Source organism: Kogia breviceps, chromosome 17 (genome assembly GCF_026419965.1).
Source record: "Kogia breviceps isolate mKogBre1 chromosome 17, mKogBre1 haplotype 1, whole genome shotgun sequence".
Classification (NCBI taxonomy): Eukaryota; Metazoa; Chordata; class Mammalia; order Artiodactyla; family Physeteridae; genus Kogia; species Kogia breviceps.
Genome location: NC_081326.1, coordinates 75509712 through 75649020, shown reverse-complemented (window position 1 = coordinate 75649020; position 139309 = coordinate 75509712). Strand labels below are relative to the sequence as shown.

General features: G+C 60.3%; 3 protein-coding genes across 14 annotated transcripts; 1 reads left to right on the top strand and 2 right to left on the bottom strand.

Annotated features, from left to right (window-relative positions):
• Positions 1–37496: 37496 nt before the first annotated feature.
• On the bottom strand, positions 37497–46383 carry C17H8orf90 (chromosome 17 C8orf90 homolog). The gene is given in 6 exon segments (XM_059042762.1): positions 37497–37625; positions 37850–37923; positions 38385–38517; positions 42369–42497; positions 42499–42845; positions 46305–46383. Coding segments are annotated over 6 exon segments (891 nt in total).
• Positions 46384–54489: 8106 nt separating this feature from the next.
• On the top strand, positions 54490–101481 carry LOC131743813 (maestro heat-like repeat family member 5). Its single transcript, XM_067017322.1, is given in 30 exon segments — positions 54490–54546; positions 55258–55378; positions 60197–60326; positions 61396–61583; positions 63082–63143; positions 67745–67790; positions 67793–67890; positions 68520–68642; positions 69419–69498; positions 71677–71814; positions 72186–72188; positions 73418–73592; positions 75203–75238; positions 75240–75311; positions 76602–76737; positions 77023–77220; positions 77799–77918; positions 79689–79925; positions 89985–90085; positions 90145–90404; positions 90503–90673; positions 93662–93878; positions 98260–98365; positions 98368–98435; positions 98990–99016; positions 99018–99146; positions 99724–99833; positions 99954–100032; positions 100369–100436; positions 101427–101481. Coding segments are annotated over 30 exon segments (3411 nt in total).
• Positions 101482–101599: 118 nt separating this feature from the next.
• PTP4A3 (protein tyrosine phosphatase 4A3) lies at positions 101600–137206 on the bottom strand. Of its 12 annotated transcripts, XM_067017592.1 has the most exons (7): positions 137112–137134; positions 116737–116779; positions 108227–109157; positions 106091–106183; positions 104732–104862; positions 104019–104093; positions 101600–102253 (listed from the first exon to the last, which is right to left on the bottom strand). In XM_067017592.1, the coding sequence occupies exons 3-7, from the start codon at positions 108329–108331 to the stop codon at positions 102136–102138; spliced, it is 522 nt and encodes a 173-aa protein (XP_066873693.1). In that variant the 5' UTR covers positions 108332–109157; positions 116737–116779; positions 137112–137134; the 3' UTR covers positions 101600–102135. The 12 variants fall into 12 exon arrangements, with proteins under 12 accessions (XP_066873693.1, XP_066873689.1, XP_066873694.1 ...); XM_067017588.1 differs by lacking the exon at positions 116737–116779 and having other exon boundaries at positions 137112–137206; XM_067017593.1 differs by lacking the exons at positions 116737–116779; positions 137112–137134 and adding an exon at positions 120675–120830.
• Positions 137207–139309: the final 2103 nt, after the last annotated feature.

The following is a 139309-nucleotide window of genomic DNA, read 5'->3' as shown; positions in this document are numbered from 1 at the left end:
TCATCATGGTTTCAGGGACTGTGACAGCCCGCTCGCACTTGAATTTGCAAATTGGAGCCCTTTCCCCTCTGCCACCACCCTTCCTTTAGCACAGAAAATCTCTTCAATAGGAGTCCCCTTCTCCCCAGCCTGTAGCATGCCTTCTCATGTTTCAGGCAGCTCAGACATCACCTCCTCCAGAAAGCCCAATCTCCATCTCCCATCAGGGCTTCCCCCGAGCCAAACCCTGCTCCCACCTGGCCCTGGCCACCCCGGTGCGCGATAACAGTGCCGCTGGGTCCAACGGTGTCTGGAGAGGCTCCCTTCGCGTTGGGACAAAGCCCTACCGTGTGCTGGGCTCTGCCCTGCGGGGCCATCCCGGGAGGGAAGACGCAGCCCTGGCATCAGGGAGTCCGCATCTGCATGGTCGTCTGGCACAAAGGTAGGAATGGCACGTATAGTCACTCATTCATTTATCCAGTGAGCACCTACCATGTGCCGACACAGCACGCAGCAAAGGGCAGGGCTGGTCCCTGCCCCGTGGAGCTCACTGCACACCTTCCAATGTCGAAGCACAGCCACAGTGTGAGAACCTAGGGGAGGGAGCAGGCTCCAGGAGGGGCTCTGATGGGGGCCCAGCCGAGCCTGCCAGGGAAGAGGCAGCCAGTGGGAACAGCACAGGCAAATGCCCCATGAAGCGGGGAAGCAGGCTGGACTGGGGGGGTGAGGAGGACAGAGGCTTGGAGCTCCGGTTGCCTGCGAAGGTGGCAGAAGCTGGAAGGAGGCTGGCAGACCCATGTGAAAGCAGTTTGTCTCTATTCCGAGAGCAGGGAGAAGCTGCTAGGGTATCTGGTTTTTATTGTTCTGTTTAGGTTATTTTTTACGAAGGGGGAGTGGCCAGCTTCACAATGTGGCCTGTGAGAGCTATTTAGGGGTAAAACTGACAAGGCAAGGTGGTGGCTCGGGGGCCTTGCAGACTCCAGGCTCAGAGGAAGGGGGCCCTTTCCCAGGTGGGAGCAGAGCAAGGAAAGGGGACAGGAGGGCAGTTGTGACTTGAATGAAAGGGCCCATCTCTCTCCCCTCCGGGAGCTCCTTGAGTGAGGACTTCTACAGGGACAAGAGTGTCTCGGGACCCAAGAATCCGCCGCCAGCCTGACTGCTGGGGGCCCTCCTTGAGTCCTGAGGTCCCCCTGGAGCCCAGTGGCCTGGGCCAAACCGGGGGACCCTGATACTCCATCCTGACAGCTCCCAAACACACAGACTAGGGGCCCAGGTGACGAAATGCAGGGGACCCAGTGTGCAGGACACCCGGGAGGGACAGTCCTCAGCAAAGCTGCCTTTAGGGTCCAGGACAATCCCAGGCGTTTTGTCCAGCAAAATCTGTCTGCTGGAATTGTCTTACGCGCCTGGAGCTAGGGCCTTTATGAAATCTGCATATGCATATTCATGCAAATCGCACCACCCCCAGATCAGCTGGATGAAAATGTCGCTGTCTCAGCCTTCTTTCCTTGAGGGCGGGAGGAGGGTCAGCTCCACTGGAGCAGCCGTGAAGATGCAGGGCCAGGAAAGACCTCCTCATCCACCCTCACGCGCAGCAGACGGGGAGACTGAGGCCAGGGGGAGCGGTGGACCCGCGTGTCCAGGCAGAGCTGGATGGAAACCCCCAGGCCAAGGCCTCCTCCTTCCCCTGAGAGAGAGGACAAGGCCCCCTGTGTCAGGCCTCCAAGCAGGAAGGTCTAGAATCCTCGCAGGAAGGAGGAGCTTCTGGCAGAGGCTGCGAGATGCCTCTGAGAAGAAACAGTAATATTTGCTCTTAAATCAACTCCCTGGGGCCACAGCCAACAATACCCTCCCCCAAATAAAAGCCGGCTCTAAAAATAAAGCATCCCCCAGCCCCTGCACAGATTAAATGCCACCGCCAGGCAGCAGAGGAATGGAGAATCTTCATTTAGGGCGCTGACAGGGCGTGCACCCCAGCTGTAGGTGACGGCCAGAGACCCTCCCCGCCCCGCGCCCACTCTTGACGGGGTCTGTGCGGGTGTTTAGTTGCTTTGAGTCTTTTCCCCACAAGCAGGCTGGCAGATCCCAGCAGACCCGCTGCTCAGATGATGAAACTGAGGCTCGGGGACGTTAAGGTTCACAGGGAGCACGTGCAGGGCGGAGGCTGGAACCCAGGTCCCACGGAGCGTGTGCGCAGCCTCGGCTCTGCCTCTCTGAGTTCCAGGGAGCACGTGGTCTGCGGGCCGGTCCCCCACTACCCGAAGACACAGGCCTGTAGGTGGCACGCGAGCTCTCCCCGTGTGCCGGCCTTGTGTGAGGCCCAAGACCCCTCTCCAGGGCGGGGCTCCAAGCGCAGGACCCGCGGCCAGACCACACGCGGCCACGTGCTGGCTCCTCCACCGCGAGGCCTCGGGCTCCCGTCTGTAAAAGGGGGTGGAAGCCAGGGCTATGTGCACTGGGCGGTCACGAGGAGTTGGCGAGTTGGGACCTGGCACGTTCGTGCTAGAAAGAGCCGCTCAGGCAGAAGAGCTCCGAAAACGCAGGCTGTGGCGGCCACCGGCACTCCTGTGGGTGAGAAAGCAGGCCAGCCAAGCCACCAGCGCTGGCCTCCGAGGCTCTCCCCTTCCACGCCCTCCAGACCGCTTGTGGAAGCCTGCTCACATCCCCTTCCCAACGCGCTGTTTTCCAACCGGCCTCAGGGCACGAATGGGAACGAAGAGAGACTGAGGAGGGTGGCCCAGGCCAGGCCAGGCTGAGCCCCGACAGCAAGCTGGGCTCTTGCAGGCCCCTCCCCCGTGTCCTCTGCTCACCCTCCGCTGCCCCCCCCACCCCAACCCCCCCACACACACACACCCCACCTCCACCCCACCCCCCCGCACACAGCAGCCAGGCAGACTCTGCTAAAACCTCAGTCACATCCTGCCCTGCCCGGGGGCTCCTCCCCTCCCTGAGGTCCTCCCACGCGGACAGGCCTTCTTGCTGTCAGTCACTGATGCCTCCAGGGCCGTCCTGCGGTGTCTGTGGACGGACACACATGTGCCGCACCCCCTTGCCCTTGTTCGGCCCGCAGTGCCCTCTCCCACCTTACAGAGCAACTTCCCACAGTGCTGAAACCCCGGCGGGTGCCTGGGACGGGGTGCTGCCTCCAGCGTGCTCCCACGACCTGGGGTCCCCTCCCCAGCCTGCACCCCCCCCCCAAACGGAGCCATCTGGGGACAGCTGGGGTCTCCCGGAGGACCAGGCCTGGCACCCGGGAGCAGCAATGCCCACGTGGCCACGGGCACAGGCTTCAATCTTCACAGCCCCTCCTCCATCCACCCACGGGTGTAGCCATGCAGTGTGGCCACTGCGGGACCTGCCCGCTCCCAGTGGGAGAAGAGGCGGCCCCTCCCCAGTCCCGATGATTAATGATGTGCTGGGTCCCCTGGGTTCCGAGAGCGGAGGTCGCCACGGAGGCGGCGAGGCTTCCTGGGTAGAGGGAGAGAATCAGATTTATGAAACGGTGAGAAGACATCAGAGCAGCAGACTCCCGGAAGGTGTGAGCCCTGTAGGTCTCACCACCCCACAGGGGCGGGTGTGAAAGAAACGACAAAGGAAAGACAAGCCGTCTCCGCAGGGAGGTGGCAGCGGCCGATCCCAGAGCCTCCTGGGGCTGCGGGAAAACAGAGCTGCGGGTGGAGGTGTGGGAACAGGAGGACAGCAGATCCCTTGGACACACACACACACACACACACACACACACACACACACACACACACACACACACACACACACACCCTGGGAGGCAGGCACTGGCCTCAGGAACACACGTTCAGCTGAGCCAATCAACACACACAAACTCATGCCTGGGGTGAGGAACTCAGGCCCTGAGTGGGAGGTGGGGAAAGGAGGAAGCAGAACAGGCTGGGGGCGGGGCTCACCCCCCCCCCGAAAAGGCCAAAACTCATCTCTGTGCCACTGGTCAGCCAGGGCTGAAGCGTCCCCGTCACGGGATCCTGTGAAGATTCCGGTCTTGCCAAGACAGGGGGATGGGAAAGTGGGGTGAACCCCTGGGAGGAGGGGATGAGAGCACCCACGTCTTCCTCGGGCCGGGAGAGGGGCTGTGGTACCTCCAGAGGAGAGGAGCTGGGGTGCCCCCGGAGGAGGGGGCTTGGGCCGCCAGCATGGAGAACAGCACCGAGTCCCTGCCAGTCACTCCTGCTCCTGCACGTCTCAGAGACGAGGCTGTGGGCACCCGCTGGACATCCGCAGCCCAGGTCCCTGAGGGAGGCAGCCTCGGGGACAAGAGATGGCTGAGGGAGGGGCCCGCCCGCGCTGGCAGCGGGGACACAGGAAAAAGGGTGCCCACAGGGATGGCTCCAGTCAGTGCCCCGCCGGCACCGGCTCAGCCCGCTGCCCGTGGAGGACGACTGTTATTTCACGTCTGCGATCCCTAGCCCGAACTCTGGAGCCAGAAGGAACGTGAATACGGCATGTTTTCGATTTTAGAGAAGAAACGTGGGCAGCCCTCATATCGTCGTAGCAGCCCAGTGGGCACACACTCGCCCTGACGGCTCTGCGGCAAAACCCAGGAGTAGTCACACCCGGGCTGAGCCAGAGCCCCCAACGCATGGCGCAGGTCACGTGGCCCCCGAAACAAGCGCACAGAGGCTTGTCCTCTGCACGCTTGGAACTCACGTTGCAGATGAGGGGCTATGAACCTGCACGCCTACTTTGCAGACGAGCAAACCGAGGGAGCAGAGCCCTGGCATCAGTGCCCACACCGACTGGGCACCTGCCGCGTCCGTGTTCCCACGAGAGCGCCCGGGGGCCTCCCACAGGCCGGGCTACGGGCCGGGCCAGGACCGGGCGAGAACTAAGGCACGCCCGGCTCTCAGGACTCTCCTCTGCCAGCTCAGGCAGTGAGGTGCCCAGGGCCCGAGATGCCCATCCACACACACCCACACACGTGCCCCCAGACGCAAACCCCTAAACGAGGGCTCCAACGCCAAATTACAGCGGGGCCCCGAATCAACCCCGATTTTTTAAGACTTTGAAATGTTCAGGACTTCAGTTTGCCAGCAGCTGAAGCCTCAGTAAGCCAGACAGTGGGCAAAATGACCAGCGGGGGGGCCAGGACACGCCTGAGGGTGACATGGCTCTGTCCCGATCAGTAGGTCCTGAGGGCCGGGTCCAGCCCTGGAAGCCACCATCCAAGAGGGAGAGGTCAGTCCAGGGGCATGCGGACGTGGCGGGGGAGGCGTCAGGGAGAAGCGCCGTGGGGGGACACTTGGGGACTCCCGTGGCAGCCGCTGTGGGTGACAGGGTGAAGAAGCCGGGCCTGCCCTGCCAACCGTGCGAGGCAGGCGCTGAAGCGCGTGGTGACAGAGCGAGGGGGGTCCAGCCACCGTCGGCGCGGGGTGCAGAGGGCCAGAGTGGGCTCAGGAGGGGCCGTCCAGCCAGGGTCTCCGAGGGTGGGGATGGAGGGAAGGCGAGCAGCCGACGTCAGGCTCCACCGACCACCACGCGGGCCCCTCGCCATCCATACTCAGAAAGCAAGGAAATGACCACTGGGCAGGCAGGTGCGGGGGCCCAGGGAAGAATGGACACAGGTGAGGGTGCATTTAGTACCTGAGCCCACGTGCTCCTTCTCTACGGGGGCTGGGATGGCGCCCGGAGACCCAGGTATCAGCACCATTTGACCGCACACTAACGCCCTCCAAACTCCTGTCCCCACCCCCCACTTAGTGAGTGGGTTCCCGAGAGAGCGGCCACAGGCCCTCTGGGAAGGGTGGGCACCCCTACCGTAGACGTCGGCCGTGTGTAACGGTGCCCACCGCTGGGGGACCCTTACGTGAATGGCTCGGGGTCTGAGAACTTTTGGGGGTCGAGCAGCCGGGCCACTGACATGTGCCTCTGCTTAACCATCCTGCATCCCTTTAGATTCCATTTATTAGCAGGTTTCTCGTTGGCAGCCCGGTTACCCTGTCCCAGGAGCACCTGCTCCTGCAGGGAGGTGCCGCCTTGGCCTCTGACGTCTGGGACCTGAGACGTCAGAGCTGCATCAGAGCTGCATCAGCTTCCCCCGCCATTGACTCCTGCCATCTTCTCCGCGAAGCCAGGCCGGCGCCAGGGCGGTCCTGGGCAGCGCGGAGAGCAGGCTTCCTGTGCCTCGGCCCCTCCCAGCGTGCCCACCTCCCTCCCTCGAGGGTCACCACGGCAGTTCTGGCCCCTCCACTTCATTTAACTGGAAGCTTCCAAGGGCCATCCAGGAATACAGGAGTCTGGTCGGGCCAGGGGGTGAAATCCGGCGTCCTGGGAGCGTGTCCCGGATCAGCAGGCCCCCTTCATCCAGTTCCATGCTGCCTCCCCGCTTCCCCCCCCTCCGGCGTCCCTCCCGAGCCCTGCAGCTGCCCTGGCCGGGCCCCGGGGCTCCTGGGTGTGTCATCACTTCCTACCCCCAGCAGGCCCGGCACGCCCAGGTGGCCGGTGGCCTCCTCTGAGACTCAACCCGACTGTGGGTCTGGTGGGCAGATCCGAGGAGGCCGTCTCCCCAGCACCGGCCCTACTTAGTACCTCTGAGTAGTCTCCTAGCAGGGGGAGGGCGGGGCCTCAGGGTCCTCAGTGCATCATCCAGAAACCCCCATCGCAGGGCCCGCTCCCTCCCCGTCAGGCCCCATCTGGGACGTGGGGACCAACTGGCCTGAGAATTCGGCCTTCAAGGTGTTAAGTCTCCAAACCCGCTCTGCCCCCGAGGCAGGAAACGAATTTCTCTTCGAATGCTTCCTAGGAGGCCTCTGACCCTCACAGCTCGCTTTAAATTGGTGATTAACAGACCCCAGCCTGTCATTTTCTCTCTTCAGTGCATCAGCAGCTCTTAGCAACAGCTGCCTAACTGCTCGGGTCCTGTAGCTATGACCCCCCCGGGCTCTCGCACGGGGCTGCTGCGCGCTCCAGCTTCCCCCGCACCGGGCCGCCCCCAGCCCGGCGCTCCCACTGCTGTAGCCCGTGGCGGCCGACCCCCTGCCCCGGCGAAGGGGCCTGCACTGCCAGCGGCAGGCTATGCAGCCACGTCCACAAGAAGCCCTCCCTCCCGCCCTGCCAGGCCACTTCCTCGGGCCACTCCTGGTCCCCGTGTCGTGGGGCTGGATCCCCGGCACGGGGATTCCTGCGGGAGCGCTCTCGGGAGAGGCGCGTGAAGCAGGCAGGACGCGGCGGGAGGAAGAGCGCGACCCGCAGCGGCCTGAGCCCTCGGAGCTCGGGGTTGCGCGTGGCTCCCGCGTGGGTTCCGTCTGGACGCGGAGGGCCGGCCTTCTGTCCGCCGGCGTCGGGTGGTCGGGGCGCCGGTCTTCACACGAGGGGCGCACAGCCCCGCCGATGAGGAGGGGGCCCCGTCGGGGGAGAGGAGGGAGGCGTGGGCAGTGGCGCTCTCGGCTGGGCGGGGCGCCGGCTCTGCGAGGAGGGGGTGGAGGCTCAAGAGGGAAGTCGCATCACTGCGGCCCCCGGGGGAGCCAGATCAGAACCGTTTCCTGAAGCTCCTAGTCCAGGACCTCCCTTGATGCCGCCCACCTGGCAACGGAAAGGGAGCCCAAACGGAGGTCGGGCAAAGGTGGAAGGAGCCCAGCCTGAGATCCCGCGGAGAAAAGCTCTGGGGCCGCTGACAGAAGGTGCCCGCAGACCCCGCAGACCCTGCAGAAGACACAGCCTGTGGTCCCCCCGGACTCTGGCAGATGGAACAAGAGGGGGCCCTGGCCGGGCTGCGGAGGGACCATTCCCTGAGGTCCCCGCTGGTGGCCAAGGGGAGAGAGATGCCCGCTGTGCCTGCAAGCTGGACCCCGCCCTCCCGAGCCGCCTAGGAAGCTGCCGCCGGGGGTCTCCACCCTCATCGCCTGGACCGGCCTGCCCCGCACCCCAGATTCCACCACCTGGTACCTCCTCTGTGCGAGCGGGGCGGGAGGCCGCCAAGCCACTCCCTCACCTCGTCAGAAAAATGACCTGGAGGTTTTTATCCCTTCTGAGTGAAATGAGGCTGCAGGGCCCGGGGCCCGGAGGGCAGCGTGGTCACGTTGGGAGGTGACGGAAGACATGGCACGGAAGGCCACTCCGTGGACCCCACAGACGTGCACCACATCCACACCGGGCTGCAGACTCACCGCTCCCTCCAGACAGGTTTCGTCTGCCCCCTTGCCGCCGGCTGCTGCCCTCCTGGGGCGGAACAGCGGCGGGACCACCAGCTGCCCCAGAAACCGCCCCGAGGTGGAGCACAGCCCCACGCGCACAGCCCGGGACTTATCGATGGGGCTGCTGGCCTGGCCCCGCCGTCCTTCCCTTCCTCTCCCTACAGCCCAGCTTCCGAACGCTTCTCCACAGAACCTGCAGAGTCATCGACTCATGGACGATAGTAATGGAATAGCGCCTGGATCGTAGAAGAAAATAATGGGATCACAGGAACCAGTCGTGTAATCAAAACAGAATCCTGGACGCCCGGAATAGAATCGCTGCACACTTAGGTATAAGCGTGGAACTAAGTCACAGAACTGCAGAACAGGCCCAGAGGAGGTGCAGCTAGAGGGGACCCCGGGTATCACCCATCCGAACCCCTTGATTTCTGGGGAGGACACGGGAAGGGGGCCACGGGGCTGGGGTTCGGGACTCTCGGAGGAGTGGCTGGCCTGCGATGAGCTATCTCCAGTTCAATCCAGCAAGCGACCTCTGAGCATCCCTAAGGGCCTAGCCCCCCGGGGCCCGAGCAGGAAAGGTGAGGGGCAGGTGCAGACCGCACCCTGGGACAGCCTGGGGTCCAGCCGGGGCCACAGCCCAGCGGCACGAACACTGGGCAGGGGCGGCTCCAAGGCAGGCAGGGCAACCAGGGGCCCACGCTAGAGTGTCACCCCAGGGGCTGGCACATCCTGTGGCCTTCACGATCGTGTGCAGGAGTTTGTCGAACGAACGAATGAACAAACAGAATGTAGGCTCCCTGAGAGCTGGATGTGCACCTGTCTTGCCCACCTCTGTGTCCCCAGCACAGTCTGGTATTTAATCAGTATTTGGGGGAGGTCTGGTGAAGAACATAAGAGCCAGAATTTTTTATTGAGGCAAAATTCACATAACGTAAACTGAGCCATTCTGCGGTGAGAAATTCAGTGGCTTTTGGTAGATTCACAATACTGTGCAAATGCGTCCTCTATCCAGTTCCAAAGCATTTTCATTGCCCCAGAGGAAACTCCATACCCAGTAAGCAGTCCATCCCCATTCCTCATTCCCTCCAGCCCCTGGCGCCTACAGGTCTGTGTTCTGTCCCTGTGGATTTACCTATTCTGGATATGCCGTAGAAGTGGAATACGTGACCCTTTGTGTCTGGCTTCTTTCACTTTAGCTAACACTTCCTAAGCATTTACCAGTGCTACACCCTCATGGGACTGCTGCTTTTGCCCATCTTATAATTGTCCATTTTACAGATAAGGAAACTAAGGCACAGAGAAACTAGGAAGGAGCGAGGCGGGATTCGAACCCAGGCGACCTGCTCTGGGGTCTGTGCTCTGAACCGCCATGCTTCCCTGCCTCTCGGGGAAGCAGTCATGCTTCACGCCAGATAGAATAATCAGGGAGGGCTTCCTGGAGAAGGTGAGACTTGGGCTGAGTCTAGAAAGAGTAACTTTTTCCTTCAATAAAGGTGTGTTGAACACCTCTACGTGTTGGCTCTGCTCAGGTAAGTGGGCAGCAGGCTGGTCTCGCTAGTGTGCCCACCCGTGTCCCCTCGCGTTCACGTAATTATGGGTAGAAGGAAGCCTTCAGACACATCGGATCAGACACGCGGTCCAGCAGACTCATGAGAAATAATAAATGCTTGTAGTTTGAAGCCACTAAGTTGGGGGCACTTTTTTATGCACCATTGCTGTGGCCAAAGCTGGCTGGTACAATTTGCACAAGGTCGTGCTTAGCAGTGGCATCCAGGAAGGGCATCCGGCCAAGGTCCAGACCCCCACCCCCCACCCCACCCCCCCACCCCCCGCTCCTTGTCGTTCCCTCAGAGACTCCCTCCCGAAATCTCATTCTCTGGCCGCCTTTGGTTTTTGTTTGTTCTGTTTTGTGGTTTGGGGGTTTTTTTCTACCTTGCAAGATAAGATCAAGGAAAGGTCTTAGAAACAAAACAACATTTTTCTTCCATGACAGATCCTATGTTGACAGGCTCAGCAATGAACCCCCACCCTGGGACATCCCTGTAATTAGTGCTACGTGGGGCGGCAATGGACAGGCAGGCCAGTGGCCTCTCCCTGGTCCCGGGAAAGAACCGGGCTCCCTGCCTTCTGTCGCCACCCCCCCCAGACCTCCCCTCCTGCACCTCCGGGCCGCTTGGATCAGAGGCAGTAGCCCTGGAATGGAGCCAGCTCTGGCGGGTGAGTCCCAGGCACCAGGACTGCACCTGAGGATCCACATCCATGGCGGGGCCTGGGACGCAAGACGGCCACCCCCCACACCCCCAAGCAGGGTGTGATGGGATTAACTAAGCACTAGGGCTGGACACTGCTGAGTGCAACCGCCCAGTTACAGATGCGGAAACTGGAGCCCAGGGAGGGGGCGAGTTCTCCCGTATCTCCCAGAGCCGAGAAAGGAGCCAGGATTCCATGCCAGGCATGTGCCCCTTAGCCCCTCCACGCAAGCTCACAGAGAAGGGGGCCACAGGATAGGGCTGTAGGCCTCCCCCCACCCTGGGCTGCAGGACTGCAGATGGACTGGGTGGGGCTGGGGGCGCTTGCAGACCCGGAGTCCAGGCAGCTGGTGGAGGGGGGCTGAGCAGACAGGGGCCTCTGGTCCCCAGACGTCGGGCAGACGGGGGAGAGCCGAACACAACTGGGTTCGTCCCGCGGACAGTTACCCGCTCTGCCAGGAGATCGGGCGCAGCCAGCAGACGTAGGCTGAGGGCACCAGTGACCCAGGACGGCTGCCCTCTCCCTGCCCACCTCGTGGGGCCCAGGGTGAATAACGTGGCCAGGCTATCAGGCAGTGGCCGAGTGCTTTCTGTGGATTAACTCATTTCATTCTAACCACCACCTTACGCAGTAGCTTTGATTCGGAAACCAAGGCACAGAGAGGTTCGTTAAGGTGCCTGAAATCGCCCAGCTGGAAAGTGGAGGAGCCCAGATCTGCACCCAGAGAGTCTGATGGCGGATCTGTGCTCAGTGGGAAGCACCGGGACCTGGGGTGGGAGAGAGAGAGAAGGAGCAGCTCTGGCTGGGAGGGCGGAGCTTCTGGGGGACCCCCCACACACACACAGGACCCTGGGGAAAAGTCGAGCCCCTCCCCTCCCTCGCCCTTTGACCCCCAGGGCGGAGACTCTCCAGCTGCCCGCGCTCTGCTCCTCCCTCTCTGGGCTTTGATGCGAGTTCTTCCAAATCCCTGAGGCTCGGTGTCTCATCTTCAAACTGGAAATGAGACCAGGAGGTCGCAAAGGGCCCAACGGGAAGAGGAAGCGTGCTCGGCTCCCCACCTGCCCCTCCCTCGACCGTGTTCTCCTCGACCTCTCCTGCTGCTGTCCTCAGTCCTCTGCCTGTCTGGGTCTGTCTCTCTGTCTCAGCCCCTCGCCATGCCTCCCACCCTCTCGGGGGACGGACGGCCCAGGCCCCCACCGTGCTCCCTGGAGATGACACCCAGCCCACTTCCACATGGGGGTGGGGGGTCTCAGAGCCCTACTCTCCACCCTTCCTCCCCATAAATAGCCTCCATGATTCCATGTTCCTGCTAAGGACAGTCCTCTAATTTTCTGCCCCGAGCTCTCCGTCTCCGGATCCACAACGGCCGTGGGCATCAGTGATAAGCCAGGGCTTGAACCAGGGCTTCCAGCAGAGGCGGCCTTGAGAGACAGGGTCCTCATGGACTCTCGGGCAGCCTCGGGTAGCCCCTGGCTCGTGACTCGGCCCCTCCCCGAGTGGGAAGGGAAACACCAGAGCTCACAGGGCTTCCGGGTCCCTGGGGACCAAGCTGGGACTGAACCCCCTCCCCCTTCTTCCTCCAGGCACCAGGACCCCACGGCCACAGTACACTGGGCTGTCCAGTGTACTGGATCCATGTCCCGAGGCCCCTCTGATGCCAGCGTGGCCAGGGCTCACTCTAAGAGTTTGTGTGCAGGGTGCCCTAGGTGGCTGGGGCGGCAGAGCAGGAGCCAGAGCTGCCCCAGAGCCCAGAGCAGCCATGGCAGAAACCCCAAGATGCAGACAGGCCCTCAGAGGGGAGAGGAAGCACAAGACAAGGGAGAGAGGTACAGTGCAAAGGGTCTCCCCAAGTCTGCCCCGGACCCCACCTGCCTCTCCTGGCCCACACGCGGGGCCCTGCTCTGGGGCATGGACACCCCCATCCTCCCAGCCGCCCCTGTGCAGACCGCGTGTCCCGGGGCTTCCAGGATGGCCAGGCAGAGGAGCCACGGACGTGCATGGCCAAAGGGCTCCAGTGCAGCGTCAAGAACGTCCCCTCCCAGGGGTCCCGCTGAGGCTGCTCCCTGACCGACAGCACATGTCCCGGCCAAGTGGGTCCTGGTCCACGCACAGGCACTGCCCATGCAGGCCACTGAGCCCGGGCGTCCTCCCAGCTCCCCCCGTCAGCCCTGCACGCTGGCCCTCCAGCCCCAGCGTAACTGTGCTCAGGGCGTCCTCAGTGCGGTGTAGGGTCCTCCGTCCCCTCCCCAGTGGTCAGCTGACAGGAAGCTGGCCGCCAGCATCTCTCCTCCTGTGACAGCCCCGCAAGCTGCCTGTACAGCCGGCCCCGCCCCTGGCCACCTTGGAGAGCTTATCCCCCTCTGAGGCTGCCGGCTCAGGGCCAACAGCAAGTTAACACTTCTGGTGGTGCTGTCGGGGTGCTGACTGGTCTAACCCCCCTTCTTTCCCATAGGTCGTCAGGTGACCAGTGTCCCCCCGCCCCGGCCCCAGGAGTGAGAGGTGGCGGCCTCCACAATTGCTCGCAGGTGTTCTAGAAGAGGGCTCGGCAGCAGCCATCCTCAAAGTCACTGGAACCCGACCCTCTTTACGGGGTCAAAGAGACGACTCTGAACACAAGGCAGTTGACTTGGCAGAGCTTTCATCTCCCTCTCCAGGGGCTCGCGCCGCAGACCTGCACATCCGTGACAGATCGATATCCCTTTCAGACTGTATCAGAGCCTCGGGGTTTGATCTTAGAAAGCCTCGCTCTTCTGCAAAAGGATGGAGAGGTCCCATTGCTTTTCAAAACCCCAAAGGGAGGCCATGATCTCAGCTCTTAGGAGAAGGGTTAGCGCAAACACCAGGCCTGGCCTTGGGGGCCCGGACCACAGCAGGCTTGGGGAGAGGGCCCCAGAAACCCCACCAACAGAACCAATTAAGTCCAGGAGACTTTTATACATAAGCACCTTGAACTTATTATAAAGGCACCACAAAGGTAGAGATTCCCAAATTTACAGGTGAGGAAACTGAGGTTCAGAGAGGTTAAGTAACTTACCTGAAGTCACAGTGGTGATTGGAGCTTGAACCAAGGAAGCCAGGCTCCTGGATCTGGGTTCATGTCACATCAGTGACAGACCAGATCTGGGACCTGGTCACCCTGCAGCACCTCAGGACTCCCCTGGCAGAGCCACAGCTGAAGGGACCCTTGTCTCCCTCAAAGATGGGCTTCCTAGCTCAGGGCCTGAGGTGTCTTAGCGCACAGAGGGCCATCCCCAAACAAAGAGGCACCTTCACCCACCTCTGAGGGCCAGGGCTTCGGTCCCTGTGGCAAGTGGGGACCCTCATGTCTCCAGCAGGAATGTGCAGGACTCGCTTCTTTCTTTTTTTTTAATATTTATTTATTTTTGGCCGCGTAGGGTCTTAGTTGCGGCACGCGGGATCTTCGTAGCAGCGCACGGGCTTCTCTATAGTTGTGGCGCACCGGCTCCAGAGCGCGTGGGCCCTGTCGTTTGCAGCACGTGGGCTCCCTAGTTGAGGCACACGGGCTCAGTAGTTGTGGTGTGCGGGCTTAGCTGCCCCGCGACATGTGGGAATCTTAGTTCCCTGACCAGGGCTCGAACCCGCATCTCCAGCATTGGAAGGCGGATTCTTAACCACTGGACCAGCAGGGAGGTCCCAGGACTCGATTCCTAAGCCGATTCATCTTCAGACAAGATCTCTGGGGGCCTCCGAGAGGTGACCACAGGGGGTCCCCTGGCAGCCAGGTGTGGGGAGGGGGAACCCAGAAACATAGACGCGGGAACGTGTAGGGGTCTAGGGAACACATCACCCCACGTGCAGGGAGAGAGCAGCCCCAAGCTCAGGGTTTCGAGGTCTGGGCTGTACCGACTCCAGTGGGATTCTTAATGAAGGGCTGGCAGAGCCTGCACCAGGCTGATAGCACTTGAATCGTCAAGAGTCACGAGGGGTAGGCCGTGATTCCCAGCATATGGGGCCCTCCTTCCCTCCCCCCCACGACCCAGAGCACAGTTTGAAGATTTGGGGGATGGGGGAGGCAGGTGGAGGATGAGGCTGAAGCACTGGGGGCCTGTCACCCACGCCCCTCCAAGTCGAGTCTGAGGAACTATAGGTGACTCTGATCTGCTTTCCAAAAGACAGAGAAAGGAGTTGAAGGGATGGATGAGGGAACTGGGCTCCCGGGCATCAGAACAGGGCACTAGGGACGGCCAAGAGGGAGGAAGTCGGCTGGAAGAGGAGAGCAGCTCCAGAAATCCACAACTTAGGACGCTGCCAGGTAGGGGGCGGGGAGCCGGTGATGGTCTTAGAGCAGGGAGAGGTGGCAGCGCAGCGGAGCGCTGGCTGTGACTGTCGGTGGAGGGGGCACATGAGGCCGGAGGCTGGGCCCCAGTGAGGAAGCCACAGGGATGGGCCTCCCAAAGGAAACTGAGGCAGAGCCATGGAGGTGGAGGGGGGGGACTGCACGCCCCAGAGCACCCACAGGCCCCGTGGAGCAAAGCCGCCACGTGAGGCTGGCTGCGTGGACCCCAGGAGGCATGGCCTGGGTTGAGGGGTACGCTAGGCAGGCCATCGGGAGAAGCCAGGGCTGCCTGCCCAGCAAAGCCAGGGGAGCCCCAACTCTGCGCCGGCCGGCCACCTGGCCACCCAGCTCCCAAGGGGGTCAGCTGAGGGCTCCAGCCGCCACCCACACAGCGGGCTGGGTCTGGCCTCCCCATGGAGAGATAAGAGCGAACCTTCTCACCCAGAAACACAAATCCCATTTCCTTCCCGCTGCTCCTATTAACCTCCCACGCCCGCAGCCTGTGCGGTCCAGGAAGAGAGCGCAGAAGTCAGGGTGAGCCCTCGCGGAGCCCGGGGCGGATAAGGTCCACACCCTGCAAAGACCCAGCACCAGCAATGCTGGGTGTGCGCGTGCATGGGTGCAGGAGTTGATCACATGGGCACACTTGCGGCTGCCTGTTAATAGAGTAGGGTTAATCTGTCGCTGTCTCTCCCACACACGCCATCATTTCTCCACAAAGAACAACAATTAATAACGGTGCCAGACGTGCTTCCCCGCGGGAGCCCTGCTTAATACCACGCCGCCCACCGCCCCCGCCGGACCCCAGGCCTGGCGTTGGGCTGCGTCCTGCGTCCCTCTCAGAGGTGAGGAGACTGAGGGCAGGGAAAGCTTCACCATCTTGAAATTATTAATAATGAATAAGAGTGATAATTAATAATTGTTGACAATGGGTTCCGATTTTCACTTTGTGGTGGGCCCAAACTCCAGGTCTGACCACGGCTGGCGTTGACCAGGGGGACCTGGGACCTGTGCCGCCTGGCCCAGCTGCGTGACTTTGCGTGGGGCCTCAGCCTCTCCCGCCTGTCTCCTTGCTGGTGAAATAGATGCAGTGCTGTGCAGAGAATCAACCAAGACGATGTCTCTGGCACCCTATTGAGGCCTGGCCGGCTGCAGGCCCCGATTCAGAGCCATCCCCTGCCTGCCACCCTTGCCCGCCCACAAGCTCACCTGCCGGGTCCTGGGCTTCGGCCCTGGCTCCATCCACGTGCCACGAGAGAGCCGTGTGCCCAGGAATAACAGATAACGCTGTTAGGGGTCAGAACAGCTCCATCCTTCCAGGGGAGAGAAATGAGGCTGTCAGGCGAGGGGGCCCCCCCAGGCCGCGGCCCATGATTAACAGGATCACCGGCCCACACGCTGCGGCAGAAGGTGCCAGGAGATGATTGCTTACAAAATGTACCAATTACCGGAAAGCCTTCTCGCCCACCCCCGCCACCGGGCAAATAAACACATTAGCTGCCAGCCTGTGCCAGCCCGGGCTTGGCGAGGGCCCGGGGGCCGGCAGCCCAGCTGGGAGGGGGCTGGAAAAGCCAGCTCTGAGGATGCAGGAGGCCCTTCCTGTCCCCATGAGCCCTCAGCCACAGGTGGGACAGTCAGCTGATACAGGAGGTGGCATCTTGGCCCAGGAAATGTTTAACCAGGGGTACAGGGGAGAGGCCAGAGGCAACTTCAGGGCCCCTCACCCCACAAAACTCATTGGAAAGGCTGCCCCCCGAGGCTAGGAGGAGGGTACACCGGGCTGTGCACACGTGACCTACCCTTCAGCCACTCAGGGCTGCCTCCTGGCTCTCCTGGCTCTCCACGGCCGCCAGTTGTGTCCACAAAGCGGCATTTGAGCCTGTGTGTGCCTGGATCTCTGTGTGCATATGTGTGTCCTATGAGTGCATATGTGTGTACAAGTGCATTTTCTGCAACACTAGTCCAGATCCAAATGCGTGGTGTGAGGGAGGGAGAAGGAAGATGCTGGTGAAATCTGGGGCTTCCTTCAGGGCAGGCTGGGCCTTCAGCTGCTTGTGCCTGGAGGAAGGCGACCGGGGCCAGACTAGGAGACTGGGGAGCTCACCTGGAGGGGGCGCCTGTGGGCAGAGCCAGGGGCAGGGAGAAGAGTGTGGCTTGGCCTAGTCCAAGGAGGGACCTGCGCACAATCCAGCGTTGTGCAAGGACAGTGGATTGTCTGTGAGGTGGTGAGCCTCCTGGCCCCGGGGGTATGCAAGCAAGTTGCCTTCTTACACCTTCAGGATCCTCATGGGGAGCCTGTCACTTAGGCCACAGAAGGGTTCCTCCCTGGAAGGATGGACCAGAGCGACGGAGGAAGCTGTGTGAGGAGAGGAGCACCGAGGAGTGGGAGCCCAGCCACACACACACACACACACACACACAGGAAAACACACATGCATGCACGTGCCTTTCCCACCCTTCAAGGTCCTAGCTACAACCCCAGCCACTTCATTATCCTCAGACATTGGTACCTGCTCAGAGCCGATCTGGGATCCTGCAGGGACAGGGGACTCACCCCTTTGCAGATGGGGACAGAGATATGGAGAACTTATACTTACTGAGCACAGCAGGTGCCATGCAAGCCTGGGGCAAGTGCCTCTTCTTTCCAGCCTCACACCAGCACTGCTATCACCACATGTGACAGATGGGAAACTAAAGCCCAGAGAGGTCAAGCAAGCACTTAAAGCCACACAGCCCATCAGCAGAAGAGCCAGGGCTCCACGACTCAAGTCTTCTTGACCCACAGCCTCTGTCGAATCCTCTGCTGTGGGGAGGGTCAGGTGAGATGATGGACACAGCACCCTCTGAAGACCTAAAGCTGGGCCAATGTCAGCTGCGTTGCCTCTCTCTGGCCCCAAAGCAGACTGGGCCGCGTGAAGTGGGAGGCAGGGTCTCCCCATCTGTGGCCCAGTCCCACCCCTGGTCCCAGCACAGGGACCAGGGGACGACCGTGACATCACCGAGCAAAGCAAGCATCGCCCACCACAGGTGAGCAGGGAAGAGGGCGCGTGCGCCGTCCAGCCCACGGTACCGTGTCGGGGCAAAGCAGAGGAGGGGACAAGAGGCCACATTTAAGGAGCACCGGCTACCTGCAAGCAGCAGAGCATCACCCCGTCCGACGGGAAGGGAAACCGAGGTCAGAGATGACGACGTAAGAGCAACGATAACAGCGACAGGGCAGGGCATTCAACCTCCAGCCAGGCTGCACAGACTACCTCGGGCCCGAGGTTCAGCATCGCACGGGCTGGCCAGCGCCCCGGCCTCCCCACGCCAGGTGTTCTAAGGGCATTAACTCCCTCCAGCGGCCGGTCCCCCGCAGGGCCAGAGCCTGCCGCCCCTCCTCCTGCCCCCCCACCACCGCCCCCACGCAGGCACCTCTGATGCTGTCAATAGGTGGAATTGAATTCACAGTGAGGGAGGCAAGCCGCCTCTGGGTCCTGGAGACGAGCCATTCGTCTTGTTTGACTGTTCTTGGAATGTCAACAATAAATGCCAAGATGAACGATGAATAAAATCTTCCCAGAAATAACGGGAGAGCAGCTCTCCCTGTAAGGGTGAGTCTCCTGGGGTGTGAAGGAAAGGGCCTCGGAGGAGCAGGGGTATTTTGGCCGTGGGAGTTCTCAGCCCAAGCACCCCTAGGGCGAGACAAGCCCCTCCCCCATCCAGGTCACGGGGATCCTGGGAAGATCCATGAGGAGCTGTGTGTAGACCAGCAGGGAAAGATACCAGCTATCGTGTACTGAGTGCCACCTGTGTACTAAGACTAAATTCTTCGTGTATGTCTAATCATTACAATAACCAGTGAGCTTGGAATCTCGGATTTTTAGTCCTCATTTTCAGATGAGGAATCTGAGCCTCAGAGACATTAAGTGACATGTCCAGGCCACAGACCAGGATTCAACAGAACTGGGTTTGAATCCAGGTCTTTCTGACTCTGAAGTTTGTTCTTTTAACTACAGTAATGTCACTACCACAAAGATTATACAAGCAGTAATAGTGATGTGGGAATAAAGTGCTGTGGGAACACAGGTGTATCAGTTAGCTAACTACTGCTGTGTAACAAGGATCCCAAAATTTAGTAGTTGAAAAAAATAATCATTTATTTTTTCACAATCCTGTGAGTTGGTCATCTGAACAGGACTCAGCCAGATGGTTCATCTCTGCACCACTGATGCTGTTTGGCTTCAGATGTGCATTGACATCAGCTGGCCTCACTCCCATGTCCGGCATCTGGCTGGCCGTCCAAAAGGTTATCAGAGGTAACTGATCCATGTGTTCTTAATCAGCCAGTAGGCTAGCCCAGCTCATTCATGTGGTCATCCCTGGGTGCCCAAGAGCTGCAAGGTAGGGCACGACCCAAAGCTTAAACACTTTTCAAGCATCTATTTTTCACATGTGCTACTGTACCATCGGTTAAAGCAGACCAAAGAGCCAAAACCATCAAGGGGTGGGAAACTGGCTCTGCCTCTCGATAGGAAGAGTTGCAAGGTCACTTTGCAAAGGGACAGGGACACAGGAGGGGAGGAACTCTATGGCCATTTGTGGCCTGTCACAACAGAGAAGACAGCAGTTAGCTTTACCCAGGAGGCTCTTTCCCAAAGGTGGGGACATTTGAACTGGACAGACCTAAAGGAAGAGTAGCATTAGCATTTACTGGCAGAGTGGGGGAGGGCAGGAACCCTGGCCAGCCCTGGTTTCAAACGTCACACGAAATAAAGTCACATGGCATAGGTCGCTATTCGCGATGGAATTGTGAGATGCACAACCTGAGCGACTGTATGTGGCAGTCCTGCACAAGGTCACCAAGACTCTGTTGATGGCACAAACATCTGCCAGCGTGCTAATCCAGCATCTAGTCCTGAAAGAGAAATAGGGTGTCTCCCCCACTTTCACCCAGCCCCGAAACCAAACAGAAGCCTTTCTGGCCATGTGGCCGTCAGACCGTTTTCCCCTCCGATGGATGGTTCACATTTCCCGCCCCATTTGCTCACACTCCACAAATTGGAGTTAACCGTTAAGATCCACACAGGCGGCTCCAGCTCCAGCACTTAATCTTATCTATGGCTTTAGGAAGATCCCCTTGGGGTGCTGGATGGGTCAGCCACCTGGCCACCTGTGTCCCCAGGCAATCGGCTGCCAACTGCAAAGGGCAGGCAGATTGTCCCCCCGGCATCTCTCGAGGGCATCCCTCTTCCCCTCCCGTCATCAAGGCAGCTGCAGGCACCGGGCTGAGCCACCAGCAGGTTCCCGGCTCCTCCCCTCGCTCCGGTCCAGCTTGCTCAGGACGACAGGTTCCTAGACCAACACCTCCACTGGCCCTTCCCATGATGCCACGGCCCCACTGCCCACAGCTGGAACACAGCCCCTCAGTTGGCCCTGCCGTCTCCTCTGAAAAGGGTCAGGGTCAGGGAAGAAGCTGGGCCTCAAGTCAAGGTCACAAAACCTCAGAGAAGAAAGGGCCTTGGGCAAGGTCCAGGCTGTGCCCATGTTGCAGATGACAAAACTGAGGCCAGAGAGCCGAGGGGATGTCTCGAAGCCTCAGAGGAGTGGGGCAGAGCTGGGGCTCCGGAGCCTCTGCTCTCAGCTGGCCAATTCTAAGCCACTTCCTCAGCATGCCTGCTGCAGGCACCACCTGCGGAGCTGTCCACCCTCAGCCTGCAGGCAGGCCCATCTCCCCTCTCTAGTGTCGGCGTCCTTATCTGTAAAACGGGAACAACACCGCCCCTGCTGGCCCCATTGGTTGATGTAAGAAGCCCGGGAACGAGGTGACAGATGCGAAAGCCCTCTGTGAAGTGGAAATGGCGGCTCCCAGGGAGGGGTACAGTGATCGTGAGGACAATACAGAAGATGGTTCTGGAAGGTTAAGCCAGGCCCCTCTACACCTGGAGGACAGAGCTGGGGGCAGGTGTGATAAAACACACCGGGGTTCACACGGCCCCTGACGCACCCGCCCGTGTGAAGGGCCCCCGGCCCTCCTCCCTCCTCGCCTCCTGCACTCACCACTGTCTGAGAAGTCCTTGCTCTTTGTTTGCTGTGTCCGTCCTCCACCCCACTCACCTGCTTATCCTGCTCGCCACACGGTGCCCTCCCCAGTTCCCAGGTCGGTGCCCAACGCACGGGATTTGATGGGTAAAGACGGCTCTGGGCCCTCAGGCGGCTGGCGGGCAAGGCCAGGCCATCAGTGGGAGGGGCCCCTCGCTGCTCCAGGCTCCCTGCTGGGAGCGACTTGCTGGGTGCCGTGAAGGTGCGGGGACGCGAGGCGGGGCTGTTCACCCGCGAGGAACCAGGACAGAGCGCCCCGAGGGAGTGACCCCGGCGCCAGGTCTCACAGGCCGGCCAGTGTCGGCAGGGGGTCAGAGGCAGCGCTGAGGCGGAGGCATCAGCGTGGGTGAAGGCCTGGGGGTCTGGGCAGCCTGGCGCATCGCCTGGGCTGCAGAGGAGAGGACCGGGCCTCCGGAGGGGACACGGCTTTCTCCCTAGAGGTCCTGGTCCCGGAGATGCAGCTGAGGCCGCAGTGACCAGCGGTGACCAGCGCTTGGCCAGGGCCACACAGACAAGGAGGCTTTCCAGAGCAAGGCACGCCCAGCAGAGCCCTGGGAGGCATCCCCACCGGCTGGTGACTCACCGAGAAGGCAGGACCTGTCCCCAGCCTCCAGGGCCAGTGCACAGGGCCACATGCCCCAGCAGAGGTGTCCCGTGGAGGATGCAGAGACCCCCTGCCTCACCCGCAGCCCGAGCAGCAGGTGTGACTGAGCAGGGAGCGGCCGGGAGGCAGGTGAGGCCTGGGCCGTCCTCTCAGCCCCCCTTCCCTGAGGCCCCTTCCTGCCGGAGAGCCCAGAGCCAAGCCCTTTCCGCTCGGACCAACGCCAGCACAGACCCGAGCCCCAGGCTGTAAGGCAGGGGCTGCCGAGACCACCTCCAGGGGCCAGAGCCCAGCCCAGCATCGGCACCTGGCCCGGGGCGGGGGGCGCAGTCCACCAGCCTACCCATCAGGGCCCCGCCTCTCCGCCAGCAGCTACGAGGTGCTGCTCCATGAGGTGTCCGCTGGCACACTGCACAGCTGGGGGTCCCCGGGCGCTGGACTCCAGGCTGACTGGGAAGGAAGCTGGGGGTGGGGGACCGCCATGCCCCTCAGAATCGGAGCGTAAGGGAAACCCGGCCCCCACTCCCCAACCCAACCCTCTTCCTCGAGGCCTGTAGCATGCCGTGCAGACCATCCCTGGGGCCCCCAGAGCTTAGGCCTGCGGGGGAAGGGGGCAGATAACCCAAAGGGTGGAGGAAGGAGAGGAGGCCCACGGGAGAGGCCGGGTTGGGGTGTCACGTGGGAGTCTGGGTGACAGCTGGCGGGGCGAGGGGTAGCATCAGCCCTGAGCCAGCACGTGGTCCGTGGACAGAGGGCCAGGGCTGCTGGTAGCACAGAGAGCCAGCTCCCGAGACCATTCTCCTGGCCTCCCTCCCTCCCTCCCCGCTGGGGCAGGAGGACAAAGAAGTGGGCGCGTTAAGCACCCCTCTGGAGCCCCTAAATCCCGCCTGCAGGTCTGTGCCGACTCCTGCAGCCTGGCTAATGTCGCCGGCGTGCCTGGCTGGCCCCCCGGGGAGCACTCAGCAGTGACACTCAAATGTTAAGTGGGCCCCAGGCCCGCCTCCTTCCACGTGTCACTTTCTGGAAGGAGCACTGAGCCACCGCTGCCCCCCCCACCCCCCGCCACCAGTGATGCAGGCTGCCCCGGAACCCACCCCAAGCTCCCCTTCCCGGCCTGAGCCCCACCACTCACTCGGGCAATGCAGGGCTCCAAGGCATGGGGGTCCCCCACCCCCAAATCCAGCCCCAGGGCTGGGCTCTAAGCATTTATCAAGCACCACCTGATTTTTGTGGGTTTCGTGTTAAACAGCGCTCTTCAAACAGAGTTACTCCTTTTCTTCAGAGTTAACTGGTGTCCTCGTGGGAGTCCCTTCCCTAACGTAGGGGAGCCTGCGTGACCCGCTGTGATTCTGCGGGGCCTCCCGAGGGGGCACCTCGCACTTGACCTTCCCCTTCTCGCCCCCAGGCATCTACAGGTCTGCCTCCCGAAGCTCAGGATGGGGCTCTGAAATGGGCTCTCGGCCCCTTGGACAGCTCGGGTGCATCCGCCCCTGAGAACAGCCCCCACGGGGAGGCAGCACGGAGCCCGTGGGGCTGGACAGCCGCCGCGCGAACGGCCACATCACGGCCAGCAGCTTCCACTGAAAAGGGAGACTTTCCAGACAGCCCCGACGTGCACCGTCTGCGTTTTGCTTTCTTCTGCTCCCAGGTGTCATGTAATGTTTCCCGGTTAAACAGGTAAAAAAAAACACTAGTATCATTTTTAAAAGAGGAAAGGAAAAGAATTACGTGACTCCATCCCTGTACGATTCTCTACCATTTTGGGATGCCAGGATGCAAAATTTTAGAGTTTTGTTTTCGACGGACCCTGGGTGGGGGGCGTCAGGACCCCGGGACCCTCGCGGGGGGCGGGGAGGGGCCAGGCCACTAGAGCCAGAAGCACTCTGCCGACAGCAGCCCGTGGCCGGGACGGGGCCCGAGCAGCGGGTGGGGCAGGGGGCGGGCGCTGCTTCCTGGCTGACCCCCTTCATTCCTCTCCCTTTCAGGGCTGATTTCCGCCTCGATTTGGGTAAATTACTCTCTGCTCAGCATCATTTCTTGCCTTCATTCAAGGCGGGGAAGAAACACACCAGAACCTCTCTAGGGGGAGGAAATTCTTTCAGACTCTGCACAGCTGCTCTCTGCGCGGGTTGGGGGAGGACGGGTCTTCAAAGTTACCCTGACTTTCATCCTCTGAGAGAAACCCCATCCTTTCTCACCCACCCGGGGCTCTTCAGAAGCCCAGGCGTCAGATCGCAGGGTCATGTCTGAGCCCAGGCTCGCAGGCCAGCCGGTGGGAGGGGCCGGTCGCGGTCAGGTCTCCTCCCCAGGCAGGTGATAAAAAGAGTCTGGGGCGAGGGCCGGCCCTGAGGCACGCGGGCGGCCCACCCGACTCCACTACGACCTCATCTTAACTTGATTCCATCCGCAAAGACCCTATTTCCAGAAAAGGTCACATTCACACCCACAGGGCCGGCCACGGAGAGCACGTCCACCAAGTGTCTGATGATTGACTGTTAGACCAACTTCACTGCTCCCACCCAGGACAACTCGGAACGTTTTATGCAAGTCTCCAGGCAACGGGCAGCCTGTTAGAACATCTGCGTTTCCATTTCCTCAGAGTAAAGGGACAGCTGAGTGGGGTCCTTGCCACAAACCCTGGAGGGGCGGGACCTCCGGCCCAGGGGGCAGGGCTTCCTGCCGCAATCATTTCATCTGCATCTCCCCTGGGGGGACCCCCAGGTGTGGACCCTCCAGGGAGGCACCTGAAAGTGCAGTCACCAAACAGACTCAGACCTCCCCCCAAACCATGCCAAATGCCAGAGCAGTTGTTATGATTTATTAATCTGCCAGGATCTTTGCAAGATTTTAATGTGGTATTTAGAGTTGATTTAACCGGGTAGCAAAAACACCCAGTGCCAGAAACCATAAATAATTATCACATTCATTGGGCCTTTCATGTGAAGGCCGGCGCTGTCTTTCCCTCCAAGCTGCTCCACGCCAATTTTCAACTTTTTGTCCTTCCATTTAGAACAAGCTCCCACTCATCAAAGAAGACACCGACCCAGGGTTTCCGGGAGCGCCAGAGAGGGACCCTGCAAGTTTGTGATTAGAATACAATAGGGAATATCAAGGTAATTAATTTTGTTAACTCAAAAAAAAATTTTTTTAAGTTTCCCCATCAGCTCCTGCAAAGTCATGTGAATTATATCTGCTTATGTAAATAAAGCTAACGGGTGATAACATTAATTAAGCAGCATAAAACTTTTGCTCATCCAGCTGGAGATAACAGGTAGTTGGGGGAGAGGATTAATTTCTGTTTTAATTAGAAATTTACGTTTGTGGCAGCTTGGCCTCCAGCAGTGAACAGTGTCGGTGCCAGTGTCAGATTCCAGGTCCCTTCAAAAAGTGTTGGCTTCTGAAAGGGCATGGGGCATATCCGCCCTCCAAACGGGCTCCCCCTTCAGCCCCCCAGCCGGCTGATCAAAACGAAGGGACAGGGGACTTTCCTGGTGGCGCAGTGGTTGGGAATCCACCTGCCGATGCAGGGGACACGGGTTCCATCCCCGGTCCGGGAAGATCCCACGTGCCGCGGAGCAACTAAGCCCGTGCGCCACAACTAACTGAGCCTGCGCTCTAGAGCCCGCGAGCCACAACTACTGAAGACCGCGTGCCTGGAGCCCGTGCTGCGCAACAACAGAAGCCACCGCGATGAGAAACCCGTTCACGGCAACGAGGAGCGGCCCCCGCTCGCCGCAACTAGGGAAAGCCCGTGCGCAGTAATGAAGACCCAACGCAGCCTAATATAAATAAATAAAATAAATAAATTTATTATTTAAAAAAAAAAAAAATAACAACAATGAAGGGACAGATGAGAAATGTCCTGAGCGGGGCCAGCTCCTCCGTGGGGCGGCACCCCCCACCCGCACCTCCAGCAGACAGGTCCCCGGAGCTGCCATTGGCTGGGACGGGAGGGCAAAGGTGAAGCAATGAGGGAAGACCCCAAGGCGGGGAGTCACGCGGTGCTGCCCCACCCACAGTGCCCCGGCCCCTCCGGGCATTTGTCCGTGATGAACTTGGTGCGGAAGAAGGCCTGCAGGGTGGGCCGGCCCGGCAGCACCTTCATGGGGAGTGGGGACATCCTCAGACCTCTGTTCACCAAGAGGCACCTTGCCAGCCCCGCCTGGACGTAGCGAGTGGGCCCCGGGGACCCTCCAGTCCTCTGCAGCGTGAGAGTCCCTGGTGCACAAGGGGTGGGACCCAGGTGTCGGAGCTTATTGCCAGCGATTCCGAAACCGCTCCTGCCCTGACATGCTGCTTGATCTCCCAGGGGGAAGTGGTGTTTTCAGGCAGCTTCCGAGGCCCTAGAAGGCCAGTCTGGGGGATGCTTGAGTGAGGGAGACGTTCTGGGGCTTCTGAAGTCACCTCACCCCGCAAATCGGGACCGTGGACTGCCCGTCTCACCCGGGTGAAGACAGGAGGTTCTGGGGGAAGAGGCAGTGGCTCAGGCAGCCCTTTCTGAGTTCCCTGTGTGACCGAGAGCCTTCTGCGATGGCGAGTAAAGAGGAAATTCTCCCCCCTTCCTCCCTCTTAATCCCGCTCTGGATGAGGGAGAAGCAGAGCCAGCAGCAGCGCTCAGATAATAGCTCCTTTCTCTCATCAGAAGCTGCTCTCATCTCCGCTCCCTGCCGGGCCACTTCCAGCTTCTCCATCAACAGCTCGGCCGCCGCCCGGAACACCTGCAAGAAGCTTTGCAGGACCCGCCCTGAGCTGGGCCTGGAGCCTTCCCTGCACTCCCCTGACCCTCCTGAGTGCTGTCATTAGGCTGATTGGATCTGCAGCAGGTGGAAGCTGGGACATAGGGGAGGAAGGACTCCCGAACCCCAGGAGGATGATTCCGGGAGAGCCCCTAGCCCAGAGGGGTCTCCAGCCCTGCTCAGGCCTCTCCAGTGGAAATTCGCATCTCTGACCACTGAGCGCACTGTGGCCCAGGCCCGGCCAGATGGAGAGGGGACCCAGCCCTACACAGGGTCCTACCCCGTGAGGGCCCACATCATGCACGAGGGGGCTAGGCAGGGAGGGCGGATGGTCCCTGCCTCTACCCCAACTGTGTGCCCCTTCCCTCAGAGCCACCCCTGGGGCGGCACGGGACGGCCCGCCGGGAGCTGCCCACCTCAAGTACAGTCACTGATGACACTGCATGGCCGGCGTCCCCCAGCTTGTCAGACCGTCAGCTGGACCTGAGAGCCTGAAAGTGGGGCCCGAGGAGGATCACTCACCTCTGGGCCCCTGTACCCCAGAACTGGGCCCAGCCCTCGGTAGGCGCCCAGGAGATGTCGGACCGTCGTAACAGTCAGTAGGGCCAGGCCCTGTTCTAGGGCTTTGGGTTCATGGTCTCACTGAAGCCTCCCAAACACCTGCTAAGGTAGGGACTCCCCATTTCACAGGTGGGGAAACTGAGGCACGGCGTGATCAGTGAGCCAGAGGCAGGTCAAGAGCCTGGCATGGAGTCCATGCCATCCAGCCCTGTGCTAGGGAAGCAGAGAGAGGGATGGAGGAAGACAGAGCTCATCAGTCAGTCCCCCAGGCAGCCCCCAGGAGAGGGAGCACAGAGGAAGAGTCTGAATGGGCAGTGATGGAGGGAGATGCAGGCAAGACAGGAGGGGAGAAGCAGGCTGGCTGGGCTGTAGGGTCTGGATGTACACTGAGGAGTTGGGTGTCTCCTAACGGGGGGGCAGAGCTCAGGAGGTGACTTTCACTCTCAGCCTGAGTGTTGTGGGCCCCAGATGGGGCCCGTCTGTTTCACAGAAGGGGAAACTGAGGCCCAGAGAGGTCCCTGGTGTGGCCTAGGGTAAACATGAGCCAGGCCAATTTGAGGCCAGTAACTGAGGGATGGGAAGATGGATGGGTGGACAGAGGGACGGACAAAGCAGATGGGGTACAGATACACAGTGGAGTACGACTCAGCCGTGAAAAAGAAGGGAATAATGCCATTTGCAGCAGCATGGATGGACCTAAAGATGGTCAGACTAAGTGAAGTAAGTCAGACAGACAATTACTTACAGGTGGAATCTAAAATATGACACAAATGAACTTATTTATGAACCAGAAGCCGACTAACAGACATAGAAAACAACCTTCTGTTTACCGAAGGGGAATGGGGGTGGGGGAGGCATAAATTAGGAGTTTGGGATTAGCAGATACACATGACTAGATATACAACAGATAGGGAATTCCCAGGCCGTCCAGTGGTTAGGACTTGGCGCTTTCACTGCCGTGGCCCCAGGTTCAATCCCTGGTCAGCGAACTATGATCTCACAAAAATAAATAACATAAAATAGATAAACCACAAGGTCCTACTGTATAGCACAGGGAACTATATTCGATATCCAATAAACCATAATGGAAAAGTATATGAAAAAGGAACTGTATGTTAATGAATCACTTTGCTGTATACCAGAAACGAACACAACATTGTAAATCAGCTAGACTTCAATTAAAGAAAGAAAGAGAGAGAAAGAAAGAAAGGAGGGAGGGGGGGCGGGAGGGAGAGAGGAAGGAAGGAAGGAAGGGAGGGAGGGAGGGAGATGAATGAATGGATGGGTGGTTGGATGCACAGATGAGTGAGTCTGTCCCACCCACACCGACAGCAGCACCACCTCCCTTATGGTCAGGCCAACCAGCTTGGCTCTGCCCCTTCCTCCGTGTGACCCGGCCATCACTTGGCCCCTCTCGCTTCGGTTTCCTTACCTGGGGGAAGGGACAGTAGCACCCACCCGGCAGGTCCTTGTGAAGCAGCAGACGTCACACAGAAGCGTCTGGCACACAGTAGGTGCCTTGTAAGCAGCAGCTCCCGTCTGCCAGCTCCACATCGGTGCCAGCGACACAGACACCCTCCCCCGGGAGCTGCGAGGCCTCCAGACCTGAGCCCGTCAGGGGCCGCCACCCTTCCCCACCGCCCCCCCAGGAGGCAGCATATGTTCGTCAGCACCAGGCTGCTATTTTTGTGCAGCACGGTCCTTCCGAGAGTGAACGTTCAAGCAGCTCTGATGAGCCAGCCCCGTCCCATCACCACCCGAAGGAGGGGCAGTTGCATCTCAGGCCCCGTGAAAGTCTTGGAATCCCAGGAGACAGTGTCTGGAGGGCCTGGAGGGTCCTCTGGCCCTTCACTAGCAGGGGGCCACTCGGAGAGGGCAGTGAGGGTCCAAGTTCACTCAAAGGTCAAGGACAGGGCCAGGCTGGGAACCCAGTGACCTCACGACATGCAGGCTGCCTTCGAGCCCATGTCCTGGCCAGCGGCCTCAACTCCGCAGGCATGCAGCACCCCAGGCGTGCTGGGCACAGGGGAGGGAGGAAGACGAGCCCCACCTTCCAATGAGCCTGGGGTCAGGTGGGCTCACCGAGCTTAGAGAGCAGCCCGGCCCCCTGGTTTGGCCAAAGGTGCCTGGGAATCAGGTGGCTCCTGAGGGGTTGGGAAGGGACAGCATGTGAGGAATGTGGGATCCAAGGTTTCCCCTAGGGGTGCGGGTGTGTTTCCCACCTGCTGCCCCACCGAGCCAGCTGCGGTGTCCACCCTGAGGCCTAGCCCTCTTCTCCCGGCACGGCTCCCCATTCAAATGTCTGCCTGTCCACAGATCCTGACACCTTGGATCCCTGTCCTGAATCCACCCTGCCTCTTGTCCGTCCATCCCAATGACCCCCACCTAGGCCCAGGCCACCATCAGGGCTACTGGGAGAGGGGTGAGGCCTCCGTGAAAAAAGATACCTGGAGAGCCCCAGCTTGAGGCTAGAACTCTTTGCATGGCACCGCGCCATGCCTGCCTCAAGAGCCCCCAGCCGCTGCTCTCTGTCCCTGCAACCCCCATGACCCTCCACGGAGGCCCGGCCGCCTCCCCCGCGCAGTGGAGTCCTGTCCCAGGCTTGGGCCCCCTTGTCCGCACTCCTACCCTCACCCTGGTCTGTGACCCACGGGAAGCCAGACCCTCTACGAATACGCATCCACAGCCTCCATGGTCCCGTCTCACTCACGGGAAAACGCAAACCCCCGGCCGTGGCCCAGACCCCTGGTGATCTTCCCCCACATCCTTAGCTCTTCAGCTCCAGCCCTAAGACTCCTTGCTCTCCCCTGAACGTACCAACTCATTCCCACCTCAGGACCTTTGCACAGGCTGCTCCCTGATGGAATACTGTCCCGCACACTCCCTCCATCCCACAGCTTCCATCCCAGTTCTCCTAGGCTCCCTGACCCACGCAGGTCAGCCTCTTTACCACGTGGGCTCACGTCCCAGCCTCCTGCCCCTACTTGGCCTTGACTAGGACCCTGCCCAGGCCACGGGGTACTCGGGCGGCTGTCAGCAAGTGGCCCTTCGTTCTTCACCCTGCTTTCATCCTCGTGTCCGGCTTACCTGGTGCCATGCCAGGTGCGGGGAGTGGGGAGGGGGTCAGTAATTGTCAGGAGCATTGGGCACTCCGGGGCCCCCGGATGAAATCAAGGAGCGCCACGAGAACCCCTAAGCCGCACGCTGGTTCCTCGCCCCTGCCGGTCCCCCGAGGCCAGCCCTGCAGGCCCTCGTCATACTCCCCCACTCTAGCCCGGCACAGGAAAGACGCACGGCCACCTATGGGACAGAGGCGCTCAGCCATCCAGGCCCACCCGGAAGCCATCGCCCCACCGGCCCCTCGCCCCTGCTCATTCATTGCCAGCCTTCCCTCTGTCCGCCTGACCCGGCCTCCGCAGTCAGCAGCACGCGGTGACGAGAGGGCAGTTCCCACAACAATGGCCGCGGAGCCAGCCCCAGATGGCAGAGCCAGCCTGAGAAACGGGTCTGCAAGGCCTGAGCTACAAACCAGGCTGGGGTACCAGCCTGGGAGGACCCCACGGGGTCTGAGAGAGCAGGAGGGAAGGGGCACCGTGAGGCCCCAAGGACGGGGGCGGCCAGCCTGGGCGGCGACCCCCGCCCGCTCGCTCTGGAAGCCCAGATAGGTCAGCCCCCCGCTCTGAGCCTCGGTTCCCTCCTCTTGGAAACACACTATTGGGGCCCATTTCATAAGGTTTGCGAGAAGGTTCTTATTCAGAGCAGGGTTGGGCGCCACCACTCTGATCTGTGCCCAGGCATCAGCCACTTCACCTGTCACTGCTTTTGCGCCATCTGTGCAAACGCCAACACAAAAGAGGCAAACAACATCTGAGCGTTATTGTGAAAGCGGCTTTGACCTTGTGGGTCCCCTGAGGGCGTCGTGGGGACCCCTCTTGGGGTTCCACGGACCCCCCTTTGAGAACTAATGAACTAAGGTGTGAGCTCCAGGAGGGCAGGCATCCTCGTTTGCTCGGTCTCCTCCTGGAACAGTGCCCGGCACCCAGATGGGGGTTGCTGAGTGAAATATCATCCCACCGTACGCATGTGGAAATGAAGCCTGGAGACCAACGGAGCCGGGCCTAACACTACACACTGGCCTGGACGCAGGTCTCCTGGCTCCCTTGGGCACTCACCCTGCTTGTCCCTGTGCCCGAGTGCCACGTCCCCAGCGCCTCTCCCCGCCCCCCGTCAGGCTCAGCTGCGATGTCACATCACTGGGTCTTCCAAGAGCGTGAGCTGTCCCGCCAGCCCTAACAGCCTCCATTCCGCCTCCCAGACACCAGTGTCCACTATCCAGGACCATCTGCCCACGTGTCTCCCCACACTGGGACCCAAGCTCCCGGAGGGCAGGGACGGCATCTCTTCCACGGCACGTCGCCAGGATCTAGGATGGGCCGGCTCACAGCAGGTGCTCAGGGAACGCCCACAGAAGGCCTGAGTCCACCACCGTGCACTAAATTAGACTCTGGCACGCCTGGACGTGAACCTCAGCTTGACCCTGGGCCAGCCTCCCCAGCGCTCTCAGGCACAGTTCTTCACGGCCCTGGCTGACCTGGGCGTGGACCCAGCCGTGCTCCCTTGCAGCCCTTGAGATCCCAGGCCAGCTCGCTCGTGCATTCAGCAAACTTGTGATAAAAGTCTCCTGCCTCCCAGGCTCAGTGCCAGCGCCAGGGATACAACTAGACGTAAGCTGCTGTCCCTCCTTCAGGGGCTCGGGGACCTATGAGGACAGAAGGCGGCACGCAGCCAGGGCCTGGATTCCCAACCCGGCCAGAGGGGTGGCCCAGGAGGAGAGAGATTTGGGGCAGGCATAGGTGAGGAGGTAATGGGCTCAGGTTGGGATTCATGGACCCCAGGAGGCGAGATCTTTGAAAAGGGAACAAGGACCCCCACTTCACAGCACTGAGGACACAGTGGGGGAGGGAGAAGGAGAAGGAGGGAACTTCCTGAAGCCTTAAGGGACTTCCTGTTTCCACCAGCAAAGGGAGTGAGGTCGTTGGTAAGCGTCTAAGGGCTCAGTCTGTGAACGGGCTCAGTGTTCCGTCCATGGCTGGGATCTGGGCTCAGACCATGACCAGGGTCAAGGCTCAATTAGTGCCCAGGATCGGGGCTCAGGTCATGGTCAGGGTTCAATGTGTGACTGCGATCAGGGCTCAGCCTGTGGTCAGGGATCAGGGCTCGGTATACGGCCAGGATTCAGCTTCAGTGTTTAGCCAGGGATCAGCACTCATTCTCTGACCAAGATCAGGGTTCAGCATGTGACCAGGATCAGGGCTCAGCCTGAGACTGAGAAGTGAAAATCAGCAAGGGCAGAGCCGCCCCAGAACTCCTGGCAGGCTCCGGTGTCTGTGTACCGTCAGTGCCGTGTCTGCGAAGGGGAGAGCCAGAGAGCCTGGCTGTCGCTTCTGACGGCAAACCACGCTTGTTTTGCCTGATTTTTTTTCTCCCTTCCCCTACACTCAGCCCAGCCAGGCAGCAGGGGAAGGTGTAATTAAAAATCAGGTTTGTTAACACGAACACGACGTACATAATATTTAAAACATCCAAGTGCCTTTAACTCGCTACTGACATGCATTTGCTCATTAAGCAGGAAATTTTTTTATGGCGACAACACTGCAAATAGCTCTTATTAAAATGCTCAAAACACCATCTGGTCCTTCACTGAGACTCTGAAGTACTAAGAAGGTGGCCCCGCATGCCTGGAGACCTGGAGACTCCCAGCAGGGCGGCAGGATCAGTTTTCCCACCCAGCTCCCCGACTTCTCTGGGGTCTCCGTCTGCAATCTCACACTCCTCGCCTCGCTCGGTCCCAGAGCACCCCCATCTTACAGGGACTCAGAGGCCGGGAGACCGTCACCCAGATGGCACAGCTAATAAGGGACACGCCTGAGTGTGAGCCTGAGTCTTTCTGACTCGGAGGCCCGGGCTCCCTCCAGGAGGCGGGTGGCGAGGAAGGAGCTGGGCCGCCTCACCAGTCCACGGACAAGGGGGCGTGGGGAGGACGGAGGTGGGAGAAGCTGGGCTGTCATTGTCGGGCTGCTGGGCATTCAGAAAGGGGCACCATTGCCCGGGGCCTGAGTCTACTCCCTCATGGGCTGTCCCACACCGGGCACCCCAGGATGGGGAGGGGCTGTCGGGCCCCCTGAATGGCCCTCAGGGTCTGGGCTCTGGGCTCTGGGCCGTGCCTGGTGGGGCTCCGCTGGGCACGTGGGACAGGAGGCTTTGTGCTGCCACCCTATCTGCTGACTCTCCGGCTCCAGAAGGGCTGGGGCTGGGGCACTGTTGCCAGGAGAGCTGAGAGTGCAGGGCCCGCGCAGTGCTGCCCCTGCCCCAGTACCTCAGCGTGAGCAGCGGGAGCCAGGCTAAACCCAGCCCCAGGCAGGAGCAGGTGCGATTCTCCCGCCCTCCTCACCCTTGGGGCTCAGCCTCAGCTGCTCCTCCTCAATCCGCTTCCACCCCACTCCTCTGGCCTCCTGCAGCCAGATCCCTGTGCCAGGACAGACTTACAGACACGAGAGAGCCCGCACCCTGGCCTCAGGACCCTGCCCTCAGGTGGTCTGCAGTAGGAGGGAAGGTCAAGAGCTGGCTGGCCTCAGCAGGATGCAGGAGGCCACCTCCCCGCCCACGCCCGCGACAGACATCACCAATCAATCAGGGTGCATGTCTGGCTGGGCTGAGAACTCGCTTCGGGATCTTCTCAACGCCGCAGCAGAGGAAGCCCGGACCCACGGTGCAGCATCAGCCACAGCGCAGGACCTACCTGCCATCCCCCCAGTGACACGGGGCAGGGATCGGCATCGAGGGCTGGAGGTGGGGCTCCAACTCTAGCCAAGGTTCTAGTCCACGGGTCACCTCACCAACGTAGGTGACCACAGAGCATTTGCTTTGGCCCCATGCACGCAGACATGCAAGACTCAGCCCTGCCAGGAGCAGACGGCACACAGCAGAGAGGATCACTCAGAGTGACAACAGTCCCAGGGGAGAACCCCAGGGGATCCCAACCCGGGGTGTGGGAGCGTCCACGGAGGCTTCCTGGAGGAGGTGTGCAAAGTAGCTGGGCGTGACCAGGAGACTACATGTGCCAGAGAGGTGGACAGCGGAGAGCAGGGAGGTACCCGGGCGCCCGGTGGTGGCGTGGGGGTGAGGGAAGAGTCGCTGACTCCCCGGGGCCATGGGCACACGGGGCCCAGGAGGACAGCACCGGCACCTCACCTTTGAGCTTTCTTGGCCTTGAGGTGCTCGCCCGGGAGCACAGACCCGGAGGTGGGAAGACAGATGTGGTGCTGGCACAGGGGGCGGAGGGGCGGGAGTGGTGCGGTAGCCCCGAGAAGGCTTAAAGGGAGGAGAGGGCCGGGCCCCGCTGGCCAGGGTGGGGCTGGTAAGAGGGCAGAGACCAGCCAGGAGGGAAGGGAGAGGCGGAAGCAGGCAGGAGGGGCTGCAGAACGCTGTGTCCTGCCCCCCGCACCCCCCAGCCCCTCCTAGCAGCGACTTCTGCGCCTTCGAGGGGGCCTTGTGGACACGTGTCCCAGCTGGGCTGGTTCTCAGCTTGGGGTCTTCGGGAGAGACCCTAAGCCCTCTCAGACTCAGAGTCCTCATCAGTAAAATGGGCCTAAAATCACAGAGCTCAGAGCTGGGGGGACAGAGAGGGGCGAGGGGGGCGGGGCTTCAGGAACTGTGAAGGCCTTTGTGTTATTTGTGACCCCAGACACACACACACACACGCACACGCCTGCACACATACACAGATGCATGTGCACACGCATACACACGAGCACGCCCACGGGCTCGCATCTGCACACCCACCCACGTGCACAGACCCTCACGCACACTCGTGCCCGGGGCTCCGCACACCTCTTGTCGTGCTGCAGTCTTCACAGGTGTGGCCTCAGGAAGGATTAACAGACATCAGACCGTTACCCGATTGTAGGAAAACACCGACCAAATATTCCAGCTAATAAACTGATTTCAGACCCGATAAAGAGGAAAACACAGGAACAACGTTCAACACGTGAAACGCAGCAAGCCCTCCGAGCGTCCTCTGGGTCCCGGGAGGTGAGCCCACCCCCTCCCTCCCCGACACCCCGCCCAGCCTGACCTCCCAGCAGCGAGCCTGGGACAGACCCGTCCTGGTGTGCAAGGTTGGGGCTGGCATGGGGGCTTGGCGAGCAGGGGCCCCCCTCCTGCTCCCTTCCCAAGCAAGAAGTGGCAGTTTTTAGAAAGTGTCAACTTATTCCCAGCTGTTGCTGCCAAAAAAGGAAAAAAAGAAAAAACTCTCCTCGGTTTCAAGGAAACCCACAACAACCTCAGAAAACCGCGTGAGCATGATGGAGGCGCTCCTTTCCCTGAATATTCAGCTGAGGCCAGAGGCCCCACGTTCGTTTGTCACGCAGTTTGGGGCCGCAGGGAGTGGGCCGGGCAGGCCAGGCCGGGGACCCCTTCAGGGTCTGGCATGGTTCCTCCCCTGGCGACGGGCGACGCCAAGCTTCCTGAAAGGCAGCCTCTTTTCTCTTTACTCCCAGGAATAATGGCTCTTGACATAAACGACTCCCGCTAGCAATTAGCTGTGATTAATGTAGAACTGGGCTGCAGAAGTGCGGGAAGTTTGTCTGGAGGGGGTGCGTGAAGATCGCATATTCTCGCATTTGGAACAAACTCAAGTTGAACAAGAGGGAGGGAGCTCCTGGGGAATTTTCCAGCACTCTCGGCCTGGGAACCGGCTGAGGCCAGTGTGGCTGGCGACTGATGACAGGGTGGGGGTCAGAGGACTGAGGCCCACCCCAGGGACACTCGCCCGTCACAGACACAGGCTCCTGAGGCTCCAGGCCCAAGACCTCCATGGCTAGGGGAGATGCTGGCAGTTCTGCGGCTGGGGCCAGGCTGAGCGCAGACACCTGCATCCTCTCCTCCAATTAGCACGACAGTTAACCCCGCACGTGCACCCCTCACTCAGTCCCACAGATGAGGAGACCAGGGATGGGAGAGGTCAGGGAGCTTGGCCAGGGCTCAGGGCCATCACAGGAAGCACGGACTCTGGAACCGGAAACCTGCTGGTCACCCTGCCCGGCCATGGTGGCATACCTTAGTCTCCCCCACTGGGAGAGTGGGGGACGACGGGACCGGCCTGGCCTGGGGCTGGGATGCTCTGGGGCCCACAGGAGCCCAGCAGATCCTTGAATGTCAGGATACCCTGTAAACCTCCAGCCCGCACCCTCCTGGGTGAAACCTGCCGTACCACACCCCCTCTCTGCCCCCCCGAACCCCCAGCCCCATCCCCAGGATTCCCATTAACTCTATGGTGGTGGGAGAGAAGGGATGCCTGGGCCATCAGCTCCTCTTCTTAATTTAATTTCAGGGCTCGTTAGCATTCAGTAATTAAAGGCCATGGGAACACTCATCGCCCCGGCAACAGCCCAGAACTGGGGCCTCAAATGGGCCTCAGCAGCTCCCGCTGGTGACAGTCCCCACCCCACAGAAAACAACGAGCCTCGGGGGCGAGTGTCAGTGCTCCCATTTCACAGATGAGAAGCCTGAGGGCCTGCCAAGCCGAGGGGCTCCAAGCGCACCCCTCCTGGGCCGTTCGAGCATCTCTGCCAGCGCCAGACGGGTCCTCCTTCCGTGCTGAGCCTGTGTCCCGCACGCCCATCTGCCTGCAGGCCTCCACCGTGCTGAGGCTGCCGCCGCCTCGGGGTCCCCCAGGCCCCCCAGACAGCCTTCTCCACAGCCTCCCCATCCCAGGGCACGGAAACTCCACCCTTCCCGCTGCTCCAGCCCAAACCTTGGGCCTGCCTGACTTCTCTCCCTCTCTCTGTTCACATAAACCTCCAGGAGACCCCACTGGCGCCACCCCCACTCCGCTGGGGAGAAGAGTGGCTCAGCTGTATTTACTGCAAATGACGCTCGCTCTCCCCTCCTCCATGGAGCCGCCCCCGAACCCATTTCAACCTATGGCGGCAAAGTGATCTTTCTAAACCGGTGTCTCTCAGCCTGTCTTTCGTTATCTCCCCCCAACACCTAAGGAGTCTTTTTAGACACGTTTTCCTGATTTGCCCCCCATGAAATTTTCATACCACAGATGAACTGTGCACCTCTGCAGGGACTGTATGCATATTTGTGCTTCAAGCATAAAGAGTAAAATTTCTTCACCCCCCCCAGCCCCGCCAAGAACCAGGTTTTCCCCTTTTGGGGGCAAAATCACCACCCCCGCTTATGAGTGCATCTTTTAAAGCATCAATGAGATGGTGTCATTTCTCTGCTCCAAACCCACCCGTGGGACAAGCCAAAGTCCCGTTCCTCAGGTCCTGACCCCACAGGAGAAGCCGGCACTCTCCATTTCCGCCCACCTGGGCTCCCCTCCCCCAGTCTGCCTCCCCACCCCTTCCCTGGGGGCTCTGATCAAATCTCCCTTCTCTGATGGCCTCCATCCCCCACCTGCCTGCCCGATGCCCCTCGAGCCTCTCAGCACCCCTGGATGGCAGCATTCCCGTGGGCCTGCGCCACCCTCCCCGCTCCCTGCCAGGTCACAGAGCAGAGAGCCCGTCAAGAGCTCGGTGACGCCATGGAAAGAAGTAGAAGGTGCCTGGGGGCAGAGGATGAGCCTGCTTTCAGGCTCTGCTGTCGCCCTCCTGCAATTTCACTAATTTTGAACAAGGCCCCCCCCCACCCCGGCCCCCGTCTCATGTGGCACTGAGCCTGCACGCTCTACAGCTGCTCCTGCCTGGGTCAGCCGGGGGAGGCTAGCTTACGCTGCAGGAGGAAACAAGCCCCCAAATCTCAGGGGCTGGGGCAACAATGGGCTACTTCTCGCTCACGCTGCAGGCGCTTCCGGGACTCAGGGTGGCGGAGGAGGCGCTGTCCCCAGTGCCACCGGTCACGTGGCAGAGGGAAAAAGGACGCCAGGGGGTCTCGCCCTGGCAGGAAGTGCCCTGGCCCGGAAGGGACAGATGGCATGGTTACCGCGACTCGCCGGCCAGCACTGGTCACCGATCCCACCCAACCGCAGGGGTCTGGCAGAGCAGCCGCCACCCGGGGACGTGCCAGAGGCAGGACAGGAGACATTTGGCAAAGTACACTGGTAGCCGCACGGAGCCGCTCTGGCCCTGGTCTCACAGCCCTACGGCTGAGCCAGAGCCCAGCGGGACGCCCTGACCTCGGCCTTGAGCTCTTCACAGGCGCGGCTGCCACTGGCCTCCACCCTCACTCTCATTCCAGGCTGAACACGGACTGCGTGTAAGGGAGAGGGACACAAAGTGTCCTCGCAGCAACTCAATTAATCCTCCATCGGAAATTCTAACACGATCAATTTGGGGAGCCCGCTGACACCATAACACAGTAATTAGGAACAACTTTCAACTCCCGGCTTCCTCTGAAGATTGTAATTGCAATTAATTAATTAAACAACCTCACTGTTCCTCAGAGTCTGTTCCCAGGAAACTGGAGCAGAGGCGGGGGCGGGGGCGGGGGGGCCTGACCCCTGTTCCCAGCAGCCCAGGGATCAAAGGGAGCCGCCTCCTTTGGATACGGAAGGCCGGAAGGCCGTGAAGCCTCCTGTCTCCCTGGGAACAGCACGGTGGCTGGGAGGTAGAGAACCTACCCTCTACCCTGAGTCCTGCCCTCTCCTGGGGACCCCCAAGATGCCCAGCCCCTCTGCTCTGCAAGGCTATAGCCCCGGGTCACATTCGCACATTCAGAGCCCCCACTGCTGCCCAGCGGGCTCCAGGAGCAGAGGTCCCGCGTGCACGCGGACAGGTCACATCCCTGCCCCATGTGCTGCTGCGCCAGCGGTGCTGCGAACGACCTGGCGAGGCTGCCGGTGCCCTGAGCAGGGGGCGTGGAGAGGAGGTGTGTTCTGGGCTCCAGGGTGGAGAAACAGGGCCCTGGACAGAGGAGGGGCGGCCACCCTGGGTGAAAGACAAGGGAACAAGTGCTAGCTGCTGGCAGAGTGGACGATCCCGGTGGAATCAGCTGCCCCTCTGTGGGCTCTCACCGTGTGCCAGGCCGACCCAGGGGCGAGACCGACGAGATCGCCCACCTCCACCCCCCAGCAACCCGCCCGGAGGTACCGTGTGCTCCTACCTACCGCTGAAGCCCCAGATTAGTGAGGACCAAAGGCTGCCAGGCCGGTGGGTGGAGGACCCAGTATCCTAGCAGAGGTCCGTCGTCCCCCGGAGCCTGGACTGCAGCCGCTGCCCACCCCAGGGAGTACCAGGGCCCAACATCACAGCAGTCGGCCCCTGACACAACAGCCACAATATTCAGTGCAGACCACCAGGCGTGGTTCTGAGAAGACGGCAGAACCTTCTGGCAAGTCAATGGGAGGACGGTGTGGGTGAGAGGTTGCCACCCAGATCCGGGGTCTGCAACTTTCAAAAGAAAGTGTTTCCCTCCAATTTCCAAAAATAATTGGAAGCATCATTCTTAAAATTCTAACCCCTCAGCCTAAGACTGGAAAGCCAGCCCAGGATAAGACAGTGAAGCCAGAGGGAGAGGCACGCTGCCTGGGAGATCATGCCTGAGGAAGGTCAGAGCAGCACAGATGTGCTTTGAGCATCCCGGCAGCCAGAGCAAAAAGGGCAAGGTGAGGGCTCCATGGCTCTCCCTGCGGCGGAGGGCAGCAAGAGACCCTGTGTCCCTGAAGGGACTGCCCAGACACGCGTGCAAGGGGCACCGAGCAGATGTCCTGATGTCTCCCAACCCCCAACCCAGGGGCTTCTTGATGCAGGAAGTCCTCCCTCTCCAAATGCTCTGCCCTAGCACTGGATCCGGCACTGAGTGGGGTGGCCAGCAGACAAATTATATGATGAGCCTGCTTCACATGAAACAGCAGAGGACCTGCTGTGGCCATTTCTGACCCAGCTTCTCTCTGGGAACAGCATATTTAATTGGAAGAGAAAATGCGTGATTTGGCAGAAAAAGTCAGGCCTGGGGCCAAATCCCAGGGCTCACATCTCCTGGCTGTGATGGACACGGCGGTCATCTCCCCACCATCCCTTCCGTCCGCCTCAAGCTGGTCCACCATACTGTTCCTGGCCTTGTTCTTAGAATCCAGTCAAGGTAATCCCACCCTCCGGTCACAGGGATTGGTTCAGGAAACACATGCCTACGCCAATCAATACAGGGTACTCTCTGGTTCAGAAGTGGGCACATGACCTTTCTGGACCAACAGGCCATTCAGGGAGGCTTCTTGGGGCTTGAGGCAGCTTCATTCTTCCATGAGAGCTCTGGGAAACCAGTGGCCTCTCTCCTTCTCAGCGGCCAGGGAGACTGAAAAGGCAGGAGGTGCATCAGCCATGCTGCCGCCATTGAGGTAGCTAGTCTGAGGGCTAGATCAAACCTTGAGCCCCTGGATCAAACCTTACCTGAAGTTCAATTTATTTCTGGACCTTCCAGTTACTTGAACCATTTTTGAAATTTTTGTGGTCTAAGCCTGTTGAAGCCAGACCTTCTGTGGCTATAATGTGGAGTTCTAATAACATGCTGGCTTATAGTCTTGGGCACGTCCCTTCCGCTCTCTGGGCCCCAGGGTCCTCTTCCATCCACTGACCTCACGGAACTACAGGGAAGATGAAATGATGTGGTGAATGTGAAAGGGCTTTGGGATTCTAGAGCCTTGTGCCCCCATAAGGGGGAGGCCATTCACCGAATAGTGAGCCTCCCTTCTTGCTCACCGTGCTCTGGCCTCCCAGCCCCTGTCCAGTCCTGTGACCCTTGAAACTTTTTTTATTGCCCAGCCTTTGCCCAGGCTGTCCCCTCTGCCTGCAGCACCCTCCCCCAAAGTTCACGTGACTGGCTCCTCACTCTCCCAACCTCGAGCACCACCTCCTCCGAGAGGCCCTCATGACCACCCTGTTTGAAATGGGGTTGTCCTGGGCTTCCCTGGTGGCGCAGTGGTTGAGAGTCCGCCTGCCGATGCAGGGGACACGGGTTCGTGCCCCGGTCCGGGAAGATCCCACATGCCGTGGAGCAACTAAGCCCGTGTGCCACAACTACCGAGCCCGGGCACCACAACTTCTGAAGCCCGCGCCTAGAGCCTGTGCTCTGCAACGAGAAGCCACCGCATGAGGAGCCCCCACACCACAACGAAGAGTAGCCCCCGCTCGTCACAATTAGAAAGAGCCCACGCACAGCAACAAAGACCCAACGCAGCCAAAAATAAATTTAAAAACAACACTGGCTTCCCCGTCCCCGGGGTGGGATGGCAGTGAGTCATGCCCCATGCCGTCTCCCGGGGTCTCCAGAGGGACCTCCAGTCACCCACAGGCCTAACTAGCTGTACGTCACACCCTTTATTGGCTTCTTTCCCTTCTCTGTCTCACTTCCTCCATCCCCTACCTGTGTTTCCAAGTGTCACCTCCCAAATAAAGCACTGCACGCAAATCTACGTTTAGGGACTGCTTCTGGGGCAAAACCCAAACAATTAATACACAACACAGGATATACGATCTCTACTGTTATCCCATCAGGATTCACATGCGTAAGGATTGCAGTGTAACCATCGGGCGTCTCTATAAAATTGGAGAGACCAGTCCACAGAGGAATCTGCAGCAGGGCTGGGGTTCTTATGGGGCCACCTGCAGAGGAGAGGGACGCTGAGGACCCCTCTTGGAGAGCCTGAGCCCCTCTCCTCCAGAGCTAAGCATTTCCTGTCACTGGTTCTCCTGCAAACCAAGCAAGACTTTGGAGAAACCATTTCTGCCCACGACCAGACAGCTATAAATAACTCCTGGATTAGAAGAAAGGAAGAAGAGCTCTGATTCCATCTGTACTCGAGTGAGAATGCGTCCTCCCGGCCCGCCCCACCTCGCCCGCACACCTGGAATCCAAACCCCCAACAAGAGGAAACCTGGGCCTTTGGTCTACAGGTCAGGGGAGGAAACCACTGGGGTCCTGCATGCAGTGGCTCTGCCTGGCCGCTGGCCTCCCGCAGTAGACAGGCTCCTGCCAGGGCTTGTCACCTACAGAGGGAGATGCACCCAGGATGGCAGCCAGGTCACTGATGGCCGTTCCGGCCCGGCCACTTCTCTCAGCCCCACAAGGGGAGGGGGGCAGGAGGCATACCCTTCCGCACAGAGGTGGCCATCAGGAAAGCAGCAGTCCGGGGACCGTGCCTATGGCGTTCCCACCCCGGCATCCCTTTCCCTGTCACGTCCCCTCCCCCACCCACCCTGTGCGCCAACTCCTGGTGTCCCCTCCCCTCTGCCTCTCCACCTACCCCCACCCCAGATCCTGATGCCCGTCATGGAGAACAGGAAGCCTGCTGCACTTGGAATCAGACACACGGGAACCAAATCCCAGCTGCATCCCGGAGGAGCTGGGACCTGGGGTCCTGACCTGCAGGATGGGAGCGCTGATGCCCACCACAGCGTAGTGGCCGGGCCCCAGAGGGCCACCCCACCCCCCACCCCCGCTATCCCGGGTCCTTCCCCTCCCACATCCACTCCCGGCCTGGCCAGCCCGCCCCCGCGGCCTTTCCCACTTACCCCGCTTCACTCATTATCCCTTTGGGACAAAGTGGACCTCCCGCACCACCGCTGACGCTGTCTGGCCCCCCCGGGCGGCCCCGGGGGTCTAGCTGGCACCAGATGGCCGTCCGGGTGCGTCCGGCAAAGAGCCTCGGGGCGGGAGAAGCAGAGGCACGCTCTTTATTCATTTTCTCGGGACGCGCTAACCCAGCCTGGGGGCGCCCCCGCCGGGGGAGGCGGCCTCAGGCCCCACGGGCCCCGGGAAGGCGCTGCCGCCGGTGGGCGCGGGCAGGGGCAGCGCGGGGCCGGGCCGGGGGCCGGCACCCGCGTGCACGTAGCTCCGCGCCAGCTGCTCCAGGCGCCGTCTGCGCGCCGCCGCCTGCGCCGTGTTGTGCAGGGGCCGCAGCAGCGCGGGGGGCGGCGCGTCCGGGCCCCGCAGCAGGAAGTCGAAGCCCGTGCGGTCGCGCGGGTCGTAGAAGAGCGGCCCGCGGGCCGGGTCGGGCCCCGGGGGCCAGGCGAAAGGAAAAGGCAGCGTGAAGTCCTCCGTGAGCACGCGGATGGCGAAGTCGTCCTCCTTGCCCAGCACGCAGTAGGCGCGCCCGATGCCGCGGAAGTGCGCCTCCCAGAGCCGTGCATCCCCGCAGTAGATGTCCAGGAACGGGGGCTCCAGGGTCGCGGCGGGACCTGCGGGAAGCGGTCAGGGAGCGGCCGGGATACGCGACCACCTGAAACTGTCGGGGTGGCGAGGAAAGAGGAGAAGGGAGAACCCGCCACCTGGCTGAACCGCGAAGACCAAGAGAGGCCACGTGGAGGCTGAGAGGGGCAGGGACAGCACCAAGGAGCTAGGAGGGGCAGAAAGGCCCTAAGGGTGGAGAGTATGGCTACTAAATACTATTTGGGCGGAAAGTTCCAGAAGGAGAGGAGTCTGGATAGTTTGGCGGGACCGCACAGGGCCTGCTGTGGACAGGAGTTCATCCCCAGACAGTGGACTGGGGCACGGGTGACCTGGTGGCTCTTGGTTGAAAGTTGATCCTGGGCCCCTGCAGAGGATGGACCGTGGCAGCCCAGCTGGAGGTCGGGGCAGATCCAGGATGAAGGAGGACGAGGACAGGATGAGCACTCAGCAGGGTGGACATTGAGGGGCCAGTGCAGGGCCTTGTCGATGGAGGTGGGGAGGAGCCCTGCCTGGGTGCAGCGACCCTGGGACGCAGGGGGCAGAGCAGCTTCACCCGGGAGAGGGGTCAGGTTGGAAGCTGCGCTGGTCTGTGCCTGTTGGACAGCACCCACCCCCACCCCAGGAGCACGTCCCAAGAGAAACGGGGACATCTCTGACCCCCGTGACTCACACGAGGGTTCCCAGGCTGCGGGGGTCTGGTGAAATCTCGGGGTCCGCTCCCAGAGAATCACGTGTGTGCAGCCGCAGCACTGTGCGCTGGTTTGGGGTCCCTCCACCCTGGAAGCCCATCCATGGCCCCAGGCAGCGGCCCAAGCTGCTGTGCCACGCCCACACCTTGTCTGCGCTGCTGAGCCAGCTCTGGGCCCCTCGTTCAGGAGACCTTTCCTTCCTTCCTTCCTCCCTTCAGCAAAGCTTTAGCTCTGGGGGTACTGAACTGAACGAAGCAGCCATGGGCCCTCTCTGGGTATAGACAAGCCTCAGGGGACACAGGACAGACTGGGCAGCTCCCCGGGGACAGTCAGGACTGGGGGGCCTTGGAGGAGGCAATGAATGAACCTCTGACCATGAATTCTCAGGTCCTCCTCGCAGCACCCCAGCGAGGGGGTGACAGTACTCAGGCCATTTTACTGGTGAGGATGCAGACCCGGGGAAGACACACACTGAACTGACTCACAACCCCATGCCACACCCACCTGGCTCAGGAGCCTCTGGACAGTGATTCTCCTCCATTCACACAAGTACCCTGGGGCACCTACTGTGTGCCAGGCTCCACCATAGCTGCGAACACCGCACACTCAGCTTCTCCCGCGCCAGGGCCAGGAGCCAGCAGACCTGGGTCAGAGGTTCTACCTTCCACCTGGGAGAGCCTGCACTAGTCTTTTAACTTCCTTGAGCCTCAGTTTCCCCTTCTGAAAAACGGAAACAATCAAGCCTGATCTGCCACCCTCGCAGATGAGGCCATGACGAACCTCTTTGTCGCTGGAAAGTGCTTTCGTGGCTCAGTCCCACAGGCAACACCAAAGCAACTGCTCCCAGAGCCGCAGACACAGGTGGGAGAGGTGGTGGACTGGCTCTGAGCAGGGTGTGAGGCCAGAGGGGCCAGCTTGGGGCCCATAGCACTCAGCACCTTGGCTGGGGAAGAGGTGCACAGGACAGTTAGCTAGAGTCTGGAGTTGAGGCGGGGTGGGGCTCCAGGCTGGAATAGACAGACCCCGGGGAGATGGTACTGAAAGGCACAAGGAATTCCCTGGCGGTCCAGTGGTTAGGACTCTGCGCTCTCACTGCCGAGGGCCCGGGTTCAGTCCCTGGTCAGGGAACTAAGATCCCACAAGCCGCGCAAAAAAAAAAAAAAAGCCACAGAACTGGATGAGATCGTGAGAAGAAAGAGAAGAGGCCTGAGAAGTCAGCCTGGGCCCTACCCTCACCAGTTCAGGGAGAAGAGGGAGAGCCGGCGGTGATTCTGGGAGCCAAGCAAGGAGGAAGGGAGGTCCTGAGCCGTGCACCGCCCATGCGTCACGTCCAGCGGAACCAGAGAACTGACCTTGGGTTCAGCAGCGTGGCGGTCACCCCTGACCCCGACCAGAGCTGCTGTAGCAAAGTGCTGAAGCTGAGGGACGGGGTCCAGTGGGTTCCAGAGCAAATGGGAGGGAAAGACTGGGAGACATCAAGTATAAATAACCTTTTCCAGGAGTTTTGCTAAAAATGGGGAGCAGGGAAATAGGGCGGTAGCTAAAAGGGAAGCGGGGTCAGGAGACAGGATATATAACCGCATGCTTTTATGTCGATGGGAAAGATCTCATGAAGAGAGAAAATGTCAGGATGCAGGAGAGGAGGGTGGAGAGGTGCTGGGGTCGTGGCCGTGGGCAGGAGGCAAGGCTGGGACAAGCGGAAAGCTGGCCTTGGCTGGGAGAGGGGTGGGTGGTGCAGGAAGCGGGCCAAGGGCCCAGGTGCGGCCGGGTGTGCCCGGGGTGCCCGGAACCTGTGGGAATCTTCTTTCTCTGTGAAAGAGTGGGCAAGGCCAGCAACTGAATGTGAGGAGGGAGAGAGGGGTGGGGGCTGTGGAGGGAGGTGCAGGGTGGTTGCTAGGAGAGAGGAGGGACTGGACGGTAGGAGGGACGCAGGGGGACCCGCAGCTCTTCACGGAGGTCCCCTTGCAGCTTGCAGTCAGGGATTTAAAGAGAGCGTTAGCGTGCTTGAGTTTATCCCCGGCTTGTCTCAGCTGTATGGGTGCAGGTGAGGAGTAGGCGGAGAGCTGGGGGGCGGGGGGTGGGGCTGGTACCATCAAACGAGAGAGGGCCCAGGGAAGGAGGGTGTGTGTGAGGGTGTGATGATCACGGCAGTGCTGGATGGGGGGGCAGGACCGGCGGGAGGAGGCGGGAAACAGGCTAGAAAGAGTGGACCGCGGTTCCGCCCACAGAGTGCTGGGGTCCTGGTCCTGAGATCGGGGTCAGGACCCGGCTGCAGTCTGGATGCTGACAAGGCCAAGGACATGACCAGGGTGTAGGTGGCTGGGTCGGGGGACTGAAGGGCCAGGAGAAGGAGGAGATCAGCAATGTGATGACGGCAGAGATGGAGAGAGGGTCAGTGGCCAGAGTCCAAAATTCAAGGGGTGGAGGAGGATGACCTTAGGTGGAAGCGGACGACTGCCCTCCCCAGCACGTAGTGGGTGTGCACCCCTGAGGACCCTGGGATTTTAGGGAGGGGTGGGGGAGGGGGGCCAGAGAATGAACAGGAAGGGACCCTGAGGAGTGAGGAGGACCCTGGCCCACCTCCTGGCTCAGGGTCCAAGGGCTGCAGGAAGAACCATCCGGGGATGAGGCCTCTGCCCCCACCCTGGCCCTACCCTGGTCAGCGACCCTGGAGGAGCCGCTCCCCAGGAAGAGGGGGCAGAGCCACTGCCGCCCTTCCCCCCATCTCAGAGCCCAGGCTGCCGTGGGTACCCCCTTCTCCTCCATCCCTCCCCACACCATGCGTCTCACCTGCAGTGGCTACAGGACGAGGGGACACACCTGCCAGGCTGGGGTCCCCGGAACCGGGGGAAGCCATGTCAGCAGCCTGGGGTCAGGCTTGTTTACCTGGCTGCCCGGGAGACTGGGGGCGGGGCCGTCTGGGGAGGCGAGAACCCTGTATTTAAAGGAGCCCCACCTGGAAGTGGGCTGGCTCTGGGAGGGGGAGGGTCAGCAGGCACAGGGCCCCCTCCCCCACACTCCCACCGCTTAGCTGACCCTGCTCAGGAGTCGGGAGCCCACCCCGGCACTCAGAGACCTCCGTCCGCACCCCACCGACCCGCCGAGGTTAATGGGCCCCAGGAATCCCTCCCTGCTTGTTCTGAACCCCAGAGCCCCACGAGGGGCCGGGCGATCTCCAGCTCTGCTCCGAAAGCCCTTGGGAGTATGTTCTGCGTTCACTAACAAAACAGCCCAGCGCCCCCCCGTTCACCCTCCTGTGTGGGCCCGCGGCGCGCGGCCAGGACGCTGCCCGGCACGAGCACGAGCCCCGAGGACCGCTTCTGGGTCCCACGTCCACCAGGGCGGCCCGGGTCCCGAGTGCTGTCCGCCAGCACTTCCGGACGGAGGCCCCGCCCAGCCAGGCCCGGGGGGCTGAGGACCGGGTCCTCAAGGCGCCGGGGGGCAGGAGCGCGGCCAGCCCCCGGGCCTCAAAGGCGGCCGTGCGCGAGTGACGCCTGTGTCTCACGGGACGGGCCGTGCTTTCCACGGTCCCGCGCTCCAGCGACGTGGGCCACCAAGCACCGGCCCTGGGGGCAAGCGTCGTGCCAGCTCAGTTCAGCCTGGCGAGCCCGGGCGCTGGCTCGCTATCCATACGGTGGGGCCGATGCGGGAGAAAAACGCGATACTGGCATCCTAACCCTACAGACGGCCCCTGAGCACTGTGGAGAGAGCGCAGGCCCGTTAGAGGCTCTGCGCAACCTCGGTGCACGAGGGTGATCGCTCAGCTGAGCTAACAAAGAGCCCCCAGTACAGCAGCTTCAATAAGTTGGAGCCTTGCTCTCCCTCCTGCAGCCGTCCGGGCGTCCAGGCGTCCAGGCCGAGGTGGCCCTGCTCCCAGGGCATCCAGGGCCCAGGCTCCTTCGAGCTGTGGCTCCGCCCCTCAAGGGTGTGGCCTTACCCACTGATGCCCCCACCGCATTCTCACGGGGTGGGGGACGGGGTGGCGGGGGGGGGGGGGGGGGGGGGCAGTCACAGGCCAGCAGTTTCCTTCAAGAATGTGAGGGGAAACTTTGCCCTTCACGTCTCAAATCACATGCCAGGGTGAGAATTAAGTCACGTGGTCGCTCTTGGCTGTAAGGGAGGCTGAGGGATGCAGTCCACACCTAGGCGGCCAGGCGCTCGGCGTACGGAGGGACAACTGCCAGCCTGTCACCACAGTTAAGCCAGACCTGGTGTGCGTTGGTTTGGGCTCCCCTCGAAGCACACGGCATCGTTTCCTAGGGCTGCTGTAACAACCGCCACGCCCTCGGTGGTGTAGAACAGTATCTCTGGGGTGCAGTCAAGGGCCGTGCTCCCCCCAGGGCTCCCAGGAGAATCTGCCCTTCCCTCTCCTGGCTTATGGTGGCTGCCAGCATCCCTCGGCACCCCCGCCTCTGTGGTCACGTGGCCCCCTCCGCTTCCGTCTGTGTCAAAACTCCCCCTGCCTCCCTCCATAAGGACGCATGTGATTGCTTTAAGGGGCCACCCAGATAATCCAGATAATCTCCCCATCTGAAGATTCGTAACTTAATCACAGCCACAAAGCCCCTTTTTGCCATATAAGGTAACAATTACAGGTTCCAGGGATTGGAACATAGACCTCTTTGGGAGGTCATTATTCAGCCTAGCTCCAGGCCCTAAGGAATCATTTGAGGACAGGAGGTCATGTGGGAAGTGATCCCAGCGCATGTGGTAGGGACAGAAGGAGGCCAGTGATCAGGGGTGTTATCAGCTAAGTGGTTACCTCTGGGAGCCACTGGGGCTCAGTCTCATTGGGCCATCCTGTCTGAGGGGTGAGGGGCTTGTCACCCACCCACCCCATCAGTCATGAGTTAAGTGCTGCTGCCAGGAGAGTTGATTCCCTGGCATCTTCCACCAGCAGCCAGAGAGCGCTTCAGACAAAGAAACACAGGGGCTGGCCCTGAACTACAGAAATAGGAAGAGCCCAGGTGATGGGGGTGGGGGAGACCTCTATCATTTGCTCCTCAGCCCCCACCTCAAGGGGCTCACAGCGGGAGATAGAAGGAAAAGTCAAGTCAGTAAATAAACACCAATCGTGATGAGGATGTGGGAGGAGACTGTCAGGGAACCATGAGGTTGGCAGTGACAGGGGGCACACCCATAGACCATCCTGTAGTCAAGGTCAGCCTCTCGGGGAAAATGACATTGAAGCTGAGGGTAAAGACGGCATGTCGCATGAAGGGAGGGAAAGAGAGTTTGAGGACGTGCACGTGCAATGGCCCTGTGGCGGCAAGGAGCACAGTGCCCCAAGGAACAAGAAACAGCCCAGGAGACCAGGTGGCTGCTGAGCAGTGAGCCGAGAGAGGGGGCACCAAGGGAGAGTGGGGAGGCCAGTGGGGGCCTGGGGTCCCAACCCAAGCATCCCTTCCTCCTCCACCACGGTCACCTCCCTTCTCAGCAGCTCCCCCACTGCGGGCTTCCCTCCCACCTCCCCTGTCAGGAGAGGGAGGGGCGGAGTGGGAGGTCCAGGCTGAGGCGCACCGAGGAGGCAGGGCAGGCAGGCCCGCACAGTCCCGATCCCCACATAATCCCCTCCTGGCGATGCCACCGCCTCCTGGTTATTTTTAAAATCTCATTTTCAGAAAGTGGAGGAGAAAACCTCTTACTTTGGCCTTTTTCCCCCTCTTACTTTGGCGTGGAGGGAGGAGGCAGCCTGGAAGATGAGGAGGCGCCCCCCCCCCACCGGCAGTGTGCCTGCATGGGGGCCCAGGGGCTCTGCTGACTCTGTCCCCCCAACTCCACAGGCCCCAGAGACACGAGGCAGGACCCCTCCCTGGGCAGCCTCTTCAAAGGGGCGCATCTGCTGCTTTCACCCAGCAGGCATTCTGTGCGTGCCTACTACATGCTAGAGCACGGCAGGGAGGGGACTCCGGGTCTCCACCTTCGTGGGGCACAGGGTCTAGCAGGGAGAAAGGGACAACCGGGGATCCCCAAGGCTGGGAGACGGGGGGAGGGGCAAAGGCTGCCTGGAGCAGGGTCAGGCAGGGGGCAGGGAGGGTTCTGGCAGGTGAGGACGGCATGCATGGGCAGAACCAAGTGGGCCTGGGTGGACCGGCAGGACCCCAGGCCCCAGGGACCACGTGGGGCTGTGAGGCGGGGGCTCTGACTGCCACCCCACAGGAGACGCAGCGGGGCAGGAACTCCCTGAGTCAGGAAGTCCTAGAGCCCAGGATTGGAATCCCATCTCTGCTCCTTGAGGCTGGGCTGAGTGTGCCCGGTGGCCTTAAACACCGCGGGAGGATGCCAGGTGGCCCGATGGAGCCACTGTGCTCCCGGGAACCATCCAGGAGGGAGAGTCTGTCTGCCTGGCCCCTCCTGTAGGTACCCCAGCCTCCACCACCCTGTGTCCCAAGCTCAGAGTTCGCGTTGAACCAACCTCAGCAGCGACAGTAATCTATGGGAGCCCAGAGAAATCAGGGGTGGCGTCACGGAGGAGGTGACCTGAGCTGGGGGTCTCCAAGGGTGAACAGGAAAGTGCAAGGAGTTTCTTTAGGAGAGCAGGGGGTGGGGGGGGGGGGCTGACACTGGTTGAAGATGGTATGGCAGACTTATTCAAGGGAGGTTATCACTACAGGTGCAGGGACCACAGTGATGGGGGTGTACGGAGGAGAGACCAGGCTCAGCTCTGAATATGGCAGGGGCGGCGGGGATTTACGGCCAAGGAGCAGGATGGGGTGTGCGCGGGGTGGGGGGGGCGGTCAATAGATGGAAAATTACTAAGAGGAAATATCCGGAGGTAGGGGGATTCTAGCTAAATCGATGTACCAGGATTCTCACTGAAGGCAGGCCAGGGGCTCACACCTCACCTGGGGGAGGGTGGAGGAGGAGGAACCTGATCCGATGCATGGCGGAGGGCAGGAGACAGCGGCGGGGCCGGGGTGGGGGGGGCGGTTCTCGCTGGAACAGTATTTTATGAGGAAGTGCACAGATGAGCCCAGGAGAAGGTTCTGGAACCCAAGAATCTTTGTCAAGGGCATTCCAGGAGGAAGGCACTGCACAAGCCTCAGGGGGCTGACCTGGCTGCAGCTGGGAACTGAGCTGCGGTGGAGGGGAGGTGGGCAGAGAGACAGGGTCTGGGTAGCAGGGCAGGGGCTGGTCTGCTGGGCCCTGGGTCAGACCCCCTCCCCTCTGGGGCAGTAACAGCAGCCTCCTGTCAGGTTCCCAGCAGGAGCCCGAGCTGGAGGGAGCCCAGGAGGGGGAGGGGCCTGTGCAAAGGCTCCGAGGTGGGAGTGAGCCGACACTCTACCCACAGCTGCCGCCTCCCAGGGGGTAACGGGGTCACACCCACAGGTGTGCCGGGGGCCTGGGCGGTGGGATGCCAGGGGCCCCTCCCCACGACCTGCTGTCTGGGCTCGGGAGGGCTGCGGGGAGGGGGGAGAGCTCATCACTGCGGGAACGTCTCTTCCGCCCTCCCCTCGTGTCCCTCGGCCCCGGGTCCTGCCTGGGCCCGCAGCGCCATCTTCCGGAGGAACAGGGAGGCGCGGGCGGCAGCAGCCTCGAGGCCCCTGCGAGCTCTGCTCCGGGGAGGGCCTGATACCCTGGGGAGGCGGGTGTGAGATGGTCCATGGGCACCATGCTCACCCTGAACTGAGGTTTGAGGGCCTGAATTTGAGCCTGGCTCTACCACCGACTGCTGTGTGACCTCCAGTCAGTTCCCGACCATCTCTGAGCATCATCCCAGTCTCAGGCTGGTGAGCAATCTGGCTCCCAGGTGGCTGTGAAAAGTGGCCTCCAGGCTGCGAGCCCACATCCAGCAGAGGTGGTTCCCCCAGTGCTGAAGGCGCTCCCCAATTGCCGAGAGGTTCGTGGGGGAAGCAGGCACGCGGCATGACCCAGCCAGGGACCTGCAACCCTGACATCTACCATTTTCAAACGTGGTGAGGGGTGGTGGGAGAGGGACACGGGTCAGATCCCAGGTCTCAACAGGAGTCCCTCCCCATGTCCCCTGGGGCTGATGTCTGTCCACGGAGGAGGCTCATCCACTCCCACTCCCACCCGCACCCCCATGTGATGCTCAAATCCCCCCCACCCCCCAACATCCGGCCTCCCTGGAACCCTGCAGGGATAGCAGTGGACTCCCTCTAAGGCAGCTCATTCATTACCTGGCCAGGGCTTGCTGGAAAGTTCTCCTGTGGAAATGAGATTGCAGAAGACCTGCCTCACCGTAATCCAGGTACATTCCGAGAGTCCGGAAGGCCCAAGGGGAAGGTCTGGGGCCAGGACCCACGAAATTCCCGGAGCTCATCCCTCGAGCTCACACCCCTCCGGGCCCAGCCTCTCTCTGTACCCCACTTTCTCCTCCCTTCTGCCTGGAACCCTGAGGAGGGGGGGCAGCCGTAGAGGACCCCAACCTCAACGCCTCACTCTTGGCCCCAATTCCAAATTCCTAAGGGGGGGAACTGGTTGGCCTACCTTGCCCAGTCAGTCTGGTCTATGTCCAGCAACGACTTGCCAGAAAGAAAAAAAAAGAAAGAAAGAAATCAAAGGCCCCGACTGGCAGTGTTGCCCATGGCCCTGGTGTAAACGCTCCACCACGGCTGCTCTGCCGCTGTGATGGCGCAGCACGCGGAGTCTGGCAGAGATGCACGGTGCCTCACCGTATGTAGACAGAGACACAGCTATAAATAATCTCTAGGACACAGGTGACAGTAAAATATAGTCCAATAAGCAGGAAGTGATGAGTTTGGGGTACTTACTACCTCTGTTTCTAACAGAGTCCATTGAATTGTAAGCTTCTACGGCAGTATTTAACAACCAATACTCAAAGGGCTTCCCTGGTGGCGCAGCGGTTGAGAGTCCACCTGCCGATGCAGGGGACGCAGGTTCGTGCCCCGGTCCGGGAGGATCCCACATGCCGCGGAGCGGCTGGGCCCGTGAGCCGTGGCCGCTGAGCCTGCGCGTCCGGAGCCCATGCTCCGCAACGGGAGAGGCCACAACAGTGAGAGGCCCGCGTACCGCAAAAAAAAAAAAAAAAACTCTCAAAATCGCTGAGAATTTAAGCCCCGGTCACGCAAGCCTGTTGGCCACCAGGCAGAGAGGCTGCGGGCAGCACACCCTGGAGGCATATGGGGGGCACAGCTCTCAGAGAAGGGGCGCCACCAAATGCCTGTTCTGGCCACTGCAAGGGATCGGGCCTCCCAGGGACCCTCCTTCACAGATGGATTTATGGACCCAGTTTTCCACCGTCCCCTTCATGGTGCCGGAAGGACGGGGGAGCGCAAACTGGGCTACGCGCAGGAAGCACCCCAGCCCCAGTTAGAGTGACCTGAGCAAACAGCTCGGAGAAAGTCCCAGCTCCCAGCTCCTGGGTGCGCGGTGAGGGTGAAGGCTCTAAGGGGCCCTGGCGAGGCCTCCAGAAACCTGCTCTCCTGCTTACTCTGCCCTCGCCCCCCCCAGCCTCGGTCTCCTCCCCATCACGGTGCGAATCCACGATGCGCATCTCACGGAAGGTGTGAAGGTCAGTCGCATTTAGACCTGGTGAGGCCGCCCAGAAGTCAGGCAGCTCTGCTGCACTGGGCGTCCGTCTCGTGCCAAGCACCTCTCAGGGAAAAGTGATTTAAGTCTCAGAACAAGCTGGGGAGGGAGCATTGTCAGCCCTTTCTTTTCTTTCTTTTTCTTTTTTTAAAAAATAAATTTATTTATTTATTTTTGGCTGTGCTGGGTCTTCGTTTCTGTGCGAGGGCTTTCTCTAGTTGTGGTGAGTGGGGGCCACTCTTCATCACGGTGCGCGGGCCTCTTACTGTCGCGGCCTCTCTTTTGCGGAGCACAGGCTCCAGACGCGCAGGCTCAGCAGTTGTGGCTCACGGGCCTAGTTGCTCCGCGGCATGTGGGATCTTCCCAGACCAGGGCTAGAACCCGTGTCCCCTGCATCGGCAGGCAGATTCTCAACCACTGCGCCACCAGGGAAGCCCCAACCCCTGTTTCTAAAGGAGGTCATGGCCTCTGAAAGGTCATCTGGCCAGCGGAACCAGAACTGGGGTCTGAACGCTGGGCCAGCTCCGGAGCCCCCAAGGCCTCGGCGGCGGGCGGTGGCCACCTGTTGTCTCTGTGGTTTCCCCCATGGTGACCCAGGTCCCATCATGACTATCTCCAGGACGCAGGGGCTGCGGGCGCAGAGTGGCTGCGAGGACTCCTCGAGATCGGGGCTGGCTGGCCAGAGGGAGATGCCCGCGGCCCTGGAGCAAGCTGGCCCAGCAGCAGGTCCAGGCACCGGCAGTCCATGGGCCCCGGGGCCTCCTCCGCAGCAGGGCCTCCAATAGCCAAGTGTGCTGGCAGGGGTCCGTGCTGGGAGTCCCGGCCTGCCCTCTGTACCCAGCACCCCCGGCAGCCATGGACCTGGACCAGGGGGCCACAAGCAGGAACTCCGCTCCAGAACCGCCCAGACAGCTTCTGCTGGGAGGCCATACAGAGTCCCAGCTCCGCCACTTCTTCCCTGGCACGGGGCACGCGTTACTCATGCATCGCTAGGGAACAAATGACCCCAAACTTAGGGACTCCAGACCATGCACATTTACTGCCTCACAATTGCTTGGGCCGGGAATCCAGGCAGGGATTAGCCGGGCCTTCTGCCTTGGGGCGTCTCAAAGGTGCATCAAGGTGTCAGCTGGGGCCAGCTCCACAGGTGTCCAGAAGGAGATAACTGAGAACCAGAGGTGGAGAGGCCACGCTGGGGACATAGGTGTGCACACACGTGCACATGCTGTGCCCAGAACACGGTGTTCGATTCCACAGCACTGTTTCTGCAAAGGTGTGCTGGGTGCTGGAACATTTGTGACCTCAGGGGTGAGGTCAGGGCTGGCTGGGGTGGCGGAGGGCGTGCCCAGAGATAGGACTGCTCCGCCGGGCACGAGGACAGAGCTGGCAGCACCTCCAACCGCACCCCAACAGGGACGGGCCACATTCAGAAAAGCCACACAGCCGCGCCATGGCCGACAGAACCTCCTTAGCCAGGTTCCAGAACCCCAAGTCAGCCCGGCGCCAGGTAGGGGCACGTGGGAGCCCGGGAGGGGACCCTCATGTGGTCTTCCAGGAGAGCACCCCCTTCAGGGCAGCAGGGGGCTGACCCCCAGTCCCTGAGCCGAGGAGAGAGGGGTCCGGCAGCTGGGGTCCCCTTGACTTGGTGGAGAGGAAGCTAGGGGGTGATGTGGAGAGGGGGTACTCGAATCCCAACCCAGCCTTTGCCATCGCGCCACCTGTGGCTGCTGACTGCTTGTGGGGACCAGAGGTATGAGAACGAGTGGACGGATGGATAGACGACAGACAGACTGTCCACTGCTTCCCTGAACCCCGACTTCATCGAGAGGATACGGCAGCCCGTGACCTAACAGACTCAAGGAACGTACACCAAGGAAGTCTCCTCTGGGGACTTCGGTCTCGTGTCCCCAGAGCCCCAGGCAGGCACGAGGGCAATTCCACCTCCCGTGTCCAGTCGCAGGTCGGAGGCTGGCCTGCAGGCTCCCTCCCCGGCCTCCTCGGCACCCCCCACCCCGGCCCAGGGTGTGCTCTATGGGGACTCAGGCATGGCTCTCCAGGCGGTCCCTGGGACGGGCGATTCCAGGGCGGGATTCCTGCCTGTGTTCCCGTCCCTGAGGCTGTCCCCGGGGGAGCAGCCCGTGCCCGCCTCTGAACGCAGCTCCTCTGCTCTGCACCATTGCTTCTGCCGTTGTCAGGCCTGTCTCCCCCCTCACCCCAGCGCATCCTGCATCACGTCTATGGCGAGAAAACGCTCCCCCTGCAGCTGCGCTCCTACCGTTTTTCTGTCTTTAAAAATACATTCGGTCCTGGTCGCCGTGGGGCTGGGACGCATGTCTGTGGTGAGACAGGGGTCTCGCTTGTGGCTGTAGCCATCACTGACCAGCCCAAGGCCCCTCCTGGGCGCAGAGGGAGGCCAGGCTCTGTGTGAATGGCTGAGCCCGCCAGGAGCCGCAGGGGAGTGAGTGGTTTTCTGAGGGGCCGTAGGGAGAAGGGCCTTCCAGCAGGGCTCGAGTGTGAACTGAGCCCCGGGGGCCGCGTCCCTGGGATGCAGGCTTTGGAGTCGGGCAGATCTGAACGTGCACTGTCCTGCAGAGGCTGTGTGTCCTGGGACGGGTCGCTGAACCTCTCTGTCTCAGCACCTCGCAGGGTTGGTGTGAGGACACTGCAGACATGTTCAAGCACCCAACACGTGGCCATCCTCGTTGGTGGCGGTGGAGGCGCTGGTGAGGTGGGTGGCGGGGCAGAGGTGACGGGAAGGGACGCGCCCATCCTTCCCGGGCAGGGGCGAGCTGCCCTGTTCCCAGAATGCCTTCATTCATTCACCACTCAATTGTTCGGTCATCCAGCACCCACTCTGGGTGCCTACTTTACCAGCCAAGCCTCCCTGACCTGGCTGCTTAAAATACCCTCCACAGCTTCCCCACCCCCTGGCCTGCCTGACCTGCGCCCTCCTCACTGAGCCCGGGACATAAGTGCCACGAGGGAAGGAGTTCTGGGCGTTTTTGTCCCCTGATGAACCACCAGGTGCTGGAGTGGTGCCCGGCACACGGTAAGCTTTTGCTAAATCCTCACTGAGTGAGCGGGGGCGGCAGGAAGGATCCGCTCAGGGCACATGGTGCGGGCGCGGGGACTACAGAGCCGGTCAGCCACCCTCAAGCCAAGGGCCCCCCCGACCCAATCTCTGTTCCCTGCACTTTACAAACCCTTTCATCCCAGCAGGTCCCCTGGTCAGGGCTGAGTCCTCTGTGTCACCAGCTCAGACGCGCGGGAAAGCAACATCTCGGGCAACCCCGGGAGTGTCCCCTGCTTGGCCGCACGGCCACTGGTCCCCAAAGAGGCAGATGGCAGGGGCGGGGGGAGGGTCCCCAGGCTGGCATGGCCAAGGGGTGGGGAAGGGCCCCCCCAGTGCAAGCAGGGACACCACGTGGGAAGGGAGCTGAAGGAGGCAGGGCTGCTGATAGCAGCTCTGGGTGGACGGGAGGAGGACAGTCCCGCTGTCCAAGGAAGGTCCTCCCGGGAGCACGCTCTCAGCAGCACCCACTCATTCACTCACTCAGTCGACCTTTACTCAGGGCCTTGGGGCACGTTGGGGACCCGGAGGCAGCCGGCACACCCCCAGGGAAACTTGGGAAGGCAAAGGACCAGGGGTTAGTCAGTGGCGCCGCCAGGGTTCCAAGGAGCTCAGAGAGAGCCAAGGGGGGCCAGCCGTCAGCCAGGGAGCCAGGAGACACACCTTAGGATGCTCTTACCAAGTCAGGAAGGCTGAAGGCTGACTTCGCGTGGGCCTCACAGAGGGACAAGGAGGAAGGACACATGCTCTGGGCGGAGGGGAGAGCAGAGTCCCATGGTCAGCTGGAAAGGGCTCGGGCAGCTAATCCTGGTGTGGAGGCTGCAGGGGACAGACCACCAGGAACCTAGCAAGTTGGGAGGGCTGTCCCAGGGCTATACCCCAAAGATCCGGGTAGGGCTGATGGCTGCTCTGGACACCTGGCTCTACCATTCATTCCACAAGCATTTGCTGAGCCCCTGCTAAGCATAGCACACACGATTCCAGGCATTGGGGACACAGCTGGAAACAAGACATGAAGAGCCCTGCCTCCTGGCATACATTCCAGTGGGGGAGACAGCCCAGAAACCGGAGACATAGTACAGCGAGTTATATGATGTTACAAGGTAAAAAGGGATATGGAAAGAAATTGACAAGTTTAGGGGGTAGAGAGTGCAGGGTGAGGGTCAGATTTTAAAGAAGTTCATCAAGAAAGAGACAACTGAGCAAAGACTTGAAGGAGGTGAGAGACTGAGCCAAGCAGCTCTCTCTCTGAAGGAAAGATGTTCCCCAGACCAAAGGAACAGCCAGTGCAAAGGTCCTGAGGTAGAAGTGTGCCTGGCGGGTTGAGGAGCATTAGGAACGCACTGTATCTGGGGTGGACGGGGTTAGCGAGAAAGAGCAGAACCAAATGAGGTGGAGGGGATCCTTTTTGTTCTTATTTCTTTTGTTCTTGTTTGTTTGTTTGTTTGTTTTTACTTAGAGTATTTCTTTTTTATTTACATACATTCATTTCTTGTTATTGCTAAGTAGTATTTCTGTGAATGTAACACCGTTTGCTTATGCATTCACCAGTCAAAGGACACTTGGATTTTTTTCTGTTTGGGGTTATTATAAAGCCACTATAAACATTCGTGTACAGATTTTTGGGTGAAGTTGTCATTTCACTTGAGTAAACGCCTAGGAGTAGAATAGCTGATTTGGATGGTAAATGTAGGTATCACTTTCTAAGAAAGTACCAAACTACATTCCACACTGGCCATACCATTTTGCATTTCCACTGGCGATGATGGAGACTCCAGTTACCCTGCATCCTCACCAGCACTTGGTATTTTCTAATTTTTCTTATTTTATCCATTCTAGTAGATGTGTATTGATATCCCACTGTGGTTTTAATTGGTTTCCCTCTTGGGGAATGATGTTGAGCCGTTTTTATGGGCTTATTTGCCATCTGCTTTTTTCCTTTAGTGGAATGTCTATTTGAATTTTTTGCCTGTATTTTCTTAGGTTGTTTGTGTTTTGTTTTGTTTTGTGAGTTATTTGTATATTTCAGATATAGTCCTTTATCAGATATGGGATTTGCAAATACTTCCTCCAAGTCTGAAGCTTATCGTTTCATTTTTTTATAGCTGCCTTTTGAAAAGCAGACGTTCTTAATTTTGATGAATTTACCAATTTTTTACTTTATGGATAGTGCTTTTGGTGTCATATACAATATATCTTTGTCCAACTCAATGTCACAAAGATTTCCTCCTATATTTTCTTCTAGAAGTTTTAGAATTTTAGGTTCAACTTTAAGGTCTATGATCCATTTTGAGTTAATTTATGTATGTAGTGAAGTATAAATTGGGATTTTTTTTTTTACATGTGTATATCCAATTATTGCAACACCATTTGTTGAATAGAGTATCCTTTCTTAATTGAATTGCTTTTGTGCCTTTATCAAAATGCGTGCGGGTCTTTTTCTAGACTCTATGCCTTTTTCTATTTATTTATATTTCTGTGCTTTCGTCAGTACCACACTGTGTGGATTACTATAGCTTTATAATAAATCTTCAAATCAGTAGTGTCGATCCTCCAATTTTGTTCTTCCTCAAAATTGTTTTGGCTATATCTTCATTCTTTTACTTTTCCATATAAATTTTCAAAACAACTTGTTGGTTACTACAGAAAAATTCTTCTGGGATTTTGATTGGAATTGCATTGACTATTTAGATAAATTTAGAGAAAATAGACATCTTAACAATATTGGGTCTTCCAATCTGTGAACATGGTATGCCTCTTCACTTATTAAAGTCTTGATTCCTTTCATCAATATTTTATATTTTACAGTATATAGATCTTGCAATTATTTGATAGATTTATCCCTGAATATCTCATGATTTTTAGTGCTATTGTATATAGTACCTTTTTAATTTTAATCCCCAATTGGTCATTGCTAGGTATAAAGAAACATGACTGATTTTTGTATGCTGACTTTATATTTGCAAATTTGCTGAATTCACTTTTTAGTTCTAGTGGGGTTTTTTTTTTAGATTCTTTGGAATTTTCTATTTAGATAATACCATCCTCTACAAATATGGATACTTCCTTTCCAGTCTGCATGCCTTTAATTTCTTTTCTTACCATTTTCTATTGACTAAGCCCTCAGTACAATGTCAAATGGGAGTAGTGAGAGCAGACATCCTCGCCTCATGCCCAATTATGTGGGGAAAACAGTATCTTTCACTACTAAGTATGATATTAGCTGTACGATTTTTGTAAGTACTCTTTATCAGGTTGAGGAAGTTCTCTTAATTCCTGCTTTTATTGTGAATGGATGTTGAATTTTGTCAAATACTTTCACTGCATCTATTGAGATGGTTATATGATTTTCTTCTTTAGTCTGCCAATACGGTGAATTACATTGATTGATTTTCCTTTTTTTTGGCCACGCCACGTGGCATGTGGGATCTTAGTTCCCTGATCAGGGGTTGAACCTGTACCCCCTGCCGTGGAAGCATGGTATTAATGGATGGCTTGGTGGATGAGCATAAGGACGTGCACGCCGGTGGATGGACATGCGGGTGAGAGATGAATGGGTAACTGGATGCATGAAAAGGAGGACGAGTCGATGAATGGATGGAAATATGCATATGGGTGAACAAGGATGCATTCCCTGCTGGCTTTTTTGTATTTTATTTTATTTTTTTTTTTTGTGGTACGCAGGCGTCTCACTGCCGTGGCCCCTCCCGTTGCGGAGCACAGGCTCCGGACGCGCAGGCTCAGCGGCCACGGCTCACGGGCCCAGCCGCTCCGCGGCACGTGGGATCTTCCCGGACCGGGGCCCGAACCCGCGTCCCCTGCGTCGGCAGGCGGACTCTCAACCGCTGCGCCACCAGGGAGGCCCTGCTTGCTCTCTTGCTTCTCATCCCACCTTGAACCCTGGAAGGGCTGACAGAGCAGTCAGGAGGCCCAGGATTTCCCAGTGAGTTCAGTTCGCAGTCCTCCCTCTCAGATCACTGTTTCCCATTCCCAGCCCCACCCCTTCCCTGCCCACCCAAGCCCTGTTAGCACAGTGTGACATTCCCACAGCACACCAATCCTCACACTTTCTTGCCATCTGCTTTAGCCATCTGCTTCAAGATGCTCCGGGACCTGAAGAGTTCCGACCCCCTCCACCTGAAGTACATCATCAAGAAAATCAAGAACGTGGCTCACGGGGACCCCGGCCTGGTGCTGGAAAGCATCATGACTGCTTTGTAGACAACCTGGAGTTGGGAGCTGCCCGGGCCATTCAGGGCAGGCTTGGGGGGCAGAGCGGAGGGCTGGATCCCAAAGGGGGGTCAAACCTTGGCTCCTCCAGACAGCAGCGCCATGATTTGCGGCAAGTCAGCCTCACGTGTCCAATGAGCCAAGGGGGAGGGGAGGAAAGTGGACGAATACATGTGCACTATCCTCTGAATAGTCTCTCGATAAGATTATGATGATGCCCAGAGATGAGGAAACTGAGGCTTAGGGAAGGGAAATGATTTGCCTAAAGTCACAGGGGACGGATGGTTGGGTAGATGATTGAGGGAAAGCTCTGTCTGGCTTTTTAATGAATAGGTGAATAAAAGAATGAATGGAGAGGCTTCCCTGATGGCGCAGTGGTTAAGAATCCGCCTGCCAATGCAGGAGACACGGGTTCGAGCCCTGGTCCGGGAAGATCCCACATGCCACGGAGCAACTAAGCCCGTGCGCCACAACTACTGAGCCTGCGCTCTGGAGCCTGCGAGCCACAACTACTGAAGCCTGTGCACATAGAGCCCATGCTCTGCAACAAGAGAAGCCACCGCAAGGAGAAGCCCGCGCACCACAACGAAGAGTAGCCCCCGCTCGCCGTAACTAGAGAAAGCCCGCACGCAGCAACGAAGACCCAACGCAGCCAAAAATAAATAAATAAAACAAATAAATAAATTTTTAAACATGTATAAATGATATAACAATTTCATAGGATGATCAAACAGCATCACAGGAACCAGCAGCCCGTGGAGAGAGACCAGAGACCCCCACACTTTCAGATGCCACCAAATGCAGGGCTAGGGTTTGGACAGACAGGGCAAGTGGGAAGTGTAGGCCAGGCGGGAGGTACAGCACGAGCAAAGGCTCAGAAGCGACAAGGATGACGACGGGTCCTTGGAGGACCGGGGATGTTGACAGTCACATGTAGTTCTGAGCCCTGAGATTGGACCTGATCTTCACCTGCCAGCTGTGTATGTCGGGCTTCCTCAGTCTTGGTTTTCTATCGAAAAACTGGGCTGACGGTAGCCATCCTGCCCACCAAAGCAGACCGCTCTTCCTTTCTGCCCGCACCCGGGAGCTGGAGGAGGCCAACCGGGACGCGGCCAGCAGCTTGCTGGTGGCCATCTGCAGGCACTGGTGGCGGCCGGTGGCCCAGCACCTGGAGACCGAGGTCCTGTCGGGCGTCTTCCCGCACCGCAGCCTCCTCGACGTGACGGGCGTCCTGACCTCTAACGGTATGTCCCGTGCTCAGGGCCTGGCCTTGGCCACCCTGTGTCCCCAGGCCAGCAGGGGGAGGGGGAGGTCACGAGGAGAGAGCAGGAGGGGGCGTGCAGGGCTGCTGATCCGCGGGACACGCGCAGGCTGTGCGACAGTGAAGCATCCCCGTGCCAGAGGGCCATGGGCTACGGCCCGAGCGCTCCTACAGCCCAGCTCCCCTCGGCCAGCCTGGGCCACTTCGGGACTCCCTGGGTAGGGCACCGGCGGCTAGCCGTGCCGCCCATGCCCGCTAGCCCGCGTTCCTGCTGTCAGCATTTCGACGACAGGCCTGGACAGAACCGGGACGGAGCGAGGAGGCCCAGGAGGCAGGCCTGCCCTGCCACGCGGTCGTCTCCCCAGATCACCGGCAGACGGGAAGGCCAAGCTCACAGAGGCTGTGCGACGGGCCTGGGTCAGCCAGCCGCACGTCCTGGGCCTGTGGGGTCCAGGTCTCTGTGTCTCCTCAGCAGCCGCTGCCTCTGAGCCACTGGAAGGACCTCCTGGATGGTGGGGGTCTCTGAGAACCCCCAGAGAGGACTTACAGGGAAGGGTCTTGCCAGGATGAGGCTCAGCTAATGCAAGACAGCAAACACTGAGCGCCTGCCACGTGCCCGGCTCTGCCCTCAGGAGCTCGCGGCCTCGCCAGGCAGGCACGCGCCCGCTCTCATCCGTCATTCACTCATCCATTCACAAGCACGAGCTGAGCTCACTTCTGCCCAGCGCGGGAGATACCGGGCGGCCCTGGTGGCCAAAAGGGAGGGCTTCCCGGAGCAGGCGGCCAAGTCTGAGCCATGCCCTGAGGGATGAGCAGGAGTTTGAGGAGGGAATGGTGTGAGTACGCCTCCGGCCCTCAGCGAGAGGGGTTGAGGTCAGGGGCAGGAAAGGGGGGTGGCAGGCCCTGCTCTCTGCCCGGAAGCCTGGCGGGGAGGCCTCAGAGGCCGTGCCTGGGAGTGTGGACTCGGCTCAGCTGTGCACCCCGTGCCTGGGACTGCCAGGCCGGGCGGAGCTCCCTCTTTGCCTTGGGTGACCTCTGAAACCCCCAGGGCCATCCCTGAAGCAGCCACTGCCTCTGAGGTTGGGTTTCCAAAGTTCCCTAAAAGCTTTCCAGCCTCCCAACGCGCCCCTCTCTGAGCCTCCTTTTCCCACCCTTGAGGGGACCCAAGTACCTCCCAAGCAACCATGCCCAGAGGGAACCCTCCGTTTACCATTGGTGAGCCTGAGGTCCAGAGAGAGAACGTGACCTACCTGAGGTCACACTTGAGCAAGGGTGGCAGGGCCAGAGCTCCGGCCCAGCTTTCTGGACCCTGAGCCCAAGTCTGGCTCACCGTCCTCCGAGCTCACCTCCCCAACGGAGCCAGAATGGGCAGATTCAGGACATCAGTCGTATCCAAGGGATGGGGGGAGATGGAGCCCAAGACGCGGCCCTGGCCGTGGACATCGGGTCTGGCCTCCAGTGACCCGCCCTCTGTCCCTCAGAAGAGCTCTTCAAGGAGGGAGAGGAGGCTTGCTGAGAAGAGCAGCGGGCCCAGGGAGGGAGGGCGGGAGCTCTGCCACTGGGCCCTCTGCCGGGACGATGACAGGGGATAAGAGGCACCCGGGGAGCAGGCAGCAAACCAGCGTGGGTGGGCACCCGCTGAGCCCCGGGAGAAGGGAGGAGATCGGGGAGGGAGGGGGAGGGAGGGGACAGAGAGGGAGGCAGGGCGAGGCTGTTATAGATGAGCAACAGGCTTGGAGGGGAGGGGACTTGACCACAGTCATGGGGCTGGTCTCTGCGGAGCTGGGATTTGAACCTTGCTCTCCAGGCACCCGGCACAGAGTAAGTGTCCTTCCCACCCACCCTGGGGGCTGGATCTGTGACTGAGGGGCCCAGAGAGGATGCAGAGGCCAGATCTGAGACCAAGGGAGGAAAGAAGAGGTCGGCGTGGACTGAACTTGCCACGGCCGAGGATGGGTGTCATGCAGGTCCATCCCCGACCACACACCACGTGAAGGGTTTGTGTGGCCGGGAAGAGGGACATGGGGCCCTGGCAGACCTGGGTTTAAGTCCAGATTCAACCAATCACAGCTGTGTGTCGGGGGACCTACTTTGCCTCTCCGTGCCTTAGTTTCTTCGTCTGTCAAATGGGGGTGAAAGTGACAAGCTCAGATGCTCATTGTGAGATGACAGGAAGTAACCCATGCGGTGTTTGGCGCCTGACAGACAGGAAGCCCTCACTCCCTACATTTGTCATTATGATCATATAGTAGCAGCAGAAGAGTAGTAATTAAATGTCAATTTAGTGGAAATAACACCAGCAGCAGCAGCAATACAAGTAATTAATAAAAAAATAAGACAGAAAATCACAAGGACATAGAAGACTTGAACAACGTAATTAACCAAATTGATCTAATTGACGTTCCTTTCAAATGTAAATAGAACATTCACCAAGATAAATCATTTGCTGGGCCATATATCAAGTTTCAATAAATTTAAAAGGACTGAAATCAGAGTACATTTTCTGCCCAGAATATCAATTAGAGAACAATAGCAAAAATACATCTGGAAAAATTCCAAATATTTGGAAGTTAGACAACACTCTTTTAAATAATCCATAGGTCAAAGAAGAAGTCACAAAGGAAATTAGAAAATACTTTGAACCGAATGATAAGTGAAATACAATATGAAATTTTGAAAATCTGTGGGGTTCAACAAAAAAACAATGCTTAGAAGCAATTTATATTTTTAATGCCTATATTAGAAAAAAGTGTATAAAATCTATTTTCTAAACCTCCAGTTTAAGAAACAATCCCTGACAGTGCAAATTAAGCCCAAAGTAAGTAGAGGGAAGAAAATAATAAAAAGTAGAGTAAAAATCAAAGAAATTGTTTAAACGGACAAGCAGTAGAGAATGAATAAAACCAAAAGCAGCTTATTCAAAAAGATTGATAAAATGATAAGCTCCTTGATAAGCTGATCAAGAAAATAAAAAATATTCAATATCAGAAAAGAAAGACTATCACTGCACACCCTTTAAATATGGAATGTTAATAAAATATGATTCCAATAAATTAGGCAATTTAGATCCAATAGACTAATTCCTTAGAAAACACAAACTACCAAACTGATGCAAGAAGAAACAGAAAGTCTGAGAAGTCCTGTATCCAAAAAATTGGAATCATATCTTATAAACCTTCCCACAAAGAAAACTCCAGGCCCAGATACTTTGCTGGTTAATTTTCTATCACAAGTTAAGGCAGAAGTAATACCAATTCTACCCAAATTCTCTCAGAAAATAGAGGAAGAAGAAACACTTCCAAAACGTTTTTATAAGGCCAGCACAACTCTGACACCAAAGCCAGACAAAGACATTACAACAAAACCACAGACCAATATCCTTCATGAAGATGAACTCAAAAGTCTCTAACAAAATATTAGCAAAATAAATCCGGCAACAGACAAAAAGCCCACACATGTTCAGCAACCTGGAATTTCTCAGGTCCCAGTCCTTTGGGGCTTTTAACAGAGGCTTCATTAATAGGCCCGATTAGTGAAATCACTGGCCACTGGTGATTAAAGTCAGTCTCTAGCCCCTCTCCCCTCTCTGAAATTGAGGAGTGAATGCAAGTTCCAACCCTCTAACCATGATCGGTTCCCCTAGCAACTTGCCCCCATCCTGTGGTTACCTAAGGGCTTTTCCCAAAGTGGCACCGGGCTTGTTATGAACAGCAAAAGACATCTCTACTGCTCTAATCACTTAGGAAAGGGTTTTAGAAGTTCTGTGCCAGGGGCTTCCCTGGTGGCGCAGTGGTTGAGAATCCGCCTGCCGATGCAGGAGACATGGGTTCGTGCCCTGGTCCGGGAAGATCCCACATGCCGCGGAGCAACTAAGCCCGTGAGCCATGGCCGCTGAGCCTGTGCGTCCGGAGCCTGTGCTCCGCAACGGGAGAGGCCACAACAGTGAGAGGCCCGCATACCGCAAAAAAAAAAAAAAAAAAAAAAAGAAGTTCTGTGCCAGATGAAAATAGAGATGAAGACCAAATATATATTTTTATGATAAATCACAATATCACGAAGAGAAAGGCTCTCAACAAAGTAGGAATAGGAGGAAACTGACATCTGTGAAAACCCTACAACTAACATACCTAGTGACAAATAAATGAACACCTTCCCGCTAAAATCAGAATAAGGCAAAGATGTCCACTCTCTCCACTTCTGGTCAACGTTGCTCTGACGTCCTAACCAGCGCAGTAAGGTAAGAGGAAGGGGAACACAGACACAGACTGCAATGGGAAATGTAAAACCATCTTTCTTTGCAGACAACATAATTGCATACACAGAAAATCTCACAAAAGTTTTTTTTTAATGCTAAAACTATTAATTACTAATAATTGAATTTAGCTAGATCTCAGGATACAAAATCAATATGCAAATGTCTATTTAATTTCTATATACTAACAACAAACAATTGGAAAGTAAGGTTTAAAAGCACAATGACACAGCCACATGAAAAACATAAAAGACTCAGATAAATTTAACAAAATATGTGCAAGATCTTTACACATATTGCAAAAATAAATTAAAGAAAACCTAAATAAATGGAGATATATGATCATGGATAAGAGGAGTCAATAATGTTAAGATGTCAATTCTCCCAAAATTGATTTATAAATTCAGTGCAATGCCAGTCAAAATCCCAACTAACTTTATTATAGAATTAAACATAATCTATAAGTTAAAATTTTATATGGAAATTTCAAAGGACCTAGAATAGCCAAAACAATCTTGAAAAAGAACAAAGTTAGAAGAATTACACTACCTGATTTCAAAATTTCCTATATAGCTATCGTCCACAAGACAGTGAGAATTGACAGAGGTTAAACAAATCGAGGGAACAGAATAGAAACTCCAATATAAAACCACACTTATATGGTCGATTAATTTTTCTTTTTTTTTACAAAAGTACCAAAGCAATTCAATGGGGAGTCTTTTGAACAAATGGTTCTATAACAATTGCGTTATCTAGGGGGAAAAAAAGAACTTTAATGCCTGTCTCTAACCCTTCAGGAATATTAATTTGAGATGGACCCAAGGCCTAAATATAAAAAAATGAAAACGCTTCTAGAAGAAAACACAGGAGACAATCTTGCCAACCTTGGGGTAGGTAAATATTTCTTAGGACCCAGAAAGCACTTATCATAAAAAGAAAAAAAGATAGATTAATTGGATTTCATCTAAATTAAAGCTTCTGCTCATCAAACAATACTATGAGGAAAGTGAAAAAAGGGAAACCACAGACATGGAGAAAATATTCACAAGACGTATATCTGACAAGGGACTGTATCCAGAATAAATGAAGAACTCTTACAAAATCAGGGAGAAAAAGACAAACAGACCAATTGCAAAGGTGAACAAAAGATTTAAATAGGTATGTCACAAAGGAAGGCATATGAATGACCAAAAGCCAAAGAAACAACAGTCAGCATCTTGAATCCTCAGCGAAACGTCAATTAAAACCCGGGAGCTGCCACTACCCACCCAGGACAGAGCGCAAAGGAAAGAGAAAGACTCCACCAAATGCGGGCGGGGAAACTCACACTGCGGTGAGATGGCCAGCCTCCTCCTCGGGGTTCCACAGCCGGCAGGTGGCACAGCAGGTCTGGGACCTGAGTCTCAAACCCTCAGAGAGGGTCTAGCCACCTATAGGCAACAGAGCCGTGTGATGTCCTCAGACGCCAGCGGGAGCGTCCCAGAGGCCCCCCCACTCTCTTGGTCTCGCCCGGAGGCAAAGCTCTGGGCGGCCCGGCCCCATCTCTCTAGTCCCAGACACGACCCTCCCAGGCCCCCAGCAGCCTGGGGCAGGGTAGAAGTGGGGACAGGCCCTGGGCTCCTGGGGAAGGGGCTACCACAGGGCCAGGAGGGCCAGGGGCGGAGTCCAGACGGTTCTGGCAGAGCCAAGCGCCTCCACCTACGCCCCCGGGGTGACCCCACGAGGCCCATCCTTTCCTGGTGAGATAAACTCAGGCCCATCACCCCTCAGAACACCCTGCCTCCAGGACCCTGCTAGGGTCTGGGGCACCTCCTGTCGCCGCTCCCCCAGAGGAAGGGTCAGCAGGGCCCTGACCACCTGCCCTGCCCCTTCCCCACCCCACCTGTGCCCAGCATTCGGAGGCCCTGTGGTGGAGGCGGGCGAGCAGCACCGCCCTCCTGGCTATGGCCGGACGGCGGACAAGGCCAGGGCCCACCTCCTCCCCTGGGTGGACAACATCTCGTCACGGGTGATTTTCTTCTTCCACTACCGCCCCTGGGTGTGACCCCCCCCCCCCGCGGCCCCCGGAGCCCGCCAGAACCGGGGTCTGAGAATTCCAGACCTTCCAGGGCCTTGAAGCCCACCTCCCCACTCCCCACCCCACCCTGGGCACCTACTCCATCGTTCCCACCTAAGGCTTCATGGGCTTTCGTGAGAACCCCCTCCCTCCACCGCCCCCCTTAAAGCAAACCCTGGGTTCTCACCCGGGGGAACTGGAAGTCCGGGTGACTGTCCGTCACAGCCTGCGAGGACGGTCCCCTGACTCTACGCCCTGCACCAGGGGCTTCCGCCCTGGCAGCTCTGAGGGGCTACGCAGCCCTGTGAGACCACAGCACACTTGAGGCCTTTGGGCCTGGGGTGGCCACACATCACAAGAAGCTAGACACTGAGCTTCTCACAGGCACCTCCTGATGCTTAAGCATCACCAACGCATTCTCATTGGTAAACAAAATCACCAGTTCCCGCCTCAAAAAAAAAACCCATCTATGCGGCCCCAGGGCTGGAGGTCTCTGCTGAGCCCCCTTGAGCGGAGGCCCTGCTGTCACATGTGACTGCGGCTCTCCTGCCCCTCTGGGGTTCCCACTCCCTGACCCCGCCCCCTGGCCCCACCACCTGACCCCTGGCCAGGGCGAAACCCTGAAGCAGAGCTTCCCCACGGCCATCCTCACGCTGGTGGGGGCTGTCAGCCGCAACGAGGGCGCCCAAAGCTACGAGCTCTCCCAGGTCTCTGAGCTCTTTGAGGGTCTGATGGTGAGGGCAAGGTCCTAGGGCAGAGGAAAGGCTTCCCGGGACAGAGGGGGCGCCTCCCTCAAAGCAGCAGCATTCGTGAGAGGCACCCACTGGAAAAGCTTGGGCCGATCGGACTTCTAGAGCATGTACAAGCCCCTCACAGGCTTCCTCACCTGGAAGCACCTCCATGGCCCCCACATGACCCGGTTCCTACAGGGACCCTGAGCTGGCCAGTACGTCCACTGCACAGCTGATGTGGCTGAGACCCAGAAAGGCCAGCACCATCCATTCTGCTAATACCGACCTAGCTCACACCACTAGTTACTAGAGATTTTGGCCTCACAGAACCCCTGGGGTAGTGGACGAAACACACAAGTGATGGACAATTATATAGTGATCATAAAAATAATAACAGTTCTCATTTACTGAGCCCCTGCTGTGACTCAGACACTCTGCTTCTCATTCCTTGCTTCACGTGTAACACAAGGGCAACAACATCACGTTACCTGTGAATAAAAGAAGCTCAGAGCAGTTTGGAGACTTGCCCAAGGTCATGCAACTCGTATGGGCGTAGCCAGGATTCAGACATGACTTGTCTGATTCTAAAGTCTACGCTCTAGTTGTCTAAGTGGGGCCCAGGCCACAGAGACCCCCCTGGGTAGGTGAGGATCTAGAGCATAATCCTGTGGGTTACAGGGGCGCTGGGCAACAAGGTCTTCAGGCAGGGTTGAGACTTGGTGGCGGAAGTGGGATAGGCCCAGGTGTGAGTTGACTCAGCCTTCACCTGGGATTTCCAGCTTCTGATGGAGAAGGAGCCCCAGGACACGCTGTGCACGGTGACCCGCCAACAGGCCATCCACATCATCTCCAGCCTCTGGTAGGCTCCCCAGCCCCACACAGGACCTTGCTCAGCATCAAACAGCAGCCTCACAGCTCAGGCTTGGTACCAGCAGGACAGGGAGTGGGGAGAGATCAGACAGCAACACCCTACTGGGCAGGGCTAGAGACCTGAGCCAGTGCAGGCCACAGTAGGCAGCGGGAGGGCAGCTTATGGAGGCCAGAGCCACTGGGGCCCAGTCACTCTCCAGAGTGAGCTGACCCACCCAGACACTCAAGGTCAGAGCAGTCATTCATGGTAAGACCCCAGCCACAGGCAGAGTCTAGAGCAGGCTCTAGCAGTTGGGCAAGGAATTCCAAAGGGAAACTGAGTCTAGACTCCAGCCAACGTCCCAGGGAAAGGAGAGAAGCTAGAGTCCAGAGGGAATCCCAGGGCCAAAGGTGGGTCCTGATTTAGCGGTGAAGCTACAGGTGGGGTGAGGCTGTACCAGCCTCCCCACCCTGGCCAGGACGGGGTGAATCTGACAAGGGAGTGGAGTCCAGGGACTTCAGAGCTGCCTGTTCTCAGACTGCAGAGGGCCCCACACTGCACTGGGCAGGGTGGCAGGTGGAGCTGGGTGGGCCTTCCCCAGAGCAGGTAGCCCAGGTACTTCACGACTCCAAGCCCCAGATCCCTCTGTCATTCACTCCACGAATAACTGCTGAGCAACTACAACGTTTAGGCACTGTTCTGAGCTCTGGGGACCCGGCTGTGAGCCAGCAGGGAAGGTCCCTGTTCTCTGAGAGCTGACAGCTGCGGACGGGGCACAGAAGGAGCAGACCGCACGTATCAAGGGCTGATGAGAATAATGGAGAAAAATGAGGTGGGGGTGATGAGACAGGGAGGGAATGTAAAACCCTCATGGGGTTGAGAACGACCTGAGGCTCAGCGCTGAGTCGAAAGTTGGTTGACTGAGGATTGATTGACTGAGTGACCCCGGGGCGCCCAGCACCCTGAGGCTTCTGTAAGAAGGAGACTCTGAACAAAGACCTGAAAGGTGAGAGAGTGAGCCCTGCGGGTACCCGGCCAAGGGGAAGGCAAGCGCAAAGGCCCTGAGGCTGGAGCACAGCTGGGTGCTGTAGGACTAGCAAAGGGCCAGAGTGGCTGGAGTGGAGTCAGTGAGGGGCGGGTACAGGTGAGGTCCCAGGGGTCACAGGGAAGGTCATACAGGCCACTGCAGGGACATTGGCTCTTGGCTGAGCAACGTGGGGCCTTCGTGGGGATTCCATTTGAGAAAGATGTCTGTCCTTTGAGTCGATGGTGAGTTGATGGCACCACGCAGCGGGCGGTGAGTGTGGAGTCCAGGTGAGGCCCGGACTGCAGGCCCAGGTTGGGGCCGTCGGCATCCAGATGGCATTTAAGGCCAGGGATGGAAAGGAGAAGTGGACCAAGGCATGGGCTGGGGCCCCAGGGGCTGAGAGGGCGAGAAAAGGGTCAGAGCTGAAGCACAGGGGACATAGAGGGAGGGGGAGAAGATGAGTCAGGGAGCAGGGGAATGAGTTCTGAGGAGGGGCTGGTCAATTCACCAAAGATACTGATGGCCACCCAAGACCAGGCCTCGCATCCACTAGGCAGACCAGGGGGTGTTCAGGGTGACAACCTGATTGGCTGGACTCGAGGGGGTGTGGAGAGAGCTGGGAGGTCAGTGCAGACCCACCCTTCTAGGGGCTGGGGGATTAGGGGGAGGAGAGAGGCAGGCTGCCTAGAGGGAAGGTAGAGTCAGGGGAGGGTCTCAAGAAGCCGTGGGAAGGTCCTGCAGCCCTACCCATGGTAAAACAGGTGCCCTGGCACACAGGAGGCACTCAATAAACGGTATTATTACTCATTCAGATCTCAGAGTGAAAGTTTGGCATCATTTGCCAAAACAGAACTGCTAAGGTCCCAAAGGTGTAAGCAGGGCTCGGGCGAGACCAGCCTGCCCAGTCAAGAGAGCTGGGCTGAGGGCTTCTCAAGCCCCTGCTCCCAGCCAGGCCCGGCGTCCCTCACAAATCCTGCCCCGAGGTCAACACAGCCCTGGGGGCAAAAGGCCGGGAGGCACAAGTGTGCACACGAGCCTATGGGCAAACAGGAGGGACTGGCTCCCAAGAGGGGCCGCTGCTGCTGGGGCTGCCGACTCGCGTCCGTTCTCACCAGCGGCGGCCCCCAGGCCCCGCCCTCCCCGCCTTGGCCTCCACACAGTAAGATGAGGCCGCCCCTGGCCTTGGAGAAGAGATCTCGGCTTCCGTCCATCAGCCTCTGCAGCGTGCTGTCCCTGCCGCAGCTGGAAGTCCTGGAGAAACACACCTGCCTCTTTCTGGAGCCGCCCGACACACAGGTGCGAACCTGGAGCCTGCCCCCCTTGGAGAGGGCTCCTCGGGAAGGGTGTCCAGCTCCGCCTGCTGCACTCGGCTTGGGAGGGGCGGGCTGGACGGGCAGGGCCCCTGAACCCCCCCCCCACAGCCCTTGCCTGGGGGGACCCTGGGTGTGTTTCTTAACTGCTCTGAGCCTTCGTTTGTCCGCCTGTAAAATGGAGATGATAATCCTAGAGCTAACGGTCTTGACACTCGGAGGGAAAGGAGACACTTGTTGCACGTGTTTACTCCTTGTTGCACGTGTTTACTCCTGTAAATAGGAGTATACGTGGCCTCTCTTCCTCCCTACCGGCACTGAGAGCATGCAGCTCAGCGTCACCTATGCAGCTACGGCAGCTGGTCTGGTCCGGCCCGCCCTAGTGGCGGGAGGAAGGAGCTCTGATACGCGCTCTACCCTCTGGCCAGAAGCCCATCCCTTCCCGAGTTCTGTTAAAGGGAAGCCGAACTGCGGGGAGACGCCTGCCATTGCGGGCAGCCGCCACCAGGGGGCGCGTGCCGTCTCGCCCGGCCCCACTCTGGCCCGGCGCCCACTTTGAGTCCACTGCAAAGGGCAGGGAGCCAGTGTTAACTGAGCACCTGCTGTGTGCCAGGCCCAGCATGTGCGTTAGCTCACCTTCCCAGCAGCCACCCGTCCAGAGAGCCAGGAAACCAGCTCAGAGAAATGGGGGTGTCTGGAGGGAGAATCAGGGTTGAACCCCACCCTGCCCTCTGGGCCCTGCTTTCATGCCACACCCCCACGCTGAGTCCAGGCTGGAACTGGACGGATAAGCAGCTTGGGTGTAGAGCGAGAGTGAGGGCCCCCCCGGACCCAGGGCAACACCACTGCAGCTGCCCTCCAGAAGGCTGTCGTCTGCCTACACCCCAACCCTGCGGGAGTCCAGGGTGCCCCAGTGACCAGATGACGACCTCACGGCTGGCTCCCCCAGGGAGTGTAGCCGGAACCCAGGCACTGGGCCGTGGGACCTGCTCCTGTGCACCCCGTGTCCACCTCCCCGCTGGCAGGGGGCTGGCTCCAGCCCAGTTCTCAAGAGACAGGGTAACTGAGGTGGCAAAGGTGGGCTCAGGAAGCTGAAGTGAGCTGCCCGGGGCCCGCAGGGAATTGATGGCCAGCACCCCAGGTCTCTGCTCCAGCGAGCACTCCCTGGGGCCCCTCCTTCCCTGAACTGCCCTGGCTAGCCAAGCAGCAAAGACTGGGGTGGGGGGGGGGGGTCTCCTGTATGAGACCCAGGAATCGGGACCCGTGCAAAATGAAAATGTGGGCCTTTGTTTAAAACTTTTTGAGAATTGCAAGATGGCGACAGCAGGGCATTAAATTGAGCGCACGGAGCCTTCTGAGCCAGGTCTTGTGCGGGCTGCACGCCCGTGAACTTGGAAGTGAACTTCCCTGGGCCGCTGAGAAACCTGTGCCCTGGGGCAGGTCCAGACCACCCCTGCCCACTTTCCCCAGCTGCCCAATGGGGATCATGGGGGGCCCTTCCTGGGCATGGTGTGAGCCCGCGGGTGTGCAGCCCGGCCTGGGAGTGTGCAGGAAGTGGGCACCACTGGCACGGAGAGGCCAGTGCACGCAGGCCCCTCAGGAGGCCTCAGGCCTCCCTTCATCCCACCGGGGCTTGGCCGCCACCTGAGCCGCTCCACGTCCCTGCACAGACCCTCTGCAACAAGACCTCGGAGGCCCTGGACCAGATGCAGCAGAGCTTCATCCTGCAGAACCCCACGGCCGACGAGCTGCACTTCCTGCTGTCGGCGAGGGCCGTGGGAGCAGTGCGGGTGTGGCACAGGCGAGGCAGAGGGTGGACAGAGGAGGCAGGGCCTGAACCTGGGGTGGGGAGTCGTCCAGGAACACAGAGCCTCGAGGGTTGTCCATCGCGAGGGATCACAGTAGTTTTGGGACAAGTTGCGGGGGGGGCGGTGCAGCAGGTGCAGCCTGGTGGCCAGTGGGCCGTGAATGTCACACTAAAGGGAGTTGATGAGGAAACATGGCCCTGGCGGGACCTGCCCTCCTTCCGCCTGAGAGAACCTCGCCTGCAGCAGGTCCCCGGCTGCGAGGGGTCTCACAAGCGCACCCATTCTGTCACTGCCCTCTGCGAGTCCCTCCCTGATACGAGGGGGACCAGCCAATAGAAAAGGACAGTCCAGGGTCGGGGGAGGCCCAGTCAGGGGAGGCTGCCTCTGCTGGGAGGGTGGAGGTTAGAGCCAGCGGGCCTCCTCCTGAGTGAGGACTGAGAGGGCCGGTGGGTGGGAGGGGAGGGGAGAGCAGGGGCAGGAGGGCCCTCCAGCAGAGGGCACCCGGGGGCAAAGCTGAGCCAGAATGGAGGGAGGGCTGCGTGGCTGGAGCCTGGGGACAGAGCGGAGGCAGCGGGCAGTGGGTCAGGGTGAGGTTAGGTCAGCAGGGGCCAGGCCGCCTCAGGCTTGGCGACCCTGTGGAGGTGAAGGGAGCCGCTGCAGCAGGGGCTCCCGACCTGGGACGCACGGAAGGAAGTCGGGGTGTATGAGCACGGCCAGGAGGAAACACCATCTGCGTTTTCCCTCACCTCGAGCTTCAAAGTAGCATGCCCCTCCCTGGGGGTGTTGGCAACAGACCGCAGCAGTGCCAGCAGTGGCTGTCTGCCACCAACAGAGGCACGGTGGCTGTCACAGGACGTGACCGAGTCACAGAATCTCCCAACACTTTAACCTCATCCAACGTCAGAATCACTAACTCTAATCATACATCCCCTGAACGAAGAGGCTCAAATGTGGCTTAAAGTGTTCAGCACAACTGTTTCAACATGCCTTTGTATTCCTTTGTAATTCTGTGCCTTTATGGTGTGCACAGAAAAGCATTGCTCTGCAAAGAGGTGCATTGTGGGGCAAACAGGTTAAGAACCAAGAGCTTCAAAGGGCCTTGAGCAGGAGGGGCGTGTCAGCTACAAAAGAAAGAAATGATTCCTTCTCTTGGGGTGGGGCTGCCCGGAGCAGAGAGATTAGCTGTGAGGCTGTGAAATGGGACAAGGAAGGCTGGACGGGGGAGTGGTGGCCATTTTGGGGCCTGAGCGTCAGCGGGGGAGTGGGAGGGGCCTGAACTGAGGATGTGGTCTGGTCTTCAGTGGGTGTGGCTTAGGCCGGTGGGCGGAGCCTGGGACCAGGGTGGGCTGAGCCTGAGCCAAGGAAATGGCTGAGCCGAGGGGTGTGGCCTAGGCTGACGATAAGTGTGATCTGGGCTGATGGGTGGAGCCTGGGTCAAGGGTGGGTGGGGCCTGAACCCAGGGGTGTGGTCTGGGCCGGTGGTGGGCTCGGCCTGAGCTGGGGGCGGAGCCTGCCCGGAGCCAGGGTCCCAGGCTGCAGCACCCCTCCCTGCCCCCACCCATCTGCAGCACATGTACGTCTGGCTGGCGTCAGAGAAGGCACGCAGAGCGGCAGCGGGGTGTACACGGCTGCATGGCCCTCCTCAAATTCCTGAGCCACAACCTCTACCTGGACTGAGTACCTGGCCCTCTGGCGCCACATCCACACCCCCTCTGCTGCCCTAGCCAAGCCACTCTTCTCCCAGAGCCTGCCAAGGCGCACGGGGTCCCTGCCACCAGGACAGGCTGGATCCCCGAGTCCCCTGTGGCCCGGCCAAGTAATCCCCCTTTTTACACACAAGGAAACAGGCTGGGTTGGGGGTTGGGGACCCCTGCTCAAGGCGTCCCAGCTGGAAGCTGAAGCCAGGCGCCCTGACCCCTGACTCAGGAGACTGGGCTCTTGCCAAAGCACCTTGAAGCCTCAGGCAGGTTCTCCACCCTGAGCCTGTTCCTCAGGGAAATGGGAGGAAACGAGTCCTCCTCGGAGGGATACAGTGGGAATCAGATGGGGGTGGGGGACCCTGAGAGGGCTCATGAAGTGTGCAGCCCTGCCCAGACTAGGCTTTTGGCAGCTCTGCGTGGAGCAGCCACCATCCCTCACCCGCGTCCAACACCATCGCCATCGTTTCACGGATCACAGCCTAACCGCCATCTGTCACTAACGCACTTGGGTTGAATGAACATCAGCACGTGCTCAGGTAGTGAGTGGTTCTACGTTTATCAACCAAAATCAGCATCAATTCCTCCGGAGACTCACCGGAGAGATGAGGAAATTAGTTCCTCAGCCTGGTGCCTGGTGGGCGTGCCTTTCTAATGAAGGTGGACGGGCAGGCGCGCAGATGGGGAGCAAAGCTCGAAATGCACAGACCTCCCTCCAGCATTGCTTTGATGAGGAGGGTTCCTCTCCAGGGGTTCAAAGTGTCTTCAGTTTACTCAAAATCAACTTCTGCAACACAGGACTGGGTCTGGGAGAGGCAAGTCAGGCATTGCCTCGGGCACAAGATTTGTGGAGGCGCCAAAACACTCTGCAAGCAAGATAAATATTTTAGTGGGATGTCTTAAACCATTAAATCAGCAAACTATGCCCCGTGGCCTGACCACCTGTTGCTGTGAATAAAGTTTTATTGGAACCAGGGCCGGGATTAGGGTGAGGTGAGTGCGGCAAGGTCATGGCCGTGCAGGCTCAGATCCTGTCTTTATTTCCAGTTTTGCAACTTTGTTCCTGATGGATCTTTTACATTCATTTTGATTTTTATATATATTACATTAAAATAGTATTTCTCTTGATTTCTGAGCTTCTTGGCCCCCCCTTACATCTTGCCCAGACCCGAATCCCAGCCCTGGCACACAATCTGAGGGGATCCTTGCTGACACTGGCCGTGGCAGGGTGAGGGTCTGCATCAGTGGTTCCGCTGCACTCTCACCACAGCCAAAAGAGGACTTCAAACGGACTGGGCAGCCGGTGGGCATGCTGGGGATTCTGTGCCAGGACCCAGACAAGGCCACCCAGTGCTCCAGCCTGGAAGGGGCGGGCCACCTCTACAAGCTCCTTATGCGCCACAGAGGTGAGCGCCTTTGAGGACCACCACAGCGGACCCACTCCCACCCCTACCCACAGCCTCAGCCGAACCCACACCAGCACTCCTGAGCTCCACTCAACCCAGATCTCCCCCAGACCTACCCTCTAACTTCAGCCAGAAGCCCAGTAATGGCCTTGTCCTGACCCCCAGACCCACTGACTCCCAACCCCAAACTTGGACACAGGCATGACCCTGATTTCAGATGATACTGCCCTACCTCCTGCGGGGCCCAACCTAGACCCCAGGCCCACCCTTGCCGGCCCCGGCCAGCAGGGGGAGCCTCGCAGGTGCAAGCACCGTCCCCCAAGCAGCTTTCCCAGTCCGGAGCCGATGGAGCCCCATTCTGGAGCAGCAGGGACCAGAAGGCCGCTCCCCCCAGCCCCCGGGAGAAGGCGCTCTCGAAGTCTGCGTCTTCCAGCCCGGCAGCTCCCAAGTCATCAAGGTCAAAGCCCCTAGAATCCTGGGCAGGTCGGGTGGGGGGGCGTGGCCATGCTCTGCTCTAACCCCCAACCACCGCCCCTCTGACGGGGCTCCCGCTGGGGCCAGGGTGTGAGTATTAAAACCGAGGCCAGGATCTCGCTGCATCTCTGGGGATTAACTGAGAGCTTTGGAGAACCCGGGGCCCCTGGCCTGGGAAGGGGGAGTTGGGGGAGGGGGAATTGGAGGAGGGGCTTGAGATAGACTCTGGGGTGAGGCTTGAGTCCCAGCTCTGTCTCTCGTGTCTGTGCGACCTCGAACAAACCCCTGCTGTCTGAGCCTCAGTCTTCCTCTGTGAAATGGGCAGAGTGGTACCGATGAGGTTGCAGCCACCGGGAGCTCCTAATAAACGGCGCTGGCAGGGTGGCTCCCATGGTAGGTGTCCTCTGAGGCACCATACGATGTCCTTCCCATTGAGATTGATTTTGCAGGATGACCCTCTGCAGATATAGCCCCGCCTTCCTCATTTTCCCAGAGGCCTCTCATCATCCTCTGCAAGCCAAACCCTCCGTCTTCCAAGGCATATGGGGTCTCCCCCTTTCTTCTGTCATCTGATCTCCCGTGGCCAGACCCTCCTCGGTCCATGGCTTGGGGGGCCCAGCAGTTCCCTGGCAACCCTTTCACCATCCCAGTGAAATCCCATGTCTCTGTGACCGTCTGTATCAACGTGCCTTGTGCCTTTTCTGAAGGTGAGTGAGACTGGGGCACAGGGCGTGGGCTTGATGCTGGCGTTGGCCGGAGTGGAGCCTCGGGTCCTGAGTGGTCGGTTCACGCTGTCTCCACTATGGTGACTTGAGCTGGCCCCTTCTTGCTGTTGAACCCATGACTAATGAGTCATGGGTTCAACAGTCTCCCCAGGCCAGAAGTGGGGTCTTGTCTGGGCCCCGCACAGGCCCTGGTGGTAGAGCCAGGCTTCAGTAAACACCCATTAGGTGGAACCGAGTTGAAGCAAATGATGAAAAAGTGGCAGCACTTCTGGCCAGTAGGTGCCCAGTGGGTTTTTTTGGGTTTGTTTTGTTTTGTTTTGTTTTTTGTGGTATGTGGGCCTCTCACTGTTGTGGCCTCTCCCGTTGCGGAGCACAGGCTCCGGACGCGCAGGCTCAGCGGCCACGGCTCACGGGCCCAGACTCTCCGCGGCACGTGGGATCTTCCCGGACCGGGGCACGAACCCGCGTCCCCTGCATCGGCAGGCGGACTCCCAACCACTGCGCCACCAGGGAAGCCCGCCCAGTGGGTTTTGAATCCAGCCCTGTTTGACTCCCAAACCCGTGCTCTCTGTGGCTGCAGTGGGCTGTCAGCCTGCTGAAGTCAATCAGAAAATGTTTAGTACAGAAAAATGTAAAGTCCTGGGGCCAACACATCAATCGTCCAGGGCCAGAATGGGGAAACGTGGCATGGCTTCAGTTTATGCCGGAGGACCTGGGCTGCGGGCAAAGACGGGGCTGGGGGGAAGGAAGGCTTCCCTGGGGGCCAGCAGTTAAGGGGCCCTGGAGCACCTGGGCTCGCAGGTGGGCCGAGTGACTAGGAACTTGGGTCCAGGACCTGAGAAGGGCAGAGTCTGCCCCATTCTGCATGGTCCCTGCACACAGGGAGTGGGTGTTCAGCTCTGGCTCTCCTTGGACAAGAGGCAGTGACGGACAGAGCACAGAAGGGGGGAGGATGGGGGGGCTGCTAGTCAAGGGATGGTAGTTCTGGGAAGGTGTGGATGGAGAATAGACCTGGGTTCTGGTCCCAAGGCTGTCCTGGTCTTGTTCCCCATGTGGTCTCGTATACATTCCACCTTCACCACCAGCACCAGCACCACCCCCACCATCATGACCACCCCCACCACCATCACCACAGCACCACCGTCACCACCACCATCACCACCACAGAACCACCACCATCACTGCCACTTCCATCTCCCATTTATTCGTGCTCTGGGTTAAAATAAGTTACGTCAAATGTATTTACCAATCCTGAGATTGTAGTATTCTGGGATTCTGAGAGTCTAACTACCATTTCAAGTTGAATGTCTTCAAAAACATTCTAAATACTAGAACTTTAACCAAAATTTAACTTCTTAGCAAACAATTTTAAATGTAATCTTTTTTTTTAACGTCTTTATTGGAGTATAACTGTTTTACAATAGTGTGTTAGTTTCTGCTTTACAACAAAGTAAATCAGTTATACGTATACATATGTTCCCATATCTCTTCCCTCTTGCGTCACCCTCCCTCCCACCCTCCCTATCCCACCCCTCTAGGTGGTCACAGAGCACAGAGCTGATCTCCCTGTGCTATGTGGCAGCTTCCCACTAGCTATCTAATTTACGTTTGGTAGTGTGTATATGTCCCTGCCACTCTCTCACTTCATCACAGCTTACCTTTCCCCCTCCCCATATCCTCAAGTCCATGCTCTTGGGGAGCCTGGAGCAAGTGAGAAGGGCTAAGAGTGGAGGCGGGGAGGTGGGTGCCCAGCACAGGTGACCATGGTGACAGCCGCCTCCATCCCGCTGCTACAGGAGATCATGAAGCATCTCACGATGGCAGAACTGACCGACCTCACCCGGACGGCTGTCGACAGCCTGGGCTCCACCAGCCGCTTCCGCGTGCAGGCGGCCGCCGACATGCTGCTCGCCGCCGTCCAGGAGCGCGGGGCCAAGCTGGGGACCGTGGGGGAGTGGGCGCTGAGGGCCTGCCAGGATGGGGCAGGGGGTAGAGGGATTTTCCAAATTGAAAACCTTTTTATTTTAATAGGTGAGTTAAGTCCATTCACATTTATTGATATGACTGATATGCTGCATCTCAGCTCTGTCATAATATTTTGTAATTGCGTGTGTTTTATTTGCTGTTTTTTCTCTATGAGATGTGTACTCTTTTTTTTTTTTTTTTTTTTTGTGATATGCGGGCCTCTCACTGCTGTGGCCTCTCCGGTTGCAGAGCACAGGCTCCGGACGCGCAGGCTCAGCGGCCACGGCTCACGGGCCCAGCCGCTCCGCGGCACGTGGGATCTTCCCGGACCGGGGCACGAACCCGTGTCCCCTGCATCGGCAGGCGGACTCTCAACCACTGCGCCACCAGGGAAGCCCGAGATGTGTACTCTTTGAGCTTTAGTTGTTTTTCTAATTTAGGAAGGGTTGTGTTTTTGTACTCGTTGCTACGTTTGTACTCCTAACCTATTTTAATGCCCTTAGTCCCTTGTTTTCTTATTTAACCTTTTACTATCTGGTTTACCCATTTTTATCGACATCCTTAAACCCCCACCCACTGCCCATGTAACAGCCAGCGAGGTTATTCGTCGCTTCTCCTTCTGTGTTTTCATTTGCACACTTCAAAATTTGCAACTTGGTCATCCACCTTCCTCCTCACATTTGCCTTTAGTGAGTTCACACACCCACCCTAAGTCCCATTGCCAAAGATTTCTAGTCATCTCTTAGCTTGACGAAGCTCATCCTCTGACAGGTTCCTCAAGAAGGCTCATGGATTCAGAACACCCTAGGTTCTTTTATGAAGGGCGGCTAGGCTGGCTATAAAAGCCTTGGTTCACACTTTCTTTTATTAAGATTTTTTATTGTTGTTTTTTGTTTTGTTTTTGGTTTTGGCCATGCCATGCTGCATGTGGGATCTTACTTCCCAGACCAGGGATTAAACCCGCGTCCCCTGCATTGGGAGCCCAGACTGTTAACCACTGGACTGCCAGGGAAGTCTCTAAGTATTCTTCTAATGCTGCTCAATTGTTGCCTTGCTTTGTTTTTGAAAAGTCTGATGAAACCAAAAAAAAATATTTTATTTTTGCCTTTGTAAGTTATTTGATCTTTTTGGCTGGAGACGTTGGAACTTTTTTCTTTATCTTTGAAATGTAACAATTTTACTAAGAAATGTCTCAGAGTTGATCATTCTGTGTTAATTTTCCCAGGTACCCGGTGAGTCTTTTGAATATGTAGATTTAAGTCTTTTGTTGTTATTGTTTCTGGAAAGTTCTCTAGGTTGTCATTTTTTTTCTTCCAGTTTTATTGAGACATAATTGGACACACAGCACTGGATAAGTTTCAGGTGTACAGCATAATGATTTGACTTACATAGATCATGAAATGATGACCACAGTAAGTTTAGTGAGTGTTCACCATGGCATATGGATACAAAATAAAAGAAAAAAAATTTTTCTTCCTTGTGATGAGAACTCAGGATTCACTCTCTTAACAAGTTTCATATATAACATGCAGCAGCGTTCATTCTATTAATCATGGTGTGCGTTACATCCCTGGTACTTCTTTATCTTATGACTGAAAGTTTGCACCTTTTGACCACCTCCATCTAATTCCCCCTCCCCCAACCCCCACCTCTGGTAGCCGCAAATCTGGTCTCTCTTTCTATGAGTTTGTTTGTTTGTTTGTTTGTTTTGAAGTATAATTGACCTGCAACACTTGGTTAGTTCCTAGTGCACAACATAGTGATTCTATATTTCTATACATTTCAAAATGATCACCATGAGAAGTCTAGTTACCATCTGTCACCACACAAAAATACGACATTATTATTGACTATATTCCCAACACTGTATATTTCATCCCTGTGATTTATTGATTTTGTGACTGGACTTTGTACCTCTTAATCTCCCTCACCTATTTCTCTCTTGGTTATAGTTTTAAATATCAGTTCTGTTCCATTGTTGTTTTTCTTCTTCAGAGACTCCAGTAATTCAAATGCTAGTCTTTCCTTACCTGTCTTCCATTTCTCCTACTTTCTCTGTGACCCTTTTTACTTCTCTTAAATTCATCTTTATTCTCTTGGTGGTCTTTCTACTTTTCCTCAATGCCCCTTTCTAATTTTCATTGGAGTCTTCTCTCTCTTGAGCACCTTGAATTCTTTATTTCACTTCTGAATTCAATCAACTCTCTTTTCCTTTCTTATTAGAGGCTTTTTTTTTTTGGTCCTTTTTGAATTTATAATTCAAGGTGGTTTTTCATATCTTTAAAGGCTTGCTTGTGGGGTACATTGGCCTGCATGTGGGGTGTTGTCTTACACTTTTATCTGAATCATGGTTGTTTCTCAGGGGAGGGATTTTCTCACTGGATGTGTGCTTTTGTTTTCCAGGGGTTTTTGCAGTAACTCTGTGGATCTATTAATTTTTCTCCTGTTTATATACAACACTATTAGAGTGTTTTGTAGAATTTCAAGTTCAATGGCACCCTCTTCTGTCAGTATACCAAAGTCCAGGTAACTTAGCAGATTTTTAGTTTTGGTGGTAGCTGAAAGGGTTATGTATCCTCCAGTTTGGCGGGTCCTTTTTCTCTTGTAGGACCTTAAATTTTTCCTTTTTGTGCCTTTACCTTTCACCAACCAATTTCAAAGGGTACTTCTTTCTTTTTTGCCCTTTTTTTCTCCCCAAAGCTGCGTGTGTTGAAGGCTGCCCTTCAAATGAACAGTCTTTTCAGTCCCTTTCCTGTGGCCTGTGCTCTGGTTTAGTTGGTGTCTTTCTTCTCTATTGTTTCATATTTTCAGACTTAAGATGGACCTTGTCTTCCTGAAGGTGATTTAGATCAACTCTGAGCCCTGTTGCCAGGTCCTGTCTCCTCTCCTCTCCATAGCTTCTCTCATCCTCCTTTTATCTGCTACAGAGCCTCACGGTGGAGCAGGGGTGGGGTGGGAGTGAGAGCGACGGCGGGCCGGGGCTGGCATAGTTCTCTTCTGCTTATACTGTGTTGAAGTCTGGATGTTCTCTGAGGTCACATGGTGTGGTTTTACTTTTCTCTTCTTCTTGCTGTGTTGCTTCTCAAGGAAATTTTGAGAGGTGCCGGGGGTGGGGAGGTGGCGGGGACCCAGGCAGCCAGCGCTGTCCTTGGCTGCCCAGGTCTACAGCTCAGTTTTATCTGTATTGGAATTTATATCTTATTTCCTCCGTTCTAAGAAGCACATTTTTCACACGTCAGCGTCTATGAAGTCGGAGCACATTTTACATCGATGGTGCCTTACACCTGGATTGATGTAGCGCTCTCAGTCACCTGGCGGTACTCTCATCCTGAGACCACATCCATTTTAAAAGTCTCTGCTGGAGGGTGTTTGGTGGGGGACACAAGGGTGGTGAGATTCAGACCCCAAAGTAGGTTTTGTGCTTTGGATTCTCGGAGCACCGTCCTCCTTCCCCACAGTGTGCTGAGTGAGAACGGGTTTTCTTGCTGTCCTTTCCGCAAGGCAGGGGTTCATGTCCTTTTGTTTTGCTTTATCACACTTACACTGTACACACAGCCCATGGGGTCCAACCTTTTTGGTGGGGCCCCTATTAGACTCCCACCTTGGATAACTTTTCTTTCTTAGTAGCTCATGAACTAATGGTGGCGTGTCCTAAAATAGAAACAGAATTGTGTGATGTGAGCCCTTCCAGTATTCTTTTGTTATCTGGCTTTTTCCCTCAACATCTTGTGCTTAAGCCTCCTCCCAATGTGTTACATATAGTTGGAGTGCATTCATTTTGGTTGCTGGGTAGTATCCCATGCTATGAACACCAGTTACCCTTCTCGCTATGGGTGGACATTTGGGTTTAGGTCTGTGGTTAACGCTGCTGTGAACTTGGTCATACGTGTGCTCTGAGGCACATCTGCATTCAATTTCCGTAGTGTCGGCGTGGCACCAACACTAACATGTGATGCAAAATGTTTCTAAAGTACTTAAACCACCTCTCATTCCCACAGTGTTTTTTTAAGGGTTCCTGTTGCTCTGCATCTTCAAAAGCACTTAACATCAACTTTCTAGTCAACCATCAACATTTCAGCCAGTCTGGTGGGTAGTGTTCATCATATTTCCATGTTAATTTTCACTTTGCTGATTAAATAATGAGGCTGTACATCTTTTCGTGCCCTTTCTGGCCGTTGGAACGGCGTCTTTGGTGTGGCCTGTTCGAGTATCCTGCACGTTTTTCTGTTGGGCTGCCCCTCTTTTTCTTATCGATTTCTAGGAATTCTTTATATGCAGTAATCTGGATACAAGGTCTCAGTTGATTTTATGTTAAATATCTTCTTCCACTTTGCAGCTTTCCTTTCGCCCCCTTACTAGGTCCTTTGATGAAAAGGAGTTCCAAGTTCCATCATGCATTCTCAGACATTACCTTACAAAAATCCTAGAGTTTGCCTTTCTCACTCAGCCCTCCAACCACCCACATCATGGAGCTGTGGATCCGGCTCCAGTTTCTTCTAAATGTCCAGCATCCTTTATCGAGTGCCCCACCCTGTTCCTGCAGCTCTGGGTGCTGGCTTCCTGCAGTCAAGGGTTGTGTGCTGAGGGACTTCCCTGGTGGCGCAGTGGTTAAGAATCCACCTGCCGATGCAGGGGAACACAGGTTCGAGCCCTGGTCCGGGAAGATCCCACATGCTGCAGAGCAACTAAGCCCGTGCGCCACAACTACTGAGCCCCTGCTCTGGAGACTGCGAGCCACAACGACTGAGCCCACGAGCCACAACTAGAGAAAGCCCGCATGCAGCAACGAAGACCCAACGCAACCAAAAATAAATATAAAATAATAAATAATTTTTTTTTTTTTAAAGGGCTGTGTGCTAGGGACCTGCCTTTGGACTCTCCCCGCTCGGCACTGCTCTACTCGTCTGTGCCTAGGCCAACACCCAAGGCTCTCATTCCTACAACTTTAATATCAGTTCACCTCCCCTGATCCAGAAAGGCCTCCCCCTCCTCCTTCCGCAAGACTGTCCTGGCCATTCTTGGCCCTCCGCATTTCTACATAACTTTTAGAATCATTGCTCAGCTTCCTGGTTTTCTCTTTGTCCTCTTTCACCCTTGGGCAACTGCTTCTACTGCACCGGCCCTCAAAGCTGGACGAGGAGTAACCCTGGGTTTCTCACACTCACCCCCCACGGCTCTGTGCGGGGCCGGCTTTAACTTCTCTCTTTACTTAGAGCGAGGATTCTCCTCAGTAATCGAATGCACGCTTGTGAAGCTGTGTCACCCGTACGAAAGCCAGGGCCCTAGTTTTGAACTACGTGTAAGGACAGGGCTGCCCGCTGTCACTGCTTCCATCCCCCAAGGGTCTTCATTCTTTCGCTTTCTTTTTAGACGTGTGATTGCATCTCAACATACACTCTTACAAACATTTTATTTGTCGTTGCGATCATTTTATATAAAGAGTATCATATGCTGTACGTAGTCTTTGGAGACCTTTAGTCACCAGCCTGATATTAATGTCGATTTTCAGATCTTGATTGTCTAGTCTAATCTAAATCTAGTAACACCAGTTTTCCTTTCTTTAGTATTGCACGGTATGTCGCTTTTCCATTTTTTTTTAAATAGACTTTTCTTTTTTTGGAGCTGTTTTAGGTCTGCAGAAAAATTAAGCAGAAAGTGCAAAGTTCTATCTACTTCCTTCCCCTGCCGGGCTCCTTTCTTGGTAACATCTTGCCTTAGTGTGGTATGTCTGTTACCATTGATGAGCCAATATTGATATATTATTATTAACTGAAGTCTGTAGTTTACATTACAGTTCGCTCTTGGGGGTGTACATTCTATGGATTTGGACAAATGTATGGTGAGCAACAAGTATTCACTGTTACAGCATCATACGGAATAGTTTCACTGTTACAGCATCATACGGAATAGTTTCACTGTTACAGCATCATACGGAATAGTTTCACTGTTACAGCATCATACGGAATAGTTTCACTGTTACAGCATCATACGGAATAGTTTCACTGTTACAGCATCATACGGAATAGTTTCACTGTTACAGCATCATACGGAATAGTTTCACTGCCCCAAACCCCCTGGGCTCTGCCTATTCATCCGTCCCTCCCACTAAACCCCCGGCAACCACTGATCTTTTGACTGTCTACATGGTTTCCCCTTTTCCAGAATGTCAGAGAGCTGGAATCATACCGTATGTAGCCTTTCCAGGTTGGCTTCTGTCACGTTCTGACATGCTTTCAGGTTCCACTGTGTATTCATGGCAGCCACTCTCACACCTAGGAACTCTTTCTCTTTCTTATTTCTTTTTTTTGGGGGAGGGGCAGTGGGGTGAAAGGATCACCACAGTAAGTCTAGTTAACAATCATCATCATTCATAGTTACACATTTTTTTGTCCTTGTGGTGAGCTATTCTCTTAGCAAGTTGCAAATATACAATACAGCGTTAACAGCTATGGTCGCCGTGCGTACATTACGTCCCCAGGACTTACTTATTTTACACCTGGAAGTCTGTACCTTTTGACCCTCTTCACCATTTCGCTTACCTCTGACTCCTCCTCTGGCAAACCACCAGCATGTTCTCTGTAGATACGAGCTGAGCTTTTGTTTGTTTGGTTTGGGATTTGTTTTCATTTTGGATTCCACATGTAAGCAAGATCATGTGGTATTTATCTTCCTCTGTCTGACCTATTCCACTAAACCTAATGCCCTCAAGGTCCATCGATGTTGTCTCAAACGGCAAGATCTCCTTCTTTCTTATGGCTGAATAATATTCCAGTATATATATATATGTATATGCTACATCTTCTTTATCCATTCATCTGCTGATGGGCAATTAGGTTGTTTCCATATCTTGGCAATTGTAAATAACGCTGCTATGCACATGGGGGTGCATATATCTTTTCAAGTTAGTGTTTTCGTATTTTTCAGATAAATTCCCAGAAGAGGGATTGCTGGATCACGTGGTGGTTCACTTTTTAGTATTTTGATGAATCTTCATGCTGTTCTCCACAGTGGCTGCACCAATTTACATTCCCGCCAACAGTGTACAAGGTTCCCTTTTCTCCACCTCCTTCTCAACCCTTGCTATTTCTTGCCGTTCTGATAATAGGTGTGAGATGATACCTCATTGTGCTTTTGATTTGAATTTTCCTGATGGTGAGCGGCGTTGAGCTTCTTTTCACGTACCTGTTGGCCAGCTGTATGTCTTCCTTAGAAAAATGTCTATTCAGATCCTCTGCCCATTTTTTAATCGGATTGTGTGGGGAGTTTTTGTTTGTTTGCTTTTTCTATTGAGTTGTGTGTGTGTTTGAAGTATTTTTGAATAGTAACCCCTTTTCACAAATATGATTTGCAAATATTTTCTCCTATTCACTAGGTCGCCTTTTCATTTTGTAGATGGTTTCCTTTGCTGTGCAGAAGCTTTTTAGATTGATGTCGTCCCGCTTGTGGATTTTTGCTTTTGCTGCCTTTGTGTTTGGTGTCAGATCCAAAAGACGATAGCCAAGACTGACGTCCAGGAGCTTACCACCTAGCTTTTCTTCTAGGAGTTTTATGGTTTCAGGTCTTATATTCAAGTCTTTAATCCATTTCGAGTTAATTTTTGTGTGTGCTCTAAGATAGAGGTCCAGTTGCATTCTTTCGTACGTGGCTGCCCGGTTTTCCCAGCACCATTTGTTGAAGGGACTGTCCTTTCCCCATTGCATGTTCTTGGCTCCTTTGTTGTGAATTAACTGACCACGTCTGCGTGGGCTCATTTCTGGGCTGGGAACACTTTCCTGACTTGGCTCCGGAGCCCACCCTCGCCTGGCTCCTCCCTCCCTAACCCCAGCCGCCCCTGCTCAGCCTCCTGGCTGCTTCCTCCTGTCCGGCTTCTTAACGCAGGGGCCACAGGGCTGAGCCTCAGGCCCCATCTTCACTTACACTCCCTGCCCTGGTGGCCACTTCCATCCCCCTGGTTTAAATATCACCTGAGCCCAGGCGCCTCCTGAATGTTCGCCCTGGCCGGATGCACGGGGATGTCTAATGGGCATCCACTTGCCACGTCCAGGCCACCCCCTGACCCTGCCCTGCACCTGCTCGCCTCGCCAGCTCCTGTGTCAGACGTGGCGATTCATCCTCCAGCTTCAGGCCAAAGCTCTTGGTGTCACCTTGGCTCTCTTCTCCACCCCACAGCCCATCCTCTGGGAAGCCCTGCGGTCCACCTGCCTCCATCTGCCCCAGCCGCCGACACCACCACCCTAGTTAGGACATAACGAGCTCTCACTGCGTGTCCTGGCCCGTTCCCAGCCCCTCCGTCCCAGCAGCCGGAGTGGTCCTTTAAAACTAGGTCGAATCGCGTCTCTTCTCCACTCCAAACATTCCAGTGGCCCCCACGTCATTCAAAGTCAAAGCCAAAACCTTTACGGCACCCAGCAACTCGTGACGTTGTTGCCCCACGACCTCACTGTCCTCCTGCCCTGGGCTGCTCACGCCACGCTGCCCACGCTGGCCCTGAACGCACCACGCGGGCCTCCGTCTCAGAGCTGCAGCCTCTCCCACTGCTCCCAGGCCTCCGCAGGCACCCCCCGTCTCAGTGGAGGCCTCCGACTGCCCTGCTTACAATCGAGGACACCCAGGTGCATCCTCCTGCCGTGCCCCCTCCCGCCCTGCTTTACGCACGTGGGCTGCTGTCTGACGCACCAGTGTTTGCTGCCCAGGTCAAACCCTGGGGGGTCACGCCCAGGATTCTTACTGGTTCTGTCTCTGCTCAGTACCCTGGGACGTTGCCTGACCGAGACGGTGCCCAGCACACAGGTGCCGACTGAGGGATAGACGCCCACGGGGAGTAGAATAGAAGCCTTGGCCCTCTGTGCACCCTTGCTTCTGGGGAACCATCTCACCTAAGCCCGTCGAGGCAGCTTTGCCCTCGAGAGGGGAAGTGACTTGGCCAAGGTCGCCCAGCCAGCACGGGGCAGAGCAGGAGTTTGAGTCCAGGCCCTTCTCACTGCAAAGGCCCCACTCCTTCTAGCTGGTGCTGACCTCACTCTGGAATCTCCCAGAGTCCTCTGAACCCACTCAGCCAGGGTCAGATGGGACTGGGGTGGCCTCCCCAGCGCTCAAGGGCAGCCCCCCTGGGGTCTCTCTGAAAGCTGGGGGTTTCAGCTCATCAAACCCCCCAACTATGCCCTCCCCGCCCACACCCCATCATTCCAGGGTCCCTCCTGCCCCTCCAGCCCCTTCCACCCAGCACTCAGGCCCAAAGACACCTAACACAGAAAACAAGAGGGCCGTCATGGCCACTGACACTGGAGAGCCCCAGTGCCCCCTGCCTCCCCCGGTCTTGCAGGGCCTGAGTGGACTTCCCCCGCACCAGGCAGAAACGCCATGGGACTAGGCAGTCCTGACCTCCTGCACCATCTCCCGGTTATGAGGCAGGGCCCTGATCAGAGCACATCCTGTCTCCAGTCCTCAGTTTCCTCATGTGCAAAATGGGCACAAGGACACTGAAAAGCTCTGCACACACCAGTGAAGGCCCCTAAGTTGACCCAGGTTGGTGCCAGGGGAGCTGGACCCCAGCAAACCCAGGCTTAAGAGGAAGCAGTCACGGCAGGCTTCCAGGAGGAAGTGTCTATAGGGCGAGCCCTAGAGGCTGAGCAAGAATAGGCCAGGTGAGGAGGCCAGAGGCAGGAGAGGAGGGAAGGCAGGCGGGTCCTGGAAGTCAGGGAGCAGGGGTCAGAGGGTGATGGCTTTGGGCACCAGCTGGACTTGTCCTGACAGTACTTGGGAGCCATGGAGGGTGACAGCCCCCGGGCCACACTGCTGTCCAGGCCCCGCCCCTCGGGCCCCTCCCCCACCTCAATATGCTCTTATCCACCCCCCACCCACCTGTCCTGCCAGGGTTCAGCTCAGGACCCAGCCTGGCCTCCTCCCCTGGCCCCCACTCCAGACCCCTGAGGCCCTGGGCACGGCGGCCCGCTGCTGTGACCCAGCCTGGCCAGGCCGGAGTTTCCGCGCTGCCCTCACGGCCACCCTTTGCCCGCAGCCGTGCCTTCCGGTTGTGGAGGGCCCTGGGGGCTGAGCGGCCGTGAGCTGCCTGGTGCTGGCCAGGCACCAGGCTGCTGGCCTGGGTGCTGGAGCGGCCCCCACCCACCAGGATCAGTGACGGCGGCCCCCGGCCCACGGAGAAGACCTACCTGTGCTCCATGGCCGTGAGTCTCTGCCAACATCCCCAGACGCTGTCCCCAGCTGCCTTCTTGTGTGCGTTCAGCCGGACATGGGCGTGGGGCACCCACCGTGTGCCCGGCCGCGGCGGACGGGGAGCTGCATATCCGGGCTTCAGAAGAAACCCGCCCTGCCCAGCCTGGCCTGGCAGAGGGGGCCTCCGAGGCTGCCCAGCCGGGAACTGACCACACAGGCCCTGGGTCCAGGCCCGGCTCCCCACTTCCTGGTCGAGGGCTCTGGACCACGCCAGCCAGGTTCAGGCACGAGGGAGGGCGTGGAGAGATTCGTGCACCCCAGCCCCCGTACGTGGGTTCGGGAGGTTGTCCATTCTGGAGGAGTCTTAGAGGCTGCCTCTGGGAGCCCCCACCCTCCTGTAGGAGCCCCCCCTACCTCCCACCCCCCAGCTTTCTGCACAAGCCCGGGCCCTGCTCGCACAGCCCCGGGGCCAGGGGGCTCTCACTTGCTAACTCGCCACACCTGTCCCTGGGCTGCACTCTGATGCGGCAGCGGCTGTGCCCCAACCCCCTTTTATTCCAGGCTAAGAACCCACCTCCACGCCAAAAGCCCCCTGAGCAGTGAGCGTGCAGCCGCCCCCCACCACTCAGAGCGCCCTGAACAAGCGGCCGTCTGCAGCAGGGGGGTGTGACAGCTGAACCCCGCGGCGGCAGGAAGCCCCGCCCTGTCTCCGGGCCTGGACGTCTGTCAGCCCTGCTCCTTGAGGCCCCCGACCCCCGGGCCCTCCCCGTAGGAGACCACACTCAGCGTGAGGTCAGCAGGGTGGCCTTCCCTGGGTCCCGCCGCGCCCCAAGCCCCTGCCCTCCCCTTGTCGTTGCTCCGCAGTGCTGGCCCCTGACCCTGAGAACGTTCTGGACCAAATGCCCCTCTGGGCATGGGAGACCCCGGGGCTGCTGTGTGGCTCTGCCTCCTGGGCCACGTGTCCCCTCAACATTCATTCATGGGTACCTGTTGTGCGCCAGCCTCTGTGCTGGGGATACTGTGAGAAGCAAAGCCCACGGGGCTGAGGCGCCCTACACGAGACAGTGGCAGCGCAGAGGGCAGAGTGGACGGGGCTTGTGGGGTGGAGGACCCAGGCCTGCAGGGAGAGCGGCGGGAGAGAGGAGGCATGGAGGGCCCAGAGAGAGAGCCGGGCCCTGAGGGAGGGACGTCCCGGGCAAGGACTGGGCTGTGGTCCTGGAGGCTGTGGACAGACACACGGCGGCGAGGTTGGACATGGGTTTAAGAGTGAGCCGTGTGCTGTGTACAACAAGTGCTCTTTGGTTTTTTTTGGCTGCGATGGGTCTTCGTTGCTGCGTGCGGGCTTTCCCTAGTTGCGGCGAGCGGGGGCTACTCTTGGTTGCGGTGCAGGGGCTTCTCATTGCGGTGGCTTCTCTTGTTGCGGAGCACGGGCTCTAGGCGCGCGCTTCAGTAGTTGTGGCTCGCGGGCTCTAGAGCACAGGCTCAGTAGCTGTGGAGCACAGGCTTAGTTGCTCCGCGGCGTGTGGGATCTTCCCGGACCAGGGCTCGAACCCATGTCCGCTGCATCGGCAGGCGGATTCTTCACCACTGCGCCACGGGGGAAGCCCCTCCCTCTTCTTATAGGGACACCAGTCATGATGAATTAGGGCCACCCTAACGACCTTGCCTTAACTTGATTCCATCTGTAAAGACCTAACTTCCAAATGAGGTCACATTCCCAGAGTTAGGACTTCGACAGCTTCTGGGGACACAGTTGAATCCCCAACAGATATGATTCCAAGCGCGGAGGGTGGGCGTGTGTCACACTCCCCTGTGACCGCAGGTGCCTGGCAGCAGAGACACCCCATGACAGCTGACACACGGGGACTCCAGGTGCCCACACAGGACACCACATCTTACCCAAGTGTGGTCCTTGCAGGGATTCTGCGAGACGAATGTGGCCTTCCCCCTTTGACGGATGAGGAAACTGAGGCTCAGAGAGGGTCAGAGGCTTCCTCTGAGCCACACAGAAAGTCCGTGCGTTGCTGAGCTAGAGCCCATAGAACGGCAGGGGTGCCTGGCCAGCCACCACTCGGCCCCTGCAGGCAGACGCCCTCCGGGTTCCCTTGCACAGGGCGCCGGACCCTGGCACGTCTTCGCTCTGATGCACTGGGAGTTGTCAGCCTCCCCCCAGCCCACCCCTGACCAGTGTGGACTGGACCCATGTGGGAGGGTCGTGGCCCCGGCTGGCAGGCTTGCCTTCCCTCTGCACTGGGGCATATCTTGAGAAATCCATTAAGCGAGTCTTTAAAAGCCTCGGGGCGACCTCTTTTCATTTGTTGGTATAATGATGAGCTTCACACAAGCTGTCAGTTTTAACAGCTCTCCCCAAGACACACACTGAAAAAAACTGTCACTTCTCTCATATTGCTTGTGAATTCGAATGTGCACCAAGTTCCTTTTTTATTCAAATCAACCATACAAAATGCTTGAATCTTCCCTAATAAGCCATTAAAACGTTCTCCTCCCAGAAACAGGAGGGTTAGGAGAAAGCTGGGATGAACTGCCTGGTCCGTCAGCTCCCCGCCCGCCCCAAGAGGTCCAGCCTCCCCCGCTCCCCCTAACCAACCCCCCACTGCCCTCCACCCCTAAGTCAGATCAGGCCTCGCCCGTGCTCAGAACCCTCCCTGCTTCCTCCCCCTTTAACTCTGAGGAGGGCCCAACCCTTCCAGGGGCCCACTTGTCCTTCCTCATCTGGGTGCCTCTCTCCTCCAGGACCTCAGTGCCTGCCACACGCCCCCACTGTCCATGCACACCCTCTGCTCGAGCCTCAGCATCTTCCTGACGTTTCTCAAACCCAGCGCACTCCCACCTCAGGACCTTTGCAGCTGCTGCGCCCTCTTCCTGGGATGCTCTTCCCCGGGTAGCCTCACCTCCTGTGGTCTCCCAACCATCTTCTCTAAAATAGCGGCCCTCCTCCCTCGCTGCTGTGTTCTCCCCCAGCCCATCCCACAGCTACAGCTGTGTCGTCTGTGCCCCACATAATGGGGGCTCCGGGGAGCAGGGACATACGTCTGTCTCACACAGGGCTCCCCCAGAGAGCAGGATGGCTGTCGCCTCACTGGGAGCACAGGGGGCCGTCTCCTCAGGCTCAGCTGTGTCAAGATGCTCCAGCAGCCTCAGCCCTCCCCGCTCCCACCTCGCAGGTCCCGGCTTTTCTCTGGGCAGGTCCTCCCGGGAGAGAAGGGCGGGGCCCCAGCAACCACAGGACAGACTCCCATCCTGGGCATGTCCATTGGCTCTACTTGGCCCAGCTTAGCTCACAGGCCCACCCCTGAACCGACTACCTTGGCCACAGGGGCATGTGGGGCTCTGACTGACCAGGTCTGTCTCCCACACCTTCCCTGGAGCTGGGATGGGACCTGGGCCCCTTGCCCAGAGGACAGCTGCGGTGCGGATGCCACCCCCGGGGGCCCGAGAGCACAGCAGGCCAGTCAGCGGTGATGTCCGCCAGCCATCAAGGACAGTGAGGAGGTCAGCGGCCGCTCGCGGGCCTCAGAGGGCAGCTCCATCCAGGCGCCTCACTGTGGTCCCGGGTCTGACACTAGGTGGATGCGGTGGTACCATCAAGGGGGACGGGGGCCGAAGAGGGATCTGGGCACTCGCTGCCGAGAGGCCCACTCTCTTGTGGGGGCCCCCGGCAGCATGGGGGTGGCCCGGGACACCTGTGGCAGCCACGCAAGGCTCAAGGCAGAGTCAGACTGGTCCCGGGCCTCTGAGGTTCCTGACGTCCTGCTAAGCTGTGCCGGCCCCTGGAACCAGCAAGTGAGGGGCTGGCAGGGCTTCCTGCCAGGGAAGGAGCAAGCGTGGACGGCCCTGCCTGCAAAGGCCCTGCCTTTGCATCTCTCCCTTTCCTTTGCATCTCTGATGAACAAAACCCCTTTCTTTTAGAGACATTCCCTGCTTCGGTTGGTTCTCAGCCAGGCATTGTCAAGGCAATGTCCACCCTACCCCACAAAGGACTTCTCATTCCTCTTGTTTCAGCCATTATGGGTTGAATCTCTTTAACTCTAATGGGACATCTCATCTCTCTTCATTTCAAAGACACTCCCTTCATCCACTTAGAGGTATAATCCAACATATTTTCCTTCTTGCCCTGGCTGCCAGGAAGCTCACATATAAAATTAATGTTCAGTAATCTCTCACTGTGGCACGGGGGTGCTTCCTTTTGATTGTCACTTCCTGATTAGTCCTCTTTTCAACTTAAAGCTTTAAGTTTAATTTAAAGCTCTCTTATTTAAAACACTGTTCGTGGTCCTGGGTTTTGGCAGTCGACAGGGAACAAATAAGCAGTTGATAATGATATGCTCTTTGGGGCCTGGATCTGAGGTCTAAGATCTCCTCCCAACCCCACTGTGAGCACGCCGAGACGGTCTCTCCATCTCATGGCCTTGCTTCCTTCTTCTGTGCGATGGGGTTGGTCCCTCCCCAGGTGTTGTGCGGGTCAGGCGCCGCAGGGGACTGGGTAGCTTCTATGCTAGGGTGACCCTGTGCAAGTGACCGACACTTGGGGCCTCAGTTAAGGGTTAGATCATGGAGCGGGGTGCAGACAAGGCCCACTGGGTTGGAATCCCGGCTCTGGGGACACAAAATCACCTCTCCGGGGCTCGGTTTCCTCATTTGCAGGATGGCGCTGGTGATGGCCTCTTGGCAGGGCTGCGGGAGGGATGCAGTGTCTACTCCCGAAGGACGTTGTCTCCACCACGCCCGGGGACAGGTGGACGCTCCTGCAGACCTCCAGGCACCTAGGAGGAGCCCACCAGGTGGCACCCCAAGGCTGGCCCGCAGACACGCGCCTCCCCTGAGAATCTTATGGGCGGGTACCACCGGTCATGGCAGATTCAGCTTCACTCCCGCCCGATTCCACGCATCACCGTGCAACCCACATCCCATAATGGATGAACAGCTGGAACATTGCCAAAGAGGCAGAAGGGAAGGCCCGCAATGCTGCCTTTGGGGGATCTGGCCGTTCCATCTACAGCCGCCCCCCAGCTCCTCCACCTACCTACCCACTCATCCATTCATAAAGTCAGCCAGCCGCCCACCCATCCATCCATCCATCCACCCACCCATCCATCCCTCTAACCATCCATCCATCCACCCATCCATCCATCCACCCACCCATCCATCCACCCACCCACTTGTCCCTTGGGTCCTTCATTTACGAGTCATTCTTTTATTGTTTCTTTCATTCATTCATTTCACTCAGTCAGTTATTCACATTTGCTTTCTCACTCATTCTTTCATTCTGTCAGTGGTCAGCCATCCAGACACCTGTCCCCAGGTGTTCTCCCACACAGGCGATCAGTAGGAAGTGTCCGTGTGCTTCCTCTCTACCCCGCACTGAGTGAGGACCTGCAGGAACAGAGAAGACAGAGCCGAGGACGGCTCCAGACCAGGACGGCCAGGGCTAGGGAAGGTGGATGGTTCCCAAGGTGGGGTGCAGCCACAGCAGGGCTGGGGGAAACCACACACCCTGAGCGCCCCCAGCCGGGGAGACCTGCTTCTGTGGGGACACGTTGAACTGGGCAGGGATGGAGCGGGCCCCAGGGCTGAGGGAGGGGCCGCGGTCGCTGCCCTAGACGCCAGAGAGGCACGCTCTGCTGGGGCCCATGAGGACAAATGGCCCCGCAGGACCGTCCACTTCTGTCTACCGTCAAACACAAATCGCACTAACTGGGTGCTGGTGTGTGCACTGGGAGACCGGAGGGTAGCTACATGCAAAAGACCCAGACCGACCGCTTACACACGGTAGAAGTGCATTTCTCTCCCGCCGCTGTGGCTGTCCTGCTCTGCACTCCGCAGGGGAGCAGGCTCTTCGTTTGCTGTGCTCCATTCTGGGGGCTGCCCTCCTCTGCAGGGCCTGGGCGGCCACCACCATGCCCGCTCCAGCCAGCAGGCCCACCCTGCCCCTTGAGGCACGACCTGCAAGTTGATCACTCACTTCGGCTCCAGTGGTCACGCGAGGAGGCCAGGGAAGTCCATCCCTGTCACAAAGGGGTCCTCTTACCAGGGAACAAGGGGTCAGCTCGGCAGGCGGAAGGAGGGCCCCCTCCACCGAGCCCACCGCTTACCTCGGGGGAGGGGGTCCAGACAACTAGGCTAAAAACTACTTGACAGTCATGAGACAATCACATTGAAAACCTGCATGCTGTTTTCAGGACTGGCGCCCAGCCACTTTTGTCCTTGTTAGAAATTATATTTTGCTTTTAGAAGATGCTACCAATGTAATGCCTACATATTAATGAAATAATTCAACTGAAAACGCTGCAAGTGTAGCCATCGAAGGAAGGCAGACACGCTCCAGTTAGCATACCTCCCACCCACAGCTGAACCTGAAACCATTCCCATCCAGGTCACCTGTGACCTCCCCGCAGTGGACCCGTCAGCACATGTGACTGGGTGACCTTTCTGTCCACTTGGCCCCAGGATCCCTCCCTCACTTGGTTTTCCTCCCACGTCGAAGGCGATGCCTTGTCATCTTCACTGGTTCTTCCTCCTGTTCTTGGACCCCTTCCCGCCATTCTCCTTGGTCTACACTTGCTCCCTTGGTGGTCGCCTCCAATCTGTACGTACCACCTATAGGTCAATTGCTCCCAAACCTGTATCCCGAACGTGGACCTGAACTCCAGCCTCGACCCTCAAACTGCTTGGATTCTAGCAGCATCTCAAACTCAGCCTGTGTACAACAGACCCCTCACCCCAAACAGGCTCCTCCTGCAGCCCCCATCTCAGGTGACGGGGGCTCCACCCGTCCAGTTGCTCCAGCCCCAAACAGTAAGGTCGTTCAGTCAATCAACAAACACCCAGGCGTGCTCCTGCCTCAGGGCCTTTGCACTTGCTGCTCCTTCTGCTGGAAAGCTCTTCCAGCACCTCTTTGTAAGAATTTGCTCAGCTGTCACCTTCTCAGTAACAAATGCTCTGATCCTACTTAAAATTAAAACTTTAGGGACTTCCCTGGTGGTCCATTGGTTAAGAATCCGCTTTTCAATACAGGGGGCAAGGCTTCGATCTCTGGTCGGGGATCTAAGATCCCACATGCTGTGCAGCACAGCCAATAAATAAGTTAATTAATTAATTAATTAATTTTTTAAAAACCTTCATAACCACCACCTCTGCTGGTACCTCCACCCCAGTCGGTCCCACCCCTGCCCTGCTGTATCATACCACTCGTCACTGAGTGACACACGCCATGTTGTGTGTTTAACTTTGGGTCCTTCCCATTAGAATCCATCCTTCCTGTCCAGTCCACTGGCAGACCTGGGTCCCAGCACCCTGGCTGCACCCAGTTGATGCTCAGAAAGTGTTTGTCACTGAAATGAATTTAATACTGTAAAACTAAACACAGCTTAGAAAGCCAATGAAGTTGCCTAAAACTTGCTTAAGAGTTGTAAAATCAGCCTAGTTGGCACAAGTCATCAATAGGGGGCTTGACGGCAGGAAACATCCATTTGCTGACATGTCACTTTCTGACACGTACATCCAGACAATTCATGAGCACGCTGCCCATAAGAGGAGCAGAAAGAATTGGCCGAAAATGAGTGTAGTTTTTCCTTTTAAAGTAGTGTAAAAGTGGGAAATGGTCATTGCAACATAGAAGGTCTGGAGCCACCACTGGTGCACCCAACTCCCCGTGATGTGGTTCGCCAGCGACCTCAGTGTGTGCCCACCTGACCAAATTTGTCTCCTGCAGCCCCCTAGGCCCTCTCTGACCCATGGGGAGGCCAGGAATGGGGGTAAAGCAGGGTGGGGCGGAGGAAGGGAAGGGTGGTCTCCAGGACTTGGTGGGGACTCTCTGGCCAGCACGGGGACGGACAGGAAGGACCTGGGAGCCAACCAGCACGGGGCTAACGCTCCCCTGACCCCAGGAGGACCCCCAGTGGCTCAGGGGGGAGAAGCCTGTCCGCAGTCTGTCCACAGCTCCCAGTGGACAGACCAGGGCTCGGAGCTCATTTCCCTCACGGGCAGAGCCAGGGCGGGATCCAGCAGGGTGCGGGGGACAGTGCAGGTGCCCAGGCCTGGATGGGGGTCTGCGAAGGGCAGAGTCTGAGTTGGTTCTGGGTCTACCCGGCAGGGCTGAGGTGTGGGGGGGTGTGCAGAGGCAGGGGTCCCAGCACCCTCGGCCCACCGGCCCCACCTCCCCCAGGGACGCCTGCTCCGTGGACCGCTGCCGCACTTCGTCGACGGCTTCTTCCACAGCAGCGAGCCGGCGGTGGTGCGTGTCATGGGCACCGTGTCGGACGTGCTGCACCGCCGGGCGCACGCAGCACAGAGGCCCGGAGCCTTGGCATCGCCGTCAACGCCCGCTCCTCCAACGACGACGTGAGTGCGCCCAGGGAGGGGCGAGCGCCCCCATCTCGTGCCCCTCCCGTGCCTCCCCCGCTCCCCTCCTCGAAGGCGGGGAGGACCCCAGGCCACGGTCCAGCTGGGGCGGGGAGGTGGAGGTCCAGGGCAGCCCCCTGGGTGCGCACCGGCACAGGTGGACCCGCCGGGAGGCCACCAGGTGGCGCTCGCCCTTCTCCACGGGGCTGAACTAGCGCCGACATCGTCTCTCCAACCCCGCCTGTCCTCACCTTCCTGACCTGTCAGCACGTTTGCAATGGCAGATGTTCCTTCGCTGGGAAATTAGAGGGATAAGCCCCGCCCTCCCCCCCCCAGCTGCATTCATGACACTCGGGTTGTCAGGATGTGACTGTGAGCATGAGAGAGAAACGATTTCAGGTCCTTGAGGACGGCCTGTGACCCTCCCCAGGAGCCCTGTGTGAGGGGGAAGGCAGAGCCCTGTCCCCGAGAGCCCTGAGCCCCATCCCCACACGCGGTGGAGGGTCAGAAGCCCCAGGCAGGTTTGGCTCCGGCCCTGAGCCTCTGCCTTGCAGGAGCAGGATAGAAGCCGGGCAGCGGCCGGATTCACTGTTCGGGGAGCTGGTGGCGTCAATGACAGGCGGAAAGCTAAGTGGCCTGAGAACCCAGGTGCACCAGAGCACGGCGGCCCTGCTCCTGCACCCGAAGGACAGCTGCCGGGCCGCCGTCACGGTCAGTGCCTCCCGATGGGCCTTCGCCTTGCCGGGGCTGGGGACCCACGGGTGGCAGGGGGCTGGGGGCTGGGGGTCTGCAGACGGCAGGGGTGCTCCCTGGGGCAGCAGGTTTGGCCCCCTCCTCGGTTTCTCTGCCCCCCCCACGTGCACTCACACACACGTGCAAACACGTGGCCGTGCCGTCTGTGTCAGGACACTGTCCTGCTCACTGCTGTGTCCCCAGCGCCTGGCCTGTAGTCGGGGCTCAGGCTGTTCGTTGAACTTGCCGAGACGTGGGCTGAGCCCTACTGTGTGCCAGCCCGTGCCCCACGCCAGGCCACTAAGACGCAGCTCAGCCTTCCCGGAGCTCCCAGGGGCCAGGGAGATGGACAATAAGCGGCCAGTTTCCAAGCCCACGGGGGCTGAGTGCTGCCTTCGGTTGAGAGGGGCCTGGTGCCGCGGCCAGGGAGGTGGGTGGGCCGGCGCAGCCTCACAGGCTGCCTCACAGGAGCCCAGGAGCCCAGGAGGGCCCGCGCCCGCGCTGTGGCTGCCTCAGACCCAACCCCGGGCCGGGCCCTCCCCTGCGGTCCCCACAGCAGGCCAAGCTCGCCTTCCACCGCGGCTCAGCGCTGCTCCGATGGCGGCTGCGGCACAGCCTCTCCCGCGCGCCGGCCTGGGAGGCGAGCCTCGGCTCTGGAGCTGCCTGGTTTGTGGCCGCAGCGGGGGACGGGAGGGGAGGGGGGCCAGGAGCCGGGTTCCCCGGGGCCGGGGCTCCGGTCCGTGCTCTGTGCGGGCCCAGCCCTCTGGCCCGTCCCCTGACTCCCAGGGAGCCCCTGGAGACCCACCTGACCTTCAGGAGGTCCTTCCTCTCCCAGCCTTGGTTTTTCCACTTGTGCAACGGGCAGGTGGGCCCTTTCCCTGCCCGTGAGACCCTCCCTTGCCAGAGTCCTCTCTAGGGCCTCCCCCCAGGGTGTCTCTCTCGGGATCCCAGCCGGCCTCCTTCCAACAGGAGGTCCAGCCCAGCCCAGCCTGCCCCCCGCCTTTCCCCCCCCGCCCGCCGTGCCCTCCCTGACCCTCCCCACTCCACCCAGGCAGAGCTTCCACCCGCCGCGCCTTGCCCACATCCCCAGCCTCGGCATCCCCACAAGCCCCATCCCTTGAGGGCCAAACAAGGCCCCCTGCCCCTCGTCAGCCCCTCCTGAGGCCGGGCACCCCCCTACCCGGCTCACCACCCCCCTTAGACTGAGCCCCTCCGGGCAGGGATGGGGCTGCACCGGGCTGGCACCCAGGAGACCCCAAAACCTGGACGGTGGGTTGAAAAACTACAGCAACTTCATGGACACGCCCCAGATTCACTTGTGTTCTTGGGTGTGTTTGGGGAAAGGAGGAAATAACTCTCGGTAGAGCTGGCGGCCCCTCTCCACCCCGGAGCCCCGTCTCCCCGTCTGTGTATCTCTGAACGGGGCACCTGAGAAGGAGCTCTGGGTGGATTTGCCTTTTCACTACTCTCCGTCTTGTCCACGGACCTCCGTGGGTGCCCCCCCATCTCTCCTCTGCTGCAACCCCCTGCCTGGGGGGGAGGGGTGCACTCCTCCAGGACCAAGAGGCCTGAGGGGGAGGGTCCCCTCGGTCCAGCTGGTGGGTGGGAGTGCCCTCTCTCCTGAAACGGGGGGACCTCCCTGGTTTCACCCAGCACTTGCCCCCTGGCCACCTCCGGGCAGTGGGCAGGCAGGCCTCCCACCCATCCCTCCACCCGGCCCCAGCTCACCCTCCCTCTGGGAAGTCTGGTTTAGTAAAAGCTTAGAGCTGGGTGGGCCTGGACCCAACACGTTCCTGGAGCCGACGGGGACTGGGCAACCAACCCCCAGGGGAACCGAGACAGAAGTCTGAAGCGGAGGGAGCCCAGTCCTTGCCAGCAGGGCGGGGGGCTCTAGACCCGGGCTCACGGGAGGTGCCCCATTAACCATACCAGCGGCAACAGTTCACTGCCAGGCCGGCCACGGCAGACCAGGGGCAGGGAGACAGGGCCTGTGACCCGGTGGGCGGGCCACCCTGCCACCTGTGGAAGGTGCAGAGCTGAGAGCTGCACACGGAGAGGCTGGGAGCAGGGCAACCCATGCCCCCACGCAGACCCTGCCCCCCCGCCACACGCACTCTAACCTACCACGGCAGGCCCAGTTGGCCACCATCACCCGCTCCCTGCTCTGGGCCTCTAAGGACACCTGGCGGGGGCAGGGCAGCCACCCCACTGGACACAAGCCCCGAGGAATTACCAAGTGACCCACCCTGTCCTGCACAGGAGCAACATGGCCGGTGACCCGGCCCTGAAACAGCACCACGGCAACAGCCCCTAAGCCAGGGAGCGCAGGGACCCGGCGTGGACGCCTGGGGGCGCCCCAGCACGGCCGTCCTGCTCATGGGCCTCCCGGGGCCCCGCCTGGCCCCCCACCCCACTCTCCAAGCACACACAGCCACAGGGTCCGGTTTTATTGCCTTCGAGTGTCCAGAACATCAGACCGCCCCAGACCAAATAATTTAAGGTGCCAAGAACAGGTCAGGGTGAGGGGCTGCAGAGGAGGGGCCGGGCGCAGTGGTTAAAAAATACACCAGCCCCCAAACAAACGGGCCAAAGGGGAGAGCTGCCCGGGGGCAGGGCACTGGCAGGAGAGCCAGGGACGCGGGGTGAGGGGGCGATTAGGGGGGAATTAAGCCTCAGAGGGACGGGAGGAGCCGAGGGCGCAGACAGAGACACGCAGGGCACAGAGCGAGAGATGGAGACGCGGGGCATGTAGACAAAAGGAAGGATGGGCCGGACAGTGATGCGAGCACAACACACGGACACACTGGCACGCGCGTGTGGACAGAGACGCGGGGGGACGGCGACAGGGGACGGCAAAGGGCGCTTGGGGCGGGCGGGCCGGGCCGTTGGTGGCGGGTGTGCCGAGGCGTCTGGAGAGGAGGGAGACGGAGCCCCGCTGAGCCCGAGGCCAGGGCGCCAAGGTCCTGAGCTACATGACACAGCACTTGGTCTTGTGCGCGTGTGGGTCCTTGAACCGCAGTCTCTGCTTAGGCCGGTATTTTTCCAGGTAGGTAAGCTGTTTGCTGTTGATGGCTCCACGCCGCTTCCTGGGCAGACCGAACAGGGGTGGGGATCAGGCGGGACCCGGGCTCGGCCGCCTGCCCTGGCCCAGGGCCTCGAGGCACCAGAGCCCAGTGGGGCTGGAGCGGGTCCTCGTAGCCAGCAGAGCCCGTCCCGCCTCTAGGCCTTTGCCCGGGTGCTCCTGCTGCCAGAATCACCCTTCCCCCATCACCTGCAGTCACCGCTGCTGGCCTTGCACGCACCTGGCTATCACCTCCTCCAGGCTGGCTCCCTGACCCCCACCCCCAAGGTCCCCATGTCTCCCTGGGTGCCACCTCACCCCCAGGCCCTGGGACCCCAGAGGCCGCAGGGGTGGAGCCTGGGCATCCCGGCTGGCTGGGAGGGGGAGTAGAGGAGGAGGCGGGTAGACCTCAGGTGCCCAGGTGTGAGGGCACCTAGGGCTGCCCACCGGGCGCTTCTGGAGGTCATCTGTCCCCACCCGCCCGTGACCTCAGACGTGGCCACGGACTTGCTCTGGCCAAGGAAACGTGAGCGGGGGAGGAGCAAGCCTGTGCTTCTCTGAGTCACCGGGTTGGGCCCAGCCCCCAGTCTCGGGCCTCGGGCCTCAAGCTGGGGAACCACCACCGAGGTGGGTGCGGGAAGGGCTCTGGCGAAGGCCCGGCCCTCGCCCTGGTGCCCCTTGGATCTGCGCCAAGGCGCAGAGCTGCACACAGGCTCACGGAGAGAAACAGCGTGTGCCCGTGTGCGCGCGTGTATGAAGGAGTGCCGGGCTCCCGAGGAGGCCTGGGCTCCCACGGGTTCACGCAGTCCTGGCTGCCTGGCTGGTAAACAAGCCTCTGCCTCTGGGAAAAAGGTGGCTGTGCCCTCGAGCCGCCACTGGGGAAGCAGCACAAAAACACACCCGGGTGCAGAGCGTGTGCGAGTCTCTGTCTCTCTCTCACACACACACACACACACACACACACACACACCACGCCCGCCTGCACGCACACGGCGGCTGGGCTGGGGGCGGGCTCGGGCCCACTGCGGGCCCAGGTCCCCTGCCATCCGCCCCACTGTCCCTGCTGACACCCCAGGACCCTGCACCACCAGGGCTCTTTTCCCGGGAGCGGTGGTAGAGACAGGAGCCCCCCCACCCGAGGAGGGGGAGGGGTGAGACCCCCGTGGGGGCTGAGAAGCCGGGCAGAGGCCCCAGGGGCCAGGGCTTCGGAAGGGCAGCTCTGAAAGACCCCCATGTGTCAGTCCGTCGTCCCTGGGGTGTTAGGGAAGGTGGGCAGGTGCCACAGGAGGCTCCCTTCACAGACGGGCTGGGCTGGATGGCTTCTGGGGGTCCCTCGTCTCCCAGGTAAGGAGAATGACACCCCACGTGAGGAGTGCTGGAGGCTTAAAGAGCTGTTCGCCCCAACTCCCCGCGTGGCCTGCTCGTTACTCCACGCAGCCCAGCCCATCTCGACGGGCCCGCGCCCCGGGCTGAGGGAGCCGCGGGCCACGGAGGTGGGACCAGCCGGGCCCTCACTGCAGCCTCCCCTCACTCACAGCTCCCAGACAGGGGAGAAGGCCACACTCAGGGACCGGTCCCCAGCCAGGGCCAGGCGGCCTGAGCGGTGCGTCGGTACCACACTGGGAGGCTGCGCTGGCCTGGGGGATGCCTCGGAGGACACCCCGGGGCCAGGGGTCAGGAGTGCCCACTGGCAGGGCACTGGGCCCCTGCGGGGTGGGGAACACAGGGCAAGGGCCCCGTCCACCCGGACCCCTGGGCGCCCCCCACCGCCCTCCCCCACGGCCACTCACTGTCGGATGAACTGGATGGCGTCCTCATACTTCATTCCACTCTCGATGAGGGCCAGAGCCACGAGGACCGGAGCCCTAGAGCGGACGCAGAAGGAAACCACCCGAGCCTCCGCTCCCAACCGTCCCCTGACAGGCCGCCTACTGAACACACAGAGCAATGCCTTCCCCCGGGGGGCCTGAGGGCTGCCCAGACTCCCCCGGTGCCCTGCCCCCACTGTGGAGGGCACAGGCTCCTCCCGACCCTGCTGTGTGACCTCAGGTGAGCCAGGCAACCTCTCTGTGCCTCAGGCTCCTCGTGGGTAAATATGCTGGTGGGAGGGTTGAAGGAGGGAGAGTAAAGCGCTGGCTTCAGGTCTGGTTGTGGATAAGAGATTGACTCTCGGCCATCAACCCCACTCAGCCAGCCCCTCTGCAAACGGGGATTCCACCGCCTGGGTCCTTCAGTGAAACCCAGGCTATCTGCCGGGGGCAGGGCCTCTGTGCCTAGAGAGGGGCGGAGCTGGCAGTTCCTTCCTGCTCAAGTGCACAGCCCAACCACAGCAGGAGGGAGCGGGGTCAGACTTCGGGAAGGACTTCCCCCCCACCCCCGCCCAGGTCTGGGAACTTCCAAGGAAGGAGGTCATGTGTGATGTGGGTTCAGCACCCACGTCCGAGAGTGAGCCAGGCCACAGGGTCCCCAAGTTCAAGCCAGCTGCCCCGCCCCGCCAGCTCACCGTCCCAGGCCGGCCACGCAGTGCACGGCCACGCAGCTGCCGGGGTCGTCGCAGAACTTGGTCTTCAGCAGGCTGAGCCAGTCCTCCACCACTCTGCCGGGCGGAGGCGCCCCGTCGTCAAACGGCCAGTCCTGCAGAAGGAAGCAGCCCGTGAGGGCCCTCCACGCCGGAAGGCGGGGTGAGGGGCACAGGCTGGCCCGCCCACGGGCTCTCTGGGAAGCACAGAGGGTGTCGGGAGCCCACGAGGGTGAGGGTCAGGGCACAGGGCCGGGGAGCTCCCCGCTGCAGGGCTCCTCCTCATCCTCTCCGCTCCCTCAGCTGTCCTCTCCTCCAGGAAGCCTCCCCGGAACACCCTGCTCTTCTCTTTGAGGAGCCCCGGAAGCCCTCGTCCCCTCCCCATCAGCCCACACTGCGATTCAGGGGTCAAAGCCTGACCCTCACCCAGCCTGAGAGGTTCTGGGTCAGGAGGTCCACGGGGTCTGGCCCACAAACGTGGTGACATGTGCCTGTCTGCGTCCCCAGCCCCCCGGCACAGCTGCACAGAGCAGGCCGGGCCCAGCGAGGATGGAGACGCTTAAGTCCCAGTGGAGCAGAGTTAGTGCCGTTGAGTGCATCCGCGTGCGCCCACCAAGGCGGGGCCCCCGGGTCATCTAATCCTGCTGCCGGACTCCGGACTCAGCAACCCCCGCAGGAAACCGGTCTGCCTGGCTGCTGTAAGTCTAACCCAAATCCTTCCTGCTGCAGTGGGAGGGCTGGGAAAGGCTGCGGACTCCCTGTGCTACGGGCCGCTTTACAGCATCCACCTGGTGCCTTTCAAGCACCCACGCTCTCCAGGTGAGGAAGCCGGGGTCACTCAGCGGGGCAGGCGCAGAGGCAGGACTCGGGCAGGCCCGTCTGACCCCGAGGCTCCGACCCTTCCACCACCTCACCACGGCCGCCCGCCTCGGCGTCCTCCCCAGAGGGCCGGCCCCGGGGCTCTGGTCGAGGCGCAGGGAAACCCGTGGCCCATCCCACAGGGCCTGCCGCCTAGACGCCGGCCCCCAGCACCGGGGACCAAGGAAACAGCCCCCAGGGTCCCTCCCCACGGCCTCGGCAGAGCCTCCCCAGGGCCCCGCCAGGCGCCCCCAGCCCACCGTCCCGGAGGCACACCCGCTGCCAGGCGACAGGGCCCCGAACGCCAGGCGGGGAGACAGAGATGCACCCCCGAGGCAGCCCAGCCCCTTAGAGATGAGGCCTGGGCACGAAGCCAGCGAGGGGGGCGCGGCAGGGGGCACGCATTGAGGCCACGCGTGCCTGCTTCCCGGTGAGGGACCCCAGCCCCCTCCAGCCCCACCCCGCGCGCCAGCGCGCAACCCTCACCACGACGGTGATGCCGTCCTTCTCCAGCGGGGCCTTGTCGTAGGTCACTTCGCACACACGCACCACGGTGGTGGCCCCGTACTTCTTCAGGTCCTGGCAGGGGGAGGAAGGCAGGGCTGAGCCGGGACTGTGGAGCTCAGGGCTGGGGACCCCCTGGCCAGGCCAGGCCCCCCTTGACCGGACAGAAAGGCTGACGCCCAGCGTGAATCAGCAGCGGCTCACTGACTTGCAGGCTCAGTGACTTGCCGAGGGTGGGACAGTCTTTCCTGATGCTCCTGGGGCAACTGTCCCTGGGCCCACCCAGCAGCAGGGAGGGTGTCCCCACCGACCCTCCTTGCCATCATGGCCACTCAGCCGGGAGCCAGCTTCCTAGCACCACCGCCCTCTGCTCGGGTGCTCAGGACCCCAGATCACATCGGCAATTTCCGGGCAAAGATCCTGGGTCCCCAGGCAGGGATAGGACACCGCCAGCCCGCACATGAGCCCCTGCATGGTCCCTCTCTGGGCAGCCCTCCCAGCCAGGGTTGCAGGGACAAGTCCAGTCAAGGGGCATAGCCAGATCCCAGACGGGCTTTCAGAGTCTCGGCGGGACAGGCCTCGGGGCGGGGAAGGCAGGCACCTGCCCAGATGGCACCCAGGAGGGAGCCAGGCCCCGCACACCAGCGGGGAAGCCCCGGGCTGCCAGGGAGAAGGTCAAGGCAGTTGACAGCCAGGCGCAGGGATATTTATACGCGGGGGTGGAGGGTTCCACTCCGTGGGGTCCACACGCGGGGGCTGCACCCACCCCGACCTGCTCCCAGCAGCTATTTTAGGAGCAGCGAGGAATCAGCTGCTGGACGTTGCTCATCATGCGACAGGGACGCCGGCCACGGTGAGGACAGCACAGAGCTATTCGGAGAATGCAGGGAGCGGGGGGCGGTGGTGCGGGGCTCTGAGGCCAAAGGGGCTCCTCGGATCCCTCTGTGCCTGCAGCCGAGGGTGCTTCTACCCAGCTCAGGGGCCCTGGCCCTCGTCACAGACTGGGCGCTGCCCCCGCTCACACTCTAAGCCCTGACCCTGGTCACACACTGAGCCCTGCCCCTAGGGACAGACTGCACCCTGACCCTGCTCCCACACCGAGCCCTGACCCTCGTCACACACTGAGTGCGGATCCTGGTCACACACTCAGCCCTGAGCCCCATCACAGGCTATACGGGGGGACAGCCCTCCCCTACATGGTCCCAGCTCAGTGTCCAGGGCCCAGGTCCCCCCGCGGCGGGGTGCCAACCGCCTCTCTCTACGGAGTTGCCGAAGTCCTCTCGTGCCCAGGCCCCTGTTCAACCACGACCAGCGCTCAAGGGAGCTTATCTCATGTTGCGGAGGGAAAGGCTGGAGGTCAGAGGCCACAAATGGCCCCGCACACAGCCACAGGCTCTGCAAACGGCAAGGAGCACCACAGAGGCCCGTCTCCCGCAGGGGCCGGGTGGAGAACTGCAGGCTCTGCAGACACATCTGGCCCCGGGAGCGGTGCACACCCCAGATGCTGGCTCTCAGGGTACAGCGGTCACTCTCTCCAGTGGCCGCCTCGGACTTCCGCCCAGCCCCTCCTCGCGCAGCTATCTGCAGCCTGAATCCCCCGGCCGGCCTGTGCTAACCCAAGGATTCCCCCACCGCCGGTGGGCTTCCTGCGGCCTGGGCTGGCCACGCAGCTGGCCTTCGTGCCCCCGCCCCCTGCGACCGCCTGGGTCCAGGCTGTTTAAGTAGCCAGTCCTCAACTGGGGGAACCCTCCCTCCTCCTTCGCTCGGCCTCTGCACAGAGGCCAAACGGCCGGCAAAGGGCTCGGGACTGCGCCGGCCGCAGGTGACGTCCTGAGGAGGTGAGGCCCGTTTCTCCTCCTACCTCTGGACCTGCCTCTGTTCGTGCGGCGCGGACCCCTGCTGCCCACGCCGCAGGCCCCAGCGGGCCCAGCGGATCCCCCCGCAGTCCTCACACCAGCTCTGCAGGAAGGACGCCCTCGGGTGCCCCCCGGGGACCGTGTAACCGGGCTGGCAGCTCCGCTCCAAAGCGCAGTCCCTGGGCTGACAGCCTTGCGTCTCCCTCTGCGGCCCTCAGGAGGCCCCCGGCCGCGCGGCCGCGCAAGCTACATGAGTACTCACCGCGATGAAGCTGCTGAGGGTGGCGTTGGTGGGGTTGTGCGTGATAAGGAAGCGCATGTTCTTGTAGCTGACCTCCACGGGGGCCGGCCGGTTCATCCGCGCCATGGCTGCACCCCGAGGGCGGGGCGGCGCCCGGGAAGGGGCTGCAGACGGGGCCGGGGACGCGGGTGGGAGGAGGGCCCAGCACCCCCAGAACCCAAGGAGAATGAGATCCCTGTGCTTGTACGAGAGAGAGGAAATGCTTCTTTAAAAACCTGCCCCCCACACCACGCACAAATATTGTGCAAATACTTGGGAGGGGGGAGGATGCTGCCCGGATTAACGGGTGGATAATTAAAAAAGAAAACCCAACTCTTTAAAAAACGAAAGGAACGAAGGAGCCCCCCAGAAGTAAAATGGACCAGTCCAAGCTCCTGCCTCTCGGAGCTGGATAATTACAAGGGGGCAAAAGCAAAAATAACGACAACCAAAAACAGTCAGCAAAGAAAACTTTAAAAAGCCCAAAGTGGGTCCGGCCGCTGCGGCCGTGGCCAGCGCTGTCCTGTCGCTGGGGACGCCCCGTCTGCATCCGTGGACAGGTCGACGGCCGCCTTCACTCAAAGGCCCCGAACCCCCAAGGACCAAAGGAAGAATGAACTCGAACTGAACCAACAGGGCGGCCTTGGGGTGGGTGCAGGCGGCTGTGACACGGGGCCTCCGTCACGTTACCCCATCGGGGTACGGCAAGTCCTGGAAGGGGGCAGGGGGCTCAGGCGGCAGAGCCGGCCCCGGGCCGGGCGGCAGGGGCCATGGGCGGGCGAGGGCAATGGTGAGGGCCGGAGGCGCGGGGTCTCAGCAGCAGGCGCGGCGGCGATGCTGGCCGCAGCAGCACTCAGAGAGGCCCTCTGAGGCCCTCTCCATAAATCCCGGGCTGGTCAGCGGCAGGCAGCGTCTGGGGATGAGGGGAGAAAAAGAAGTGAAAAGGAAAGGGCTCCCCGGGCGCCCCACCTCCCGGGACGGGTCCCGGCCGGTGCTTCTCCCGGGCCCTGCTGCAAGGCCGCGCTGAGCGAGCCACCCTCCCTGGGCCTTGCTTTCCCCATCTGGGAGCCCGAGGAAGGACGGCTCCTGCCAGGGCTGACCCAGGGCCCCCGAGGTGACAGGACAGCCGCCAGGACAGGGCAGCGAGGGACGGAGGGAGGGACACACCCCTCCCCCGGGAGCGTGCTGAACCCCGACACGTGGATTTCAGGGCAGTCTGCGGTAGCAGAGGCCCAGCCCCCATCCCCTGAGCCCGGGCACCCCAGGGCGCCCACCCCCGCCCCGGGACAGTCACCCCCTCCTCTGCCGGCCTCTGTGGCACTTCCAAGCCCGCACTGCTCTGGGCCAGCCAGTCCTCCGGGAAAGGGGCTCTGGCGCGGGGGCCAAGGCGCCCGAGCACGCTGGGGTGAGGGTGTGGCAGCCGCACGCACAGCCACGCACCACCTTACGCATCTCTCGAGGGCTCCCCAGGGAAAACCTCCGGCTCTGGTCAGCCTCTGCCCTGGGCCACCATCCACCACTCGCCCACAGGGCTGGCCACGCACCAGAGGTAAACAAGTGGCTCTGCCCTCCAGTAGCTCGGAGAAGCGGGGACAGACCGCAGGGGCCAAAGGGCCAGGGCCGGCCACCAGGTGCTTGCCAAGATGCTAACAGTGCAGGTGGCCAGGAGTGGGGTCCCGCTGTGACAGGGCCTCAAGGAGGGACGCTGCTGGGCCACAGAGATAGCCATCAAGCACCTCATGCCTATCTCTCACTCTCTGGGTCCCAAAGGGCCAGGGCCAGGGGCCCCAGCAGGAGCACCCAGCCAGCCTCACTCCCAACCCCGCACAGATGGGCTGGGAGGCCTTGGGCGCGTCACCGGCCTCAGTTTCCCCATCTGTACAGTGAGGGGCCAGACGAGACGCTGCCAAGGTCCCTCCAGCAGAACCCAGTGGTCAGCAGACCCCCCTGGCCACGGGGCCTGGCCCAATCCCACCTGCTCACCCGGCAGGTCCTCCATCCCCCGCGGCAGCCAACTCTTAACCTCTGCCCCGCCCAGCACCCCCTTCCCCAGCTGCCCACCAGGCCGGCTGGGCCCCTGGAGCCTCAACCTGGGTGCAGACAGGGCCCGCAGCTGGGCCCCGGACGCGGTGGAGGGCCTCCAGCGCTGCTCCCAGGCTCACACTCTGCTCCGCGCCTTGGCTAGGAGGGTTACGCGGGCGTCCCCGGGGAGGGGGCAAAAGACAGGGAGAAGGGATCCCGCACCACCCCAGAGCGAGCTTCGGCTCCCAGTGCAGCCGCAGGCGCCCTGAGCAGCACACAAACACCTGCCCCTCCTGGGGCTGCGGGCTGGTCCTGTGTGCGTGTGTGTTTACCAGAAAGAAAGGAGGGCAAAGGCCCAAGGAAGCCACAGGACTACAGGCCTCTCCAAGGGCCTGACCCACCACCTCACCGCCCACAGCTGCCGGGCACCTGGGGAGACGCCGGGGGCAAGGGCACGTGGCCTGGCTCTTCTGCCAGTGTCCCTGGAAGGCCCTCAGAGCTGAGGGCCCAGAGCCACCCCACACTGATGCCCACGTGAGCCTCAAGGGTCACCTGTTGGCAGGGGTCAGGGGTCAGACTGGCTGGGGTCAGGGGGCCCAGCCCTAGCTAGAATGGGGTCAGGGTCTGGGCTGAGGTTGGACCAAGATCACTGCCCAGGCCGGGTGGGAGTCTAGCCACACACCCCAGCTGTCTCCTCGATGTCTAGGGCCCACACCCCCAGGTGAGAGCAAAGCACTGAAAGCCCCCTTTCCTGCCCCAGGCAGCCAGGCCTGTGGCCCAACCAGGCCTGTGGCCTCCCCCCAGGGGGGAGCCCTCCCTCCTAACCACACCCCCTCGGTGAGGTCACTGAGCAGGCCCCCAGGCAGGGCTGACCCAAGCCCACCAGCCACTGCTCCTGGCCGCCACCCCCCACGATGCGGGAGCCCTTCTGGGAGCCCAAGGCCCCTCCCTCTGGCCTTCCTACCACGGGCCCCACGTCACTGCTGGGCTGGGACCCCAGCGGCCTCCCCCTGGGCGGGCTCTGAGCCCTCTGCTATGTCCAGAACAGTCCTCCTTTCCAGACCGGTTAGGAGAGGCCCCATCCTGGCCCCTGTTTGCAGATGAATAAACCAGCCAGGGAGAGCTGGAGGGCCTTCTCTGGGCCCTGACCAAGCCAGGCCCGGGAAGTGCTCCCGCGGGCGTTCTCAATCTCAAATCCAGGAGACTCATTCCCGGTGGCACAGCTGGTTGAGAAGCTGGAGTTTGCAGAGGGCTTCGGAGAGCGCCAGCCTCTCCGCACCCGGGACCCTGTATGATATGGGGGGAGGCTGGAGGACCACGGTTCAGTGGGGTCCCAGGAGAGCTAAGGAGGGGGGGGGGACATGGGAGCACCGTGGGCGGGTCTGAGACCAGTGGGCTCCGGTGGCGCCGTGGGCGCGGGCATCCTGTCCCGCGGTGCTCGAGCAGCAGGGCGCGGGGGAGGGTGGGGGACGGGCGTGGGCGACTGGTTCCGAGGGATGCGGCCCCCTCCCCGGGGCGGGGCTGGGGTCCTCCCGGCACGCCCCCCGCCCTCCGCGCGCCCCGGCTCACCGGCGCGCAGGCGTCCCCCCTCCACCGCCTCCATTCGCGCGGGGCCGGGCAGGGCCGGGACGCGGCGGCCGAGACCCAGTGCGCGGGGCGCGCCGGCCTCCCCACGGATGCTCCGCGGCCAGGCCGCCGGGGGGCTATTTATAGCGCCCGGGCATCACGTGGGCGGCGTGGCCGGTGACCGGCGAGCGACCCGGCTTGTAGTGGCTCCCACACCTGCCGCCTAAATATAACCACGACCCGGCCCGCGCGCCGGAGCAAACAAAGGGGCGGCGGAGGGCCGAGCCGGGAGAGGAAACGCCGCGGAGGAAGGGGAAACGCAAGGGCGGGGGCGCTGTTCGCGCACCCCGCCCTCCTCCCGCCGTGCTCCGGCGCCCTCCTGAACCCTCTGGGGCGCCCCATGGCCTGCCTTCTCCAAGGAAGGATTCACTCTGAGGAGAGGGGGCGGCGCCAGGTCGTGAGGAGCTCAGCGTGGAGCCAGGCTCCCGGCGGGGAACGCAGCGCAAGCCAAGGCCCAGAGGGCGGGCTCCCTACGTTGCAAGTGGGAAGGAGGGCGCCTGTGGCCCAGGTGGGTCCCCGAGGGTGACACCCACAGGATGGTGGCCGACCGCCCTGGAGCCCTCCTGCTCAGAGCCCTGCCCGGCTCTCCAGCCTCAAACCCGGGGACCCCTCCACTGTGCGCCCCCTTCGTGGCCCAGGCAGCTCCAGCCAGACGCTGCTGTCCCTCACTGAATCCTCACCACACCCCTGGGCGGGTGCTGTCAGCCCGCCCCGCCCCCCCTCCACCCCGTGTATGCAGGTGAGGAAACCGAAGCACCGGACGCACACGGAGCGGGTCTCCACATCCCGCTCATCCTCCAATGCTCAGTGCGGACACCCCCTCCCCACAAGGCCTTCTGTGATGGGAAGCCCTCCCTGGGTCCGGGCCTGCCCCCACCAGCAGGGTCCTGGCTTCACCTCCTGCAAGCACCATGTCAGGAACACGAGTGCTCCCCGGCCTGTGGGCCCTGAGAGTGCAGCCTGGCGCCGCAGTCAACCCTGTACCTGCCCCGGCCCACACGGAGGCCCTCAGAAGGGGGTGGAGCAGGGTGGGGAGAGCCCCCAGCACACGGGGTCCCCAGAGGCCTTGCCTCGCTGGGAACCCGGCCCTGAGCCCAGCTCCCAGACAGCCAGCCTGGCCCCTGCAATCATCGGTCAGCACCGCAGGGGCGGGATGGGAGGAACTGGCCAGGGGCCCAGCCCAGAGCACGGCCCCCTCCCAGGCTCTCCCCACACACATACTCAGAGAGTGTCAGCCAGGCCGGGACCCACACTCTTCCCGGCCTCAGCCGGGCAAGTAGGCAGAGGAGGTGCAGATAGGACAGCTGTGCACAGGGCAGGAAGGCCCGCCGGAGCCCCCTCCGGAGCCCCCTCCGGAGCCCACCAAGGTGGGCTCGGGCCAGGACTCCCAGTCCAGTGCTGTCGGGTCCCCGCTTCCAGCAGCCTCTTCCCAAAGGCCAGCTCTGGGCGCTCAGGGCCCCACCACTCCCCCACCCTGACCACTTTCTGAGAGTCTGTGCCCTCAGACCATGCCAGACGCCGCGTCCCATGAACGAGACACGTCGGCCACACTGTATTAATAAAACAGCAGCTCAGAGGGGTCGAGGGACTTGCCCAAGGAAACAGAAGCACCAAAGTTGGGCTGAGTTTCACTGGGCCCCAGAGACCCTGCTCATCCTGACCCTGGCCCTCGGGGAGAGAAGAGCCCTGGGCAAGCTGCTTCTACCACCCCACACTGCATCCTCATCCGTACAGGGTGAAAGGCCCCATCAAGCTCCGTGACGCTGCACCCAGGACCCAGAGCCCACCATGCTTCTGAGGCTGCAAACCTGGGCCCCGGCACCCCTGTCCACCCTCGCCTGGGGCGCCCGCTCTGGCCAGGCCTGGGGGGCGCCTGCTGCAGCTGGCACAGTCCCAAGCCCTTCAGAGAAGTCTATTTTTATCAAGGCAGGAGCCGTTCCTGGAACCCTCCCAGACGAGCCCAAGTCCACACGCTGCTCGGGGGCCGGGAGGGGAGACCCCACAGGCCAAGTCCACGCTGATCCCCCAGGAAACCTTCCCAGAACCCTCCTGCCTCTGGACCCGTGGCACGGAGGGTCCAGTCCCCATCGCTGACCAAGCTCCACCGCCTCCCCTCCCACCCACCCCCTCCCCTGCAGCCACATGCCTTTCGGAGTAGAGTCCTCCTGGCCCCAGGGTAGGTGTGTCCTGAAGGAGGGGCTCAGAGGCTGTCGACTCCACCCACCTCCAGCACAGGGCCTGGCACCAGGAGGGCTCCCCACTTGTTGTGGAAGGAACAAGTGACCCAACGTTCTGGGCAGAGGTCCAGATCCGGGAACCATCCAGAACCAATCACAGGATCCCGGCCCCCGAAGTGCAGAGGGAACTCAAAGGTCACTACGCCATCTGGTCGCCAGCCTGCACACCTCCGGTGACAGGGGGCTCACTGCTCCTGGGCAGCACCTTCCACCCTCGGGCAGCTCCCCAAGTGATGAATCCCTCCCTCTAGGGCCTCCTCAGTGCCCCCTGCTGGGACGGGGACCAGCGGCAGGAAAGTTCGGGGGCAGAATAAGCCAGCAGAGCAGGCGCCGTAAGGGGCAGAACTGGAGGACCAGGTGGTCAGGGAAGGCTTCCTGGAGGAGCTGGCCGGCGAGGGGAACAGGCATGCTCCTCGTGTCTGGAACGTCATCATCAGGGCCTGACCAGCTGCCCTGACTCCCTGTGTAGCCCGGGGCCAACGCTTGCTCTCTCTGGGGCTTGAGGCCTGCTGTATAAACGGTGACGCTGCCAGGAAGGGAAGGCACCTTCCGATGGGGCCCGCTCCAGGCCGGTCACGGCGCGCCCAGGCTGTGACCTGGAAGCAGAGCTGTTGGAAGCAGGCTTGGGTTTCCCCCGGGGGAAGAGGCACCTGTTCTACACTCCAGGATCCGGAGATGGGGAAGAGGGCTGCGGACACGCTCCCCGGAGCTCCACCACCGCCCCGGGCGCTGCACGGGCCGCCCTCACCACACCGTGGCTTCAACGGTGCCTCGCGGGGGTACGTGGTACCCACCTGCCAACCCAAGTGGCCCGCCCTCACGTGCCATCAGCCGCCAGCACTGCCCAGGCCGGCCGCAGCTCCACTGCAGACCCAGGAGCCGTGACTGCCACCTCCGTGGTCAGGCAGGCGGGCGCTGGTGTGAGGGTGGGTAGGGCCGCTGTGCTCCATCCTGGCCGTCATCAGTGGCCGGCACGGAGCAGAGCCAAACCAGGCACCCTGGGCCTCCGGAACCCCGTGGGCACGCCAAGCCCACCAGGCCCACGCCAAGCATCCCTGGCCTCGATGGCACCCGCCGGGCAGGCAGCCACGTGGTGAAGGGTGCCTACTACCACTCGGCAGGCTGCCCTTGCCCCACTCCTGGCAAGGGCTTGGGCCTCCCCACAGCCGGGCTCCCAGGCCCCTGGCCCTCCCCGCCTTGGCCTCAGCTGGCCTCAGCTGGCCTGGCCACGCCCTGCTGGGCCTGGACACTCCGCTGAAGGGACCTGGCACGAGAGGAAAGGAGTAGGGCCGGAGGAGTGGGGCTGAGCGGAGGAGGGACAGGAGGACAAGGGCCGATCTGCCTGCAGAGCTTTGGGCTCGCGGGTCTGGGGTTGAACCCAAAGCTGCCCGTGACCACCTGCCCCTCGGAGCCCCGGCTCCTCACCAAAAGGTATGACAAGCCCTGCCTCGCCGGGGTGTCGAGGGGACAAAGGGACAGGCACTGACGGCTGGAAAACGGGGCCTCTGTGGCCACCATGCAGCAGCTCAGACGAGGAAACTGAGGTACAACAGGGAAAGCAGGACTGCCAGGTGCCCTGCAGGTGTCCCTTCCGCCACCCCGCTGGGGGGAGGTCCCCTGCCTGGGTGCCAGAAACAGCACCCCTCCCTCCCAGAGCCAGCTTCCTGCTGGGGGCTTACAGCCGGGGGCACAGATGGCTTGGAAGGTGTGGCCACTGCTGGCCAGGCCGCCTGTGACATCACACGGGGACACGCCGGCCGCAGCTCACGCAGGTGTCCAGGTACATGGGGGACTTCAGCCCTGGGACTGCCTGCCTCTGCCTGAAGCTCCACTGCTCACCCATCACTGCCCAAGACGCCCCGCTCCCACACTGCCCCCCTGCCGAGGTCTCAGCACTGGCTCTGAGCCCGTCCTGCCACCAGGGTCCTCCCTGCGGCCTCCCCTGCTCCCGGCCCAGAGCTCAGGACTCCCTCCGAGAGGGACAGAGAAGCCAGCATCCATCCGTTCCTTCATTCATTCATCCAACTTATAAATGTTCATTGAGCATCTTCCAGAGCCGGGGGCTGGGCTAAGCTTGGGGGACACAGGGGAAGAAGTCACCAGAGCAGGCATAAAGCCTGCCCACCCCCAAATGGGACTGCTGACTGCCCTCCACGCCGCCCCCACCCTGAGAAACCACCTCCCATGGGCATGGGTGGGCCAGCTAATTACATCGCTGCAGCAGCCCCAGGAGGGGGTGGAGGTGCCCCCCATGCAGGCAGCACTACTGAGCCAGGGGTCGCCTCGCCCCTGGAGCCAAGCCCCTTGGGTTCCTCGCAGAGACCTCCCTCCACCCTCTGCCTCAGCTTCCCGCGCTGTCACTCACAGGGTTAGAACGTGGCATTTTCGCAGCGCCACCTGTCGCTGGGCTACCCAGGTCCCACCTGGGCCACACCTGCCACCGGCCCAGCCTCCCCTGCCCTGGCTCCTGCGGGGGGAGCATCGCCCCCGTGGAATTCCAGGCACTTGAATGAGAGCCTCTTTCCCCGGGACCATGCCGTGTTCCCCTGCAGCCCACCTCCCCCAGCTCCAGATCAAACACCATCTCCTCCAAGAATCTTTACTGACCAGGTGACCTCCGCAGTTACTCTCTGTGCCTCAGTTTCCTCACCTGCAAAGAGGGAAACGACAGCAGCTGCCTGACAAGGCCTGGCACGGAGCACCACCACAGCCCGGCCGTCAGCACTGCCTGTGGTGCCCTCACCCCGGAGCGCAGACGCCGCCCCCTCCTCCAGCCTCAGCGTGGCCACCCGCCTCCGCCTCCGCCTCCTCCGAGGCTGGACGCGCGGAGCCCTCGACCCTCGTCCCCCGTGTCAGGGCCTTGCCTCCCCGGCTCCCTCCCACGTGCTGCTATGCCCCTTCCCCCGCAGCACCCCCAGGCAGCTCAGGACCCCACCCGAGACCCAAACTCGGGGGACAGAGCTGTCCTCAAAGGAGGCCCACCCACCCTGCCCCCCTTCAGAGGAGAAGAATCGCAGGGACCTCCAGCCCCCCACCCCACCCTTCTCTCTCTCCCACCTCCCAACCAGCTGGCCCACCCTCCCCACCAGGGTGGGTAGCAAGAGACCACGTGTGTTCTTATCTCAGAGGGAGGCTCGACACAGGTTTGATGGGGGCTCATCCCGCCTCCAGCCCCAGACTAGACCCCGGACCAAGGTCCCATGTCATTCCCCCACGCCACCCCGGCCCCCAGTGAGCGGTCACCACAGTGGGGCCTGGCCTGGGGCTGGAGATGGTATGGTGGCGCCCACCCTGCTGCTGCCCACACAGCATCCATGGCTCCCCCTATATCTAGGAAACTAAGTTCTGAATTTTCAGCCCTGCCCCTCTACCCTCAGTAGGGCGAGGGAAGGAAGGGGCTGTAGGATTCATGCCTCCAATCTCCCTTTTCTTTCTGGGGCCCAAAATGCCCCCAAACACTCCTCACCCACAAGACCAGGTGAAGGTGCCCTCCTCCTCCAGGAAGCCCTCGGTGCCCTCCAGTCCTGGGTTTCCATTCCTATGTGTACCTAACCCAGCATCCATGTGGGCACTGGGGGTCAGGGGTAAGCGAACCCTCACGACCCTACCCTCAAGGCAGGGCGGGGGTCGGTGGGGGGACACACAACCAGGCGATGGATTGAGGTCGACAGAAAGGACATTGACGGGGGGGGGGGGGGGTAAGGGGGTAGACATGGAGGCCTCTCTGAGGAGGTGGCCTCTGGGCAGAGACTCAGGACCCACACCCATGGCAGGGGCCCCCGAAGGGGGACACATCAGATTCCCCGTGAGCTCCGCGAGAACAGCGTGCCCCGTCTAGCACTGCTTGCCAACGCAGGACCCCTTCCACCCCTGCTGACTCCGTCACCCTCACTGCTACACAAAGCCCCGTCAGAGGCCGAAGACTTATGAGCCCCATTCCACACGGAGGCCAGACAGAGAGGCGGAGCAGAGCCACCCGAAACCCCGTAATCTGGTTCTAAGCCCAGGGTTCCTTCTCTTCGACCCCAATGAATCAGTGCAAACGTCATCCATTCAGAGCCCGGGCCCGGGGGGAGTGTTAATAAATACAGACGAGGCCTTCAGAGCAGCCGGAACAGATGCCAGGAGGCCCAGCCACAAGCATCAGCCACCGAGCTCGCGGTCCTCAACTCAGAGCCCAGCAACTCTTGCTTTGCACACAATTATGACCGACCTAGAAAGCGGGATACCTCCAACCCCCTCAGGGGGTTATTAAAACCCAAGATAACACAATAAATATCAATAACGGCAGTTAGAGAACCTGCTTTCTGACAGAGCCTAGAGACTGTTAGGGTCAAACAGATCGTGAGGTCCTGTTTACCGGCTGGGGGTTCTGCATCCCTGAAAGCTCCACTGATTCATTTTGTACGAGGGGACTTAACGCGGCCCGACTGGTTGCTGTGAGGCTCCAACTCCGAATCTGCATTGATGGCCAAACCAACCACAGACCGCATGTGCGCTGGCCTCTCTCCTGCCCCCGAAGCACCTCCAAGGGCACCTGCTGGCGAGCAGTGGTCATGCACAGCCCCTCCTCCTTTCACTCCCCAGCGTGATGCTACGTGATCACCCGTGTGGTCACTGCATCGTGACCCTCATTTAACACGAGGACACGGGTGCAGAGGGGGCTCGGTCACTACCCAAGAAGCAGAAGAACCAGGCTGGGCCCCGGCGAGCCCCGAGTCCCTTCTCTGCACCGTGACCCCGTCCCACCTCTGACCGTGGGACCAGGACCGCTGGTCACCCTCCCCCTGTACCGCCGAGGCAGGGGGGTACCACAACCCGGAGGCCCGGGCTGCACAACAACATCACCGAGCCTGGGAGGAGGGTGTACGTTCCCACGTGGTCCCGTTTGGGCTCTGGGAGGAAAAGGACCCCTCGCCCCATTTGACGGAGGAAACCACTGAGGCTCCCAGCTGAGCTGCGAGCATGAACAGGAAGGCCTGGGGACCCCCAGGCCCCGCCCTCTCTTGGGGTCTGCCCACTTCCCGGTCCCCACCCCACCCGAGCCTGCCCTGAGCCCGCAGACACTCACCCTCCGTCCTCAGTCCCGGAGTCCGCAGAGGCCGGCCCCCAGCCCAGCTTTATCCCCGGCCTGGCCTCCCTCCCAGCCTCCTGGCCTCCCGCCCTCCCCACGTCAAAGGCCCTGGAACCACCCGCCTGCCCGGGAGGCGGGGGCTCAGGCAGGGGCAGCCCGGGAAGGAGCCTGTCTCCCAGGGCAGCCCCGGCAGCCGAGCAGGGGGGGGCTGGGGCACAAGTCTGAGGTCACGGCGGGCACCCTGGTCCCGGGAAGAGGGCAGGAGAGCCCCCCTCCCCTGCTGGGCCGGGCTCGGGGGCCCCGCAGGGAGCAGGACAGTCCCCAGGGCCCTGTAACTGCTGGCAGCCAGAGCTGACGGGGGCAGCAGGGGCAGGAGGGGCCCCCCGCTCAGAGATGCGGGGCGGGGTCAGAGGCACCAGAGCCCAGGCCCTGCAGCTGGGAGGGTGGGGGACCCGAGCGACAGCCTGGGGGCTTCCCGGGCCTCTGGCCTGTCTCCCCACTGCCTGCTGGGGGCTGGAAAGGGGGGTCCCAGGGCCCTTCCCTCGCTGGGGTGGGGAGCCCACCGCACCCCCATCCACCCCCAGAGAAACAGCCCAGCCCTCTGCAGCCTGCCCTCAACCTAAGCAGCCCCCTGGTGCCCTCCCCAGCCTGCTCAGGGGGGCAACCAGGTCCACCCAGAGCCCCACTGAGCCCCGGCGGGCACTCAATTCCTCCCGTTTCCTCTGCGAGGAAGCCAGCGAAGAGGCGAGTCAGCCCACGCGGCCCAGGCCCGGGATCCTCGGCCCTACAACAGCACTGAGGAAGTGGGAAGCCCACCGCGGGGGAGGGGCTGTCCCTGCTTCCCAGAGGCAGGGTCACCTGCCCCTCCCCCACCAGGATGCGGCCCCAGTCGTGGTGACATCAGGAGGGGTGGAGCCCATGGGGGGGGCGGGGATCTCCGGCCCAGCCAGCCCCCACGACTGTACTTCTGGGGGCTGGGAGGGGAGCGAGGCCACCAGGGAGTCCACGCTACGCCTGCTCCCTGCCAGGTGTGCAACGGGGGCGGTTCCTAGCTGTAGGAGGGGCCCCTACCCCGTGCCACCCAGGCGGCTACCCCACTCATAACCTCCCCACCCCCTGCCACATCCACAGGTCCCCACTGGTCCTCACCGGCTGCCACCCCTGGACGGAGGCCCCTCCTAAGGGCCCGTCACCCAGGCTCAGCCCATCATGGCTACCCGGTGCCTCGGCCAGTGCCCAAAGCCCTCCCCAGCCACCCAGCCCTCCAGCCTCACGCTGCCAGGGACCTCCACACAGAGATGGGTTGCCCACCTTTCTGAGGCCCGGGCCTCCCCACGCCCTCCGGGGCCCCGGCATCTGTATTCACACGTGCAGCGGGGCTGACCCGGGCAGTTGGGAGCGGTGCTCTGTAGGCCCTGCCGTGCCCCCGGCTCCCCGCTTGTAGAGCCCCCAGTGCCGGGGCTCTGGTCACCTGAGATGCAGAGCCCATCGCTCTGGAGTGGGGGGCGCTGGGTGGGCATTCCAGCCGGAAGCAGCAGAGCTTCAAAGGCTGCCCCACCCTCAGACCTGGACCTGCACCCGCAGTCCCCAGCGCGTTCCTCCCGGGCCCCGTGGGGCTGGCACCAACGCCTGGCTCCGTGCCAGCCCGTCTCCGAGGCCCTTAAAGGCCGGTGTCCAGAACGGGCGTGGCGTCCCAGCAGGGCGCAGCGTTCCACGGATCACTTGAAGCTAATGGCCCCTGTGAGGCGCTCACACCCCCCAGGCCCCCCTGCTCAAGTGAAGGCCCCCGGGAGGCCCAGAGGAGGCCCCCGATCCTGGCCTCCCCCAGAGCTAAGTGCTCCCCAGGCAGAGCCCCGACCCCTCCTGTCCATGAGCGCATACACGGGACCCTCAACAGGTAGAGGGAACCCCGGGCTTCAACGGGGCTCCCGGGCTGGGGCCTCAGAGAACAGGGGTGGGTGCCGGGGCCCTCAAAGAGGGTCCATGTGGCCCACCAGGCCTTCTCGCTGGCCAGGAGAAGGCTGCCCACCAAATCCCCACCCACCGGGACCAGCTGGAGACCCCAGAGGGTCCTCAGCTGGCAAGGGGACCAGGCCCGCAAGCAGCACGCACTGGGAGGCCCACGGCGGCTGAGAAAGCCCTCCCCTGGCTGCTGCGTGCCCTGGGCCCGTCTCCTCGCCTCTCTGGGCCTTCTGAGCCACCAGCACAAAGCGGGAGTAACAGGCCCGCTGAAAGGTAAGAAAACGGAACTGCAGCCCGTAGGTGCCCACGGAGTTTCCACGTGGCCTGCAGGGCAGGAGGAGGGGTGCACACGCGGGTTCCAGTGAAGCCCGCTCTGCAGAATGAAGCCTGATGAGACTGGGCCTCGGCCCCTAACCCCTCGCCGCGGAGGAGTGGCTATGGCTAACTCCCTGGGACCCCTGGACAGGGCAGGGACGGTCCCCCGAGGGTGAGGAGGGACGGAGAGGAAGAGAAGGGCGGTGAGCTGCAGCCAGCACCCCGCAAGTGACGCGGCCCCGCCCCGCCGCTCCCGGGCACCCCAATCCCAACGGGGAGCAGGGTCAGCTCCCACCCCAGCACCCTCAGCGGGGAGGTTCTGCCCTCAGACAGGGCAGCCAGTCCCCTGTGCCCACCCAAACACTCTGCACCCACCAGGGAGGTGGGGAGCAGAACTGGCCTGTCCTCCACAGGCTGGACCCTGTCAGCACGGTGCCCGGGGGGGCTTGTGGGCCCCAGGGGGGAGTGGACCTTGGAACATCAGGATGTGGCGGCCACTTCTGCTCACCACGACACCCAGGAGCCCGCCCCGAGCGCGAGAGAAGCACCCTCCGCCCGGGTCACAAGAGAGGAGACTGCAGCCCAGCTGAAGCCAGGTCCACGGGCCACCCAGCGGCCTCAGGACACACTCAGCCACCTACCCAGCTCAGCCCTCCTCTGACCTCCCATGTATGTCCCGTCCCTGGGCCCAGCGTCCAGCCCCATGAAGTGGGAGAAGGCCCAAGGACCCCTCCATGTCATGGCCCCGCACCGTGCCCTCGTCACAGGCCGCTCCCCACATCCGTCCCCAAAGCCGCACTGGAAGACACCCAGCACCCCACTTTACGGATGAGGAAACCAAGGCTCAGACCACGCAATCAGTGACTTGCCTGGGGCGCCAAGCCAGGATTCCCAGCCAGCCCAGGGTGAGCTCTTTCTGTGTACATTCTCCTTCAAACAGCCCCTGGAGGGAAACTGAGGCCCAGCCTCCAACAGATGTTGGAGGGCTCCAGGAGGCGGCCCTATCACCCGGCGCCTGCCCCAGTCCCTGGGGCCCCCCTCCCCTGCTGCGCCCGGAGCACAGGGCCACCGATGGTCAGGAGGGCAGGAAGGGGGCACGAGATCACAGAGGTGGCCGGGGCCGCTGGCCAAGGCCCTGGTGAATGCACGTCAGAGGGGCCTGCAGGAGCCGCGGGAAAGAGCTCTGACCTGGCCTCGGCGGGCCACGTCCAAAATAACCAGCCCCACCGCCCTGCGAGGACTCAGCCCGATGCACGTAGGCCTCTCAGCCCCAGGCGCTGCCAGGCTGGGCACGGAAGGTCACAGCTATTTCTGGGCCAGCCTGGCAGCAAGACGCAGCCCCCCAGCGCCCCCAAAGAGCTGGCGCAAGAGGGGCGGTGTTGGCAGGCCCCAGCCCCAGGACGCGGGGTCTCTACCTGCGGCCGAGGGCCTGCTGGGCGACCCCGCCCTGCTGCCTGTCCTCTCTGAGCTGGCTCCCTTTCAAAAAGCCCATCGGCACCATTAGCGTGTCAGGGTCACGTTGGTCCCGCTGGCAGTTAAGGGCCTTCTCGGCCACCAAGCTCTGTGCTGGGCCCTTGGCCAGACAAAGAACCACATCCGACCCCTGAAACGAGCAGGGGCTCTGCTCCCCGCTCTCCAGTGGCTCCAACCCTGAGCGCACAGGGCCGCAGGAGGCTTAGACCGTGGCAGGGACCCCCCGCGCCGTGCCCTGTCGGGCCACACCCCCGGAGATGCCAGCACTGCACCCTACCACACACAGCCTCCAGCCTGGGGCTCCACCTGCCCCACGTGGGTCACCCCCCCCCATAACTTTGTGGGCACCAATGACCATCCGGCCCATGGGAACCTCTGGCCTCTGGGCCAGTGAGGCCCAAAGAGAGCAGGAGACCCTGAGGTGCAGCCTCACTCAAACCGCCGGGCCAGGCAGGTTCTCTGGGGGCCGCGGGGGAAGGGACGGTTCCCTCTTACCGCCCCAGGCCCGGGCTTCTGCCCCACAGCCTCGTTCGAGCTGCTCCTGCCCGCAGAGTCTGCCCTTCCCAGCAGATGAGGAGCTCGGGAGCCTGACGTGGTTCCCATCCGGGCTCCCCCCTGCGAGCCGTGTGGCGCTGGGCCCGCCCCGCAACTTCCCTGGGCCCCAGTTTGCACATCGGTAAAACAGGTTCACTGGAAGCTCATCCTTCGCGGAGCTGCCGTTGGCTCCTCTCCCGGCTCTGGAAGGACACTCCCCTCCCAAGCAGCCCTGCCTGCGTCCCCCGCATGCTCCCACCGTGCCGGACACCCAGGGGGGCTCTGACAGGACTCCGGGAGCCCCAGGAGGGTCCACGTTCAAGTTCACGATTCTCCCAGTGGGTTCCCTGGGACACTCGAGAGGACCTCTTGCCCGCAGGACGTCTCTACAGACACGAGGACCTGAAGATCCGAAGGGCAGCCAGCGGCGCATTTCCAGAATGCGGTTTGGTTTTTTGGCTGCACCACACGGCATGTGGGATCTTAGTTCCCTGACCAGGGATCGAATCCGTGCCCCCTGCGGTGGAATTGCGGAGTCTTAACCACTAGACCGCCAGGGAAGTCCCTCCAGAATGTTTTTGAAGCCAGGCCCTAGCAATGAGGCACCTCACAGAACCCCACTTCGGCAACACCAGGCTAGGGCACCCTGGGCCCCAGCCTCCCAGCTGTGAGGGTCGGAGAGCCTCCTGGCCTGGCCCCCCGACTCCTGCTCGCCTGTGTGTCCAGGACCATCTCTCTGAGCCTGGGCGCCATCTGTGAAGAGGGACCATGAAGACTCCCTGGTGGCGCAGCGGTTGAGAGTCCGCCTGCCGATGCAGGGGACGCGGGTTCGTGCCCCGGTCCGGGAGGATCCCACGTGCCGCGGAGCGGCTGGGCTCGTGAGCCGTGGCCGCTGAGCCTGCGCGTCCGGAGCCTGTGCTCCGCAACGGGAGAGGCCACGGCGGTGAGAGGCCTGCGTACCGCAAAAAATGAATAAATAAATAAAAAGACTCCCACTGCGAGGAGTGTTGCAGGTGGGCCACGCGGGTGGTCACTGTGTGAACGTCTCAGCAGGGGTGAGGGCAGAGCACACGCCCCTCCCTGCTTCTCCTGTGTCCCCACCTTGGCCATGCCGTGGCGACAATGACCTGAGGGTGGCAGGATTAGTTCCTGGAAGCAGACACCCCCTGCCCTGAGAACGGCCAAGCCTGGACGCCCAGCCCAAGCGGGCAGCGAGAAGGCCCCAGCCACAGGGCGCCCAGTGCCCGCCAAGCGCCAGCCATGCCACCCTCCCCGCGGCCCCTGCCGCCCCCTCGCAGCCCCGCTGATGCCAGCAGAGCTGCCTTCCCAGACAGAAGGCAGCAGAGGGCCAGGCACAGCGCGTCCTGGGGAGCTGGGCATCAGGACCCGGGCTGCCTACACCACCCGCCTTAAGCATCTGCCCGGCTCCCAGGGGAGGAAGCAGGGAACCATCAGAAGGGATGACCCGAGGGAAACCCCTCCTCTCCCGGGCCTGAGCTTTTTGAGGGGCTGAGGCGCCTTCCAGCCTGGGGTCTGCACCGGCCCTGGCTCCCTGGGAGGCCCTGGGCATTGCTGCGGGCCAGAGGGCAGAACTGTGCCAGGCATCGCGGGCTGCTCCAGCCCCTCCACCCCTCCCGGCCCAGGGGCCAACTTCAGCCCCTTTCCCTGGGCTGCACAGCACAGCACAACAGCCTCCCGGGAGGGGCTGCGGGCTGGACGAGCTGGCCTGAGGGTGGCCCCCAGGGCACAGGAAAGGCTCCACCTGGCAAAATCATGTGAGCCATTCCCCCCACCGTCAGGACACAGCAGCTCACAGGCCTCCTCCAGCAGAGCAGGGCCAGGACTCCGGGGGGGGGTGGGGGGGGCAGCCGCGAGGCAGCCCTCGGGGACCAGGAGGCCCCTGGGCTACACCTTCACACTGGGCAGAAATGGCCAGAGCCAGACAACAAGGTCCTACTGCAGAGCACAGGGAACTACTGACACAGTCAACATCCTGCGACAAACCATAATGGAAAAGAATATAAAAAGCAATGTCTGTGTGTATATATACACACACACACACACATATATATATATACATGAATCACTTTGCTGTACAGCAGAAATTAACACTGTAAATCAACTATACTTCAATTGAAAAAAAAAAAAAAAAAAATGCCCAGAGCCAGGTGGGTGCATGGGCCCAGCAGCCCTACTCGCCAGGCCCAGCAAGGCCAACTAAGAAGAAAGGTACGCAGGGACAGAGTGGGTAGGGGGGGCACACTTCAGAGGCGACCAAGCGGGTGCCCTCTTGGCTCCATCTGACCCCTTGGCGATCCTGTGAGCTCCGCACGGGGCAGGGACCCGGGGTGCAGGGCAGGGGCTGCTCTGTGCCCACACCCCCCAGTGCACCCTGCTGCCCGGGCTCAGGGGACTGAAGCAGGCGAGAGACCGGAGACAGACCCCAGACAAAGAAGAACACAGGCCCCACGCATCAGGGTGATGAGGGTCACAGGGCAGGGGAGGGCGGGGACTTTGCACACAGACGTCTACCTGCCCCTAAGCCTCATTCCTCCATTCGCCCAGCAAAACTCAGGCCAGAGAGCAAGGATGGCCCACCTGTTCTCCCGCACCCGCTGAGCACCCCACGTCCCAAGCAGCGAACAGGGGCTGCTTCACTTTCTCCTGCAAGTGAATCAAGCCCCTGCCTGCTCGAACCCTGGGACAGAGCTGGGCTACATCCCATTTTGCAGACTAACTGTGGGCCTGCTCAAGCCAGCTTGTGTGGGGCAGGAGAGCCGTTTACATTTTTTTTTAAATGGAGATAAAATTCACCTAACGTGACGTTCGCCATTTTACTATTTGAAAGTGTGCACTTCAGTGTTTTATTAGTACATTCACAGCGTCGTGTAATCATCACCACCACCAATTCCAGAACACTTCCATCGCCCCCTAAAGAAAGCCACAACTGTTGGCAGTCACTCCCCATCCCCCCACCCCAGCCCCTGGCGACCGGGAATCTGCTCTCTCTATGGATTTGCCTGTTCTGGACACTTTACACAAATGGAATCGTCACTGTGTGGTCCTTTGCGTCTGGCCCCCTTCATTCAGGATAATACTTCCAAGCGTCACCCATGCTGCAGGGTAGATCAGGATGCTGAGTGGAGAGACCCCACTTTGCGTTACCTGCTCTTCAGCTGACGGACATTTGGGTCATTTCCAGGTCTGTTTTGTTTTGTTTTGTTTTTGTGGTACGCGGGCCTCTCACTGCCGTGGCCTCTCCCGTCGCGGAGCGCAGGCTCCAGACGCGCAGGCTCAGCGGCCACGGCTCACGGGCCCAGCCGCTCCGCGGCACGTGGGATCCTCCCGGACCGGGGCACGAACCCGTGTCCCCTGCATCGGCAGGCGGACTCTCAACCGCTGTGCCACCGGGGAAGCCCCTCCAGGTCTGTTTTTATTTCACCCACAGGGACTGAGCAGCAGTGCGTCCCAGGGGAGCGATGCTGGACAGGGGGATCCAGGTGACACAGGGTGGGTGGGCAGAGAGGATCCAGGTCCACACCTGGGGGCACCCAGTCAGCCCCTTCCGGCCCGTCAGGGCTGCACCAGGCTGCCCAGGGCACTGGGCGTGTCTGGGAGGGACAGAGGCCCCAGCAGCCAGACGGATGGGGAGGGGCCCTCCAGGGTTCCAGGCGGGATAGTGCTGGCCTTCAAGGATGGGAAAGGTTTGTCAAAGCCTTTTTAGAAGTTAAAAACACAACTATCGGGCTTCCCTGGTGGCGCAGTGGTTGAGAATCCGCCTGCCGATGCAGGAGACACGGGTTCGTGCCCCGGTCCGGGAAGATCCCACATGCCGCGGAGCAACTAAGCCCGTGAGCCATGGCCGCTAGGCCTGCGCGTCCAGAGCCTGTGCTCCGCAACGGGAGAGGCCACAACAGTGAGAGGCCCGCATACTGCAAAAAAAAAAAAAAAAACCACAACTATCACACATAAAGTGAGTACGAGTCTGAGATCTAGTCAATCATGTGTGACGGAGCTGGCAGGGGGCAACGCTGCTTCAGAGGATTCACAGCACTGAGTGCTTTCAGCCCGCGGATTCTGAGTGCTAAAACGCGAGAGGGGAGTAGAGACGGGCGGTGTTCCACAGGGCCCCAGGGACGTAACCCCTCCACCAGACAAAACCGCACGTCCACGCAACTCCCCCGAATCCAGGCCCCACTCAGTCTGAAGCAGGTACGGACATCCCTCAGAGCCGGACTGCCCCAGGCGGCCTTCTGCACAGCACCCAAGAGTCCCAGAAGGACACGCCATCCGTCCCCTTCTTGCCTTCAAAGATCCAACTGGGTGAACGGGGTAGGTGTCTGGGTGGAGGGTGTGGCCCGAGCAAAGGCCACGAGGCAGGGAAGGGCAGGGAGCAGAAAGGTGACCCAGCCTTCAGGGGAACCGCGGGGAGCTGGCCCCTCGGGCAGGCGGGCTTGCAGTGGGCGCCGGTCCTCCGAGTCCCAAATCCAGGCGGCCACAGAATCAAGCTCAAGGTAAGGAAACGGAAACTCCCCAGAATGCCCAGCAGGGAGCAAGACGGCTGCCATGGGTGGTGAGATGGCAACGCCGGGGCCCAGCTGCCCCGAGCCACTCGGGGTGACCAGGAATCTGAGGGGCACCTGCCCAGAACCAGACCCCCGCTGGCATCCCAGGCCCCCCCAACCCTGCCCCCCACTCCCTACGTGGTGACAGCTGAGTCCATCCTGTCCTCCTCGGCTGAAACCCTTCCATGGCACCCACATCTCGAAGAAGGAACGCCCGTGCTTGTCCTTAGGCCTGAAAGAAGGCCCCACCCCACTGACCTCCTCCCCCCACTCCCTTCCTCGGCTCCAGCCTCACCTGCCCTCCTGCTGTTCCTGAAACTTGCCTCTGAGATCCTGCCTCTGGCCCTTTGCACGTACTGTGCCCTCTGCCAGCTCTCTGTCCCTGCACCATCCCACACTGCCACCAGGCCTTTGCCCATGGGTGCCACCTACCCAGGACTCCCTCCTGGCTCTCCTGTGCCTGTCCAGACCCCACCTCCTTGGAGGCCGGCTCACCAGCCCACAAACTGAGCACCTACTGGATGCCCTGGCTATGCTCTGGGTCCAAAGGAGCTCTCTGGAAGAAAAGCTCAGGTCCTAGCACGACAGCCAATTTGGCCACGGCAGCCAGGAGGTTACCCCGAGGGCCAGGTGCCCCCAGACCACAGCCCCAGCAGCAGCAAGAGAAGAAGAGAGGCCCTCAGCTGCCGAGGAGCCCCTGCCCCAGCTGGACTCCCGACGCGCTGAGAAGCTCCCAGCTCAACCTACTTTCCACCCAGACGCCCTGGCAGAAGGGGAGGGGGCGGAGGGCACTATCTCGTCACGTGCCGTCAACAGAGCGCGCGGCGCCCAGGAAGAAACGGTCTGGGGGCTGAGGCTAGCCGCCGTCCCTCGGCCAGCCTCCTCCCCAGCCTCCCCAGGCTCCGGGGTCTCGGCGCAGGGCTCCCCCAACACCCCTCAAGGCTTCTCCCATTTCAGCAGCACCCCGACAAGCGCCAGGGAACCCAGCCTCAGCCTCCTGCTGCCTTCCCGACTCCTGCTCACGCATGCAGCCAACGTCTCTTAGGAGAGCCCCCTTCCCTCCGCTTCAACGTTCCGCGGGACTTAGCATCTCATTACAAGGCAGCGGGGTGAGGCCGACACTTCTCAGACCTGGGGTCAGCTGCCCTCTACCGCCAGGAGGTAGCTGATCCTCCACAGATGGGGTACCCACACACCACGGCGGCCGTGAGGCGGGGTCGGTGCAAGCAGCACAAGCAGCAGGCTTGGGAACGGTCACTGACCCTCCTGGGACAGGCTCACGGGTGTCTGTCCTCAGCCCATGGATGCCCATGGCTGCCCCTGGACCATCCAGTCTCACCCAGGACTGGCCGATGGGCACGCCTCCCGCAGTATGCTCCTGAACCCCGATCCACCCAAAGCCCTGGCTCTCACGCTCACTTCCCCAGGGTGGGGTACCGTAAACTCACCCTGGCCCGGAAACCCCAGCACACTCTCTGGGAGGCTTTGCCCATAAGAACCTGTGCCAGAGCCTTCCAAAGGGAGGGAGGGGAGGAGGGGGGAGGGGGGAGGGAGGGGAGGAGGGGAAGGGGAGGAGGCAGAGGGGGAGGGAGGAGGGGGGAGGGGGGAGGGAGGGGAGGAGGGGGAGGGGGGAGGGAGGGGAGGAGGGGGAGGGGAGGAGGCAGAGGGGGAGGGAGGAGGGAGGAGGGAGGGAAGGAGGCAGAGGGGAGGGGGAGAGGAGGGGAGGGAGGGGGAGGAAACCCAGGTGGGGAGCTCCTTGGCCTCCCCAGGTCTGGCCAGGCAGGGCTGTCGGACCCCTGAGCCCACCAGGCTCCTTCTGAAGACAGGAGGCCCAGGCAGGCACAAGGCAGCCAAGCAGACAGGACACGAGGCCCTGAGGGGTCAGCGCCCCTCCTAGCGCCAGGCGGGCCCAGCTGGCAGTGTCTGTGGGAACGGTCCCCAGGCCCGACCGGCCACACTCAGGCCAGTCAGTGGGCATCGGGGCTGCAGCAAATGCCGGGGAAGCTGGGCACATCCCGAGGGGTGGAAGCCCAGGCCCCGACCCTGCTCCAAGCACATCCAGACCTGCAGGCTGATCTGGGGGTCTCGTGGGGGTCCTGGGGCAGGGGTGGGAGGGCTGGAGGAGGGGAGGAGAGAAAGAGGTCTGTGGGGCACGACCACCCCTGCCGTCACCATCCATGCCCCCAGACCCCGCCCACGTCCAACGCCCCAGAGGCTGTCCCCTTCCACCTGCAGCCCTCTCCCCCCAGCCCTTCCCCTAGACACCTCCTCTTTGACCCTCAGCTGCCGCCGAAGTCCCTTCCTCTGACCCCTCCCCAGGGGTTAGGGCTCCCCCCCCGGCTCCCTGGACCCCACACCTCCCCTAATGTCACACGGTCCACGCAGGGCCGAGGCTGCGGTGGCCTCACTGCCGTCTGCAGACCGGGACTTCACGGGCTGTGGCCGTGCTGGGCCTCGTGGGGGGCCTGCGGGGGGCAGGGGCTGCTGACGAGGTGGACGGACAGAGGACAGCCGTGATGAATGGTTCAATCTACACTGCAGCCCACACGCCCAGCAGGCTCTGCCTGGCTCCGTCCTCCACGTTCCCTGCCCCCCACGCTCTACCCAGAGACCCCCGGCCTCTGGCTGTCCTCACAGGCCTGGGGGCCCCTCGGGACGGCCCTTCCGGTGACTTCCTGCCAGGGAAGCTGGGAGGAGGGGTAAACAAGGCCTCCAGATGGCTTCCTGCGGCTGCCCGGCGACCGTGGGAACGGCCCAGCCCTCACGGCCACGGAGGATGGGATAGAGCAGGGAAGGGCTGCTCGCCGTGGGATGCCCGCTTTTACACCTCCCAACATGCCCACAGAAGGGGTGCACACCTCCATTTACAGAAGGGGAAACTGAGGCACGGACCGGCACGTTGACACCAGAGGCCAGAAGCAGGGCCTCCTGCTCACCAGATGCCCCTTCCTTATCAGACTGTCACCCACCGCTGGAGGCAGGTCCTCCCAGCCCCATTTGAGAAACAGGGAAAACTGAGGCCAGAGAGGGGAGGGTCTCCCGGGCCAGATGAGCCGGTGGCTGTGCCGGGGTGAGGTCCACTCCCCCCCGGTCCCACACACACCTGGAGGCCCCTCATCTGTAAACAAGGGGACGAGAGTCTGGCTCCAGGCCCTTCTACAAGGACCGCACAGCCCCGACTCGAGGGGCACCAGCCAGACACGCCTGCCACCCTGGGCGGGGTACGCGGCCTGAGAGACGGGGCAGTGACAGCCACTGCCACACAGCTGGCCGTGAGGATGAAGGCCGTGCCCTGGACCAGCTCCACGCCGGCCTAGAGCGAGACCACGACAGCGCCCCTGAGGGGTGCTCTTAACTCAAGCCCCAAGCTCCCGGGAGCTGCCCTCGCCCAGCTCTCCCTTCCTGGAGCTCCTCCCGCCAGCTACTGGGGTGCCCACACCCCTCAAGCCCCAGCCAGACACCACCTCCTCTCAGAAGGCTACCTTGACTTCCTGCGCCAACACGACCTCAAAACCTTGGGGACACACGCTCCAGGAAGGTGACAGTCGTCTCCTGCAGGTCCTGTTCACCCACAGTCCCTCCAGGGGTCAGGACCACCTTTCTCTGCCCTCCTCCGTCCCCCACAGTGGCCAGTGCAGGCCTGGCGGCCCCTCAAGAGGCACAGAAAGGCAGGAGCCGGGCCAAGCCAGTAGGCTGCCTCCCCAACCCCAGTACGCAGCAGCCCAGCCGGTGGTAATGGGGGCAAAGAGGGATGCAGGGCCCTGTTTAGAAGAGGCCGTCACAAGGGTACTGATTCCTAAACAGGGTCCACCCAGACCCGGGACCCGGGCCCCCAAGTGCCATCAGGAGAGAGGCCCAAAGTCAGTGGTGGGGGAAATTTCAAGTGAGACACATCACGCCGCACGTGGGCAGCCTGTCCCGGTGAGATCCAGTATACGCCCCGCAGCCCAGAGCCCAGAGCAGCTGTGAACTTCCAGGGCTGTTCGACTGCTCGTAGGAAGCATCACTAGGGACTTCCCTGGTGGCGCAGTGGTTAAGAATCCGCCTGCCAATGCAGGGGACACGGGTTTGAGCCCTGGTCCAGGAAGATCCCACATGCCTCGGAGCAACTAAGCCCGTGCGCCACAACTACTGAGCCTGCGCTCTAGAGCCTGCACTCCACAACTACTGAAGCCTGCGCACCTAGAGGCCATACTCTGCAACAAGAGAAGCCACTGCAATGAGAAGCCCGCGCACGGCAACGAAGGGTAGCCCCCGCTCACCACAACTAGAGAAAGCCCACATGCAGCAATGAAGACCCGACACAGCCAAAAATAAATAAATAAACTAAATAAATTTATAAAAAAAAAAAAAAAAGAAGAAGCATCACTAACCTGTACTGAACAACAACATGGAGCACTGTTTGCATGGCCCCGCCCCCAACACGAGTCCCCGGGCCCAGGAGGTGCCGTCACTGCAGCGCCCCAGGCCCTCTCTGCCCACTCCCTGCACAGGGTCTGGTCCAAGAGCACAACTTGACAGACAGGGGAACTGAGACACCCACGGACGGCCCCTCCCGAGATTGCAGGCTTCAGAGACCGTAAACGGCAAGTCGCCGGGCCAGTCACAACGCGCAGACGCACGGCTGCAAGCAGGTCGCCTGGCCCGGGTGGCTTGGGCTTAACCGCCAAGACTACCAGCTTTGTCCTGACCCCCCACCCAGTCTGCTGTGGGGTCCAAGGTCTGCTCCAAGCTCTCCATCCTCTAGACAAGAAAACTGAGGCCCGGGGAGAGCAGGGGCCAGCCCAGGGTCACCCAGAGAGGCCTGGCAGAGCTGGGGCCACGGCTCTGGGCTCCCTAGGGCTGAGCAGAGGGGACTGCGAGGTCACCATGGGGAGCCCCGGGCACCCCCGGGCACCCCCTGAGCTCCGCATGGCAATTCCCAGCAGATGGGCCACTGGGAAGCCAGCCAGGGAGAAGTGAAGGCCAGGAGAAGGCTCAGCAGCTGAGCCCATGGGGAGATGAAAGGGGAGGAAATGTTTGGCTTGGCAGGGCCTGGTCCAGGCAAGGGAGGAGGAGAGGCCTGTCCCAGCACCAAGAGACAATGCCCGGAGGGTGCCAGCGGAAGCAGCAGGAAGGGGCGCCCGCTGGGGGCAGGGGCAGAGCAGACAGCAGGTGAAGCCCACCGTAGGTAGCGGTGGGGCGGTGACGGGGCGGTGACGGGACACGCAGGCGGTCGGTCGCTGCGGGAACTCTGGGTGGGGTGGCGGGGAATCCTCGTGCTCTCCCGCGCCTCTTCCAGGAAGCCTGAGTCACAAGAGGGGCCCCGGGCCCCGGAGAGGGGCCGGGAGCAGCAATCCCATGGGAAGGGGACAGGGTAGGGCTGCGTGCCCGCCCGCCTCCTCCAGCTGGGCCAGCCCTTGCTTCGGGGTCTTTGCGGCGAGTGAGGCCATGGGAACAGGCTCCTGCAGCTCCCAGGAGGGGCTGGGGGGATGGAGGAGCTGGTGACAGCAGGTCAGAGCCCCCCTCTGCCGAAGGGGAAACTGAGACCCCAGAGGAGAAAAGTTGGCCCAAAGGCAGACGGCTAGTGACCTTTCATTGACTAAGGGGGCTCTGGGCAGCCAGGCCGGGAGGCTGGGGAGACCCACAGCAGCACCCAAGGACGTCCTGGCTGAGTCCTATTCCAGCACATCAGCCCCCAGCCACGCACCAGAGACCATCCCTCCACCCTGCTCTAGAACACTCCATGGCTCCTGCCGCCCCTTCCCTCGGAATCTGAGTCAGGAAATAGAACCACAGCATGACACAGTCTGGGGGCTGCCAACCTTCCACCTGCCCACATCAGCCATGGGTGCTTCCTTCCTGGGGGCATCGGAATCTCCTGGGGGACGTGTGGAGCACCAAGCACCTGGGAGCGCCTCCCCCACTGACAAGCTTGGATCTGATCCAGCCCCTCACGTGCCGGCGCAGATGGAGACCCAGGGCGGTGACACCCGCCCCTGGACTCATCCAGGACGCAGCCAAGCTCCGGCCAGGCACACAGTCGGCGCACAATAAAGGTGGTGGCCTGGAAGATCCAGGAGAGAGAGGGGGCTCGTGGCACAGAGGCCTGGGAAGCTGGGGCAGCGGGAGGAGCCACGCGGGGCTCGGGTCTGGCTGCCGGACCAGTTTCTCCTCAACTCCCTTCTGGCGGCGATGGCCGAGGACGGCGGAACCCCACTCCAGCCATCATGGGGCATCGTCACCTTCTAGAGATGAGAACACTGGTCTCCACAAGGTTCAAGCCACCTCCTTGCCCGCTGAGACACTCGGGCACTGAGGCTTAGGTCCTCCCATCCAAATGTACACACCAGGGACTCCACCGGTGGTCCAGCGGGTAAGGCTCCACGCTCCCAATGCAGGGGGCCCGGGTTCAATCGCTGGTGGGGGAACTAGATCCCACATGCCGCGACTAAGAGCCCGCATGCTGCAACTAAAAGATCCTGGACGCAGCAACGAAGATCCTGCATGCCACAACTAAGACCCAGCACAGCCAAATAAATAAACAAATATTTAAATCAAAAACAAAAACGTAGACACCATCTGCCTTGCGAGGGCTCGCAGAGGGCACCCACTCCCAACTGAGGCCTGGGCGGAGGAGGAGACAGACCCCAGGCAGCAGAACGGACACTGTGGCGGGAACTGGGCCTGGCTGGGGCTTCCACACACCCGACCTGGGCGGCCTTCCAGAGTCCCGACAGGAAAAATTCCCAGCCCGCCCGGGGGACTTGGGGCACTGAGCCAGAGGTGGGGTCGGACAGAGGGGCCTCCTCCCTGAGCCATCACTGCCCAGAGCCCCTGTGACCTCGGGAAGGGAGGAGCCTCGCTGAACTTTGGCCTCTCGCTGCAGGACAGGTGGACAATGACTCCAGTGGCGGGGGCACAGACCGGGATGGGGGAGGGGCCCGGCACACAGCAGGCACCCAACACACCTGGAGACTACCTTCTCTGAGCCTCGGCTTCCCCACCTGGAAGGGGAGCCACCACCCCTCTCCCAGAGTCCCGGCGGCAGGAGACGCTGTGAGCCTAGGGACGTGGACAGAGCCCTGCTCCACGCAAAAGGACCTGCCCTCATGCCCTCCAGGCCTGGCTTCCTGGCCAGGAAAACGACAGGGTGCACTGGCCAAGCCCTGGGCCCTCCAGCCAGCCCGGCAGCCCACCTACCCACCCGCAAGAACCACCAGCACTGAAGGCAGGGTCCAGGAGAGCAGGGTCACACCTGTTCTGTTCCCTGGTCCTCAGTGCCCAGAGCCCCACCTGGCAGAGTGGACCCTGGCCACATGCATCTGTGGGCACACACAACCCCACCCGTCACGCAGCGTCACCGTCCCAAGTGAGAGAAGGGTATTGTGAGGTTCGGCGGGGACATGCCCAAGGCGGCACAGCCACCTGTGTGTGGGGGCGCCCCCACCTGACTGCCAGCTCCACGGGGCCAGGGCCCAGGTCGGTCTTGATAACAACTTATCTGGGCCTGGCACACAGTAGGTGCTCAAGTTTTGGTGACTCAGTGAGAAAGGAATGCCGGATGGGCTGCTCAGAGCCAGACTCCAAACCACCTTATGAGCCCACGGAGGACCACCGCCCGGACAAGAACACGGGGAGGCACCGCGCCACGGCCTGAGGTGGGACCTGCCATCGCCCACCCCTCAGTCCAGCACCGGGCCTGGCACACGGTGCGTGGCAAGCACCGTGGGGGTGTTGGGTGGTGGCCAGCTCCCCAGGGGGACATCCGGGGGGCAGCCTCTTCCCCTGAATCCCTGCAACAAGGGAGGCCTGGGTGGCCGTGGGGAGACCCCCCACGCCTGCCTCAGGGCCCATTTACTCCTCACAGCAGCCTGCCGGGAAGGTCAACCAGCACCCACTTCACAGGTGGGAAAACCAAGGCTCTGGTGAGGTCTGCAGGCTGAGGGGCTGGACATGACTCCACCTCTCTGGGCCTCAGTCTCCACATCTGAGAAGTGGGGTTAAGAATTTCATGGGAGGATTTGAGGTCAGTGAGGCAAGGCGCCTGCACAGGGCTGCAAAGGGGTCTCCATTTGGGCAAGGCCACAGGCACCCTGTGTCCACTGGCCCTCTCTGGTCCACAGCCCCACACTGCTCCAGCCTAGGAGCAGGCCCCCCTGGAGTCCACACACCACTGATGCCCAGCACCTAGGCACCCACCATCACATGCAGGGCTAACCACAGAGCCGGCCAGCCAGGAGAGGAGGCACAGCGCATGCCCACCTGCCAGGGCTGGAGTGCCCGGCACACTGTGACCAGCTGGCCTGGACTCTACCCACCCTCAGATCCGCTATCAGGGTCCGGCCTGTGGGGGTCACCATGCTCCACCCAGGAAGGCCAGACCAGGGCAACAGCTGCTCTACTGGCCTGGAGCTGACACGCCACCCACCCCAACTCAACCGGCCACCAGCTAGCTGCCGGGGAGAACACAGGAGCGCATCACGAGCCGCCTGGGACAAGGCAGGGACCTGCTCTAAGCTGGGGGACTGCTTGGACAGATGAGGCACCGCCAGGCTTCCAGCCCCAGAGTGGTCTGAAAGCCGGGGCACGGACCTGTACCGGGACCTAGAGCTCAGCCTCGGCGACGTTCGCCGGCAACCCCGCCATCACGACGCAGGGAATCCGGTGGGGTTGTGGCGGGCAGGAGCGCTAGAGACCAAGTCCCCCCAAACTGTGTGGAGGAGGAAACTGAGCCAGGGGATGGGGGGCAGCACCCGACACCCTGCCGGCCCTTGGGGAAGAGGTACTCGGGGTGGGGGGGGGTCTGCCGCCCCTAGAATCGGGGGCGGGGGGAGGGGGTCACGCCTCCCAGCCCGGGCGTCCAGTTGCCGCGGGGGGAAGCGGCGGGCGGAGTCCCGAGCCGGCCCCCCGGCTGAGAGTTGCACGTGGCAGCCTCCAGGCCCGCGCTCGCGCCGCAGCGGCCGCCGGGAGCAGGGTCCCTGGACTTGGGGAGTCGGCCCGCCCTCGGCACGCGCGCGCCCCGCCACGCGCCCGCACCACGCGCGCGCCCCCGCCCGAGCGGGCGCGAGGAAACTGACCTGGCGGTCCGGGAGCCGGCTCCACGGGCGGAGGGCTCGGGGCGCGTGCGCGTGCACGCGGGTCCGGGGCGCGTGCGCGGCCCCGCTCCGGGCGCGCGGGCAGGGCCCGCCGCATCACGTGGGCGGTGCGGCCCAATGGGAGCGCTCCCCACACCGGGAAGACGCGGGCGCGCGGGCGCGCCCCGGAGCCCCGCCCAGGTGGGAAGGGGCGTGTCCGTGGGCTCTGACTGTGGTCTAGAATCCCTCGCAAGGCGGCTGTTGCAGGACGCCGGGGCAGTTGCGGGGCGCCTTGACCCCGAGTGAGGGTGAAGAGGGCAGGGTGCGCTGAGGCTGAGGGATGGAGTCCGGGGTCCAGGGGTTTCACGAAACTTCGGGAATCCTGGACTTCCTCTTGTGTCGACTGGGGCTGAGCCCCACGCGCACGGCGGGTTGCCGTGAGGATGGGTTACGGAAAGCAGTCACCTGTCCCGGGACTTGGAGTCAGACCGGGCCTCGAGGCCCCCAGGCCGCCCATGTTACATGGGGCGGGAGGTGGCTTTCTTGGGGGGGGGGGGACGTGCTGGAGCCCTGGGAGATCTTAAGGTGCCCCCTTGGGGACTGGTCAGGAGGTCCCCTTATGGATCAGCCCATCCTAGGGAGCTCATGGCTCGGCCAGTGGTGACATATGAAGAAACCCAGGACAGAGGGCCCATGGAGCCTGGCCAGGGTCTCCCGGGTGCCTCACTCACCCAACCCTGTCCCCCACACCAGTCCATGGACCCCCAGCCCAGCCAAGTGCCCAGCCTCTCCTTCCACACTCTGGTCCTGCCTCCATTTCTCGGAGAGGATGCCCTCCGACCACCCACCCACCTGGACCACTGGAAGGCAAGAGTGAGCCCATCCTCCTTTGTGTGGAATCCTGCAGGACCCCAGCTCACTGTCCCCAGGCCACCTGAGCAGGCCCAGGCTCACTCCTCCAGGTGCCCTCCACCTGCCACCTCAGTGCCACAGTCTCGTGCACCTGTGTGCAGTTCCTCCAATAGTCAGGGTCCATCCCACCTAAGGGCCTTTGCACTTACTGTTCCTTCTGCCTGGAAAGTCTTGCCCCAGACTATCCCTGTGGTGCTGTCCTTCACGTGTGGTCCCTCTCAGCTGTTGTCTCCTCTGAGAACTCAATCTCTGCTGACCATCCCCTCACTCGGCCCCAGAGCTGTGCTCCAAGCTCTGCCAGAAAGTCACAGGCAGTTACACATAACACCGATCGTGGTCTGGGTGAGGACCTCACCGGTATCCCCACCTGTGTCTCCAGCACACAGACCTACATTTGGCACACCAAAAGTACACTCAGTCTTGGATGGGGGCTGGTCGGATGGTCCCCAGAGGCCCCCGATTCCTCCCTAAGAGGCATCAGGGGCTCAGAGGGCAGAGCCTTGCCGATGTGGGTTCAAATCTCAGTTCACCAGCTCATTTAATGCCTGCACAACCCCATGAGGTAAGGACAATTGTTCTCTCTTATCTTGTAGATGAAGACACAGAGAGGTTAAGCAACTTCCAAAGATCACACAGCAAGTCGGGACTAGAGCTGGTCCAGGCCTTCCTCGTTGAACCACAAAGCTGGGCTTCCCTGTCCTTCGTGCCTTCAAACAGGGAAGAGTGGGAAAGCTGTGCTGTTGGAAGAGGCAACATCTGTCATGCATTCCAGCTTTGAGGGCCTAGGACGCCTCCACTGAAATGGGAGCTGAGCACCCACTGAGGCAGCCCATTTCCAGGTCCATTTATATATATAAATATATGTGTGTGTGTGTGTGTGTGTGTGTGTATATACACACACACACATTTATTTATTTATTTTTGACCATGTTGGGTCTTTGTTACTGCGCGCGGGCTTTCTCTAGTTGTGGTGAACAGGGGCTTCTCATTGCAGTGGCTTCTCTTGCTGCGCGGCACGGGCTCTAGGCTCGCGGGCTTCCGTAGTTGTGGCTCACAGGCTCTAGAGCGCAGGCTCAGTAGTTGTGGCGCACAGGCTTAGTTGCTCTGCAGCATGTGGAGTCTTCCCAGACCAGGGCTGGAACCCGTGTCCCCTGCACTGGCAGGTAGATTCTTAACCACCGTGCCACCAGGGAAGTCCCGGCTCCATTTTAATTACTGATCTTTTTTTTTTTTCAATGTCGAGCTTGACCTCGAAGATCAGCGCCTGCATCCCTAACTTTTCATACGCT

Bases quoted from the DNA above. Each gene is read 5' to 3' on its own strand.
- PTP4A3 (XM_067017588.1), bottom strand. From the start codon at position 108,331: ATGGCGCGGATGAACCGGCCGGCCCCCGTGGAGGTCAGCTACAAGAAC. The intron at 106,184-108,226 runs GTGAGTACTCAT...TCCCCCTGCCAG, and splicing joins CCCTCAGCAGCTTCATCGCG to GACCTGAAGAAGTACGGGGC. The intron at 104,094-104,731 runs GTGAGCTGGCGG...CGTCCGCTCTAG, and splicing joins TGCGTGGCCGGCCTGGGACG to GGCTCCGGTCCTCGTGGCTC.